Source organism: Sorex fumeus, unplaced genomic scaffold (genome assembly GCF_029834395.1).
Source record: "Sorex fumeus unplaced genomic scaffold, SorFum_2.1 ptg000058l, whole genome shotgun sequence".
Classification (NCBI taxonomy): Eukaryota; Metazoa; Chordata; class Mammalia; order Eulipotyphla; family Soricidae; genus Sorex; species Sorex fumeus.
Genome location: NW_026606115.1, coordinates 28833145 through 28977323, shown reverse-complemented (window position 1 = coordinate 28977323; position 144179 = coordinate 28833145). Strand labels below are relative to the sequence as shown.

At 38.7% G+C, this 144179-nt stretch overlaps 2 protein-coding genes and 1 pseudogene across 2 annotated transcripts; 1 reads left to right on the top strand and 2 right to left on the bottom strand.

Moving 5' to 3' along the window:
- Nucleotides 1-1644: 1644 nt before the first annotated feature.
- Nucleotides 1645-2187, bottom strand: LOC130034163 (ferritin light chain-like). Its single transcript, XM_056125708.1, has one exon. The coding sequence runs from the start codon at nucleotides 2185-2187 to the stop codon at nucleotides 1645-1647; it is 543 nt and encodes a 180-aa protein (XP_055981683.1).
- A 22535-nt stretch (nucleotides 2188-24722) lies between these two features.
- Nucleotides 24723-135223, top strand: LOC130034161 (cytochrome c1, heme protein, mitochondrial-like). Its single transcript, XM_056125707.1, is given in 3 exon segments — nucleotides 24723-24881; nucleotides 134410-134684; nucleotides 134686-135223. Coding segments are annotated over 3 exon segments (972 nt in total).
- A 2941-nt stretch (nucleotides 135224-138164) lies between these two features.
- Nucleotides 138165-141128, bottom strand: LOC130034160 (cytochrome c1, heme protein, mitochondrial-like; annotated as a pseudogene).
- Nucleotides 141129-144179: the final 3051 nt, after the last annotated feature.

Here is a 144179-nt window from a genome sequence, read left to right as displayed (position 1 = left end):
TCCAGGCTTTCTAGAGTCGGCTTTCCCTTCCTCCCTATACTTCCAGGAACCCTGACAGTCATATCTACACTGCAAAGCCACGGCCCAGTTAAACATTTAACTTCAACTGTGCCACCCAGTTAAAATTTCTATACTTCCTGGGCCCTCAAAGGCAACATATCCCAACTCTCCAACACTGATAATCCAGTAGTAGCACGTCAGATTGTATGGGATGAACATCAAGAACTTAAATTGTAGGTTTATTGTGAGGATCAGGCTGGAACGATAGCACAGCGGGTATGGTGTTTGCCTTGCATGCTACCAACCCAGGTTCGATTCCTCTGTCCCTCTCAGAGAGCCCGGCAAGCTACCGAGAGTATCCTGCCCTCATAGCAGAATCTGGCAAGCTCCATGTGGTGTATTCGACATGCCAAAAACAGTAACAACAAGTCTCACAAAGGAAAAATTACTGGTACCCACTTGAGCAGATTGACGAACAATGGAAGTACAGTGCTACAGTGCTATTGTGAGGATTAAGTGAGTAAATTCACACAGAGCTATAGAAGTGTATCTATCATAGTAAGCACTATGTAAATGATATATTTTACTTTTTCTAGAACATACAGACAAATATTTATTTTGATGAAGTGATATAAGACTTATCAAGCGATAATTAAACATTTGATTACACAGAAAATAACTTTCACTCATTTTGTGCTTGCTTTTGGTTCATTTATTATCACATAACCTACATTTTCTTTCTTCAAAGGTCATTTACTTGATATTTCAATTTCAGTTATGTATTCTTCCCCAGTATTCTTTCTCATACAATTCTATTTTTCAAAGGTATTAACGTAAATAATTGTGTTTTTATTTACATATTCAAACCTCTGGAAAAGTCTTCCACTATGAAAGTAATTCCTTGAGATGAGGAACCACAATATTTTATTTTATTTTATTTTTGGCCACACCCTGGCTCGGTGTTCAGGATCTATCTGGACAGGGATTGGGGGACCATATGGGGTGTGGGATTCAACCTGCATAGGCCTTGTGTGTGGTAAGCACCCTGCCCACTGTTTAAAACTAATTTTTTAAGTTAACATGAGTCTTAGTATTGGGTAATAAAGTTTGTTCATTTGGTTTAATTATTGAATTTAAGAGTAAAACTCTGATTTAAGATTGTGCTTAGGTTTATGTGTCAGAAGAGTCTGATCATGTTTTTATATTCTTGAAAATATTCTTTGAGAGGCAATATAGTGTAATGGTGAATGTTATTGACTTTAAAACCAGATACTTTGATTTCAAAGTTAAATAACCTTAAGCAAATCATTTCAATTCAGTTCCCTCATCTATAAAACACAGCTAATATTACAGGTTTGGGAAGAGACACAGAGGAAGAGATGGGAAAAAGTGAAAAAAATAAAACTGATGTCTCAACTCAGACAATATGTGGAATTATTTCCCTTTGAACAAAGTCCTGAAATTCTACTTGTGTTATTCTGTGTAACATTACATTGATAATTAAATGAAAAAAGGCATGGATGAATAAGTGGATTTTTTGCTTTGAAAGCATGTTTATTTGGCTTGAAAAGCTGCCCAGTTGCAGTGGGGAAGACTCTGTTCAAGTCCTTGTTACTACTTGGGCAATTCAAAGACAGATGAGCTTTAGGGCTTCCAGTCTTTATCTTGCTCCACGGTGAAATTGTTGAAGAGATGTTCGCCCACCCCAGCATGGGGGAACCCAGGTCTGCGGACGGTGGCCAGGTACAAACTCATCTTCTCCAGGAGTTTCATCTCCCCGTCTATGAAAGAGGTCTGCAAGAAGTCACAGAGCTGTTTGTCTGCCATGGCAGTACCCAGCTCATGCAAATCCAGAAGGGCTTGGTTGAGGCGTTTTTCTACAACCAACACCGCCTCCATGACCTTTGGGCTTCTCCCCAAGTCATCTTGGAAAGGTCGCTTCACATCCTGAAAGGAAGTGCGACCTTGGCGCACATTTTGCATCTTCAGGAGGCGCTCTACCCCTTCAAGCTTCTCCTCAGATAATTTGTGAAAGAATTGGCTCAGATCCTTGAGGCGTACATCATCTCGTTGGAAATAGAAGCCCAGATCGAGGTAAATGTATGAGGCCTGCAGATGTAAGTTCACTAGGTTACTGATGGAGGCTTCAATCCCGGTTGGAAGTCCCTGACGAATCCGAGCAATCATGGTTTGACCAACAGGGAGAATTTAATGTAGAAAATACGTGCTGGATGGTCCTAAGTAAAGATAGCTGCTGGGGAGATCTTTTTGCAGATGTCAACTGGAAAAAAGTTTAGAGGATGGTCAGATGCAGAAACATGGGGTATCTTTGGGTCTGTTCCAACCAAACACTTGGAGCAAGGGACCAATTGGTTTTATTGGTGACTCTGCTGGTATATTTTTGCATATATACAAAAATATATTTGCATATATACACATATATGCATATATGCATACTTAATATAGCCTTTGATTATTTAAAAATGTTTACTATATGCAAGGTTATGCCCCAAATTATATATTTTAATGAAGTATAATTACATAATTATGAATACAATACCCATATTATGTGCTTATAGATGATTGTTTAAATATACATGTACTTTATCATGTAAATATTATATCTGTTTATCTATAAACATATATCTTTATGCATATATATATAACTTCATTATTTGATGGTAGCAGAATGGCTGAGGTATTTGTTGGCAATGGCATTCATAGTTTTACAAGAAAAAAAAGCACTCAAACTGAGTCTAGTATGTTATGAAGATGGTGTGTAATGCGAATCTGCTATCAATCTGTTATTTTTAAAGCACTCACATGCTTTCAACCCCATGTAAATTTATCCTAAAATTCTGTGGTAGAAAGAGCAGATACTTGTAGAAGACATTTTTATAAAAATTTTCTGTGAGCATTCTGTCATGCTCTACATGATCCAGGGAAAACTCCATCCAATTAAGTAAGAGGTGGAGAAAGGGTAGGATCAGAGGAATGAGGAAGCTAAAACCATATAAAAATGAGATGGTGGTGCTCCACACTTGGATCCCTCATTTTCACTCCAGAGAGGGCCTGCTTCTTTCATTTTTTCATTTTAACTTCTTTAATAAATGTTTTAAATCCTTAAAATTAATTATTTTTATATCTAACAGAACACCTCATTTGTCTTCTTTTCTTGTGGGCCACATTCAATGGTGCTCAGAGATTACTCCTGGCTCTGTGTTCAAGGATCTCTTCTGGAAATACTCAGAAGACCATATGGGGTGATGGGATTGAACCCAGGTCAACCCAGTAAGGCAAGCACCTTACTGGTATACTAGCTCTCTAGTCCCTTGTTTCTCTTTTTTAAAAGATGGAGGAATATTTGTTTTTTGCATCCACTAATTATCATTACAAAATCTACAACAAAATTGGATGATTGCCAGAAAACATAAATGAACCACAGATGAATCAAGGAAAGTAGAGTTCCCAGATGTAGTAGCGATAGGAGTCTGTTCTCACCAAGTAATAAAGCCACTTTGGAGTAATAAACAGAAACTAGAAACAGATTTCTAAAGTATGAATCTTTTCCCTGGGGGATATGGGAGATAAACAAAACACTTAACACCTTAGTTCTGTGAAACTATACTTTGAACACTGAGATGAGAGATGAGTGTCTATGATATAAATAGAGACAGAATAACAGAAGACATCATATTGTGACCTTATAATAACCTGGCTGGTGGACACTGTACTCATCTCTCTTAAAAACAGATATTTAGGACAAATTCCTGAGGTTAATTACTTTAACCCAAGCCAATAGCTGATCAGACTCTGCCTCCCAGACCATACTTACCTCCAGCAAATCTCCAGCCCTCCTGCAACCAGAAAGTAACTTGCAGTCCTATCATATAGCCAGTTAGCCAGGAGTCCCATTATTATGCAATAATTCAGTCATAAAACACATGCTTGATGACAGAGGCCTGTGCCTCACTTAAGCTTTGCCTCCCTCACTCCAATTTCTTTAGCCACACCCATACCTTTGTGACCCTAGCAGGGCAGCCTAGCACTAGCTGGCAATTGAAACCCTGAGTCACTGATAGATGCTCAGCGTCCATTAATATTGTTTTACAGGTAATTCTGAGCATCCATAATCTTAAACCCCAAGTCTATTTTCATTTGGCACACAGCTATCACTGTCATTTGTGGCTAGTTGTCTGTCAGATCTACTCCAATATGGTGCACTATGTGCTTTGTAAAGAATGTTTTTGTATCCTGGTGTGTATATAACATGATGCAGAATTTACAGTTCTTATGGCAGCTTTATTCTTACTTTCCTGAAAAAAAAATCTGTACTGTTTTCTACATGACGAACATGAGTTCATCATATCAACCAAGACCGTTGATGGTAACTCACAGTAACAGAAGGCAGAATCTAAACGATGGACATGGGAGTCTCCCGGTGGACGATTCCACAACGAAATAGACAACATCATATTCAATTGACGGTTTTGCCTGACTGATGTCGCTGTTGTCCCAAAATTTCAAACGGGATCGGACCACCGTCTCCTTCGTGCAAAATTCTACTTCACAGAGCGGGGAGAAAGGGCTGCAAAGTTCAAAAAGAGAACTCCCAGAATGACCACCAACTGGGAACTCTTTGGTACTATTGCGGCAACATGGCAAGATGCCATTGTTGACAACATTGACGAGGAATACGATCGACTGGTTCAGCACCTCCATGAATGTGCGAGGAACGCCAAAAGAGAGATAGCCACAAAAAATCGCCTATCTTCAAAAACTCTTGAGCTGATTCGCCAGTGTGGTTTGGCGCATGCCTCAGGCAACCGCAAGCTAACGTCCGAGCTCGCAAAGCAGTGCAGAGATGTGATCAAGGAAGACCTCAAAGAGAGAAGAGCAGAAGTACTGGTAGATGCGGCAGAAGCCGGGAAAAGTATTCGTAACGCCCGCCTGTCCTTCGCCAACTATAAGACCAAGATGACTGCCCTCCGACGTCCTGATGGATCCATCACATCCTCCAGAACGGCAATGGAGAAGATTATCCATGACTTCTACTCAAATCTCCTCGATAGCCATGTCCACTTGCCGACATACCAAATTCCACAGGATGGATATGTCGTTCCCAACGTTCTCCCTTCCGAAATCCGACACGCCATTTCATCGGTAAAGAAAAAAACAGCACCCGGCCCAGACAAGGTCAGACATGAACACCTGAAGAACCTGCCATCAGTGCTCATCAATACACTGTCTCGGCTCTTCACTCGCTACCTGTCTGAATGCAAGGTTCCGTCCCAATGGAAAACCAGCAGGACCATACTACTGTTCAAGAAGGGAGACATCCATGACATTGGCAACTATCCCCCGATCTGCCTATTGTCTGTCATCTACAAGTTGTTCACTCGAGTCATCCTAAATAGGATTGGCAGAACACTAGATGAAGGACAACCATGCGAGCAAGCAGGGTTCCGCAAAGGATTCAGCACCATCGACCATATCCACACGATAACCAAGCTCATTGAGGTTTCTCTGGAGTTCAAGATGCCGCTCTGCTTAACGTTCATTGATTTAAAGAAGGCCTTTGATTCTGTTGAGACAGAAGCGGTCATTGAAGCCCTAGCCAATCAGGGCATTCAAGCCCAATACATCAGGATCCTCCGTGAGCTGTATTGCGGATTCACTACCAGGATCTCACCATTCTACAAAGAAGTGATCGTTGATGTCAAGAGAGGGGTGCGGCAGGGTGATACCATTTCACAGAAACTGTTCAGTGCCACCCTCGAGAACATCATGCGACGACTGGAATGGGAAGGAATGGGAGTGAAGATAGATGGTCGGCAACTACACCACCTCCGCTTTGCTGATGACATTGTTTTAATAACACCAAACATCAGCCATGCAGCACAAATGCTGGCCGACTTTGACCGTGAGTGTGGAAAGGTAGGACTACAGCTGAATCTTACGAAGACAATGTTTATGAGAAACAGCCTTGTTCCTGACGCCCCATTTGCTCTCAATGGAACGACCATCTCCGAATGCAACAGCTATGTGTACCTAGGTCGAGAGGTCAACATGACAAATGACCTGGCACCCGAGCTGCACAGGAGGAAGAGAGCGGCTTGGAACGCCTTCAAGAACGTTGAAGAAATAGCTAAGAGGATGAAGAACCTCCAGCTCCGGGCACATCTCTTTGATTCCACTGTTCTTCCTGCATTAACATATGCCTCAGAGACCTGGGCCCTAAGCAAACAAGATGAGAACGCTATTCAGGTCTCCCAAAGAAGAATAGAAAGAGCTATGCTTGGAATATCACGTTTCACTCAAATGAGAGAAAGAATCCAGAGTTCTGACATCCGTCGACGATCAAGAATCAGGGACGCTGTCTCATTTGCCAAGGTGTCGAAAATCAGATGGGCTGGTCACGTAATGAGATTTAAAGATGACCGCTGGACTAGAGCTATTACTGACTGGATTCCACGGGATGTCAAAAGACCGCGTGGCCGCCCACCTACCAGATGGTCAGATTTCTTCGTCAAGATTATGAACGATCAGTTTGAGGCCCTTCATGTTCCCGGAGCGAACAGATGCCATTGGGCTACACTAGCACACGACAGGGACAAATGGAGACGTTACTGGCGCCCGCTCGAGCAAATCTACGACTAACGGGAAGTTAAGTGATTAAGTGATTAAGTGACTGTTTTCTAAAGGGATTGAACGAGGCAATATTCACACCAAAAATGGGTGAGAGCTACTTTTTAAACAATCCCATCAACACTGGTTGCTTCCAGGTTTACATTTTTTTATGTGTGCCAACGTTAGTGTGAAATATCACACTGTCACCTTGATTTGGATTGACTTGATAAATGATTATGAGAATTTTCTCTATGTGCGTATTGAAAAGCCATTTGTCTTCTTTTAAAAATATGAATATTTTAAAATGTTAAAGAACTGTAAATTACAAGGCTATTGATAGTTGAGTTTTAGTCACACAATATTTCAACACCAATACCACCACCAGTGTCGAATCCCCTCCATAAGTGTTTCCAAACTCCATAACCTGCCCTGTCTGTCACCTTAATAGGCACATTACTAAATTCAGTGGTTGCAGCTGAGATCTCAAGTGTTCAGTGTGGGTGAATCTGTGCTTTGGATATATAGCTATATAATTCTCCCATATCACCAGTATTGGATACTACCGGCAGTTTCTATCTTTGTTGTCTATGCACCAACATCCAACTATGATGAAGGAGAAATTGAGAAGTTCTACATGGAGCTGGAGAAGTTCTATAAAGAAGACCACACCTTCTACAAAATCATTGTCGGTGATTTTAATGCCAAGATAGGACAGAGAAGATCAGCCGAAGAACTCCACATCTGGACCCATGGGCTAGAACAGAATGAACAGGGTGAGAGACTGTCCAAGTTCATTATGTCCACAAAGACCATCAATGGTAACTCACAATTCCAGAAGGCCGAATCTAAACGTTGGACATCGGAGTCTCCTGGTGGACAGTTCCACAACGAAGTTGACGACATCATATTCAATCGACGGTTTTGCCTGGTTGATGTCACTGTTGTCCCAAAATTCCAAATGGGATCGAACCACCGTCTCCTTCATGCAAAATTCTACTTCACAGAGCAGGGAGAAAGGGCTGTAAAGTTTAAGAAGAGAACTCCCAGAATGACCACCAACTGGGAGCTCTTTGGCACTATTGCAGAAACATAAGAAGACTCTGTCATTGACAACATTGATGAGGAATACTATCGACGGTTCAGTACTTCCATGATTGTGCGAGGAACACCGAGAGAGAGATAGTCACAAAAAGACGCCTGTCTTTGAAAACTCTCGAGCTCGTTTGCCAACGTGGATTGGTGCAAGCCTCTGGTAACCACAAGTGAAAGTCCAAGCTCGCAAAGCAGTGCAGAGAAGAGATAAAAGACAAACTAAAAGGGAGAGAAGAGGTGCTGGTAGACAGGGCAGAAGCCGTGAAATGCATTTGCAACGCCCGCCTGTCCTTCGCCAACTACAAGACCAAGATGACTGCCCTCCGACATCCTGATGGATCTATCACATCTTCCAGAAGGGCAATGGAGAAGATTATCCATGACTTCTACTCAGATCTCTTTGATAGCCACGTCCATCTGCCCACATACCAAATTCCGCAGGATGGATATGTCATTCCCAAACTTCTTCCTTCCAAAATCCGACACACCATTTTGTCGGTAAAGAATCGAACAGCACCTGGCCCAGACAAGGTCAGACCTGAACACCTGAAAAACCTGCGGTCAGTACTCATCAATACACTGGCTCGGTTCTTCACACGCTACCTGTCTGAATGCAAGGTTCTGTCCCAATGGAAAACTAGCAGGACTGTACTACTGTAAAAGAAGGGAGACATCCACAACATTCGCAACTATCACCCAATCTGCCTATTTTCTGTCGTCTACAAGCTGTTCACCTGAGTCATCCTGAATACGATTGACAGAACACCAGACGAAGGAAAACCATGCGAGCAAGCCGGTTTTCGAAAAGAATTTAGCACAATCCACCATATTCACAAGATAACCAAGCTCATTGAGATTTCTCGGTAGTTCAAGATGCTGCTCTGTCTAATGTTTATTGATTTAAAGAAGGCTGTTGATTCTGTTGAGACAGAAGCAATCATCGGGGCCCTAGCCAAAAAGGGCATTCAAAGTCAATACATCAGGATCCTCCATGAACTGTATTGCGGATTCACTACCAGGATCTCACCATTCTACAGTTAGATGATCATTGACGTCAAGAGAGGAGTTCAGCAGGGTGACACCATTTCACCGAAAGTCTTCAATGCCACCCTCGAGAACGTCATGCAATGACTGGAATGGGAAGGAATGTGAGTGAAGTTAGACGGTTGGCAACTACAGCACCTTCGCTTTGCTAATGACATCATTCTTATAACACCAAACAATAGCCAAGTGGCACACATGCTGGCCAACTTTGACCATGAGTGTGGAAAGGTCGGACTACAGCTGAATCTGAAGAAGACAATGTTTATGAGAAATGGCCTCATTCCTGATGTTCCATTGACTCTAAATGGGACGACCATTTCTGAATGCAACAGTTTTGTGTACCTAGGTCAAGAAGTCAACTTGACAAATGTCCTGGCACCTGAGTTGCGCAGGAGGAAGTGAGGGGCTTGGAACGCCTTCAAGAACGTTGAAGAAATAGCTAAAAGGACAAATGACCTCCGGCTCCAGGCACATCTCTTCAATTCCACTGTTCTTCCTGCATTAGCATATGCCTCAGAGACCTGGGCCCTATGAAAGCAGGATGAGAATGCTAATCGGGTCTCCCAAAGAGGAATTGAAAGCGCTATGCTTGGAGTATCATGCTTCACTCAAATGAGAGAAATAATCCGGAGTTCCAACCTTCGTCAACGGTCAAGAATCAGGGACGCTGTCTCATTTGCCAAGGCGTCAAATATAAGATGGGCTGGACACGTAATGAGATTTGGAGATGACCGCTGCACTAAAGCCATTACAGACTGGATTCCACAGGACATCAAAAGATCACGTGGCCGCCCACCTATGAGATGGTTAGACTTCTTCATCAAGACCCTGATCGGTTTGAGGCTCTTTGTGTTCCTAGAATGAGTAGGTGCCATTGGGCTACACTAGCACGTGACAGGTATGAATAGCGGCATTACTGGCGCCCGCTTGAGCAAGTCAATGAGTAACGGGATGTCAAGTGATCAAGTGATCACCAGTGTACCTGAAGTCCCAACCCCTATTCACTCATTACTTACCTCTCCCATTTTCCCTTTCCAACCTTGATTTATTTTCTTCTCTGTCATTCTCCTCCCTACACTTCAGAGTCAAGTGTGAATTAAGAATCTCCCTTTACCACACTTCACTTTCCCTTTCAGTTATTTTAAATCTGGTACATTTACACAATGGAGTACTATGTAGCTGTTAGAAAAGACGAAGTCATGAAATTTACATACAAGTGGTACTACATGGAAAGTATCATGTTAAGCGAAATGACTCAGAAAGAAAGGAATAGACATAGAAAGATTGCATTCATCTGGGGAACATAAAGTAACAAAATAGGAAACTAACACCCAAGAATGGCAGAGATTAGTACCAGGAATTTTACTCAGTGACCTGGAGGCAAACCACACATGTTAGGGAAAAAGGGAGCTCAGAAAGAGAAGGGAACACCAAACAAAGGGTGTTGGGAGGATCCTCCCAGGATGGGAGAAGCATGCTGAAAGTAGACTATCGACCAAACATGATTGCCACTCAATGCCTCTTTTGCAAACCACAGCACTCAAAAGGAGAGAGAGGGAAAATCCCTGCCACAGAGGCAGGGTGGGATGGGGGCTGGGGGGTGGGAGGGATACTGGGATCCATGGTGGTGGGAAATGCGTACTGGTGGAGGGATGGGTGTTTGATCATTGTATAATTGAAACCCAGGCACAAAAATGTGTAAGTCTGGAAAAAAATAAAATGTTTCTTAGTGGAAAAAAAACATGGATATTGAGATCCATGTTGGTGGAAAATGGGCACTGGTGGAGGGATGGGTACTTGATCATTGTATAATTGAAACCCAAGCACAAAAATTTGTATGTCTACAACTGTACCTCATGGTGTTTCACTAATAAAAATTAAAAAACAAAAAGAACTCCCCCCCCCCAAAAAATACCACAGATATGTGAGGTCACTTGGTGTTTGTCATTCTTCCGGATAACTTCACTCAACATATCTTCAAGTTCCAGCTAGTTTTCAGCAAATTGCATGATGACATCATTCCTTTCAGCTGCATACTATTTCATTATGTTTATATACCACTTCTTCACAATCGATTTATATTTTGTTGGACACCTTATTTTGATTCCATATCTTATATATTGTACTGAATACAGCAATGATAGTGGTGTACATATGTCCTTTTGAATGATTTCTTTTACAAGCTGAGTATAGATGCTGCAAAGTGTAATTGCTGGCTCAGATGGCAGTTGAATTCTGAGTTCATTGAGGACTTTCCATACTATTTCCACAGATTTTGAACCATACAATATTTCCACCAGCATTGACTGAAAATTCATTTCCACCACATCTCCACCAACACTGATTGTTCCTACATTTTTGATATGTGCTTTTCTCACTTGTGTAAAATGATTTCTAATTGTCATCTTAATTTCGATTTCCCTAATGTTATCCCAAGAATTTTGAAAGGTGTCTACTGGACACCTGTCTGTCTTCCTCTGAGAAGTGTCTGTTCATTTCCTCATCCCAGATTTTGATAAGGCTTTTGAAAATTTTTGTTTATCTTTGTGAGTACTTTATATACCAGTTATATCAAACCTTTACTGATGTGTTGAATGTGAATATTTTCTCCAATTAGCTGCATTTCCATTTGAGCCTGTTTTTCTTTTGCATGCAGAAGTTCTTTAACTTGATACAGTCACATTTGTTTATTCTTGATTGTCTTGCCTTTTCCAGTGATATGAAATCATTTGAAGATATTTTTGAGGTCCAGATCTGGGAACTTTCTGCCTACATTTTGCTCAATGTCCTTTATAATTTCTGTATAATCTCAAGGTCTTTGATATACTTTGAATTGACTTTTGTGTAAGCCATGAAATATGGATCCAGATTTAATTTCTTGTATTTGGTTTTTCAGTTTTCTCAGCATGATTTCTTGAAGAGACTATCTTTGTTCCACTGTTTTCTCAGCTCCTTTATTGAAAATTAAATATAGATATGGGGTTTTATCATTGTGCACTCAAATATGACCTATTGGTCATTATAGCTTTATAGTACAGTTCCAAGTTAGGTAATGCAGCATCTCTCAATTTCTTACTTTTCAGTATGTCTTTGGATACTTGTAGTCTTTTATGACATCATATAATCTTTACTGCTGACTTTTCTAGGTCCTTTGAAGAATGTTGACTGGGTATGGATGGAGATTCCATTATATATATGTATATATACATACATATATACATATATATACATATATATATATTAGTTTAGGTAGGTAGGTAGGATAGTCACTGTCACTGTCCTCCCATTGTTCATCGATTTGCTCGAGCGGGCCCAGTAACGGCTCCATTCTGAGACTTTGTTGTTACTGTGTTTGGCATATCAAATATGTCACGGGGAGCTTGCCAGGTTTTGCTGTGCTGGCGAGATACTCTTGGTAGCTTGCCGGGCTCTCCGAGAGGGGCAGAGGAGTCAAACTCGGGTCGGCCGTGTTGGCTGCGTTCCAGCCCAATATTGATTATATCAATCCATGAGCATGGAATATTTTTGATTTCCTAATGTCTTCTATCTCTTTCTTAAGCAATTTAAAGTTATCATGGTATGGATATTCCAGGTTTTTTGTAAGTTGATTCCTTCGTAGATACTTGACACTTCTGAAAACCATTTTAAATGGGATGACTCCTTGATTACTTTCTCTTCTGATTATTTTTGCATATATGAATGTGATAGATTTTTTTTTATTAACTTTGTAGCCAGTGTACATTACTGTATTGGTTTATTGTTGTTATTAGTAGCCTTTGTTGTGGACACTTTAGAATCTTCTAGGTACATTATCATGTCATACACAAATAGTAATAATTTGACTTTTTTTCCAATTTGGATCCCTTTGATTCATATTTCTCTACAATGATGTAACCAAGTCTTCTAATACTATATTGAATAAAAGTAGAGACATCCTTGATTTGACCTGGTGTCAGAAGGAATGATTTTAGTTTTTTTCACCATTAAGAAAGATACTGGCTGTGGGCTTGCATTAGATGACCAAGTTCTTTCTACCCTTATTTTGTGGAGGATTTTTTTTATCATTAATGAATGTTGGCTCTTTTGAAAAGCTTTCTCTGCTTGATTGATATGATTATATGATTTTATACATCCTTTTACTAATGTGATGTATCATGTTAGATGATTTGCATATGTTGAACAATCCTTGCATTCCTGGGATAAATTCCACTTGAATGATGATTTTCATATATTGAACAATCCTTGTATTCCTGGGATAAATTCCACTTGATTGGTGTATGTGATTTTTGTGGTATGTTGGATTTGTTTAATTAAAATTTTGTTAAGGATTTTTGCATGCATGTTCATTAGGGAGATTAGTCTGAAATTTTCTTCTCCATAAGTGTCTCTGTCTGCTTTGAGTATTAATTTGTGTAATGTTAGCCTGATAGAAGATGTTAGTAAGGGTTCCTATGTCTTTGATAGTTTGTAAATGCTTAAGGAGTAAAGGCAGTATGCCTTCTCTGAAGGTTTGATCGAACTCACCAGTGAACCCATATGAACTGGGGCTTTTGTTCTTAGGGAGATGCTTAGTTACTCTTTAATTTTCATTACTTGTGATTGGTCTGTTTGGGCTTTCCATTAGTCTTCTTCAGATAAGTGTTCATTTCTTCTACTCATTTTTATGGGGTTTATGGATTTTTTTTTGTTACTCTTTGTAAGCGCTTTATATGTCATGAAATTTACTCCTCTGTCTTATGTATTGAGTGTGAATACTTTTTTGGGGGGAATCACACCTCAAAGTGCTCAGGGCTTTCTTCTGGCTATGAGCTCAGGAATAAATCATGGCAAAGCTCAGAGATACTATATAGATGCTAGGATATATCCAGCATCAGCTGAATGCAAGATAAAAGCACTGCCAACTGTACTATATCTCTGGCCCCAAAGTTCAAATTCTTTCCCCATTATTTCAGTTTTTTTTCTTTTTTTGAGTTTTAGCTCATGTTTCTTTTTCTTTTTTTTCCTTAAATTTTTATTAGTCAAACACTATGAGGTACAGTTGTAGACTTACAAATTTTTGTGCTTGGGTTTCAGTTATACAATGATCGAATACCCATCCCTCCACCAGTGCCCATTCCCCACCACCACCAGTGTCAGTGTCCCTCCCAGCCCCCTTCCCCACATCCCACCCTACCATTGTGGCAGAGCATTCCCTTTTGTTATCTCTCTCCTTTTGAGTGCTGTGGTTTGCAAAAGAGACATTGAGTGGCAATCTTGTTCGGACTATAGTCTATTCTCATCACACATTTCCCATTCTGATTCCTTGAGGGGCAGAACCTTCTTAGTTTAAGATAGTCCCATTTGTCTATCTCTGTTTTCACTTTCTTAGACAGTGGTGTGACATTTTTGAAGACATCATTAGCTTCAATGTCATGGAGGGTTTTGCCGACTTTGTCTTCAGTGTAACTTATGGATTCCGATCTGATGTTGAGGTCTTTAATTCATTTTGATCTTACTTTTGTACATGGTGTTAGGCAGAAATCTGAGCCCATTTTTTTGCATGTAGCCATCCAGTTTGGTCAGCACCATTTGTTAAAAAGGCTTTCCTTACTCCACTTCACATTTCTTGCTCCTTTATCAAAGATTAGGTGATCATATGTTTGGGGGGAGATGTCAGTATATTCAACTCTGTTCCACTGGTCTGCTGTTCTGCTTTTGTTCCAGTACCATGCTGTTTTAATTATTACTGTTTTATAGTAGAGTTTGAAGTTATCCTTCCATTTTCTTTTTCCCAAGAATTGCTTTAGCTATACGTGGGGGCCTATTGTTCCATATGAATTTCAGCAGTGATTGCTCCATTCCTTTGAAGAATGTCATGGGTATCCTAATAGGGATCGCGTTGAATTTGCACAGTGCTTTGGAAAGTATTGCCATTTTGACAATGTTAATCCTCCCGATCCATGAACAGGGGATATTTTTCCATTTCCATGTGTCCTCTTTTATTTCCTGAAGCAGTGTTTTGTAGTTTTCTTTGTACAGGTCCTTTACTTCCTTAGTTAAGCTAATTCCTAGGTAGTTGAATTTCTGGGGCACCGTTGTGAACGGGATTGTTTTCTACATGTCGTTTTCTTCTCTCTCACTATTTGCATATAGGAAAGCCATGGACTTTTGGGTATTGATTTTATAGCCTGAAACTTTACTATACAGATCTATTGTTTCTAGTAGTTTCTTGGTAGAGGTTTTAGGGTTTTCTAAGTATAGTATCATATCATCTGCGAATAGTGAGAATTAGCTCATGTTTCTTAAACTGTGCAGAAACATTTATTTTGATGAGGTCCATTTGCTCATTTTTGTTTCTGTTGCCCTTGCCAATGGATGCTTATCATGAAAAATACGTTTGATATCCAAATCCTGGTGCATTCTGCCTATATTTTCTTCAATCTATTTTGTAGATTATAGACTTATAATTCTTTCAAAAGATGTACGTGCAGCATTATAATTCTTTCAAAAGATGTATGTGCAGCACTATTTATTGCAGTACTCAACACAGTAGCTAAGGTATGGATTCAACCTAGGTGTCCAACCAAATGTGATTATATAATGAATGTATAATATATATATATATATATATATATGATGGAATACTATTCAAGAAAGAGTAAAATAATGCAAATTGCTGCAACTTGAATGGAACTGGAGATTATCATATTGATTGAAGTAAGCAAGAAAAAGCACAAACACCTGATAACTTCACTTATCAGTGGTTTATAGATGAATGTCAATAAGCAGGAATTCATGGTTGCTCAGGGGTGGGGTAGAGCTAGATTACCCTTGATCCTTGCTGTGGATAAAATGACAGGGAAGGAAAAAGTACTGAGGGAGATAGTAAGAAGAGATAGATGGGAGGTGACAGGAGGAATGGTCAGGTGCCAGAGCACATCTGTGATGTAGAAGTGTAGTATATGCATACACAATGCACATATATGGTGTATATATATATATATATATGGATATATAAACCTCAGAGCGAACAAGACTACAATTATGAGATATAATTTTTATTTGAAATAGCCAAATAAAAACATACTCCTCCCAAGGAGGCAGACTGGTTATGGGAGGGAACCTGGGTACATTGGTGCATGGAAGTTGATACTGGTTGTGGTATGGTATTGGAACTTTGGACTCCTGAAGCTCAAATATGAATAACTATGCAAGTTACTGTCCATAATGCATAATAAAATAAATATAATGAAAACAACAAAAAAGTGGTGGATCACTAGCCCTGTATACCTCAAACTCTTGGTCTCCTTTGAATGCCTTTGAGAAGATAAAGTTAATAATAATGACTATTTTTTTGTAACAGACTCCATACTTTGACATTTTTGTGATTAAATTATTTAGTAAATTTTTATATATAATGCTATGTATTTTTTGTCTATCAGTTGTCTTTCCTTGTGTATTCATTCACAACCATTTATTTAAAATGTACTTGAGTCAGCTTTCAGGGCATGTCATGTCTCTCTGTGTTAGGGAAAAATGAGAATGAGAACCATGAAACTACACAGTATTGGAGTTATCAGGAGCTTATAAAATCAATTATCACTTGATCACTTGACATCCTGTTATGCATCGATTTGCTCGAGTGGGTGCCAGTAACATCTCCATTCGTCCTGTCGCGTGCTAGTGTAGCCCAATGGCATTTGCTTGTATTAGGAATACAAAGAGCCTCAAACCGATCGTTCAGGGTCTTGACGAAGAAGTCTGTCCATCTCGTGGGTGGGCGGCCACACGATCTTTTGATGTCCCATGGAATCCAGTCGGTAATGGCTCTAGTACAGTGGTCCTAGCATTCTCATCCTGTTTTCGTAAGGCCCAGGTCTCTGAGGCATATGTTAATGCAGGAAGAACAGTGGAACTGAGGTGTTGTGCCCGAAGCTGGAGGTTTTTCATCCTCTTAGCTATTTCTTCAATGCTCTTGAAGGCATTCCAAGCTGCTCTCTTCCTCCTGCAGCAACTCAGATGCCAGGTCATTCGTCATGTTAACTTCTCAACCTAGGTACACATAACTGTTGCATTTAGAGATGTTCATCCCATTGAGAGCTAATGGAACATCAGGAATGAAACCGTTTCTCATAAACATTGTCTTTGTGAGATTCAACTGTGGTCTGACCTTTCCACATTCACGGTCGAAGTCGGCCAGCATTTGCTGCTTGGCTGATGTTTGCTGTTATTAGAATGATGTCATCAGCTAAGCGGAGGTGGTGTAGTTGCCGACAGTCTCATTTTAACTCCCATTCCTTCCAATTCTAGTCATCACATGACTTTCTTGAGGGTAGCACTGAAGAGTTTTGGTGAAATGGTATCACCCTGCCAAATCTCTCTCTTGACATGGATGATCACTTTCTTAAAATCACTTCCTTAAAATCAATTATAAGATCGTTATTATATTCTTTAATCAATTATTTGAAGCAACTTAAGCAGCAACAAAGCTATGTACAGTTTGAATATGTGAAATTATATAAATTCACAGTGCTTTGTTGCTTAAAGTAAGTGCTTATAAGCTTTCTTTTTATTTACTTATTTATTTATTTTTACTTTTTTTTAATTAGTGAAACACCATGAGGTACAGTTACAGACTTACAAATTTTTGTGCTTGGGTTTCAGTTATACAATGATCCTATACCCATCCCTCCACCAGTGCCCATTTTCCACCACCAAGATTTAATTTTCTGCATTTCTCTAAAAATAAAGAAAAGGCCTCAAAATTTTAAGATCTCAAAACATTCTTGATGTGGTCATCTGTAGCATGACATTGCTTTGTCCTTTCTCCACAAGGAGCTTAGGTTTATCTGGTTACACCCATCACAGTGCTCCTGAGGCATTTCCATTCCATTGTGTTTATCTGTAAATTCTTCCCAATGCTCTCAGCCCCAACCAGTTAATAAGTTTTCACCCTAATCAGACTCTGTTAATTTGTAAGGTTAGACTCCTCAGAAATCTATGATTTTATATGTATGAGTGAAATATTGCCTTTCTCCTCTCCTTATGCCTTATGAACAGTTTACTTTAAAGCAATGTCCTTTTTGTATAGATACAGGAAGACTGTTGTCATTATGCTTTGTTTTTTTTTTTTTTCCCCTTTATTTTATTTTATTTTTTTTAAAGTTGTAGATTTACAATTTTTTGTGCTTTGGTTTCAATTATACAATGATCAGATACCCATCCCTCCACCAGTGCCCATTTTCCACCACCATGGATAATATCCCTCCCACCCCCATCCCCCCATCCCCCCGTCTCTGTGGCAGGGCAATCCCCTGTGTTCTCTCTCTCTTTTTGGGTGTTGTGGTCTGCAAAAGAGGCATTGAGTGGCAAACATGTTCAGTCCATAGTCTACTTTCGACATGCATCTCCCCTCCTGGGAGGATCCTCCAAACATCCTTTATTTGGTGCTCCCTTCTCTATCTGAATAGCCCTTTCCTCTAGGATACCCGGCTGGCCTCTAAGTTATGGAGTAATCCTCCTGGTGCTGATCTCAGCTATTCTTGGGTATTAATCTCATACTTTCTTACTTTATATCCCCCAGATGAATGCAATCTTTCTATGTCTATCCCTCTCTTTCTGACTCATTTCGCTTAGCATGATACTTTCCATATTGTACCACTTGTATGTAAATTTCATGACTTCATCTTTTCTAAGAGCTACATAGTACTCCATTGTGTAGATGTACCAAAGTTTCTTTAACCAGTCATCTGTTCTTGGGCATTCAGGTTTCTTCCAGTTTCTGGCTATTGTAAAGAGGGCTGCAATGAACAAACAAGTGCAGATGTCACTTCGACTATACATTTTTGCCTCTCTGGGATATATTCCCAGGAGTGGTATTGCTGGGTCAAATGGGAGCTCAATTTCTAATTTTTTGAGAATCGTCCATACTGTTTTGTAACTTAGGATTTGATTGACTTTGAATATTATTCACTCCCAGGCATCTGCTTTCTTGACTTATGCCTCAGTTGCCCTTAGTTCCTAACACCCCAAAAGCAGGGTCCCGACGAGGGACTGAATGAACCCAGGGCAAGCGATGAGCTACTCTGGCATCGAAATGGTCCAGGCCAAAGTTCCATGATACCTAACTATAAGTTAAGAGTTTGATCATAGACAAATGCTGTCATGATCCAAAAGTAACGACGAGACTAGGATCCTGCTAGGGGTAGGAAAGACTATCTGGCCTGAGCACTGTAGTCTGAGATCAAGATGGCCATAGGAGGGCAATTCTATAAGTTTAAGGTATTTCTTACTGTATCCATACAAAATGATTTATATTATATATGCTTATATGTTTGTCGGACAAGGAGAGGAGAAACACACCCATGGGATTCTGCTCTAGGGTGGGTCGTCCTGCTGAGAGGATCTGTCCTAGGAGCGGCTTTCCCTGAGGGAAAGAATTCTACCCCTATTGATTGTGACCACACCTATGTGTAATTATTACCCCAACCCCTCATGCTTTGGGATTTAACTAGACTGTAAGAGTGGGCTGGGGGATCAGAAGGAAGAGAAAGCGGGATCAGAATCCAGACTCCAGAGAAGGAGGATGAAGGGGGATGGAGAAGGAGAATGAAGTAGCATGGGGGAGGAAGAAGCAGCAGGAGAATCAGTGGAGAATGGATATGCGAATGGAATAAACAGCAACTAAAACCAACCAGCCTGGCTCTCCTTCCTTCCCTTGCCTTTCCAACACCATCAACCTCCCTAGGTGGGTGAAGCAGGGTGAGACTACCGAAAGCTAGCAGCAGGACAGATAGACTGCTGCTGTGCTGTGCCCCTTTTTTGATTTTACACAGTCATCTATTTTATTCATTCAACTTTGAAGTACTAGCTAGAAAGATAACTTTAAATATGACAGAAATTATATGTATTTGAGTGGAAAAATAAACTTAAGAGAATATAGTGTGAATATTATGCCATACACTCTGATTTGATAAATAGAAACCCTGAACACTTGACATTTATTATGTTTTTTCAAGAAAAAAGGACCAAATAACAGGACTTTGTGAGAAATAGTGGCAGAATAAAACATTATTTTTAAGCCTGATCTAGAAAGACTGTCATAGCAAATATTGAGTTCTTTAAGTCTCCCAAAGGTCAAGACTAAAAAGCATGTGAGAACTGGTTGCCATAATTTTGTTACTTATTGTCATGCTATAGAACCAAGAATTTATTTTGGATAGTCAAAAATTGTTTATGGTGCAGGAAAAGAGAGAATCAACGGATTTGATGAATTGTAATGTGCTTTCAAAGAATTTTCTCATATAACCCATATTTACACATTTACCTTATGAATCAAGTACTGTCATGACTGATTCTTTCGAATGGGAAAATTAGATCTCAAGAATGTCAAGTTACTAGCAAAAGGTGATACAATTAATAATTGGCAGACAAATCTTGAACTGAGGCTGTCTGACTCACTTAGTTCATCACATTAATCTCCATATTTCTTTTGCTGTGGACAGAGCTCAGGGGAATGTGAACGGCTAGATTTATATGAGATATTTTGTTTCCTAAATTTAGAAGTCCCATATTAATATGTGGATAATACTTATCTTCCTAATAGGCTGAATCTTCCCAGTAACTTTTCTTCTGTTTGGCAACTGTGACGCAGGCATAATAAAGGTAAATGAAATAGAACTAGAAGCTTTAAGAGAAGTTAGTTTGCAAAGGGCTGGAGCGACAGCACAATGGGTAGGGCGTTTGCCGTGCACACGGCCAATGTGGCCGACCTGAATTCCATTCCTCCGCCTTCCATTCCTCTGCTCCTCTCAGAGAGCCCCAAAAGCTACTGAGAGTATCTCGCCCGCTTGGCGAGATACCCGTGATATATTTGATATGCCAAACGCAGTAACAACAAGTCTCACAATATAACTGGGCCCGCTTGAGCAAATTGATGAACAACGGGAATGACAGTGAGAGTGACAGTTTGCAAAGAAGTTATTAGGAAGTTATCTGTCACTGTCACTGTCACTGTCGTCCCGTTGTTCATCGATTTTCTCGAGCGGGCCCAGTAATGTCTCTATTGGAGACTTTGTTGTTACTGTGTTTGGCATATCGAATACATCATGGGTAGTTTGCCAGGAAGTTATCAGGAGAGAAAAATTGTTTTACAAGAATATAAAAAGCCTGTACTGTGAATAGTACTTTAACCCTATGTTAACAGTTGAGAGAATTTACAAACCAAGGGTAGTGAATTCTATAATCTTTGCAGAATACATGCCAACTAGTTTTGCTAGTCAATTTAAAGCTGATTTATCAATATGAACAGAAAATGAAAAATATCTGGACATATGACAAAATCCACAGTTTGATATAAAGCAATAAAGCTGAATAACCAACACCATTCACTCCACTAAAGTAAATTCAGAAAAAAGGAAATAACTGAGAAAACGACTATCCAGTTTTTGGTAACATTTGAGTAGTTATTGCATCGATAAAACAAGAACAACTTGCTATAACAAAGATGAATTGGGGAATAAAAATTATTTTCTCTAGAGTTAGTTATAGAAAAGTTGGAAATGGACATTCATTGTATGTAACTAATTCAGGTTGAATCTTCAGTAATATATTAATATATATGGTCCTGGAGCCCAACCAGGAATGGTCCTTGAGCACAGAGTCATAACTGAACCCTAAACATGACTATGTCTGCCTCTAACTCCATGAATTACTTTCTCTGGACCTATATCTATTTTCTATATATGTACACTATCTCAGCACTTTAATTTATTCTTCTTAGTACTTAGGAAACTTTGAAACAATTTTATATTCTGTTTACTTTTTCATCTCCTATACCATAGTCTAATAAAATATAGGTTTATTAAAACAATGCAAATATCCATTTTATTCTGTTTTTAATCCCCAAAAGATATTTTTATTTGATTAGTGATTGAAATTAAAAGGTAAAGGTAAAGGTAAAGGCCCTCCTGTTGATCATCGATTTGTTCGAGTGGGCCCAGTAACGTCTCCATTGGAGACTTTGTTGTTACTGTGTCTGGCATATCGAATACTCTCGGTAGCTTGCCGGGCTCTCCGAGAGGGGTGGAGGAATCGAACTCGGGTCGGCCATGTTGGCTGCGTGCAAGGCAAACGCCCTACCCGCTGTGCTATTGCTCCAGCCCTCGATTGAAATGAAGTAATCAGTTAATATTTTGTGGGATTAGAATGTTTAAACTATTACTAATTATTGAATCAATAAAATTACTCAACACAAATAGAAAAAGAACAGAAAATAAACTGATAAAACCTAAGTACTAAATTATCGTACTCACACAATAACTTCCCTCCAAAATTTGGGTGGTGTTAAAACAACTAAAAAAAAATGTTTTGCAAACTGTGTCCTCCTGTTGTTCATCGATTTGCTTGAGCGGGTCCAGTAATTCCTCCATTGTGACAATTGTTACTGTGTTTGGTCATATTGAATAGCCAGGCTCTTCGGTGTGGGCGAGATACTCTCAGTAACTTGCCAGGCTCTCCGAGAGGGGTGGAGGAATCGAACTCCGGTCGGCCATGTTGGCCACTTGCAAGGCAAATGCCCTACCACTGTACTATCACTCCAGCCCTGGCTTATAAATAATCAGTTTTTGGGAAATAGTCTATAAAGTTTAACTTTTGCTATTGAAGAGATAGGTGCATGACTTGAAACAAGGAATTCTTAAACATAAAACAAAATGGGTCTGAGAAATAGTACAGGGGTAAGTCATTTGCCTTGCAGACAGCCGACTTCAATTTTATTGCTGGGATTACATGTGGTTCCCAGAGCACTGCCAGGAGTTATCCAGTTTCTAAGAAGGAGTCAGCCCTGAACACAGCTTGGTGTGGTCCAAAAACCAAACCAAGATAAACAATAGCAATAATAACAAATAAATAATTCTTAGAAACTGGATAACTACATGCAAAATAAAAAAGAAGAGTGAAAGAAAGAAATCAGAGCCCATCTGATGTCATATAAAGGTAGAGGTAAAGGTAAAGGCCCTCCCGTTGATCATCGATTTGCTCGAGCAGGCCCAGTAACGTCTCCATTGGAGACTTTGTTGTTACTGTGTTTGCCATATCGAATACTTCACGGGGAGCTTGCCAGGCTCTGCCGTGCGGGCGAGATACTCTCGGTAGCTTGCCGGGCTCTCCGAGAGGGACGGAGGAATCAAACTCGGGTTGGCCATGTTGGCTGCGTGCAAGGCAAACGCCCTACCGCTGTGATACAAATAATAATTAAGATGGATTAATAACTTTTAAGTAAAACTTTATAAAATACATGGAGAAAAATCTAAATAGAACTCTCTGTAATATTGCCCTCAGAGGGGTCTTTAGTAAAAAATATTAGAGTAAAAAATAAAAGCACTACACCAAACTAAAAAACTTCTGCACTAAAAAAAACTTCTGCACATGAGATCTAAATCTAAAAGCACCCTAATGATTGAAAGAAGTATTTTTACATCATATATCAGAAAATATACAAGACACTCTCAAAGCTAAATAATAACAGGGTCAAAACAAAGAACCACATCCAAAACATGCGGAAAGGAAATAAACAGACATTCTCTCAAAGAAGCTACAATTATGGCCAAAAGACATTTGAAGAAGTACTCATCATAATTACTGATTATAAGGGTTGTAACTCAGAGCAACACTGATATACCAGATCAGACTTGTAAGAATGGTCTGTATCAGAAAGTCTGTAAACAATAGTTTCTGGCAAGGATGTGGTGAAAACGGGAATGTTCATTATTTATTGTTGGGACAATTATCTGGTTCCGCTTTTTTGAAAAGCAGTATGGAGTCCTCAAAAAATTAAGACTTGAGTGTCCTTATGAATCTGTAATTCCATATTTCGACACCTACCTCAAGAACACAAAAGCATTAATGTTTAAGGACATATGCAAAGCTATGTTAATTACAATATTACTTATAAGAGACTATATCTGGAAACAATCCAAGTACTCAGAAACAGATGAGGGATAAAACCGTTCCAGTAGATATAGACAATGAATGTTATTAAGCTGTAAGAAAAGATGAAATCTTGCAGTTCACTACAACTTGAATGGATTTTGAAGGTACCATACTAACTGAAGTGAGTTAAAAAAAAGTATCAGATGATCTTTCTCATATACAGCATATAAATAAACAAAACAAGGGCTTAAGGAATCCACTGGGAAACAATCTTGAGGTTTGGTGGATAGAACTTTGAACTGCAGTTAGGGGGTAGGGTGAAGGAACTTTAGGATGATGGTGAAGGTATCTGCACACTCTGGTTGTTAACATGGTGTAGAAGTAATGCCAGAATAAAACAATAATATAAATGCTTTTGTAAACTATGATACCACAATAAGAATCAATTCAGAGTATAATTTTAAAATTAAGCAAATCTTGCTATTGATGAAAATATGTTGGTTAAAGTGAAGTTTTTGGAGCACAAGGGGAAATTTAGAGGCCATAAAAAAAGATTAGCCTTTTGACTATATAAGTTTTTGAAACTTTAATATAAATAGTGTCACACAATAAACAAAATCTTAAATAAGACAATTAAAAACTTTGAAAACAATTTCACTACATAAGACAAAGGACAAATTTCATTAATTTATAAACTGTCCTTACAAATCAGTGAGAAAATCATGATCAATCCAATTGAAAATTAGAAAATACAGATGTCAAAATGAGTTCTCTGCATCAATTTATATGATCATATGGTTTTTTAATATAGGAATATGTAAAATAAAATTTCATTAGAGATAGATCACAGTTCCAAATATAAAATCTAAAACAATGAGGCATTTAGAAGAAAACTTCTATAAGAGCAAGCTATGAACTATCAAGTATTTCTCAGGAAATACATTTTTTTTGTTATTTGATTTGATTCCCATTTTTTTTGTTAGTAAAAACACCATGAGGTATAGTTGTAGACTTACAAACTTTCATGCTTGGGTTTCGGTTATACAATGACGCACTCCATCAACCTTGAGATCAACCTGAGGCCACAGACGTCCCAAGTGCTGGCCAGAGACGCAGACAGGTGCATGTTTGTCAGCATGCAGATAATTACAACATGCAACATGCTAGTCGACAAAAAGCTTGCATTCAGTACATTTGAAATACATGTAAAAATAATTAGAGGCTGCTCCAAAAGCCAAAAACAGTAACCATAACGGGTCTCATTTTCCTGACCCTGAAAGATCCCCCAATATGCCATTGGGCTACACTATCATGCTACAGGGACAAATGGAGACATTACTGGTGCCCACTCGAGCAAATCGATGAACAACTGGACGACAAATGATCAAGTGATGGTTTTTATTTTTCTTTTATTGATATGGTGTATCATGTTGACTGACTTGCAAATGTTAATCTATCCTTGCATCACTGGGATAAATCCTACTTGGTCATTGTGTATGATCTTTTTTATTAGTCATTGGATTCTGTTTGCTAGTATTTTGTTGAGAAACTATGCATCTGTATTCATCAGAGATATTGGCTTGTATTTCTCTCTTTTTTGTGGTGTCTCTGATCACTTTGGATAAAAATTGAATGTTTAAATTAGGTAAAGGGATACATCTACCTTATATATCTATCTTATATATCTACTTATATCTACCTTATAAGCTTTCAGTATCTATAGTAGCACTGTAACACTGTTGTCCCATTGTTCAACAATTTGCTCAAGCAGGCACCAGTAACATCTCCATTTGTCCCTGTCGCATGCTAGTGTAGCCCAGTGGCATCTGCTCACCCCAGGAACACAAAGGGAGACCTGCTGTTACTGTTTTTGGCATATCGAATATGCCACAGAGAGATTGCCAGGCTTTGCCGTGTGGGTAGGATACTCTCTGTAACTTGCCTGGCTCTCCAAGAGGGACAAAGGAATTGAACCCAGGTCGGCTGAGTGCAAGGCAAATGCTCTACCCGTTATGCTATCGCTCCAGCCCAGTATCAATAATGCAAACCGTAATACCCCAATGGAAAGAGAGAAAGACAGAGAGACAAAGATAGAGAAGAAAAGTGCCTGCCTTTGGTGTGGGGGCAGGAGGGATGCTGGGGACTTTGGTGGTGGGAAATGTATAATGGAAAATGTGTAACTGGTGAAGGGATAGGTGTTAGAAAATTATGACTGAAATCCAATCATGAACAACTTTGTAATTTTATATCTCACTGTAATTCAAATAATACATGTTAAAAATTTAGAAAATATAGGTTCCTCTCTGGGCACGCGCAGCTAGAAACAGCCCCTAGACAGCCGGTTTTCAACCCCTGATCCGCGTGGGACGGGCACAGAGGCCCAGCTCTGGGCAACAAAGCTGAACGGCTTCAATTTCAACAGGTACAGCCCGCCCCCAAGGGCCTGGGTTCCTCTCTGGGCACGCGCAGCTAGAAACAGCCCCTAGACAGCCGGTTTTCAACCCCTGATCCGCGTGGGACGAGCACAGAGGCCCAGCTCTGGGCAACAAAGCTGAACGGCTCCAATTTCAACAGGAAAAGCCCGCCCCCAAGGGCCTGGGTTCCTCTCTGGGCACGCGCAGCTAGAAACAGCCCCTAGACAGCCGGTTTTCAACCCCTGATCCGCGTGGGACGGGCACAGAGGCCCAGCTCTGGGCAACAAAGCTGAACGGCTCCAATTCCAAACAGGAGACATTCCCAACTCCTCGCCCAGTGCCAGGGATTTTTTCCGGAGCCGCGGCCGCGTTAGCCGCGGCTCCGGAAAAAATATTTTCCCACTACATATGCCATAGGAACCATAAGCTAACTTCTTAGATGGAAACTTCTCTATTTTAGCTCAGCCACTAGAAACACAGTTGCCAATAACTCATAAGCCTATCTTAACTCACACTGCATATCAAGCAGAATAGTAACACTAAACGTGAAGGACTAAACCACACCTCTCACAATGGTAAAGCAACGCAAAAGCCCACCAAACTTTCATATTGAAGAGTCTAGCCCAGATGACACAAACAGTACTGTAGTGTTCGACAACCTCTCTGACAAGGAATTCAGAAGGGAGCTACTTAGGATGCTTAGGGAATTAAAAGAAACAATGGAAACCAATGCCAATAGAAGACAAGAGGATCTGAAGGCAGAAATGAGGAAAATGCAATCAGAAATGTCAGACCTGAAAAATCTCGTAGGCGAATTGAAAAACTCAGTGGAAGGACTCAGCAGCAGAGTAAGAGCGGCTGAGAACAGAATCAGTGAGCTCGAAGATGAAGTTCAGAGACTCTCCAGAAAAGAGCAGAAAATGGAAAAGAGACTCACAATTCGGGAACAGATGGCAAGAGAAGATCGGGATGAAGCCAAGAGGGGTAACATAAGAATTATTGGAGTCCCAGAGGGACAGGAAGAAAACCTCGATGAAGAAGAAACTGTCAAAGAAATCATTGCTACAACATTTCCAGAGCTGAAGAAAACTTGTGACCACATTCAGGAGGCCCGAAGGGTACCAGCTAGAAGAAATCCGAATAAAAATACCCCAAGACACATTCTGATCAAAATGACCAAAACCTTAGACAGAGACAAAATTCTGAAAGCAGCAAGATCGAAGAAAGAAATCTCTTACAAAGGAGCATCCTTAAAATTCACAGCTGATTTTTCTGATGAAACCCTCATGGCCCGAAAACAGTGGTGGGACATAGTAAAAAAACTCAATGAAATAAATGCCTCCCCCAAAATACTTTTCCCAGCAAGACTCTCATTCATAATAGAAGGAACAACACACAGTTTCACAGACAAACAACAGCTCAGGAACTTCATAGACTCAAAACCATGGTTACAAGAACAACTAAATGGGCTACTTTAAGGCAAGAAAGGCCCCTCAAATACACCCAATTTTAACATAACAATGGGACAAAATCCCATAACAATAATCTCTCTCAATGTCAATGGGCTAAACGCACCAATTAAAAGACATAGAGTGGCAGGATGGATTAGAAAATTGAACCCAACATTCTGCTGCCTGCAAGAAACGCATCTCAATAGTCAAAGCAAACACAGACTCAGAGTCAAAGGCTGGAAAACAATCCTACAGGCAAACAGCTCCCATAAAAAAGCTGGGGTAGCCATCCTTATATCAGACCACATCGATTTCAGAGTGAGGAAGGTCATAAGAGACAGTGAAGGCCATTTCTTATTGATCAGAGGATCTGATCAGAGGAACAATGGAAGAAAGGGACTTAGTAGATATATACAGGACACTTCATCCACAAAAAGCTGAATACACATTCTTCTCAAGCGTACATGGAACATTCTCCAAGATAGACCACATGCTGAGCCACAAAACATGCCTCCATAAAATTAAGAAGGTAGAGATTGTATCAACAATCTTCTCAGACCATAATGCGCTGAAATTAGAAGTAAATCACACACAAAAACAGAAAACTAAATCAAACACCTGGAAATTAAACAGTGCACTATTGAACAACGAGTGGATTAGACAGGAAATCAAAGAGGAAATCAAAAGATTCCTAGAAACGAATGAAAATGAGAACACGAGTTACCAAAACTTATGGGACACAGCAAAGGCTGTGTTAAGAGGAAAGTTTATAGCTCTACAAGCATTCCTCAGGAAGGAGGAGAGAGCACACATAAGTAACCTAACCTCACAGCTTAAGAACTTGGAGAAGGACCAAAAAAAGGAGCACAACCCGAACAGGAGAAAGGAAATAATAAAACTCAGAGCAGAGATTAACGAGATGGAAACCCAAAAAACAATCCGAAAGATCAATGAAACCAAGAGCTGGTTCTTCGAGAAAATTAACAAGATCGATAAGCCTCTAGCAAAACTCACAAAGAAAGGGAGAGAGAAAACCCTAATAAACCGAATCAGAAATGAAAAGGGGGTCATTACAACAGAAACCACAGAAATTCAGAGGATCCTCAGGGAGTACTTTGAGAAGCTTTATGCCACGGAACATCAAAACCTCGAGGAAATGGATAAATTCCTAGACTCCTACAGACTCCCAAGGCTGAACCAAGAAGACCTGGAATACCTGAACAGACCTATCACCATCAAGGAAATTGAAATGGTAATAAAAAGTCTCCCCAAGCACAAAAGTCCTGGCCCGGATGGATTCACTAGTGAATTCTTCCAAATCTTTAAAGAGGACTTACTCCCAATGCTCTTTAAGCTTTTCCACGAAATTGAAATATCAAAAACACTTCCAAACAGTTTCTACGAAGCAAATATCACACTGATACCAAAAGCAGACAGAGATACCACAAAGAAAGAGAATTACAGGCCGATATCCCTGATGAACACAGATGCAAAGATCCTCAACAAACTACTAGCAAATAGAATCCAACTACTCATTAAAAAGATCATACACCATGACCAAGTAGGATTCATCCCAGGGATGCAAGGATGGTTTAACATTCGGAAATCAATCAACATAATCCACCATATCAACAAAAGAAAAGATAAAAAGCATATGATCATATCAATAGATGCAGAGAAAGCATTTGATAAGATGCAGCACCCCTTTATGATGAAAACCCTAGCCAAAATGGGTATAGAGGGGACCTTCCTCAACATAATTAAAGCCATCTACCACAAGCCTACAGCAAGCATCATCCTCAACGGGGAAAAACTGAGAGCCTTCCCTCTAAGATCAGGGATGAGACAGGGATGCCCACTCTCTCCACTGCTGTTCAATATAGTACTGGAAGTACTAGCAATAGCGATGAGGCAAGAAAAAGCTATTAAGGGCATTCAGGTAGGAAAGGAAGAAATCAAGCTCTCACTATTCGCAGATGATATGATACTCTACTTAGAGAACCCAATAACTTCCACCAAAAAACTCCTAGAAACAATAGACTCGTATAGTAAAGTTGCAGGTTATAAAATCAATACCCAAAAGTCCATGGCTTTCCTATACGCAAACAGTGAGAGAGAAGAAAGCAACATGAAAAAAACAATCCCATTCACAATTGTGCCCCAGAAAATCAAGTACCTAGGAATCAGCTTAACTAAGGAAGTAAAGGACCTGTACAAAGAAAACTACAAAACGCTACTTCAGGAAATAAAAGAGGACATGAGGAAATGGAAAGATATCCCCTGCTCATGGGTCGGGAGACTTAACATTGTCAAAATGGCAATACTACCGAAAGCATTGTATAAATTCAATGCAATCCCTATAAGGATACCCATGACATTCTTCAAAGAAATGGAGCAAACACTCTTGAAATTTATATGGAACAATAAGCCCCCACGAATAGCTAAAGCAATTCTTGGGAAAAAGAAAATGGGAGGAATCAACCTCCCGAACTTCAAACTGTACTACAAAGCAGTAATAATTAAAACAGCATGGTACTGGAACAAAGGCAGAACTGCAGACCAATGGAACAGGGTTGAATACACTGACATCTCTCCTCAGTCATGTGCTCATCTAATCTTTGATAAAGGTGCAAGTAATGTGAAGTGGAGTAAGGAAAGCCTCTTTAATAATTTGTGTTGGCATCACTGGACGGCTACATGCAAAAAAATAGGCTCAGAACTCTGCCTAACACCATGTACAAAAGTAAGATCAAAATGGATTAAAGACCTCAACATCAGACCAGAAACCATAAGGTACATTGAAGATAAAGTTGGCAAAACCCTCCATGACATTGAAGCTAATGGTATCTTCAAAGATGCCACGCCACTGGCCGAGCAAGTGAAAACAGAGATAGATAAATGGGACTATCTCAAACTAAGAAGCTTCTGCACCTCCAAAGAAACAGTGACCAAAATACAAAGACAGTCAACAGAATGGGAAAAGATATTCACCGAATACACATCTGACAAGGGGTTGATATCCAGGATATACAAAATACTGGTTAAACTCCACAAGAAGAAAACATCCAACCCCATCCAAAAATGGGGCAATGGAATGAACAGAAACTTTCTCAAAGAAGAAATCCAAATGGCAAAAAAGCACATGAGAAAATGCTCTACATCATTAATCATCAGGGAGATGCAGATCAAAACCACAATGAGATACCATCTCACACCTCAGAGACTGGCCCACATTCAAAAGAACAAAAGCAACCGATGCTGGCGTGGATGTGGCGAGAAAGGGACACTCCTTCACTGTTGGTGGGAATGTCCACTGGTTCAGCCCTTCTGGAAAACAGTATGGACGATTCTCAAAAAATTAGAAATTGAGCTCCCATTTGACCCAGCAATACCACTCCTGGGAATATATCCCAGAGAGGCAAAAATGTATAGTCGAAGTGACATCTGCACTTGTTTGTTCATTGCAGCACTCTTTACAATAGCCAGAAACTGGAAGAAACCTGAATGCCCAAGAACAGATGACTGGTTAAAGAAACTTTGGTACATCTACACAATGGAGTACTATGTAGCTCTTAGAAAAGATGAAGTCATGAAATTTACATACAAATGGTACAATATGGAAAGTATCATGCTAAGCGAAATGAGTCAGAAAGAGAGGGATAGACATAGAAAGATTGCATTCATCTGGGGGATATAAAGTAACAAAGTATGAGATTAATACCCAAGAATAGCTGAGATCAGCACCAGGAGGATTTCTCCATAACTTAGAGGCCAGCCGGGTATCCTAGAGGAAAGGGCTGTTCAGATAGAGAAGGGAGCACCAAATAAAGGATGTTTGGAGGATCCTCCCAGGAGGGGAGATGCATGTCGAAAGTAGACTATGGACTGAACATGTTTGCCACTCAATGCCTCTTTTGCAGACCACAACACCCAAAAGGAGAGAGAGAACACAGGGGATTGCCCTGCCACAGAGACAGGGGGGATGGGGGGATGGGGGTGGGAGGGATATTATCCATGGTGGTAGAAAATGGGCACTGGTGGAGGGATGGGTATCTGATCATTGTATAATTGAAACCAAAGCACAAAAAATTGTAAATCTACAACTTTAAAAAAAATAAAATAAAATAAAGGGGAAAAAAAATCTTAAAAAAAAAAAGAAAAAAAAAAAGAAAAAAAAATTTAGAAAATATAAATAGGCAGTTTACAAAAGAGAGACATATGAATTAATAATTATAAAATTCATATGTAATAAAAAATAGAGAGACTTAAATAATTTATCGGATCAGAAAAATTTAAAATGGTGAACTAAAGCCTGTTTTGATGAAGATGTTGGAGAATGAATAATTTATTGTTCATTAGGGTAGATGTTTATGAAACATTTATGTCACTTCCTGTTTTTATTTTCAAATGTTATAGAATGAGAAGATGCTATGTTTTGTAATCTGAAAATAGTTAATAAATACTGTGATTATTTGTGGCATTTGGAAGCATATTGGTTCAGCTACAAGTTCATCAGTTCTTCAACTATTTCTGTCATTGGATTATTACATGATCTTGGATAAGTTATTCCTCTACCTTCAGCCTCAGTTTCTCTGTCAGGGGCTTGGCTTGGGCTAGACCAGTGGTCTGACACCAGTGTTTTGGAGTTCCTTATGGTTCTATGATGAAAGGTCAGGTCTGCTAACTGGGTGTAGGGGGTTAATGATTGGGTAGATCTAGGTCTTCCAGGTTAATCCAATTAGGTTTAATAAAACAGATAACTAGATGGTTGGATAGATCTAAATGGAGTTTTAGCTTTAGCAGTTTTTGTTATTTAGGCTTTTCACAAATTCATTGAAGTTGCTTGTGAGTTAGGCTAGGATTGTGAAGGTTTATATTGAATTTTAGATAATTTTTTTTATCCAAAACAGTCCTAGGGCTCAGGAGATAGCTCTAGTGGAAGAGCATTTACTTAGCATATACAATTACCTTAGTTAAACCCTTGGCACTGCAAATGTCTCCCTAGCATCCCCAGGTGTGACAGTGTTGGCCCCCACCCAAGCAAGCTGGGTGTTGCCGATATAAAAATAAGAGAAAAATTCCCTTCTCATATTTATTTTATAATTAAAATGTTATTTATTATTTTAATGTCTATTATTTTATCATAGTATAGGCAATATATTTACAATAACATTAACATTGATTTGAGGTATATTCACTGTACCTCACCACCATAAAACACACCACTGACCTTGTTAATTCTAGTCTACTTCTTAAGTTTTCTCTATCCCCTCTGTGCCTGACTAGTAATATCAGGGTTTTAAAGCAAAGCCAAGGGTTTGCCATCATTTTTTTTTGCTTTTTGGGTCACACCCAGCGATGCTCAGGGGTTATTCCTGGCTCTGCACTCAGGAATTATTCCTGGCGGTGCTTGGGGAACCATATGGGATGCCGAGGATTGAACCCAGGTCGGCCATGTGCAAGGCAAACGCCTTACCCGCTGTGCTATCACTCTAGCCCCGTGGGTTTGCCATCATTTTATGCTATTGTGCCTTGTTTGGATATTCTATCACAGATAATGAGATCACACATACGCCATGCTCCTTCTGACTTATTTCTCTTTAGATGGTACTCTCCAGTTGCATCCAAGCTACAGCAAACTTCAAGATTTAACATTTTCTTACAACTGAATAGTATTGCATTGTATATATATGTATGTATATATATATGTGTGTGTATATATATATATGCCACCGGTTGTTTGTTAATTCCTCTGTTATTGGACATTTGGGTTGAGCAACATCTCTTTCTTACTGTACCTGTCTACCAGTTTGCAAGAAGATTTTCAGGTATAAGACTGTGCAACCTTAGTTCTGTGTGGAAGCAGAAAACTAATCAGCAAGAGTAAATTCCCTGGTAGTTAATGGCTACTTTAAAGACCAGAGCAGAGGCCAGGGTATATGGCAGGTAGGGCATTTGCCTTGCATGTGGCCCACCTGGATTCAATCCTGACAACTCACATGGTCCCCTGAGCTTGCCAGGACTAATCCCTGAGCACAGACCCAGGAGTATACCCTGAGCACTGATGGTGTGGCTCAACCCTCCTGCCTCCAAACAAAAAAGAAAAAGACAAGAGCAGTTTTTTTTCTTTTCTTGTCGGAGGAGGGCGGCTTACAAATTGATACTCTGGGGTGCCGAGGGTCAATACTGTGCTTCTTTGCCTCTATATGATTTGCTGCTGTGGAGTGACCTGAGGTGTTTTGCAGCAGAAAAGTAACCAAGGTACCTAGTTAATAAATATATCTTTCCTAACATACTTCTTCATAGACAAGAGATCTTAAGAGTTGGGTGAGATTACTGAGTTCTAAAAGATAGGGCAACTACAGCATGCGTACTGATTAGACGGTTGACTGGGCCTCTCAAAGTATACAACCAGTTTTTACACTTGATCTAAGCATATTCTGGGATCTAGCCTATTCAAAATTAGGAAGATAGTAAAGTTGTCCTGAAGTATTTAACTTCTTATATATGTATTTTTTTCCTCCACCTCTGCACTCTGTTCCTCCTTCTCCTAAATCCTAGGTATCCGGTATCACCCCTCATTTGATTCCTTTAATTACAGAGTATAATTGCTGATAAGTTTTTTATTTTGGAATTATTTATGATGCAATTACTGCCCCCAATAATAAAATGATCACTCCTCTCTTAAGGCAGCAGCATTGAATGAAGGAAGTAAGTTTTTTTGTGAAAGGGACTCAGACTTAGTAGAGAATAAATCCCACTCCTTGGGGAGCCGGCTATTCGTTGGCCTGAGTCTTAATCACTGAGTCTGTTCTCTATTTCCTAAATATGTCTCTGGTATGACAATTAGAAACTGTGTGAAAGTGTTAAAAACGTACTCTTAACCTTAGTGATGTGTTAGCTTCCTGGGTGATGGGGGGCTGATTAAGGAAAAGCAGCTTCTTTCCTTAAGGGAATAGAATTAGAAGATAAAAAAAGCAAATCTGTGAAAGTCATACAAAGGACCATGAAGTTCTGCTTGGGAGTTAGAGAAAATTGCATGCAATCTATTGCCACTATTTTGAATAGTAGTCAAGATTTATCAGAGCTGTTTAATTTTAGAACAGTAGAGGGGAAAAAACACTTTAAAAATAAAGCTAGGATCTAGCAAAAGGCTGGTGAATTTCTTTTAATCTCAGGCATAAAGGCCCAGATTCCTCAAGTTGGGTAGAAGGAAATGGACTGTGATTACTGGGGAGAAGCTTGAGTTCAGAACATTTCTGAACTCTTATGTCTAACTACTTACCAATAGTATTTTCAATGACTTATTATTGATGCAGGTGAGGCAGAAGTGGCAGCGGCAGGTCTCCGTTCGTGATTCCCAGGTTTTTCAGTATTTTCAGGAATGAAACTATTGAATAATAAAGATTTTCAGACTCAGAATTGAAAAGTAGAAAAGCTTATTGGAAAGTAGAAGAGGAAAGAAAAGGAGATCCCCAAGTGGGGAGGAATTTAATATAGGACTAAGTTAACTATGCCTCTTTTGGTGGGATTTTTATAGGAAAACCTGGTGTTTGTGTTACAGGGAATGCAGGGAAGTGAAACACAAGGGTTTTCCTGTAGACACTTTTAAATGAAAATTGAGTCTTGGCAAGAGTTACAGAGGATGCAAGGATCTAACAGATCCTTGTCTGGCCATTTGCCTTAAGGATTTCCCATTATTTTAGGCTCCCTGTGAGCCTAAGCCCTCCAAAAGAATTTTATGTTCCTGGGTAATTCATGTAATATTAAGACTGGACCTTGGGGATGAAGCATGTGTTAGGTAGATGCAGGAGGGCTGAAGCATCTGGTAAGAGAAAAATGTGGCTTCCTCTTCCACTGGCAAGGGGAAACTAAAGTTCCCTCGTTCATTATTGGGCCAAATAGTGCATTATTGGGAGAGGTAGGTAGTTTATGCAATAGACATAGAAAACCTTTCCATATTCACTCTTGCAGTTTAATTTGGAAAATATCTTTCCTTCCTCCTTCCTACTCTTACAAATTCAGGCACCTCTAGAAAACTTTGACAAATGAATTGGAGCAGAGTAAGATGATTTCAGGAAGTATTTTTCCAGTGCAGAGATAGCCATTATGAGTGATGCCCACATATAGAATGGCAGTGATTTACAAAGGGTGATGCATGTCACAATCATCAGACTTAAAAAAAAATACATATTTCCCACTTTCTCGTCAGAGGCTATGAAGCTGTGATCTAGAGTGAGTCTAGGAATACAAAATTTTAACAAACTCCCCAAGTGATTTGGAAGCACATCCAAATTAATGGCTGACTTAAGAATGAGAGACACCTGTGTAATAAAGGGGATACATTTTCCAAGATAATAATAAAACTATGGACAAATAATCATAGAGCCAAGGACAATTCATTCATTCAGCAAACTTTTCCTAAATGTTTACTGAATAGAGAAATAATGAGATGGAGCTGACCCTCCCTTTAAAGGAGTTCCACATCTATATTAATAGACAGTTACCTTCAATGTGGGCAGATTCACCAGAGGGAACATTTTACATTTAAGATGTCAAGGTTTTCATCAATCATTTTAATTTCAATTTTAGAAAGTGATAAATGCTAGGTTTTCATATATCATTTTAATTTCAATTTTGGAGAGTGACTAAATGTAGATAATGACTAAAATATAACTAGAGTTGAAACAGATACTAAACATGCTATCATAATATAGAGAGGTAAATGCACTTTAAGTCTCTGAGAGTATAGAATTAAGCATTTTCCCATGTTCTGAAGCAACCAGCATTTGAAAATATTTGAAAGTGTCAAAGCAGGATTAATTTTAATTTAAATAATGAGCCTTTTGAACATATACAAAGAATACACTGTAATATAATTGTGCTATTTGTGAGATAATTACACTGCATTTATAATATTGTTTCATACATACTACAGACAGTATAGTCTAGAAATTTAAATAGAATTGAAAGAATTATTTGTTAATAATTCTGGTTTTGCAACACTGCAGAATGTCTCTGTGACCTGACCATTTGTTATCTCAATTGTGGCCTTTCCAAGTGCCTTGAGTACTGAAGAAAAATATTTAATCCAGTTTATAAGAGTCAAGAAAGGTTTCTTAGAATATTTATTTTCTTACTGCTATTCTTTTTCTCTGCCTATTTAGTTATTACATGGCTATGGAATTATTATACTATTAAATTGTAATGGGAAAAGTTTTTATTTGCACTGAATGCTGATGGTGACATGTGGGTGACACTTAAGGATGTCAGGAGGACTTGATCCATTTGGGTTTTTAAGCAGTTCTATTAGCTTGGAATAATCTCATTGTCCTTGGACTGGGCAAAAAGAGGGTTGCATGTGTCTAAGGCATGTTGAACAAGACTTGGCTATGAAAGGGAATGAAAGGGTAAATAACTGAGGGAGGAATAAAAACTCAGTAAAAGTAGTTTAGGGTCTACATGACAAATTATAATTATTTTCCCTTAGAGATTTATTTCCTTTGTGCAGTAAAGTTTTACTTGTTTGTAGGTAAAAATCATTAAAGAATGCAAAGGAACTCCCTTCTCTATCTGAGCTGCCTTTTCCCCTAGCATGTGCGACTGGCCTCCAAGCCATGGAGTGAACCTCCTGGTACTTATCTCGGCTGTTCTTGGGTGTTAGTCTCCTATTTTGTTACTTTATATTCACCAGATGAATGCAATATTTCTATGTCTGTCCCTCTATTTCTGACTCATTTCACTTAGCATAATACTTTCTATGTAATACCACGTGTATGTAACTTTCATGACTCCATCTTTTCTAACAGCTGCATAGTACTCCATTGTGTAGATGTACCAAAGTTCCTTTAACCAGTCATCTGTTCTAGGGCACTCGTTTTTTTTTTCAAGATTTTGGCTATTGTGAATAGTGCAGCAATGAACATAAAAGTGCAAATGTCATTTCTACTGTACTTCTTTGCCTTTCCGGGATATATTCCCAGGAGTGGTATTGCTGGGTCAAATGGGAGCTCAATTTTTAATTTTTTGAGAATCATCAATACTGTTTTCCAAAAGGGCTGAACCAGTCGGCATTCCCACCAACAGTGAAAGGGAGTCCCTTTCTCGCCACATCCACACCAACACAGGTTGCTTTTGTTCTGTAATAAGAAAAAAGAAAGATCAACTCAGCAGTCTCAGCTAAGTGCAGCACTTAGTTAGCTGGTTTAGTCAGTCAAAAGCTATTACGTTTGGGGTATGTCAGATACAATAGGGTTTCCCCAAGGACAAATTGGAATCTCAAAGTGGGGTGTTATCAATTCATCTTTACATATAAGATGCAATCCTGATACTGGATGGTTGAAAGAGCTGGAAGCATAGTGAGACTGTGGGTGCAAGCCAGAGAAACAATGAGTAAATTGCCACTGAAGGACAAACATATTTTATACTATTGAAAACATCCTCAAGACATTTGGCAATGTACCATGAGACTGGAAAAGAACAACAAAAACTAAACAGAAAAAAAACCACCTGGGCAACCTGTAGAAGAACAAGAATTCATGAGCATCACATAGAAAATGAGTTTGATGTTCAAGCTGCTTCCTGAAATGGCAATAAATATATTACTATAGGATTGGAATGTCTTTCTGATGGAATCTCCCAGTAAATATGTTTACAGGCTCAACAGACGTGGAAAACATTCACCTAATAGGCTCACATCTAGCATTTGTCTCCAAGAGCCTAGAGAAGAAAACCTTTATCTCAACAACCATTCCATTTCTATCATGGGACAGATTGCTCCAGCACTGAATATCTTTTCTTACTTGATAAAAAATTTGCCATTCTTTATGTACTCAGATAATAATTCATCTCTTTTCCCTCTTGGAGAACCTAATCATAGGACCTTGTGTCCTTGAGGAATGAAATATACAAATCATAATGTTTATTTTAGTGAGTTCTGATATACATGTGACAGCTACTCTCAAACTGTGGGACACTGTCATCTTCCTAGATAAGGGGAAAAGATTTCCTTAAAGCTTTTCCTGATCAATCCAGCCATACACACCTCTAAAATAATGCACCTTTGATTTTTCGCATTAAATAGTTTTGTTTGTGTAAAAAAATGAATGCAAAGTAATTGTTTCATCTTGAGTAGATTCTCTTTGAAGAAGCATGCTAAACATGAGATTGAAGAAGGTTAAGGCAGATAATTGCCTTTATGTCAACTAACAATGTTGCAATATTATGTAATAACAAAAAGGAACATCTGCATGTTAGCAGGTAGATAACTATAATATAACCCTTGTCAACAGCCACTATGATCTTTTAACCCCTCTATCAACCCAGTATAAACCCACTATCAGTCCACAGTAAATTCATCTTTGAACCCACTATGATCTTTCAGCCAATAGACAGACAAAGTCTAGAAGACATCTATTGTTCAAAGTAGCTAGAACTACCATACTTGGCATAGATATTGGACACACAGTATTTTACAGTGAATTGCAGTCCTTCCCTTCCTCATTCTTAATCCTCCATCGAATTTCCCTCTCAGTTTTCTGTTTAGTGTTATAGTTGACTGCTGGGACAGAGGCTTTGCTACTTTTCCAGGCCCATAGCTATGTCTATTGCCAGAGCTTCCCTTTAAACTCAGCTTTCTCATTTTATTTACTTAATTTTATTTTTAGTTTGGAGCCACACTGAGCAGTAGTCAAGGATACTTCTGATTCTGTGTTCAGGGATGGCACTTAGGGAACCTTATCTGATATTGAAAATCAAACCATGGTCGGGTATCTGCAAGCCTTACATGTTGTACTATCTCTCTAGTCCCGGTTTCCTCTTATTTATAAAGAGGTTATTTAGAATAGATGAAAATGCAACATTTTATGTAGGATACTTACAGTGATTAAAATTAACAGTAAGTACAGACATAGAGCAAATCATGAACAATTTTCAGGTGCTTTTATGGATGTTATAATTATTTATACTATAGAAAAATTTTACTTTTAGTTCTGTTATTTAACGATCTTAATTCATAAGAGAATGATCATCTAGTCATTTTCTTTGCTATCTACTATCAGTCCCTACTCATGGACCTCTGGGAGATAGATAATGAACCACAACAAACCAAAACAAACTAATATAACGTGTTAATATTTTTGTGTTAGTTTTCGATTCCTGCTATACTAAATACCACCACCAATAAAGATTTATCATCTTACAATTCTGAGGGTTAGAAGCTTAAAATGTGCCTCTCTGAGCTAAAATTGAGAAGTCAGCAAGGCAATAATAATAATAATAATAATAATAATAAACAGCAGGTGTTAGAGTATGGAGTCAACCACCTCTCAAGGACAGAGAACAGAGCGAGTAGAGCAAATCACATAGCGAGGTTTATTGTTCCAGCTAGCTGGGGTCCAAGTATCCACTCGACACAGTGGGTTTCAATAAGGACCCTGAGCACTAGGTTCAGCAAGTTCTTATACTTTCAATTTGGCAAGTAAGCATTACTCTGCAAATTTCTATTACCTACAGAGTACACACCTATTTTTGTTGTTGTTTTGGCCCGCAACATCCAGCCCACTCCTTGACAATTACATTCCAGAGACCTAATCTCATTCCGGGGATTGAATCTTTGACAAAAGCATCTGTTTTTTTCTGCTTTTTTTTTGATCCTGGAAGAGGCCTAAATCACTCAGAGCCTGTTATGGCATTTCTCTGGCTAAGCGGGTCCTAACACAGGGATATGTTATGTTTTAAGGTTCTAAGGGAAAGAGCATTTCTTCGTCTTTTAAAGTTTTTAATCTACATTTCTCAGCTGATGGTAACATTCTGTCTTCAATTACAGCAGTCTCATTACTGAGAAATCTCTTATTTAGATCACCAGAACCAGATTTTCTTTTTTTTTAAATTCTAATCCAGCTCTCTTTTTTCACTTGTTACTTTCTTTTTTATTTCATTTGGACAATTAAGATAATTCCTGATAATCTCCTCGTCTCTTCCCATTTATTTATTTATTTTGGTTATTGGGCCACATCCAACAATGAATGCTCAGGGTTTACTCCTGGCTCTGCACTCGGAGGTACTCCTGACTGTGCTTGGGGGAATCACATGGGATTTCAGGGTTTCAGCCCAGATCAGCCACATGAAAGGCAAATGCCCAATCTGCTATAATATCACTCTGCCTTCTGATGTGCTTAGTAGCATATTCACTGAATATGAATATTAGGACTTGAAAACCATTGTGGGAACATCATTCTGCTTCATGTTATTCTGCTTGAGGTCATTCTGCTTGATGTCATTCTGCTTGAGGTCAAGATACACCTGCTGGTGTTTGAATCAAGTAGCAATAGAAAAGCAGATGTACCTGTAAAAGTGCTTTGGAATCATTGTGTTTTCATGGGTAATATTTTTTTACCAACTTGCAGCTTGAAGCTGTAGGGATCATTTAGTTCAACAGGCTTGTTCTGCATTAATTTACATGATATTCATCCTAGGTCTTTGCGAATACCTTGAACACACTGTTTTTTTCCTTGCCAATTCAGATTCAGCCCATCCTTTAAGTTTATGCCCAGGCCCAACTTATATGTTAATTCTTCCTTAATTATTCTGTATTTAGAGTAACCATTAATTCTGTGTACATATTCTTACTTGACATTTTACTTCAGTCTCTCCGATACTTTTAGTGAAGGCTTTCGAAAGACAGACTGGAATTCCCCAGAAAGTTGGCATGTCAGTGGTCATTCGAAATAAGGAAGAGAAGAGTAGGCAACTAATTTGCCTCTGAGTCCTTAAGCAACTTGGGAGGCAGAGAAGCTGCCAAATCTACTTCATTGCTTTAGATCTGATAATCTTCTGAGGCTGAACATTTGCACTTGGTTACTATAACTACAGGTTTGTAGGCGAACATTAGAACATAAAAAGATTTGAATCTTTCAGTTAGTTTAATGCAATATGAAGATAAAATATCTGTGAAAGTCAGACCTTAAGACTAATTATGTCAGTTGCTTGTAATAATTGTGATAGCGTGTGCCCAGGTCATTTTTCTAGATGGGCTTCAAAACAACCAGGGAATTTGTTAGAAAGCCTATAACAAATCAGTTTCTTGAATAAAATTGCATGTTCAGAATTCTGCAAAAGTATTCTAGAAGTCTAAATTAACATCTGATATAAACCATCAAGGTATATAATATTATATTTTTAAAAATATGACATTTATTGTTGCATTATCTCCCAGAAATGTCTATATATGTGTCGAGTAGCTGTGGGTATCAACAAATGAAAGGGTGTGGAGGAAATCTCAAACATCTGGGTTATCATGTAAACCAGCTGATGAAGCATCCAGATATTGGAGGCACGATTACATTCAAGTATCTAAATTATTGGTTGACTATTCTATTTAACTTCTGGTCTTGAGTCTTAAAATAGCAAGTTGAGTTCTGGTTATTTGGATTATTTCTAAATGTTCAGCTTCTAACATATATTTTTTGGCCAATTCTCATTTGAATAACACTGCATGCATCACAGGTAGTATTTCTTTCTTTGCTCATCTTCTCTCTTAGATTGAATTATAACTAAAATTGGTGCTCCTTTCTCGATCACTTGGGATTCATAATACTTAGGCTACATCCACATATCATTAAAAAGTATTTTAAGTTGGTGGCTGGGGAGAGCACAGCGGGTAGGGAGTTTGCCTTGCACGCAGCCAACCCAGGTTCTATTCCCAGCAACCCATATGGTCCCCTGAGCCCCATCAGGAATAACTCCTGAGTGCAGAGCCAGGAGTAACCCCTGTGCATCACCAGGTGTGACCCAAAAATAAAAAAATGTATTTTAAGTGAAAAATATGATGTGGTATCTAAATAAGTATTTATTTTGATTGGTGTGTGAAATAAATATACCAGTTTGACAAAAATAAGTGGGCAAATCAGACAGAACAATTAAACATTCACTGTGAACATAAATCCCCATGGAAAGATATGCTAGTTTTACTACCCTCAAAATACAGCTCAAATATACTCACATCTATCTTAGTACACCACTACTAACCTATTTTAAAACTTCACTTAGACTATTGTAGTATTCTCCTGATCTTTTTCTCCCAGTTTTCTCTCATTGTAAGGCAAAAAATGGTTAGCATTTGATCCAGTAAAACTGGGAATAAGTACAAAATATAAGAAGCATAAATTTTAAATCCAAGTGACTGATAGTCTAGGAATCCATGAGATAGTATAGGGACCAAATTCAAAGGATTTCTGTAGTGGTTCTCCTGGAACCTATCTGAGTATTAGGCCAGTAGTAATAAAAGACTGTAGTTTTGATAAGGATCCGAAGATTTCTATAATCTTATATGCCAGAGTAGCTAATTTTCATCATCCCAAATCTACCGCTCCTGGCAAACTCCACTGGGTTTAACAAATTCTTCCTATTTTCTGATGAGGTTTCTTTTTAATGAGATTTCTACATAAAACTATGGTTCGTGGACACTTAGCACAGGTTCTGGAATATAGTTAGTGCTCAATAAACATTATCTATGGCCTGCTCGAGCAAATCGATGAACAACGGGAGGACAGGACAGGACTATAAGGTGAATTACATATCATATAAATGCAATATACCATATAAACACATGGCATTATGTAAACGTATTTTCTTTCTATATTATCTTATGAATTCTTTTCTCAGTTTATGTAAAGTAGTTCCCAGTGGCATGGGATGACCTTGGGGCTCATTGTCACTGTTGTCAGCCTCTGAGAAATTTCTTATATATATAAGATTGTCAGTAACAGAGATCCTATCATTAACTTGATGTAAGCCAGGGAATATAAATTTTTGTAAAACCGTAATGAGTTCTAATAATTAATTTCTCAATGTGTTTCATGTATATTAATGTTTTCTTTGAATTTATATGGGAGTTCCTTGAGAATAGAGTTCATCTTCAAATGCCTTTATATTTCCTTCTCCACTGCCAGTCTTTCCAAGAGTCTATAATTATTGTTGACTTGATTCCTTCGTCTCATATATTCTGTTATTTCTAGGTACTCATTTTTAATTTATTATCCTTTCCCATCTCTCCATGAATGAGTAGTGTGCCACAAATTTGACTACATATTTGTAATGAGGAAGAAAGTTACTGATTAGAATGGGATTACCAAAATTAAACCTCATATTTTTCCCTGGATTTTATTTCTATTTGCTTTTTTTTCAGTGATATTGCAATCATTATTATCCTCCCTGGGCTGGAGTGATAGCACAGCAGTAGGGCATTTGCCTTACAAGCGGCCAACATGGCCAACGCTAGTTCGATTCCTCTGCCCCTCTTGGAGAGCCCAGCAAGCTACCGAGAGTACCTCGCCTGCACGGCAGAGCCTGGCAAGCTACCCGTGGCAAGCTACCCATGACGTATTCGATATGCCAAACACAGTAACAATTCTCATGATGAGATGTTACTGGGCCCGCTCGAGCAAATTGATGAACAACAGGAGGACCATGACCATTATCCTCCCATCCAAAGAACACAATGAAATGCCTTTTGTATTGGGAGGTGTTTGTGGTTTTATGCATAAAGTTTTTAGCAAAAATTAGTGTAACTTAAATGGAGTTATGCCATTATAACCCAGGGCAGTTTTCTCAGTGTGAGTTCTTGCAAGTTAAGGATTTTCAGAATTGAAAAATGAAATCAGCTGCTCTGTTGCTGAAGATAATCAGGTGTGTGTAATATCAAATACATCTATCTGGATATTTCTGGAATGTCAAAATAAGATTTTTGAATATACATGGGCTGGAGCAATAGCACAGCAGTAGGGCGTTTGCCTTGCATGCAGCCAATATGGCCGACCCGAGTTAGATTCCTCCGCCCCTCTTGGAGAGCCCAGCAAGTTACCAAGAATATCTCCCCCGCACTGCAGAGCCTGGCAAGCTACGCATGATGTATTCGATATGCCAAACACAGTAACAACAAAGTCTCCAATGGAGACTCCAAAGACTCCTGGGCCCGCTCGAGCAAATCAATGAACAACGGGAGGACCATGACCGTGAATATACATACTTTGGTGAAAATTTATTTTTCTTTTTTGGACAGCAAGCTCAACCTGCAGTGTTCAGGACCTACTTCTGGTTCTGCATGTAGGAATCACTCTTGGTGGAGCAGGGGGCAATATGGGATGCCTGGGATTGAACTCCCATCAGACATGTGTAAGGCAAACACCCTAGCATCTGTACTATCACTAAAGTTCCAATATGAGAAATTTTAATTTATAAAATTGTTCTTTAGACTTCATAATTTATAAATTCTCAAAGATAAAAGATTTCTACACCTTTGTCCTTGATTAAGTTTAAATATTCAGTAGCATGGGGATAGGGATGAAAAGCTCTTTGTATTTTAGTTATAGTCACTGTAAACAATTCTCAAAGAATTAAGTGTGCTTTCCAGTTAGTTTCTGATATCATATGACCTTTATGAGATTTAACTTTTTGAGCAAGATCACAAGAAAATAAGAATGCCTTTTTCTCTTCAGGTTCTTTACCTGGTTCCAGGGTTGTCTTATTTATATTAACATTTTAAAGTTATTTTTATTGAATCACAATTATAAAAACTTTAAAAAGGTGTTCATGATTGGATTTCAGTCATATAATGTTCCCTTTACCAATTTCCCTTCCCCGATTTACTTTTCTCACCAACAGGGGTCCGAGTTTCCCTCCTGCCCTCTGAACCCCCCCACCTGACACTATAGCAGGCACTTTTTCTTCTCTCTCTCTCTCTCTCTCTCTCTCTCTCTCTCTCTCTCTCTCTTTCTTTTAGGGCCTTATGGTTTGAAATACATATAATTAAAAGTTATCAAGTATATCCCTTTACCTACTTTCAACACTCTGTTCTGTCCAAATTGATCATTTCCAACTATTATTGTAATGCTGATCCCTTCGGTACCTAGGGTTATCTTTTGACAGAGTGGTTGGTCGTCATCACAACTTCAGATGTATTATATATTTTATCACTCTTAAAACGAATGCTCATGCAGAATTTTTTGCTTTAAGAGTGGTTGAGTAATGTATGTATTGTTTTCAAAAAACTAGAAATTAAGTTCCATTTGACCCAGCAATACCACTTCTGGGAATATAACCTAGGAGCCCCAAAACACACAGCAAAAATGCCATCTGCACTCCTATGTTCATTACAGCACTATTCACAATAGCCAGAATCTGGAAACAACCTGAGTGTCTGAGAACAGATGAATGGATAAAGAAACTATGGCACATCTAGACAAGAGAACACCATGCATCTGTTAGGAAAAATGAAGTCATGAAATTCACCTATAAATGGATGGACATGGAGAGTGGTTTTTTTTTTTTTTCCCTCCCGTTGATCGTCGATTTGCTCGAGCGGGCCCAGTAACGTCTCCATTGGAGACTTTGTTGTTACTGTGTCTGGCATATCGAATACTCTCAGTAGCTTGCCGGGCTCTCCGAGAGGGGCGGAGGAATCGAACTCGGGTCGGCCATGTTGGCCGCTTGTAAGGCGAACGCCCTACCCTCTGTGCTATCGCTCCAGCCTGAGTCAGAAGGAGAGGGACAGATATAAAATGATTGCATTCATTTGTGGTATATAAAAACATATAGCAGAAGACTATATCCATGGCCATGGGAAACACTACCTGTCTGAATGCAAGGTTCCATCCCAATGGAAAACCAGCAGGACTATACTACTGTACAAGAAGGGAGACATCCATGACATTGGCAACTATCACCCGATCTGCCTATTCTGTCATCTACAAGTTGTTCACTTGAGTCATGCTGAATAGGATTGGCAGAACACTAGATCAAAGACAACCATGCGAGCAAGCTGGGTTCTGCAAAGGATTCAGCACCATCGACCATATCCACATGTTAAACAAGCTCATTGAGATTTCTCGGGAGTTCAAGATGCCACTCTGTCTAACGTTCATTGATTTAAAGAAGGCCTTTGATTCTGTTGAGACAGAAGCGGTCATTGAAGCCCTAGCCAATCAGGGCATTCAAACTCAATACATCAGGATCCTCCATGAGCTCTATCACGGAGTCACTACCGGGATCTCACCAATCTACAAAGAAGCAATCATTGATGTCAAGAGAGGGGTTCGGTGGGGTGATACCATTTCACCGAAACTCTTCAGTCCCACCCTCGAGAACATCATGCGATGACTGGAATGGGAAGGAATGGGAGTGAAAATAGATGGTCGGCAAATACACCACCTCCACTTTGCTGCTGACATTATTCTAATAACACCAAACATTAGCCAAAAGGCACAAATGCTGGCCGACTTCGACTGTGAGTGTGGAAAGGTCAGACTTCAGCTGAATCTTACGAAGACAGTGCTTATGAGAAACAGTCTCGTTCCTGACGCTGCATTCGCTCTCAACAGAACGACCATCTCCGAATGCAACAGCTATGTGTACCTAGGTCGAGAAGTCAACATGATGAATGACATGGCACCTGAGTTGTGCAGGAGGAAGAGAACGGCTTGGAACGCCTTCAAGAGCGTTGAAGAAATAGCTAAGAGGACAAAGAATCTCCGGTTCCAGGCACATCACTTCAGTTCCACTGTTCTTCATGCATTAACGTATGCCTCAGAGACCTGGGCCCTACGCAAACAGGATGAGAACGCTACTCGGGTCTCCCAAAGAGGAATTGAAAGAGCTATGCTTGGAGTATCACATTTCACTCAAATGAGAGAAAGAATCCGGAGTTCCAACCTCTGTTGATGATCAAGAATCAGGGACGCTGTCTCTTTTTCCAAGTCGTCAAAAATCATATGGGCTGGTCACGTAATGAGATTTAGAGATGACTGATGGACTAGAGCCGTTACCAACTGTAATCCACGGAATGTCAAAAGACTGTGTGGCCACCCACCTACCAGATGGTCAGACGTCTTCATCAAGATCATGAACGATCGGTTTGAGGCTCTTCGTGTTCCTAGAACGAACAGACGCCATTGGGCTACACTAGCACGCGACAGGGACAAATGGAGATGTTACTGGCGCCTGCTCAAGCAAATCGATGATTAACGGGAAGTCAAGTGATCAAGTGATGGGAAACAGATCCTAGGAGGACTGGTCAACTGTTGGAAACAACCATAAGTGTCTGTGGGATGGAGGGTGGGTAAGATAGAGAAGAGAACAATATGACAATAATAGCTGGGAATGATCACGCTGGACAAGAACTGAGTGCAAAAAGTAGGTAAAGGGGTTTGATTTTTGATAACCTTTCAGTATCAATGTTGCAAACCACAATGACCAAAAGGAGAGAGAGAGAGAGAGAGAGAGAGAGAGAGAGAGAGAGAGAGAGAGAAGAAAATAGCCTTTCATAGAGGCAGGCTGGGGGTGGGAATTTGGGAATGGTGCAAGGGAACTTGGGGACAACTTGTGTTGGGAAATATACACTGGTGGAGGAATGGGCTTTGGAAAACTGTATGACTGAAACTTAATCCTGAACAGCCTTATAAAGGTCTATCTCACAGTGATTCAATTAAAAAGTAAGAGATAAATAAAAATTTAAAAAGAATAGTTGAAAGCTAAAATTACTCAAGAACTCTTCTCCAAAAATCAATGCAATGTGATAAAAATGAATCTCCTTAATTTTATTTGTGAGTTTTAATTCAATTAATCATAAAATTCATTTTACTTGCAAGAGCTGTTTTGCCTAAGTTGTTTCTAAGTAGTCAGTGGTTAAAAATGGTTGTGTCACCACGACCTGTCTGGAAATGAAAATAATTTAAAATGCCAATTGAGTCATGGAAAAGAGCTGTGTGTCTGCCAAATCATCAACTATAACTCTAAAATTGGGGTGTGGATTAGGTGCTCAGAAAAAAAATGAAAAGGATGAAATTAATGAAAGTAATGATTTGTGTTTAATGAATCAGAAAGTTTACAGATAGAGGACTAATAAAATTGCTTGCATCTGATTAAATTTTCTTTTTTGAAAATGTCAGTTATCTATTTTTCTCCTGTTTTATTTATGGCTTATTCCTAAGAGGACACACTGTTGGAAAAGTATAAGTTATCAGTCATTCACAGGAAAGTCCAGGTAAGAGATTTGGGATCTTTATTGCAAATCTATGCCCTCCTATAAACATGATACATTCCACCATTTTTCTGCAAATCTTTACTATTTCAGGACAATTACTATTTTTGGACAGTTTGAAGTATGAAATGAATATTAATTAGGTTGCAATTCCAAGGACAGATTGAGCATACGTGTGTATGTGCATGTATATGGCTAAACTCAGAAGTGTGCTTGATTGTACATGTTTATGTGATACATAAGCATAGTATTAGCATATTCTGTAATCTATGTAATTTACAAACAAAGCCTACATGATGAATATATGTGGTGATATTTAAATGTCAAGATTGAATGGTATGTCATGAGTAGAAAATAGAGGCAAATGGAGGGGTAAACAGGTATGGAGGCTAAGAAGTCTGAAAGTGGCTGGTGTGTTTGAGGGGTGGAAGATACTGTTAGCAGTGATCTGTTCTCAGGGAGGGTTGGTGGACGGCAGCAAATGGGATATAAAAGTATCACTGTATCGCTGTATCACGGTTTTCCCGTTGTTCATAGATTTGCTTGAGCGGGCGCAAGTAAAATCTCCATTCATCCCTGTCACATGCTAGTGTAGCCCGATGCCATATTGGGGGCTCTTTTAGTGTCAGGGGTATGAGATCCACCATTGTTACTGTTTTCAGCATATTGAGTATGCCACGGGTAGCTTGCCAGGCTCTGCCATGGGGGCAGGATATTCTCAGTAGCTTGCCGGGCTCTCCAAGAGGGATGGAGGCTTTTGGGGCAGCCTCTATGTTGTTTAGGTTCTAGATAACCAATCTTAAATGAGTTCAATATCTACCAGCCAGAAAATCACCTTTACAGGTGTTCCCAGTGAGGCATATATTTGGGAAGGATACTTTCGGTAGCCTGTCGGGTTCTCTGAGAGTGAAAACTAGACAATAAAAGGTCTAGTTTTATAAATAAATAAAATAAATAAAAGGTCTTCCGGGAGCTTGATTTTATAGTCTCTGGATCTTGGCCATTGGTGGGATTACATGGCAGTTGATGGACACAACTGTCTAGCCACTGAAAGATGGGGCATCTGGGTGGAGGAGGTCCAGTCCTGATCTAAACAGGCTTGGAGATCTCAGCCCCGAGTCCTGCACACCTGGGTTCCTCTGCCCGTTCCTTCATGTATGAGGCTCGTTTGAGCGTGTGGAGAGTTGTCTCAGCATGGCTATGGTTGGGTTCTAGACGTCTTCAGCTGCCGGGGATCTCTCCGGCATTTAAAGGTAGAAGAAAAAATATAGAAAAAGACCTTATTTGTTGTTTAAAGGAATACATCTTAGGTGTGTTGGGAACCACTGAATTTTTCATTTCATTTCATCATCCTGTTAATCGTCGATTGCCTCGAGCAGGCCCCAGTAACGTCTCTTTCATCCTAGCCCTGAGATTATATTCAGGGCTCTTTAGGAGAATGAGACCCATCATTGTTACTGGTATTTGGCATATTTGGTAGGCCACGGGGAGTTTGCCAGACTCTGCCCTGTGGGCAGGCTACATTCGACAGCCTGCAAGTTTGTCCAAAGTAGGAATGAGATAATAAGATGTCGCGCGGCCGCAAATGCGGCCGCGCGGTTCCGGGATCTGGATTTTATAGTCTCTGAGTCTTGGCCGCTGATGGGATTACACGGCGCCAGGGGGCCAGGTGGTGGGTGTGACCCCCGCCTACTGGAATTTGGAGGATCTGGGTGGAAGATGCTCGACTCCAATTCGAGTAGGCTTGGAGGTCTCGGCCCCGGAACCCGCGTGGCTTTGTCCCTCTGCCAGTACCTTCAGGTGTGCGGAGAGTGGTCTCAGCATGGTGGTGGCTGGTCCTGGAGGTCTCCGGCTGCCGTAGCCCTGGCCGGGGCGGGGAGGAAAGCTCAACCTGCTCCCCTCCAAGGGACTCCGGGAAGGAACACCGAGGCGCGGGGGCAGAGACTGCACTGCTCTCGTCCGGGATCTGGATTTTATAGTCTCTGAGTCTTGGCCGCTGATGGGATTACACGGCGCCAGGGGGCCAGGTGGTGGGTGTGACCCCCGCCTACTGGAATTTGGAGGATCTGGGTGGAAGATGCTCGACTCCAATTCGAGTAGGCTTGGAGGTCTCGGCCCCGGAACCCGCGTGGCTTTGTCCCTCTGCCAGTACCTTCAGGTGTGCGGAGAGTGGTCTCAGCATGGTGGTGGCTGGTCCTGGAGGTCTCCGGCTGCCGTAGCCCTGGCCGGGGCGGGGAGGAAAGCTCAACCTGCTCCCCTCCAAGGGACTCCGGGAAGGAACACCGAGGCGCGGGGGCAGAGACTGCACTGCTCTCGTCCGGGATCTGGATTTTATAGTCTCTGAGTCTTGGCCGCTGATGGGATTACACGGCGCCAGGGGGCCAGGTGGTGGGTGTGACCCCCGCCTACTGGAATTTGGAGGATCTGGGTGGAAGATGCTCGACTCCAATTCGAGTAGGCTTGGAGGTCTCCTTGGAGGGCTGGAGCGATAGCACAGCGGGTAGGGCATTCGCCTTACACGCGGCCAACATGGCCGACCCGAGTTCGATTCCTCCGCCCCTCTCGGAGAGCCCGGCAAGCTACCGAGAGTATTCGATATGCCAGACACAGTAACAACAAAGTCTCCAATGGAGACGTTACTGGGCCCGCTCGAGCAAATCAACAATCAACGGGAGGGAACCACTGAATATTTTTGTAATAAAGGGAAGTTAAGATACATCAGAACTGACATTTCCTGATATAGCAGTAATGTTCATTTTAAGACAAAGATTTGGTTTCAGTCAATATATGATTAGCAATACCCAAAATTTTCTTCAATCTATTGTTTTTTACTATTGATTTTTAAACAGAAGCATCTGTTTTATCACATATAGATGCGTCCTCTAAACTGGTTAGAATTTCCAATCACTTGGGCTTCACTGCTCCTATCACAACAATAGAAAAAGGCTTCTGATAAAGGTTTTCACAAAGCTCTGACTTTTAAAGTCCTAAACTTTCTCAAAGAGGTTGCTTTGAATCCTCTCTTCTTGGTGGTGATGATAATAAAAATGATAATATAATAAGACATATTCCAATGTTCTTTCTATCTTTGCACCTCTTCTCTTTTGTTTTCTGTAATTTTGACAAGAGAATGTTTTGGTTATGATAAAATGGCTTGATTGAAACTTCTTTCAAACCCCTGTAACTATGCTGCTAAGATTTTGTTGTTTCTCTGATGAAAGTTGCTGAAGTAGAAATGATTGTCTTCACATATTGGCTGAAATAATTGTCAATAGATTTTTGAATACATTTATGTTCCTTGCACTGTATAGCTTGTGCTATGTTTTTTCCATGAAACTATGTTGTTTAGGTTCTGGATAACCAATCTTAAATAAGTGCAATATCTACCAGCCAGAAAATGTGAGAATATATAATATTACATGATGCAGTAGTTTTAGATATTAGAGCTAAATATATTAGCATATTTGGAAATCTTTTGTGAGGTAATCTCAAGTTTAATTGAAATATGTTACAATTAAGCTAATATCACACTGAATTATGATAGTCACCGGAACTTTTATTTTAGAAGGGGTGTGTTCCAAGCCATTTACCTGTTATCTCACTAGTAGTTATCATGTAAAATTTCCCAGGGATTATAACACTTAGAAATTTTACCTCACCACTACTTAAATCATAGCAATGAAGATTATTTAAAAACCATATAGCAGTATCAGTTTAATGATACATTAGTAAGAGTTGATGGTGAAGGAATGCAAGTGAAAAGCTTTGTGAGTCTGTGCGAGTGTTCAAAAACTTGGACGTGTCTTAACAGCTGATTCAAGATTAGCTCAGGTGGGTGTGGAGCTACAGATGCTCAGAGCTCTGAGAGCCAAGATTTTCCTGAATCAAAACTGGAAATCTCACAATGTCTCCCCACTCTTTACATGTTCTGCAAAGAGAAGAAATGTGCAGATCTATTCTGGTCACTCAGTCTCATTGAATATTTATGGAAGTTCTGAAGCGAGTGAAATATTCCCAGATATATCTTGAAACTGAAACAAGCAACTTGGATATAGATATTTGGCAGTAATGTGTTTGTTAGGGCAGTATATATATATATATATATATATATATATATATATATATTATACACATATATGCATATATACACAGGAATTGTCAAATGTGTGATATCTTGTGAAGGGAGAGAAACAAAGCAAAATTCACAAGGGATAAAAGGAAAATATATCTTTAAATGCTGTTCATTGGTGCCTAATGACACAAGTACTTGACTTAGTTCACAAGATAGAGGTTTCAGTTTTAGTTCAACTCCTTAACTATTTGAACCACTCCATTTATTTGGTTGTTCCTTAATGAAGGACTCTTAAAATATACATTTATTTCAAAGTAAAGAAATTCACTGATGAAAAATTCTAGTAAGGAGGATTTGATACAAAACCAACCAACCAATTTGTAATCTGTCTCAGACCCACAAACCTTAAGCAATGTTACAGACATAGGAAACAGGGAACAATCAAAGCTATTAGAAGTTGAAAGTTGTCAAGCCAAAGCAGTTTCCTTTCTCAGGATGTGAAAGACTAATTGCATTATGGTTCTGTGTAATGGTCTTTCAATTTTCTCATTCTTTGTTTTGCAACTTTGAATAAATGTAAAGTAACATCATTTAGGTTCTAACTTGATCTTGTAGGAGATATATAAGTTTTGGAACTCAACTTTTGGTAAAATTAAACAGTTGGGGCTTGGATAAATAGTATAGGGATAAAGCAATTTGCCTTGCACATGACTGACACCAGTTTGTTCCTTGATGCTTCATATGGTTCCCCAAACACTTCTAGGAGTGGCTCCAGGGCACAGAGCCAGGAGTACATTCCAAGAACTGCTGAATGTAGCCCCCAAATCTTTAAAAGACAAACAACTGGTATTTTCCTGAATGATTTAGGAAGAAGATACTGGATATCTTAAAGACATCTGACTGAGCTATGCCAGAATACCTACCACCATTATGTTCAGATGTTTCCAGCAGTCATTAACCATATCGAGGCAAATCCTAGGAATCCATTAATGGTTAGTACTTTTGAAATGACTTATGGATAACCATTCTTTGCAATAATGAAATAGCTCCAAGACATCTCAAACCAGGGAAATACCAACAAAATCCTTAGCAATTATTCACACTAACACTGAGCTTTTTTTTTTGTTTAGATTTTTATTAGTTAAACACTATGAGGTACAATTGTAGATTTACAAATTTTTGTGCTTGTGTTTCAGTTATACAATGATCGAATACACATTCCTCCACCAGTGCCCATTCTCCACCACCACTGATACCACTATCCCTCCCACCTCTCGTCCCCCTCATCCCACCCTACCTCTGTGGCAGGGCATTCCTCCTTGTTCTCTCTCTCCTTTTGGGTGCTATAACACTGAACTTTAAACCACACCATTCAAGTTCTGGGATCACATTTTTACTGAAAAAAAATCTTGAAATGAAAATGGGATTGGGAAATATGTGGAGAAATGTTCTAGTCTCCATTTGTCTACCCTGACGAGAGACAATGCCACCAGAGTCCAAAACCTTTCTACTAGATTCAGAATTAGTGGTTTGATTTAAGCCCTTTGATTCCCTAGATCTGTTGGTAGATGATTCATTCTATGCTGGTGAACTGGTAGAGGTTCCCAAATTCTGTCTCAAGACAGAGCTACCTCAGTTCTCTGACGACTCAGATAAGTAGCCTTAAGGCCCTTGAAAAGTTTCTCAGAGGACTATATGGGTACCAGAATTCAACCCATTGACACTGCAGCTGCATACAAGCAGCTTCCCTCTGCTAAGTCTTCCATCAATTCTGGCTGACACAGAAGTGGTCATATATAATGAATATAAAAAAATTGTATTCACTACCTCATTCATAGTCATTTGTTTCCAAATCTTGCCTTTATAAAAGAATCACTTTCTAGCAATGTTTTTGCATTTTTGTGTATGGGTAGGAAGGATTTAACTAGGTTAAGCGTTATATGCATCATTTTAAGGATTTATGATACATTTACCAAGTATCTGTAAAAGTTGCTGCAGTGTTTTTTTATATAGAATGTTCCATAGTTAATGATCAAAGTGATCCCTTTATTAACAGAAGGTTGTCTTCAGTTCATCATCTCCCTGGGCTACAATTTTCCCACGAAATATTATAATGAGTATAATAAAGAAATATTACTAATCAGCACACATAGCAGTATTGTGTAATTTAATGAAAAATGATTTATGTGGTTGTGCACCTCTGTTGCCTCTTTTGATCATAAATTGTAGGCCACAGATTTAATAAAATCCCATATATATTCTTATCAAATGCTAAGGTCATTAATTAGTTTGTATGTGCAAAGGTCTGCAAAGATTTTCAATGTGGGTAATAGATATTTAAATTAACTTAGCAAGAGCCAATAAAAATACTCCATTCATATCCATTATTTATTAATTTTGCCTACGCCTACTCTTTGACAGATTTTTCTAGTCTAGATTAAGATTTTTAGGTTAATTTATATAAAAACTTTTAAAACTAATTAAAATTTAATTTTAAATTTATTACTGTATTATTATTATTGTTGTTGTTGTTGTTAGGTTTATGGACACAGCTGGTGGTACTCAGGGTTTACTCCTGGCTCTACAATCAAGTATCACTCCTGGTTGCAGGCTTAGGGGACCATATCAGGTGGTATGAATAGAGCACCCTGCACCCCGTATTGCTGGGTGTGAAATGTAAGGCAAATGTTCTCCCCTCTGTTCTATCCCGATGGCCCATTAATTGTAACATTAAAGGGCATTTATTCTTGTATATAAAAGAGATATTACAATATATCCATATCTATTGTAAACACAGAAACCCAGTGAAGGGAATACACATGAAGTTATTAAGTATAGTTATCTGGCAGAGGAATGAGTATAGAGGTTTATTAGTAGATGATAGATGAAGTGGGGGAAATTGTGAGCTATTCAATGTCTTAGTCTAAAAACAAAGTTTAAAATTCAAGATGTTGTTTTATAACAAAAATAAGGAAGGAATTTAAAATAATTCACAATGCATTATTATTGCCCAGGAACATAAAAAATGGGAAAGCATAAATATTATTAAATGGACAAGTGTATAATATATTTAATGCAGAAACATAACTGAAAGAGCCTGGTAATTGTACTCGAATGAAAGATCTGACTACCAGATTTCTAGGCTAGATTGCTACTGATAACATTATCTGAGAAAGGAAGTAGAGGAGGTGTGATTGTGGGTAGGCCAATTATAAGTTCAGTTTTGGACATGTGTAGGAGGTGTTTGTGGAACACTGAGGTAGTTATGTCTAGTAGGCAATTGAATATTAGAGTCTGAGACTAAAAAAGAATTTAAGACTGGATTTATTTATGTATGAGCTATCAGTATTAAAGTAGCAGCTAACATTTTATACATATATTATGTTCAAAGAAAGATGAGTGGTTGAAGACATTTTTTATTGCTGACAACATCACTATATTGAGGGAAATAAAATGAGCACTATTTTGTAAAATCATATAATTTATAAGTTCCCTAGCATTCTTAATGTTTTACTTTTTAAAATTTTATTTTCTGAGTGTTTTGTGCATTTTCATTTTCTTGGTAGTAAAAACATCAGTGATTTGTGACTAGTTGTTTCCCTATGACAATTATATTTTCTTGACTTCAGGGTTCAGGACTCTGGAATACTGGACACTAAGAAATTATACAGCCATAGTATTTATGAGTGTTTGAGCTATTTACTCTGTAGGCAAGCTTCTGAGAAAGGTAAAGAGATGGGTCGGGCGGAAAGGTTACAGGACATTTTTCTTCTTTTTTTTTTTTGCCATACCCAGATGTACTCAGGACTTATTCCAGGCACTTTGATCAGGGAATACTCTTATTAGTGCTTGGGGTACCATATGTGATGCTGAGGTTTGAACATGGTCAGCTGCAGTCAGGGAAGCACCTTACTACTCTACTAAGGTAAAGGTAAAGGCCCTCCCATTGTTCATCGATTTGCTCGAGCGAGCCCAGTAACGTCTCCATTGGAGACTTTGTTGTTACTGTGTCTGGCATATCAAATACGTCATGGGAGCTTGCTAGGCTCTGCCGTGCGGGTAAGATACTCTCGGTAGCTTGCCGGGTTCTCCAAGAGGGGCGGAAGAATCGAACTCGGGTCGGCCATGTTGGCTGTGTGCAAGGCAAACGCCCTACCGCTGTGCTATCTAATCCCAGTAACAGATTTGGAAAAATAGGGGCTATTCCTGGCTGTGTTGGAAGTCTGGTGCCACTTTGAGTAGGGGTTACCAGGGCCACAACCTGTGGTTTTCTGTGGGTGCTAAGGAGACCTCACACATGCTAAGCACATAAAGCTCTCTCCACACACCCAGGATAGACATTTTAATGAGCACTATTCACTTATCATAAACTACATATATTACCCTATTTGATTGTTATGATAAATCTTTTTTTTTCTGCTTTTACTTTTTGGGTCATACCCGGCATTGCACAGAAATATTCCTGGCTTATGCACTCAGGAATTACTCCTGGCGGTGTTCAGGGGACCATATACTGGGATGCTGGAAATTGAAACCAGCTCAACCGCCTGCAAGGCAAAAGCCTTACCCGCTGTGCTATTGCTCCAGCTCCAGTTATGATAAATATGTAATAGCATTTTACAGACAGACTAAAGATAATAAAACAGTATCAAAGAGGTTAACTGATCTAAAGTTACTTTTGAGGAAATGTATAGAGAAAATAAGTGTAAAGTGAGGATTATAATAGATCTATCTTCTGGTGTACTCAAACACAAGTACCTGAATATTCTCCCATTCACTCTCTAAATCACAGATCTCTCTTGTTCTCTATCTTGAGAGGTTGATTACAGTTCCTCTATCAAGGGGCTTCTTTGTCTTTCAGCTTGTATGTTGTGCTCAACCTGTAGAAGGTTAGAGGTCAAATACCCTCCCCAACACCAATATCCCCGGTATAGCCCCCTTTTCCCACCCTCCCCCTGCCTTCATGGCAGACAATATTCCCCATACTCTCTCTCTACTTTTGGGCATCATTGTGTGATTGCAACCCAAAAATGAAAGGATGTAACTATCTCACGGTGATTCAATAAAATGAAAAAAATTAAAAAGGTTAGAAGTCCAAAGAAGAGCTTATTTATTTCTCCCTCCCCTTTTCTCTCTGATGGTTTGTTATTGTTGCCTGTGGCTATGTTGCCTACAGCCATGGCTGCTATCAGATGGTCTCTCCAAGAGCTACAATTTTAGCTATAATATTTTATGGATACCAATAAGTGCCTTATCCTTGTCCCTTCAGCAGAGGTGATAAAGGGCTTCTGGCTATTGCTAGCCCACTACTGTATCATCCTTTATCACTGCTCTCTTTTTTGTGTGTGAAAAGTCTTCATTAAACCCCTAATTATCCATTTTGATGGTGCCATCTGTTTCCTACCTAGACTCTGAAAGATACTACCTAAGGAGTTCTTAGCACAGCTTCTGGCACACAGTACAATCTAAATAAATGATTGTCATTAGGGATAAAGTGCTGTGTAATATATTCTTCAATTATATGTAAAATCATCATTTACATTATTGTGAGCCACAGAACCTCAATTTTAAAACGTTAAAAAAGAACCTATTAATTGGGAAAATGTACTCTCAATTTTATTTCCTTTTCTCCTTTGAATATTTAACATTTTTTAAATTGAGACACATGATTTACAGAGATGTTTATAATACTTTCAGGCATACCAGTCCTAATACCAATCACACCACCAGAATGATCTTTTCTCCACCAATGTTCTCAGATTCCCTCCAATCAGCTTCCTTGAAAGGCAATTTTCAAGTTTAGTTATTCTAGTTTGGGTCTCTTGCTTGTAGTGTTGTTGGCTCTGTGTTTTAGACATATACATCTACATTATTGGTGTGCTAGTGGCTCCTAGTCCCTGTCCTTGTTACCTCTTTTCTTATTATTTTTATATTTTATTTCTTTACTCCTAAGTCCTACTTATATCTATGTATAACATCCAGGGTAATATACAGACACTCTCTTTTATACTTTTCATTTCAGTCCATCTATATTCAACAGATAAACGATTCCCTCTGATATTGTCCTGTTTTTGCTTTTTGAGTCTCACCTGGCATTGTACAGGGGTTACTCCTGGCTCATGCACTCAGGAATCACTCCCAGCAGTGCTCAGGGGACCGTATGGGATGCTGGGAATCAAACCCGGGTAGGCCGTGAGTAAGGCAAATGCCCTACCCTCTATGATATCGCTCCAGCCCCCCTATTGTCCTTCTTTTGACTTGCTTTACTTAGCATGGTATCTCCCTTCTATCTAAATTGCAGGGAATTGCAGGATTTCATCTTTCCTTGTAGTTTTACAGTATTCTATTGTGTATATATATAAAATACCTTCATAATCCATTCATGTATCATTGAACACCTAGGCCAATTCCACATCTTAGCTATTGTACTAGGTGCTTCAATGAATAATGGGTTTTGCATGTGTTTTGTATAAGTAATTTTGTGTCTTGGAATAATTACGCCAATAAATGGAATTTTCTGATTGTATATTTACTCTATATTATTACTTTTCTGATAAATATCACTACTGTTTCCCAAAGGTGTTGAGTCAGAATAAATTGTCACCAGCAATAAATTAGAGTTTCTGTTTTACCACATACTTTTTCCATTTGTTTGATATGTGTCATTCTCACTGGTGTGAGATGATTACTTATTGTCTTGAGTTAGGTCTCCCGGCTAGTAAGCAATGATGAACACGCTTTTCTCGTGTTTATCATCATTCATCAGTTTTCTTCAAACAAGTTTCTGATCATTTATTTCCCCTCCTCAGTTTTTATAACGTTTTGTATTTTTTGTTGTTGTTGATGTCCAGGCGCCTAATATATCCTGGATATTAACCCCTAGCCTGATGTGTTGAGTATAAATATTGTCTCCAATTCATCTGGGTATATTTTAGTTTTACCTTGTGTTTCTTTTGCTCTTTAATTTGATGTAATCCCATTTTTTGTGTGTCACCATTGCCAGTGGAATCATATTTTTAAGGTTGATTAACCAAGACAACAAAGTAGTCAGTTAATGATCAATATGAAAAAAATCAGTTACAATACTATATGTAAATAATAAACTAGAATAAAAAGCTACCAAAATTCAAAATACTGTCCAAAAACATCAAACACCTAAGAATTAACTTAACACAAGAAGTAAAAGGCCTATACCATGAAAACTATAAGTCACTTTTAGAAGAGATAGAAGACAACCCCAGGAAATGAAAAATTCATATTTTGGAATTAGAAGAATCAATATTGTGAAAATGACTCTCCTAGCGTGGTTATTATATAGATTGAATGAAATCCCTATCCAAATTGCAAGGACATTCTTCAAAGACTAATAACTGCCCATAATAAATTTTGTACAGAATCAAAAAGCATTCTGAATAACCAAAGCCATACTGAGAAATAAGAAATTGAATGACACCTCATTACCTAATTTGAAACTATACTATAAAAGTACAGAAATCATGGTACTGGAATAAGGATAGGCTGACCAATGTGTCGCTGTTCCTTGGTGGTAGGTGGGTCACTGGCTTGTCTGCAGTGACCCGAGTCTCCTAGGTGCATTTGGGGCAGATTACTGTCTCCCATATCACTGCTGTTCATCCAGTTGACAATGATGGATGAACGAAGGAGGAAACAGGGGCCACCAGGTTGGTTGATTATCAGTGGCCATGTACTCAAGTCTCACAGCATTAGTTATAGAGAAATTAAGAAGAGTTGGGGTAGCAATTACACATAGATATGTGGTTGAACATTATCAAAAACAATAAACAGATGTAAAACCCTTCCTTCAGGGGAAGTTCTAGGGGATTAACTCAAAAACAAAAGTCTCTTCTAGATTCTAGCACTCTAGATTCCTGCTAGGAGGTTTTCCCAGGGATAAAATACCATCTAAGAGCATACTGCTTTTCTGTGCCCTTAGCCAGTATCCATTTAAACTATCAGTTTAAATCTAGTCTTAATAATATTTCTAGTTATTTTGTATGGACACAGTAAGAGATATATTAAGCTTAAAGGGTGGCCATTCCTGAAGACATTTCACTATATATCCGAGACTACAGTCCTCAGGCCATGTTAGTCTTTTCTGATGTCAGCAGGGTCCTTATTCAGTCATGTCTTTTTGGGTCATGGCAGAGTTTGCTCCAAAACCGTGCTCTTAAATTGTTGTACATTTTATGGCAGATAGCCTGTCCTTTTACAATACCAGGGTAGCTTACAACATGCCCTAGGTTTATCCTTGTCCCTCACAGAGACCCCCATTTTGGGATGTTAGGAACTAAGGACTATTGTGGCTTATCAAGTAAATATGACGAATATTTACTTGATAATATCATTTGGAGTCAATTAACTCCAAATAAATCCCAAAATTAACTCCCAAAGCATAGCATTAACTGCCTTTCTGTGTCTATACAAAAAGAAAACTGCTCTAGAGGGTACAGTGTTGCCAGCAGTTCAACCTGTACACAGGGCGAATGCATCAGCAGCTTGTTGGTGCCTTTAGGTTTTCTGATACCCCCAAATAGCTGTCGTGCCTCTGGTCAGACCTCAACCACTTGGGACCAAGTTTCCCAATAAATTAAAATGGCCAAAAGTTAGGTATGGGGGAGCCATGCCTATAAACCAACATGGCTAAGCTATACAAGCTCATTTATTGGCCTTGCTTCAGAGACCCACAATTAAATCTTGAAAGCGATCATAAGCTGCAGTTAGTCTAGGACCCATGCAAGGTTGAACAAACAGGTAAATCAGAGTGGGGCAGGTCAACCTGGTGCCCGTCTCAGCAGAGCCCTTGGCAGCCACTTGCTTTCACAAGTGGCTATCATGACTAGAATACACTATCTGAGGATAGACATCACAGAGATCCAATCTGCTGAAAATTTGGGCATGTGAGTTTTGTGAATAATATTTCCAGCCTTTATTGGGGTTGGGATAGGCAACCTCCCCCCACTTCCCTATACTCCTGGAAGCACTGGCAGTCATCTTCCATGAACCAATTCCAGTGCAACCATGTAAGCTCTTCTATAGGCCTTGCTTCAGGACCCATAAATAAATCTTGAAAGAGACCAAAAGTTTAGTTAATTTTGGACCTGTGAAAGGGTGAATAGACCAGGGTAATCAAAGGTATGCAGGTTAGTCTGGTGCTTACCAAAGTAGAGCCCCTTTAGCCACTTGCTTCCACAATCTAAAAGCACAACTATGTCCCTGGCTGAACCCAGAGTCTCAGGACAGACTTCAGCTATCACTGTATCACTGTATCACTGTCATCCCATTGTTCATCCATTTGCTTGAGCAGGCACTAGTGACGTTTCCATTTGCCCTAGCCCTGAGATTTTTAGCAGCCTCTCCTTACTCGTCCTTCCCAACTCTACCATATTGGAAGCTCTTTTAGTGTCAGGGGAATGAGACCCATTATTGTTACTGCTTTTGGCATATTGACTATGCCACATACCACAGGAAGCTTTCCAGGCTCTGCACTGTGGGTGGGATACTCTCAGTAGCTTGCTGGGATCTCCAAGAGGGATGGAGAATCTATATAAGAGAATACAAGCAAGTATGTTAGAACCAAACACGTGTGCTGCTTTAGGTATATCAGTGGGCTAGACTATAAGAGATCTTCCAGGAGCTTTGTTTTATAGACCCTGGATCTTGGCCATTGATGGGATTACATGGCCGGGGGCAGTTTGTGGGTGTGACCACCAAGCTACTGGAAAATGGGGGATCTGGGTGTAGCAGGCTTGGAGATCTTAGCCCCAGGTCCCCCATACCTGGGTTCCTCTGCCAGTTCCTTCATGTGTGAGGTTCATCCGAGCATGTGGAGAGTGGCCTTGAGAATGGATGTGGCTGGGTTCTGGAGGTTTTCAGATGCCGGGTTTCTGCTTGGGGCAGGGAGGGAAACTCAAAAAGCCCACTTTGAGGGGCCTCGATGAATGCAGCCTGGCACCGGGGCAGGAGGTTCTATGTTGCTCTCTTCTGGGAGCTCTGTTTTATAGTCTCTGGATCTTGGCTGTTGATGGGATTACATGGCACCAGGGGCAGGTTGTGGGTGTGACTGCCAAGCTACTGGAAAATGGGGGATCTGGGTGGAGGAGACCCAGTCCCTAACTGAACAGGCTTGGAGATCTCAGCTCCGGGTCCCAACATCAAGATATAGTCTGGTGAAAATTTGGGTATGCAAATTTTGTGACTGAAATCTCCAGGCTTTCTGGCAGTCAGGATGGGCTACCTCCTCCCATCTCCCTGTACTTCTGGAAGCCCCAGCAGTCATCTCCACATAACAAAGCTGCCACCCAGTTGAAAAGCTACTCCAGCCTTACTGTCCTGATAAAAATACTGAAAATTCTCAACAAATATTATAACCTCTTAGTACCTGCACTGCAAACCATAATGCACAAAAAGAAAAAAAGAGAGAAAGAAGAAAATTTCCTGCATAGAGGCAGATTGGGGATCACTGGGGAGCAAGGTGTCAGGGGAAGGTGGGAGGGAAACAGGGGAACAGTAGTGGTGGTAAATGTACACTGGTGGAGGGATGGGTCTTGGATCATTGAATCACTGAAATCCAATCATGAACAGCTTTGTAATGGTCTATCTCACGAATATTCAATTTAAAAAAATGTAACATGAAATTCATGCCCACTTAAGTCAGTTTAATGAGTGGCTGAATAAATAACAGTACTCCTGCATTTAAAAAATAGGACTCTACTGTCAAGTAAACTATGCAAATGACATAAAGGAAAGGGAAAAGCAATATTTTAACAGGGTCTTATTTGGGGAGTTCAGATAGGGGGAAAAAGAGAACAAAGGAAAGTTTAATGATAAACACAGGGGACTGAGAGTGCCTGATGGAATTGGGTGTGCCTTGGGAGCATGGTGATGGGTATAACTCAATAAACTTAAGCTCTGCCTGTTGGGGGGAGGGGCACGGAGAAAGGACAAACCGATGTTAAACCTAAAATGCTTAGAACTGTAATCCAAGGGATGGGTTAGAATTAAGTACTTAAATACAAATCCCCATATATAAGGTCAACTTTTTTTAACAAAGTATCTCAGTACATGAAGTGGAGGAAAGACACCTCTTCATCAAATGGTACTAAAAAAACTTCACAGCCACATGTAAAAAATGAAGCCGAATACAAATCTCACAACTTACACAAAAATCAATTTGAAATCAATTAAATATTTTGAGATTAGAATAGAAACCATAAAATACACTGAATATGGGCAGAACACTCAACCATATTTCCTTTTGCTTTCTTTGCATTCCCCCTTACTTATATTTTTATATAGAAAGATGGCTATGGGGCTAAAAAGATAGTACCACAGGTAGGGTGCTTGCCTTGCTTGCAGACAACTTGGGTTCAATCCCTGGCACCTTATATAGGACCCCCAGCTCTGCCAGTAGTGATTCTTGAGCAGAGAGCTAGGAGTAATCCCTGAGCACTTCTGGGTGTGTCTCTAAAACAAAAAAAAAACAAAGAAAGATGATTGGAAGGTAACTTGTATCACAAATTTTATAAAAAGAGAAGCAGCTTATTTGAGACCATTCTAGACAGGTTTTTCAAAGTGGGTGAAATCACCTCCTGCAGGAGAGGAGGGTTGCTGGAATAGTCCAGGAAGACAATAGTAGCTTCCAGTGCAATTGAATGGCACTTTTCTTTTTTTTTCACTTAAATAAGGAACTTTCCAAAAAGTAATTGAGTGATTTTTTTTTTCTGAAGAGAGGGCATTATGTCAAATACATTTGGGAACTGCTGTTGTAGATTGAGTATAATTCACACAGATTTAGAATTTTATCCTAATTCATAAATTTATTTTGAAGATAAAATAAAACAAAGTGCCTACTATTAACAAAATATGATACAAGTAATTCATTGATTATTCCTTATTTTGGGGCCAGACCCAGATATGCTCAGGGTTAACTCCTGACTCTGCATTCAATGATTACTCATGACAAGGTTTAGGTGTCCTTATGTTTTGTTGGTATTGAACCCACGTTGGGTGCATGAAAGTAAACACTGTACCTACTGTATTATCTCTCAGGCAAATACTGACTCTGTCTTCATGCCAGGATTTGGCCCTGAGTCCCATCACTCGATAGCCATAAAATGCATTTGGAAAGATATTGGAAAGATAGGGACTAAAATGAATTTTTATTATTATTGAATGATTTTAAGTGGATTATTTTTCTAACTTACAAATAGCAATCCTTAATTATCTATCTATGTATCACCTTAAATATAAATTTAGAGGGGCAACGATTTGTCAAATAGAAAAGTACTGTGGACAGTGTGGACAGAGTAACCAGTCCACAGGTTTCAGGTGATTTATAGACTGGAATTTTCAGGTAGGAAAGTATGAAGTTTGTTTTAGAAAGTTCAACAAGGATGCACAATCCAAACTTTTGTTTATACTTTAAAAATGCCCCAGCATGAAGAGTCTATGCTTTTTCAGTTCTGTTTAAAAAGTCTTCTCATGTGTTCCCATGAGCACTGCCAGGAGTAATTCCTGAGTGCAAAGACAGGAGTAACCCCTGAGCATTGCTTGGTATGAAGCCCCCCCCCCCCCAAAAGGCAAGAAACAAAGACTTCTCTTTGTTATCACTGCTAACAATAATTATTCAGCTCAAAGTTCATGTTTTATTTCTTCTGGTTTTAATAGCTAAATATCAGATATGATTGTTTTGCATTCTCTATTGTAGCAAAGTCTTTCATTAAATAACAGAGCTGTAAGGTTGCATAGATATGATCAATTAAATATAGGGATAGAAAAAGAAAGAGCAGCATAATACATTTTGAACTTTTCACTCTATACCACCAAACAATTATAGGGTATTCGTTAAAAGGCGGAGGGCATTTTTACTTTTTAAATATTTAAATTCTGTAGTTTTTATGCTATACCTTGGGTTGCTAATACCTTACTGCTGGCTCTGCACTCAGGGATCACTCTTAGTAAAGCCCAGGGGACCATATAGGATGCCAGGGATCAAACCCATTCTCCATGTGCAAGACAATTTGCCAGAAACTCTGTGCTATTTCTCCAGTACAGTAACCATTTTAAAGAAAAAGTACTTTTTCTCTCATTAAGGAGTATATGTTAAGATGTGGAATCTCTATATCACACTTTTATGAAGAAATAGAAAATGTTGCCTTAAATTGATATATGATTTACTCTTCAAACAGGATTCTTTTTTCTTACTATATAAATGAAGCTCAGGGGGTGGAAAGATTGTATAGAGGGTAAGAACTTGAATTATATGCAGCCAACCTGATTTCGAACCGTGGCCCTCTACTTGAGCTCCTAGGTGATCCCTGAGCTCAGCCAGAAGTAAGTTCTGAGCACCACTGTGTATGTTTCCCAAACCCAAAATAAGGTAAAATATTATGAAAATCAACTAATTTGGATGTCATGTTAGTGACTTAAATTATTTTTATTATAACAACCTCATTACACTATATGACTAAAGACGACTAATCTTCCATGTTACTTCAGTCTAAAGAACAGCTCTAGAATGTATAAATGAGTTGCCTTGTTAGTGATGGGCTGTGTGTTTTCCTTTCTATTATTTAGTACCAGACAAATTGGTACTCCTTAATTTTTGTAGACAGAGGTGCAATGTCTGGGATGTAACTCAGGTCTTATACATGAGGGCATATGTTTTAAGACTGAGCCACATCCCTGGCCTGGTCCTGGATATTTTTATTTAAGGTTTTATATATACATACACACACACACACACATATATATATATGACATGAGAATTAGGAGTTATTTTCATTAAAAATTAATGATTATTCATATTAAGAATTGACTCAGCAACAAAAATTTCTAAAGCCCCTGGCTTTACAAATGCATTTAGATATTTGTATAGTGATTCATTGCTGAAAGTTACGCTAAATTCCATGTTGTTGAACATCACTGCTCTGAAAGTTCTTCTGAATAGAAAAAATAACTCTAAGTGGGCAGATTGTATAGGAAGTGACATTGACTTTATTTTTAAAAGACCAGTTATTTATTTATCTATGGTAGCATGGTGCCATTCTGTACATAGTCCTCTAGCACCTCTCTTGAACATAGGATTAGAAATTTAGTCTCTCTATTATTCTTTTCTGTGGTAATTCTGAAGGACAAAAACTTTCATGACATACTCCTATTTATCTGCAGTTCTATTTAGACAATTCATATTACATATAACCATATTATAGATTTTTCTGTTTTTCAGAAAAGAAATCACTTTAATTTGATTAAAACTAATCAAATCAGTTTTAATAAAATTAAATAAACTATTTTGATGAAAATATATCTGTTAAACTATTTTGATGAAATTATATCTTTTCTTTCTCTTTTTTTATACTTTAGTGCCCAAAACTACATAAAAATTTTCGAAACGCCTAAAAAGTTCCTCCTGGTAAAAACTCCCCCCTATTGACACTATAGTCTGTAAAGGAGACCTTCAGTAAGTTTATGTTCAAAAGCCTCTGAGGAGTTATAGACTTAAACTAGGCTTTCAGAACTCCATATGCTTGCAATAGCACCCTTTAAGAAATGCTCCAATTTCCATGCGTTGTAAGAAAACTCCCTCCTTCCATGATAACAAGATTTCCCACTGCGAGATTAAGGGTGATATAAATTGTTTTTTTGCTTTAATATAACATTTTCTCTTAATACTGTCAGCCTCACCACTACAATTGTCTAAGAGATCATTCCCTATGAACTGTAAAGCTATGCTTATATCTAATTATCCATATTCTCTTACGAGAAATGAATATGTGTGCCTCCAGCTTTCAAATTCTTAGATTGAAATTTTACTCCCTGTGTGATTATATTTGTAGGTAGGTGTTTGAATGATGATGAGAAAACGATGATGGGACTCTCATGGAAAAGTTCCCAGAGAGTTCTCTTTTCTATTTATCTGTGTGAGATCACAGCAAGAAGAGTAAGCCTGCTCTCACCATGTCCTAATTATGCTAGTATCTTGATCTTGGATTTCACAAGAGTACAGAAGTGTTTAGTAATACATGTTGGTTAAAGCATTCAGACTACAACATTCTGCTATGGTTACCCTAACAAACTAAGATAAGACCCAGTACTGGTACCAGTCCATTTATACCTTTCCATGCATGGTCCTATTTATCTCAGTTACTCCCAGGTATCTAATTCCCCAGGTAATCCCTCATTATATCCCATATTTTTCAGATTTCTCCTCCCTCCTCAAAAAAACCTAATTTCTAATGAAATACTAGCCATCAGACTAACCATTCATATTCTTTAGTGTCATCTGCTGGATTGTAATTACCTGGAAATTTTAGCTTTTGACTCCCTGATTTCTCTCAAACTTTTTTCCTTTTATTATACCTGACAACATTTTGAGTGCTTTTGTAGGCATTTGTGCACACCCCTGTCTTCTCTATTCTTTCAGATATTCTCTTGAATTATCCTGACTTTTAGCTCACCTCGTTGAAAGCTTTCCATACCTATAATCTATTTAGACGTTGCCATAAATAATACACTGTTTGTCCTCCAAAAACTTGATTTAAGGCATCTTTGTCTTTTAACACAACCTGCTATCATTCTATCTTACTTAATCTGGTTCTTACATTCAATGATTCCACAAAAAGTTCATTGATTCCTCAACTTGTTTAACTGTTGATTAATCACTCTACATCCTAATTTCTTTCTTATCAAGCATAGATTTTATGGTCGGGCACTATAAACTCAGCCCTGTAAAATACTGAATTACTTCGTGTTAATTTTCAACATACCTGAAAAATCTTATTTCTGGTTCAGCCTAACACTGCAACAATTCAGAATCTGTACTTATGCAGTCATGCCTAACTCGAAAAAAGTCATAATTCTCTTGATTGGAATAAATTTAAATTTAAATCAATAAATCTCACTTTCCTGGGAAATTTCTTAATTTGCTCTCCTATTTTCTCACAACTTATTTTTACTTTATCTCCTTAGAAAAATTCCTCAGATTCTTTGCTCTTAAACCTAATTTGATAATCACATTTCACTGAGAAACAACCAGAATTAATTTCTTTTTATATTTCCATACATATCTATACTTAGTAAATTATCTCTGATACCACTTTAAAATGGGCAATACTCAGGGGTTACTCCTGACTTTACACTAAAAAAATTACTCCTAGCCATGCTCTGGGGGGTTAGTTGCTACCTGCTGTACTAACCCTCTGGTTACCTCCAGTTTTCTTTTAAACAAACTCTAATCATACTCTGATTCCCATGTTTATATAAAGCTGTTTCTGTTAACCTCATGAATAACTACTATTTTGTTCAAAAGTCAAATCGTTTTCTTCATTTCAAATTTTTTTCAATGCCGTTCATACAATTAATCCTTCTGTGTTAATTTGTGTCTTTGTAGGAGTAGAAGCAAAGATGAAAATGGCTATAAATAACAACAGAGAGGAAGGTGGAGAAAGTGAGGAAAGCCTCACTGTGTGTGAAGTAGGACATAAACCCTTGAAAGGAAAGAAAGTAAAGGATAATAAACAAATAAAGTCAGTGTTCATTGAATTACAGTTTCTCATTTGAAGAGCTTCACATTCTTCAATAGAATCATCATCTACTACCATATTTAGTCTGACAAGACCCCAAGACAGGCAGAGATGTTGTATAAATGACATGGTAGATATAGACAATAAGATAGATTCTGAAGTTGCTGATCAATTATATTCCCTCAAATGCTATCCGAGTGGAACATTAAACATGGCTATATCCACTCTTTTCTCTTTGAAACACTTTCTGGGATGACACTTATTTTTTCATCTCAGGATTTTTTGTTGAAATTTTCTAAGCTGTAATTATGGAAGCATTTCTACTGCTGAACTCTCGACCCCATTTAACTATGCACACTACTATGGTTAACTAATATAATCTGGCATATTATAGTGTAATTTACAACTATCTTTGAATTACTTTCAAAAACTTAACATATCCAAATAAGAATTATTCATATTATACTCTTCCACATCCTTAAAAATTTCTTCCTCAATATGAGCTAGCTCTGCAAAAGATAAAACAACCATTTAAGTTGTTTAAGTAAAAGACCTGGAACATTTTTGTTGGTTTTTTGTTTTTGTTTTTGGGTACATCTAGTGGTGCTCAGGGCTTACTCCTGGCTCTGTGTTCAAGGCTCACTTTCAGGCTCAGGGGACCATATGTGGTGCCAGAAACTCAACTCAGATCTTAAGCGTGAAAAGGAAGCATCACATCTGCTGTACTATCACTAAGGCTCCTGGAGTCCTTTTTCTAAAGAGAAAATATTAATTTTTTTATTGAATCACTGTGAGATAAACAGTTACAAAGTTGTTCATGATTAAGTTTCAGTCATACAATATTCCAACACCCGTGTTTTCACCAGTGTACATGTCCCACCACCAATGTCTCCAGTTATTTTTAAGTCTTCTGTCAGAAACATCAATATTTAATTAATCCAAAATTATGACAAATTTATTTCAAAATGCCTGACTATAAGTACTAACCATTTTCACTTTTAACAGCTTAGTTCCAATATATTATTACAGTCTCTGCCTTGTAACTTCGTAATATAATTCTACTGTTTTGTCCTGGTGTTTTTGTTCTTCTGTTCCTTTTCATTACTCTTTATAGAACCCTTAGACCGATGATTCAGTTTGTATCTATTTGGTTATGAAAGCAGAAGAAGCAAAGCATCTAGTGAAAGGAGGAATGTTAGTAATAAAAGCAGATTGTTGGATAATATTGGGTTGTCCTTCCTGCTCCCGCAGGGAACTTAAGGTTTATTGAGACACTCCCACAACAGTGCAACTGAGGCACACTAAATTCTACCAGGCACTAATAATCCTATATTGCTTTTCTCTTTCCTTTATATCATTTGCATGGTTTATTCAGCAGTGTCTTTTTGTATAAACACAGGAAGACAGTTCATGCTATGCTTTGTAACATGGGAGTTAATTGAATCCAAAATAATATTTACTTCTGAGCATCCATATTTATTTGACTTAAGCTTCAGTTGCCCTCAATTCCTAGAACTCTAAGAGCAGGGTCCCGACAAGGGGCTGGATGGACACAGGGTAAGCTGTGTACTACCCTGTCATCGTAGTGGGTCAGACCAAACACCATAATACTTAACTATGTTAAGAACATGGTCATGGACAAACTCTGTTATGACCCAAAAAGAAGTAACTAAATAAAGACCCTGCTGGGGTTAGAAAATACTAACTTGGCCTGAGGACTGTGGCTGGAATATATAGCGAGATGTCCCCAGGAAGAGCAAATATTTTTTTTAAATTTTTATTAGTGAAACACCATGAGGTACAGTTGTAGATTTACAATACTTTGTGCTTGGGTTTCGAATATACAATGATCAAATACCCATCCCTCCACCAGTGCCCATTTTCCACCACCATGGATAATATCCCTCCCACTCACATCCCCCCCATCCCACCCTGCTTCTGTTGGCAGGGCATTTCCTTTTGTTCTCTCTGTCCTTTTGGGTGTTGTGGTCTGCAAAAGAGGCATTGAGTGGCAAACATGTTCAGTCCATAGTCTACTTTCAACATGCATCTTCCCTCCTGGGAGGGTCCTCCAAACACCCTTTATTTGGTGCTCCCTTCTCTATCTGAGCTGCCCTTTCCCCTAGAATGCCCGGCTGGCCTCTAAGCTATGGAGTAATCTTCCTGGTGCTGATTTCAGCTATTCTTGGGTATTAATCTCATATTTTGTTACTTTATATGCCCAGAGGAATGCAATCTTTCTATGTCTATCCCTCTCTTTCTGACTCATTTCGCTTAGCATGATACTTTCCATGTTGTACCACTTGTAAATTTCATGACTTCATCTTTTCTAAGAGCTACATAGTACTCCATTGTGTAGATGTACCAAAGTTTCTTTAACCAGTCATCTGTTCTTGGGCACTCAGGTTTCTTCAAGTTTCTGAAGAGCCAATATTTAAACTTAATATATCTCTTACTGTGTTCATACAAAATTACATTGATAGAAATTTTTTTTTGCGCTTGAATGCTTTATTTTTTTTAAATTTTTACTAGTGAGATACCATGAGGTACAGTTTTAGACTTACAAATTTTGTGCTTGGATTTCAATTATACAATGATCAAATACCCATCCCTCTACCAGTGCCCATTTCCCACCACCATGGATCCCAGTATCCCTCCCACCCCCCCGTCCCCCCCCACCCACCCTGCCTCTGTGAAAGGGCATTCCCCTTTATTCTCTTTCTCCTTTTGGGTGTTGTGGTTTTCAAAAGAGGCATTGAGTGGCAATCATGCTTGGTATATAGTCTACTTTCAGCATGCTTCTCCCATGGGAGCACCAAATAAAGGGTGATAGAAATATTTTAAGTAAATTTACTATGACTGTTTAAATGGATTACTAGCTGTGGAAAGGAGACATTCCTGGATGGAATCCCACCTGTAAGTGGAATCTTCCAGTAATCTGGAGTGCTGAATCCTCAGATGAGATGTTGTCCTTGAGTTAATCTCCTGACGGAGAGGCTTTACATTTCTTGTTGTTCAACCCCACCTTTGTATCCCCACCTTTTATGATTTCTATATTACTATGCGGTACAGGGTAAGAAAAGGAGAGTTGTAGAAGATGATGGGAACGAGTCTCTGGAATGAGACTCTGGGAAGAAGATGCTGAAGAACTTGAAGAGTAGACTCTTGGAAGGAGATGAAAACTAGACTCTGGAACCAGATATTGGGGGCTAAATACTGAAGACTATGCTGAATACTAGACGCTGAAGACTAGACATTGTAGATGAGAAGGTTGATGACAAGACGTTGAAGATGAGGAGAACTGAGACTTTTGATACTTTGGAACTAGAAGGAGAACCAGATGATGATGATAACGGAAGAAAATAACTTTGAGGTCTATGAGGAGATAGGATGATTGAACTCTGATGACTGGGACTACGGCCAAAACAATGACTATGACTGCACTGTAAAGGAAGAGATAGAACTATGCTGGAGGAGAGAGAAATAAATTGACTGCCAACCAGCCTGGAGCCCAGCTCCTGTTTTGCCATTTCCCCCCGGTCCTTGACTCGTCCATTGTCCACTGCCAGTTGCCTGTCCGTTTTACCTCTTTTTTGAAACTTATAGTAGATGAAGGATTAGATCATGTACCTCAATCTTTTTTTAAAAGAATCACCTAAGTTAGTAAGCAGAAAAAAACTTTTATGAGATGATTCCAATGACACAAGTGAGATGAAAGAAACAGACTTGAATGGTAGTATTGGAGGTTTAATATTTTGAGAAATTTTTGGACAAAATAGAGGAGTAAAGTATAAATTCAAGTTTTTAAAGCAATCAATTATCAAAATAAAATAAGTATAAATAAAAATTAGAAATGCTGTGGAAGAAGCAGGATTTTGAGAAAAAAATAAATATTTTGGGTTTTGGATACAGCAGTCTACTAGACAGTGTCAAGAAGGAGGTTGGATTTATTAGTCTATTGTTGAGAGTAAATTTCTGCATATATATATATATGTATGAGTAATTTCTATCAGCAGCATAAAGATAATACTTATTACCAGGGACCATGTTTCTGGTTGGGATCACCTCCAGAGAAATTGTAGAAAATAGCAAAGAACTTAGACCAGAGCTCTCTGTCACTTCATTTGGAAGTAAAGAAAAGGAAGAGTGACAAGTAAAAAAGAGAGGGAACAGTAGTCAATGAGATATGAGATCATCTAGTAGGAATTCCATTGTTCTTGAAATACTGCTTGTGACTTCAAGTTTAGGCATATCTTGAAGAAATAACAATACATGTGAGGATCAGAGAGATAGCCCAGTGCATATTTTACATGTGTGAGACTAGGTCTCACTCTGAAGTACCATATCAGTCCCCAGCACCACCAAGAGCTGTCCTGGGAACAGAGAAAAGAGTATCCCCTGACTATTACAAGGTGAGGATTAGAAAAGTGACAATCAAAGGACCATAAAAAGTTAGACAAAGCAAAATAGACAACTAAAAGGATAGCACACTTAAGATGGGTTTTTTTTCAGTAGATTGAAAACTGAATAACTTTTATAGTCCCAATATGAAAAAGGAAAAAGAGAGGGATTGGTAAAATGGGAGAGGCAGAGACATAAAGTGTGTGTATATAAATGTACACAAATACATAGATTCTGAATTTGAATATGCTCTAAAATTCAGTAGAAATTCCATTAATCTTTTAAATTACAGCATTCTTAATACAATTAACAGTGTCCCTTATCATTATCTTGTTGACATTTGAATTTGAGAGATATATAGTTTGAGATTAATGAGATTTCACAGTTCTAGTTTTATGCCTTTCAGTTTGATTCAATAGAAACACAAGCATACATGTTCTATATTAGTCAAAATAACCAATTTGGTTTCCTAATATTGATGCAACAGTTTTTTCTAGAAACACAAGTATAGTAACAAATAAATGATATTTTTGCAGCATGTTGCTGACATCACTTGATTACTTGATACCCCGTTACTCATCAATTTACTCGAGCGGGTGCCAGTAATGTCTCCATTCATCCCTGTTGCGTGTTAGCATAGCCCAATGGCATCTTCTCGTTCTAGCAATATGCAGAGCCTCAAACCAATCATTCAGGGTCTTGACGAAGAAGTCTGACCATCTTGTAGGTGGGAATCCACGTGATCTTTTGACATCCCGTGGAATCCAGTCAGTAATGGCTCTAGTCCAGCGGTTGTCTGTAAACCTCTTTACGTGTCCACCCCATCTGATTTTTGATGCCTTGGCAAATGAGACAGCATTCCTGATTCTTCAGCATTGACAGAGATCGGAAGAAAGGATTCTATCTCTCATTTGAGTGAAGCGTGATACTCCAAGCATAGCTCTTTCGATTCCTCTTTGGGAAACACAAATAGCGTTTTCATCCTGTTTTCGTAGGGCCCAGGTCTCTGAGGCATATGTTAATGCAGGAAGAACAGTGGAATCGAAGAGATGTGCTCAGAGCTGAAGGTTCTTTGTCCTCTTAGTTATTTCTTCAGTTCTCTTGAAGGTATTCCAAGCCGCTCTCTTCCTCCTGCGTAACTCAGGTGCCAGGTCATTCATCATGTTGATTTCTCGACCTAGGTATATATAACTGTTGCATTCGGAGATGGTGGTTCCGTCGAGAGTGAATGGAACATCAGGAACAAGATTGTTTATCATGAACATTGTCTTTGTGAGATTCAGTTGTAATCCGAACTTTCCACACTCACGGTCGAAGTTGGTTAGCATTTGTGCTGCTTGGCTGATGTTTGGTGTTATTAGAACGATGTCATCAGCAAAGCCGAGGTGGTGTAGTTGTCGACCATCTATCTTTACTCCCATTCCTTCCCATTCCAGTTGTCACATGATGTTCTCAAGGGTGGCACTGAAGAGTTTTGGTGATATGGTATCACCCTGCTGAACCCCTCTCTTGACATGGATGATTACTTCTTTGTAGAATGGTGAGATCGTGGTAGTGAATCCGTAATAGAGCCCATGGAGGATCCTGATGTATTGAGTTTGTACGCCCTCATTGGCTAGGGCTTCTATGACCACTTCCGTCTGAACAGAATCAAAGGCCTTCTTTAAATCAATGAACGTTAGACAGAACGGCACCTTGAACTCCTGAGAAACCTCAATGAGCTTAGTTATCATGTGGATGTGGTCGGTGGTGCTGAATCCTTTTCAGAACCCAGCTTGTTCACATGCTTGTCCTTCATCTAGTGTTCTGCCAATCCTATTTAGGATGACTCGAGTGAACAGTTTGTAGATGACAGACAATAATCAGATTGGGCGATAGTTGCCAGTGTTGTGGATGTCTCCCTTCTTGTATAGTAATACAGTCTTGCTGTTTTTTATTGGGATGGAATATTGCATTCAGACAGGTAGCATGTGAAGAGCCGAGCCAGTGTATTGATGAGCACTGACAGTAAGTTCTTCAGGTGTTCAGGTCTGACCTTGTCTGGGCCAGGTGCTCTTTGTTTCTTTACCGACTAGATGGCATGTTGAATTTCGGAAGGGACAATATTGGGAACGACATATCCATCCTGCGGAATTTGGTATGTGGGCAAGTGGACGTGGCTATTAAAGAGATCTGAGTAGAAGTCATGAATAATCTTCTCCATTGCCCTTCTGGAAGATGTGATACATCGATCAGGATGTCAGAGTGCAGTCATCTTGGTCTTGTAGTTGGTGAAGGACAGGCAGGCATTGCGAATGCTTTTCCCGGCATCTGCCGCACCTACCAGCACCGCTGCTCTCCTGTCTTTGAGGTCATCCTTGATCGCTTCTCTGCACTTTTTGCCAGCTCGGATGTTCTCTTGCAGTTGCCTGAGGCATGTGCCAAGCCATGTTGGCGAATAAGTTCAAGAGTGTTCGAAGAAAGGCAGGTTCTTGTGGTTATCTCTCTCGGCATTCCTCGCACAATCATGGTGGTGCTGAATCATTCGATCATATTCCTCATCAATGTTGTCAATGATGGCTTCTTCCCATGTTGCCACAACAGAGCCAAAGAGCTCCCATTTGGTGGTCGTTCTGGGAGTTCTCTCTTAAACTTTGCATTCTTTTCTCCCCGTTCTGTTAGGTAGAATTTTGCATGAAGGAGACGGTGGTCCAATCCCTTTTGGAATTTTGGGACAACAGCAACATCAGTTAGGCAAAACCGCCGATTGAATATGATGTGGTCTATTTCATTGTGTAACCGTCCACACAGTCTCCAATGGAGATGTTATTGGGCCCGCTCGAGCAAATCGATGAACAACGGGAGGACAGGACAACCGTCCACCAGGAGACTCCCATGTCCAACGTTTAGATTCATCCTTTTGGAACTGTGAGTTACCATGTATGGTCTTGGTTGACATGATGAACTCAGACAGTCTGTCACCCTGTTCGTTCCATTCTAGGCCATGGGTCCCGAAGTGGAGTTCATTGACTGATCTTCTTGGTCCTATCTTGGCATCAAAATCACCGACAATGATCTTGTAGAAGGTGTGGTCTTCTTTATAGAACTTCTCTAGCTCCATGTAGAACTTCTCAATTTCTCTTTCACCATAATTGGATGTTGGTGCATAGACAACAAAGATAGAAACTGCTGGCAGTCAGCCACATCTATTCAAGTGTAATTGTCCTATTCAGGTTGTTTCGCATTCGAATGAATCAATGCTCATGGCTAAGTTCGTGCTGACAAGGATGCTGACACCACCAACCCCTCTTTTGTCACATGTTCCAAGGAACAGCTCTTCTCCAGTGTCGAAAATGGTGTGTTGTGATTGATGTCTTCTTGTTTTGGTCAGACCAATGATGTCGTACTTGATCTTTCACGCTTGTACCATCAGGTCTTCAGCTGTCGGGCCCTGGTGAGGACAGTCAGGCACGGGGTAGGAGACTCTGCCTTGTTCTCTCCCAGGAGCATGGTGTGATAATCTCTGGATCCTGGCCGTTGTTGGGGTTACACGGCAGTTGGTGGGTGTAACTATCGAGCTACTGGAAGGTCCAGTCCCACACCGTGCAGGCTTGGCAATCTCAGCCCTGGGTCCCGCACACCTGGGTTCCTCTGCCAGTTCTTTTATGCGTGAGGCTCATCCAAGCGTGTGGAGAGTGGTCTCAGCATGATTTGGGCTGAGTCCCGGAAGTCTTCAGCTGTCGAACCTGGTGAGGACAGTCAGGCACAGGGTAGGAGACTCTGCCTTGTTCTCTCCTGGAAGCTTGGTGTGATAATCTCTGGATCCTGGCCATTGTTGGAGTTACAGCAATATGTTGCTGACATATTCTCAGTTAAATCCAAATTTGTTCTTCATACCTAAAGCATTAAATAGATTTAATTAAACACTCATTAAATTATAATTATGTTTTCCAACGACTTTGAAAAAACTACTAAAATTTGTGAGAAACCGTAAGACTCCCTAAATTGTCAAAGTGATTCTGGAAATGAGAGAAATTTCATGTTCCAATTTTAAATTATACTACAAAGTTATAGTAATCAAAATGGTACTGAAATAATGATACAACCACCGATAAATAGAACAGAGTTAAGAGTTCTCAACTAAACCCCTAGATTTATAGGAAGTTAATCCATGCCAAAAGAGCTAAGTACAATGGAGCAAAGAAAGTCACTTCAACAAATGGTTGTTGGGTAAACTGGTTAGCCACATTTCAAAGAATGAGACTGAACTACTGCTTACACCATTGGCAAAAATAAATTCCAAATGGGCACAGCAAAACCTGGCAAGCTACCCGTGACGTATTCGATATGCCAAACACAGTAACAAGCAGTCTCAAAATGGAGATGTTACTGGGCCTACTCGAGCAAATAACCTTGAGTTTAAACCAAAATCCATGAAATGCAATCATAGATTGAAATTTCCAGGAGAAAGACTTCAGAGGTGTGTTCAGTGAGTTGACCACAGAGACAAAGACAACATAAGCAAGAACAAACAAATGAGATTACTTCAAATTAGAAAAATTCTGTACAGTAAAAGCAACCCAAGTTAAGTGATAAAGAACGGGCCGAACAGGAGAAAATATTTGCTCATACTACATCATACAAATCGCTCGTATCCAGATCTAGAAAGTGCACACAAAGCTCAAAAATAAAAATTTCCAGCAATCTCATCCATAAATGAGGAGAGGAAATGAATAGACATTTTTTTAAAGAAAACATGTAAATGGTTAATAGGCATATGAAAAAGTGCTCATTGTCCTTTATTATTAGGACAATGGAAATAAGAAAACAATGAGAGATCACCTCAGAGCAGTAGGGATGACATATATCAAAATGTCTGGAAATTGTCATTGTTGGTGTGGGTGTGGTGAGAAAAAAAATCATACACTGTTTCTTGGAATGTCTTCTGGTTTAGCCTCTACAGAACACAATATAGAAATTTATTTTTAAACTGTAAAAATAGTACTCCAAAATGGGCTAAGAATACTACTTCTTGGTTTCTACTCCAAAAACACAAAATATTAATTTGAAAGAATATATGCACACCTATGTTATAGCAGTTAGTACAATAGTCAAGAAGTGAAAACAATCCAAATGTCCAACTACTGATGAATGGATCAATAACTCATGGTCAGGTATATATATAATTTATATAAACATATGTATATATTTAATGGAATTTTATATTATGCAGCTGTTAGAATGAACAAAATCATGCAAATTGCTACTATATCAATAGATGTAGAGGGTATTACACTGAGTGAAGTGATTCAGAAAGATACATACAGATACAGAATGATCGCTCTTATATACAGAATTTAAATATACACAACAAGGAACCAATAAATATCCAAAAGCAACAGAACTGATCCACAGAACTGAACTTACACGTGTGGTTGGAAGGAAGGGCTGTGCTGAATAGTGAGGGCCTTTGGGAACTTATTGGATATAAAGAGCTGCTCTAGTGGCAGATTTAGTGTTGGGGTTACTATGTTTTAAACAATCTTTAAAACATAAATATTTTAAATGTTTAAACATTTTAAACATTTAAGCTTTAAAATATTATTTCAATAAATATTTAAAGGAGACAAAATAAATCATATTTTAACCTTGTGAGATTTTTTTTCTTTTTGGGTCACACCCGGTGATGCACAGGGGTTACTCCTGGCTCTGCACTGAAGAGTTACTTCTGGCAGTGCTCAGGGGACCAGATGGGATGCTGGGAATCGAACCCAGGTTGGCCGTGTGCAAGGCAAACGCCCTACCCGCTGTGCTATCTCTCCAGTCCCTTATGAGGTATTTTATTGTTGTTATTATTAGTATATACTCATTTTCTAGATGATGCAAATAAGTTTAGAGAGTTTAAGCAATTTTGTTTGTATTGTTCAGTATTATAGAGGCAGAGCTAGACCTCAAATCCAGTAATCGGTTTTCATTCTAGGTACAATTAGTTGTGATGCTTAGAAGTAGATTCATCGGGGCTGGAGAGATAGCACAGAGGATAGGGCATTTGCCTTGCATGCGGCCGACTTGGATTCGATTTCCAACATCCCATATAGTTCCCTGAGCATCGCCAGGAGTAATTCCTGAGTGCAGAGCCAGGAGTAATCCCTGTGCATCGCCAGGTGTGACTCAAAAAGAAAAAAAAAGTAGATTCATCATTCTCAGCAGAAAGTTTTAAAACAAAAACTGAGAAGGGTCTTGTGAAATTGCAAGCAAATCAACCAGTATTTGGGCAACATGCATATGAACAACTAATTCTGAATGTCAGGTTAAAGGTTTACCTCAACTAGACTGAAAGATAAAACTGGAACTAGATTAAAATCAAATAAAGCACTTACTATTAGAAGATGTACTGCTTTTTGCAGCTTGATGAATGATTTTCTAATGTTCTGCTGGTTTCTCCTGGAGAAGGAGATATTGCTAACACCTGAAGCAAAAATATGCATGAGTATTATGTGATGTAACGATTTCCCTACATTGTTATATCAATTTTAGACATTCAGGTTAAACACCCACTTGAATATTCACAGGGAGACATTATTTATAAAGTGTCAGACCAAATTAGTTCAGACTCACATAGCTAACTGTTAGATGTATTTTCTTCCCGGAAGCCATATTTTATTCTCCTTAAAATCCCTTTATTATGAAAGTGATTAGGAAGTCTTAGATAATCCATTGGCATCCATGTCACCATATTCATTTTCCTTAGATTTAAGGAGAAATTATATGCTTGTTTAAGGGTATTTAAATTATAGTGTGATTTAAATTTACACCAACTGCCGTGTAACTCCAACAACGGCCAGGATCCAGAGATTATCACACTCAGCTCCCGGGAGAGAACAAGGCAGAGTCTCCTACCCTGTGCCTGACTGTCTCCACCATGGCCCAACAGCTGAAGACCACCGGGGCCCAGCCAAGGCCATGCTGGGACCACTCTCCACACACTTGGATGAGCCTCACGCATAAAAGAACTGGCAGAGGAACCCAGGTGTGTGGGACCCGGGGCTGAGATCTCCAAGCCTGCACGGTTTGGGGATGTACCTGCCAGTAACTAGACAGTTACACCCACCAACTGCCGTGTAACTCCAACAACGGCCAGGATCCAGAGATTATCACACTCACCTCCCGGAAGCGTGCGGCCACATTCGCGGCTGTGCAACATCTTATCATCTCATTCCTACTTTGGACAAACTGGCAGGCTACCAAATGTAACCTGCCCACACGGCAGAGTCTGGCAAACTCCCCGTGGTATACCCAATATGCCAAATACCAGTAACAATGATGGGTCTCATTCTCCTAACCCTGAAAAAGCCTTGAATATGGCACTTTTTAAAAAAAAAATCTCAGGGCTAGGACGAAGAAGACGTTACTGGCACCTGCTCGAGGCAATCGACGAACAACAGGGTGGTTGTGATCGTGATCGTGATAAAGACATTATTGCTACCTACTCACAGCTTCTTTCTGTAATATTTTAAATTTTAGTGCTTCAACTAGATACAGAACTGAGCATTTAATATAATTGTTATGTTGATATTTCTTTCAGCAGACACTTTGCCTAATAATATATGGTTTATTATAAATCTCAGGGAATATTTCCATGTGTGTTTGAAATGAAGCAAAATTCAGCAGTGTTTAATGTTGGTAGCATGGAAGTCGAATCTATCCTCTGTTTTGGGCTTATGTCTTTACAGAGCAATTTGTGACTTGTTGCATGCCAATACTAGAATTGTGGCTTTATTGTGTCAGAAACAAGGTATAGTTACTATTTCTATGCAAATGAAAATTTATGGTAGATCTACAGACTTCATATTTAGCAGATTATTTACAAAAATGACATGTGAAACTCAATTTAAAATAGAAAAATGGACCCTTTCTGGTTAAAAGTTTCATTGATGAGGGTCGTTGAGTCATGTGGTCTGGCTCAAGGAAGTCTCTGTATCTCCATTTGTACTTACTGGCCTTGGAGTAATTTCAAAAGAATTCATAGATTTATAGTTTGAAAAAATCTCAAATTCAGGATTAGCTTAAGGGCACAAAACACTCAAAGTAGGGTTCAGAATCCTAGAGTGAGGGATGGAACTAAAGGAAGGAATAATGGGAAAATTCTAGAATAAAAACCGATTTAAATGTTAGGAGAAGTCTGGACATAGATAGGAGTAACATGAAAGTAATTAAATCACAGCTTCTCAACACAAGGGATGTTAAGTGTTACCCTCAGAACTAGACAGCAAAGAGAATGACGCACATGCTGTAAAGAAGAGAAAAGCAGGTCATTAGGTTATAAAACAGATTGGTTCCTAAGAACTAATAAATAAATTGGAACTATAAAATGATAAATAAGAAGGAAATATAAAAACAAGTAGGAAGGAGTAGGGAAACTGATTACCTTCATGAGAGCAGGTAGAGATGTGTGTGTGTTGTGTGTGTGAATGCATGTGTGTGTGAGAGAGAGACAGAGAGACAGACAAAGATATTGGAAGGAGGCAATAACTTCAATATGAAAACTGCATAAATAAGTTCTCTTACTGGAAAATCAACTAAATGAGGGTGCAAAAGCTTACCTATTAGTTATGAAATTAGAATACATATAGTGTTTATTAACATGACAAATTCCCCAAGGAACTGAGGAAAAATTGCCTTTGGATGAAAATTGCCATTTTTTGTGAGGGAGCAGACAAGATAGGGTTAAGTAAATAAAATATGCTGAGGAGAGTCTTATGTGGAGAGGAACCATCTGGTAAAATCTCCGCTATGCCCATGCTGCCTCCTTCTCAATGCCCTTCCCTAGGGGCTTTGGAACAGCTGTGTTGAGATACTAGACCTAGAGTTTTCACATTCATATCAAAAGTGAAACCCAAAATGTCTGCTCTGTTGCTGATTAGAGATAGCATTTGAGTGGTTCAATATTGAAAGGATTTGTGGCACATTGAACTCCTTTGCTTTGAAACACCCACTTGTTATGCTTTTTTTCCCCCAATGCTACTTGGCTCAGCTTTTGTTTCCAAAGATTCTTGCTTTGCTGCTGTATTGTCTGTACTGGTGATAAATACAGAATTTCAAGGAAATGCTTTTCAGACATTCCATTGAGCCAGTATTTCGATGCTACATTTTTTTTGGGGGGGGAGGGAACACACCCAGCAATGCTCAGAGCTTACTCCTGTCTCTGTGCTCAGAGATCATTCTTTGTGTTTTTTGGGACCATATTATCTGCTGATGCAATGCAAGCACCTTAGCTTTGTACCTTCTCTCTGGCCTTCTATTTTCAGCTACAACATATATTTTAAAAAGAAAAAAGGTCTTAGGGTCCATGACACTTGAGTGAAAATGTGCCATTTATTTGAGTAAACTGGTTAAATTCTCTATACTCAAATTCATCATCTATAAAATGGAAGCAGTCTATAGTTGTCTCACATGGTAGCTGTGAGCAATAAATGATGCACAGATCGTAAAAAATAAATATGGTGTCTAACATACATCTCTCACCTATAAATTATATTTTTATTATTGTATCCAAGTACTAACCAGGCCCGACCCTGCTTAGCTTCCGAGATCAGACGACATCAGGTGCGTTCAGGGTGGTATGGCCGGGCTGGAGCGATAGCACAGCGGTAGGGTGTTCGCCTTACAAGCAGCCAACATGTCCGACCCGAGTTCGATTCCTCCGCCCCTCTCGGAGAGCCCGGCAAGCTACCGAGAATATTCGATATGCCAAACACAGTAACAACAAAGTCTCCAATGGAGACGTTACTGGGCCCGCTCGAGCAAATCGACGATCAACGGGAGGGCCTTTACCTTACCTTTTATTATTGTATGCTTCTGAAGGAAACATACACTTCATAATTTGCCACACAGTTTTGCGTGTTATGGGTTTATCACTATAAGTTACATCTAAATCTTAGTGTGAGATATCTGATTATATTAACAATTTAATTTAATTATGAGTTACATAAAAGGCAAACATTATTTATATTTGTCACTGTCCTCCCGTTGTTCATCGATTTGCTCGAGCAGGCCCAGTAATGTCTCCATCATGAGACTTGTTGTTACTGTGTTTGGCATATCGAGTATGTCACGGGTAGCTTGCCAGGCTCTGCCGTGCGGGCGAGATACTCTCGGTAGCTTGCCGGGCTCTCCGAGAGGGGCGGAGGAATCGAACTCGGGTCGGCCATGTTGGCTGCGTGCAAGGCAAACGCCCTACCGCTGTGCTATCGCTCCAGCCCATTATTTATATCTCAGCCAGAATTGTTCTCAGAACACATTTTCTTACAGTCTATACTTTTTATATCTTGAGGGATTACATTGAGTTACTAGAGACCATTATTTTAAGGAAATACAAGTGATAGACTCAAGGGGGTATGGTTTGAGAAGTTTTGCTCCTATCTACTTTAATAAGGATAGCTTAACTGTTTTCAAACCAGAAATCCATGGGATTTTTATGTTAGAAGTCAAAGGAAGGAAGTTTTTCAAGGAGAAAGGAATGATGAAGCATTTGAATACCCTCAAAGGAAAACACAGAACTTGCATTCAATTTCTAGGCACTTACCCAGGATATGAAAATAATTCACTCTTAGATTTACAAAAACATTATTCATGATAGCCAAAACATGGAAGCAAATTAAAGACTCATTGATAGATGACTTAATACAGTTACATATGCAGTTGCACATCAAAGGCATACAATTTTGCCACTACTAGAATTAACTGTACACATATTGACATAATGTTTGCTTAATAGCCAGTGAAACTGATCTAATACCTTAACTCTTTACTATTTCAATAACAAAATTATTAGCATAAGGAGTAGGTAAGTAATCTTAGAATACTCCTAACTAAAATATGTTTGCTCCTACAAACATAAGGGTGATCTACAGACTTTGTGCTCCTTTGAAGACTTATTTAATTAGCTGATTCCGAATATTTGAGAGTAACATCCGGTAATACTTTAACATACTGACAAGGTGATATTCATTCACATGTTTGAGAATTATTCATGTGTGAAGTCATCTGCTAAGCTAGTCTTGAGATGTGATAAAATGGCTATCTGAAAGAGAAAGGATAGAGGTTCCTTTCCTGGAATGAATACACTGCATGTGTGATATCCTAAATATGTTTTTCCCTTAATCCACAGTGAGTGTAGATTGACTGATATTTGATGAAACCCTTAGTTTAGGGAGTTTTCAAACAATTTTCTCATACCTATGAATCCCAATTTTTAATGTTCGCTGAAATATATTATGAATGCAAAGAACAAAAATATTTTAAGAATATGTTTTATCAAGTCTAAGATTCATTTACCACAGAGATTGTGAACGTAAGTATGATACTCATTATATCTTAGTGTCATATACAATTCGGAGTGATAGTACAGCAGGTAGGGCATTAGCCTTGTTTGTGGTGACCTGGGTTCAATCCCTGGCATCCCATATGGTCACCCAAGCACCGCCAGGAGTAACTCCTGAGTGTAGAGCCAGGAGTAACTCCTGAGCAACGCTGGATGTGACACAAAAAAGCAAAAAGAAAAAAAATAACAATTCAATAAAGTAAAAGTTTAGAAAAATGCATTCTAGATCCCCCCCAATAATGTCTTTTGAAGTTTGATTATACAACAGGAAGAAAGCACTAGATAAAAAGTGAAAATGGATCTCAAACCAGGAACTAAATAATGAAAATATTGACCTCCTGATGTCCAGGACTGTTTTTCTATAGTGGGAAATAACAAAATTTAGACATTTTCATAAAGGTAATTGGTGGGGGTGGCGGGAGGGATACTGGGAACATTGGTAGTGGAGAATGGGCACTGGTGGAGAGATGGGTACTCAAACATTGTATGACTGAAACATAATCTCAAAAGTTTGTAAGTCTGTAACTGTATCTCATGGTGATTCATTAAAATAATAATAATAATAATAAATAGTATACTGCCAAAAATAAAAGTAATTTAGGAATAAAAATCTGACTTTTCTTCATTCTGAAATAGTTATGTAATTAAAGAAACAATAAATTATGGCATTTCTAGAATAATATATTGTTCTATGTTCTCTTATTTTTCTTACTTTCTAGAGAAAAATATTCACCTCTTTTATTTTCTCCTTCACGAAGTCTTAAAAGCTAATAGAAAAGTTCTGACATTACAAAATATTAAGTGGCAGAACCCAGGCAGAGATAACAACATGTTTCTGGAAACACAAGCCAAAAACTCAAACTGTCATTTTACTTTCTCTATCCTAGGAATTTCTCCATGCCAAGGGACCCAGCCCCAGCCACCGACCCCCACTACCCAAGCATCCCCATGCTCTAGGCCACTTTCCGGACACTCAGGCCGAGCCTCACGCATTAATGAAGTCCCAGGGAGCCTAGATAATGTGGAACTTCGTGACCTTGGACTCTGGACTTAACGGGACCCCAGAACAGAGATCCTCTGCCTGCTTCCCCCAGTCTTTGGTGATTCAGGGATCACACCCAAAGCCACACCCTGCTGGCACCAGATAATCTCCTCATCGTCCACCTTCCAGAACTCAGGATGCTCCTCCCAGATGAGAGTATAAAGTGAGGCTACCAGAACCATGCCACCAGACTCTGAGCCAGGCTGTGGTTGGGTGAGAGCCCTCCCCACCCCAAGGGATCCATCCCCAGCAGCTGACCTCCACTACCCAACCACTGCCACACTCCAGGCTTTCCGGATCTTATGACACATTATAAGACACTTCCAACCCATTTTTCACAATTACTACACCATATCTGATAGGGTTCAGACAGTAGGCAACAAACATAGGAAAAAATATATAAAGATATGCCTCTCGGAGATCCCTGCAGGCTACCGAGAGTATCCCACTCTCACAGGCAGATACTGGCAAGCTCCCTGTGGCATACTCGATATGCCAAATATAGTAATGACAACAGATCTCAGTACCCTTACCCTGAAAGAACCTCCAATCATTGGGAAAAGACGAGTAAGAAGAGGCTGCTAAAATCTCAGTGCTGAGAGGAATAGAGACCTTACTTGCTCCCGCTCAAATAATTCGATGATCAACAGGATGACAGTGATACAGTGATCCTAGGAATATGACTAAGACTCTGCCTGTCCACCCCATAATTCTGGGCTGGAGGGGTAGAGGGATTGTGAGAATTATGTTATTCTGTTTTTTGTCTGTTTGTTTTTAGACCATACACTGTGGTGGTCAGGCCTTTTTTCTGGCTCTGCACACAGGAATCACTCCTGGCTGGTTTGCGGGATCATATGCAGTGCCCAGGATAGAACCTAGATTATCCACATGCAAGGCAAGCACCCTATCCACTGTACAATTGCTCAACCCCTAGGTTATTGTTTTAAAAAATATTTTGGTAGACGAACCTATTGACAACTATTTAGTGACTGTCTCTAATAATTCTAAAGTTGTTTGTAGACACTATGTCACAACTGCCCCAATTAATTTCTTTACATTTTTCCCTGAAGCAAAGAAGTAATATATGTGTTAGCCTTGCATATAAGACAACTGAACTAAATCTTCTGTAGGTTCAACAATTCGGTCAAATTAGATATTTAGTAATTTGCTAAAATTTTCTGTCTCCTTTCAAATTACTCTCTTCATTTAATTGATTGAATTATCAAATATTATAAATTTTGTCACCATTACATGAGTATGCAGGTGGTGTCTTTGGTGGCATAAACTTTGACATTATTGTAACTACCTAATTATAATTAATAAAAAAATTCTGCATAACAAAAACTTTTTCAGTCACTTTGTTTATTAACATTTAGAATTTTAATCTAGTTACCATGATTTACAATACTGTCAATGATAGGGTTTCAAATGTACAACATACCAATATCAACACCACAAACCCAACAATAATGTCCTTGACTGCCATTTTCTTCTACCATTTTCTCAGGGTTCCCCCGCCCATCTTTTCTTTTAAATATTTGTCTCTGGGGCTGGAGCGATAGTACAGCGGGTAGAGCATTTGCCTTGCACGTGGCCGACCTGGGTTCAATTCCCAGCATCCCATATAGTCCCCCTAGAACAGCCAGGAGTAATCCCTGAGTGTAAAGCCAGGAGTAACCCCTGGTCATTGCTGGGTAAGACCCCAAAAGCAAAAGTAAATAAACAAATAAATAATAAATAAAATATTTGTCTCCTACCATCACCACCATCTAAACAGCACATGACTTTGCCACCATTTTAAGATCAGTTTCTGTTGCTTTTGGCCAATTTGCATAATAAAATGTCGTTCACTACTCTACTCTGATTAAATTATTTTGTCAGTTTCAACAGGCAGAACTGGAGATAGAAAAAACCTTTCCTTGATTCACTCAAGTCAAGGATTGAATTCTCAGCTAATATTAGCCTGATAAAGTATGAGTTTATATAAAATACAGTTCAAGAGGTTCATTTTGAGGACTGATCAAATGTGAGAAGGCACTCTTTAGTGTTGTTGAGATTTCAAGTCAGTACAGAAGCTAATAGTCTTTTGGGTAGTTACCTTGGTAACATTGTGACTTCAGGGTCATATATACATGAAAATGATTTTCACCTGTATACTCAGACACGATATAGTCACTCAACTCTGCAAATTCACCATGTGCCTATCCAACACGATTTTATTACAGGTCAGTAAATAAGAGGGCAGGAGAGTGAATGTAGCTAATACTCTGAGGCATAAGGTAAGAAACATTTGCATTTTATTGTGTCATGACTGTTGCATTTAGCTTCAGGTATGCATTCAGTTAATCATAATTTATTTCCCAAGCAAATTTTTGGTCTGCCTTCATAACTGACTCTTCAATCTACCTCTTTAAATGGCTTTTTAGTGCTTAATGAGCTTAGTACAGTAGTCTCCCGTGAGGTAATAGCAATAAAGTTAAAAGGAGGGAATCATGAATCACATGCTTTGTTCACAGGCCATGGTTTTCCCCCAGGTGTTAGACTTAAGATGCTAATTAATGGGCCCCTCACAAATCACCTAGGTAGACAGACACTTTCCTGCTTGCTCAGCCCAGAGGAGGACCTGGCCTAGTGCCTCTGCAGCCTCATGCCACTTTGGGTTAATATTTGTCTAACTACCATGCATACCTACTTGTTTGTTTATTCAGATAAAGAGGTACATGACAAAATATTAATATTAATATAGGATGAGAGAATAAAGGCATAAGTTGAATAACAGGTTGTCCACTGTCAGGATGGAGGTTTTGATTTGTAGGCAAAAGAGGGAGAGCTTATAAAACTGTGTGAACACCCCAATGAATCTGTGAAAGTACACATATGGACCATTATCTTGGAATCCTGGGTCCTTTTGAATATAACCCTTTTTGTTTCTATACTCAGCTTCTACTCAGCGCTTACTTCTGACTCTATGCTCAGGGAATCACTGCTGAGAGTGTTCAGGGGACCATATGCGGTGTCAGGGATTGAACACAAGTCGGTTTTATGCAAGTCAAGCACCCTGCCCACTGTATTCTCTCCAGTCCCTAAAATAAAATCTTAAAAGAAAAAAATAGGAACAAGTATGGTTGGTTATATTTTCAACTCTTATCTTGCCTACAGCTGCTGGAAATCCCAGAGGATAATGGCCCGATTAGCATCAGTTCTCTTCTAGTGGAAATATTAAACTGAAGAAATAATTATTGTGTAAGCCCAGAACTGTATTATACACTTTGTTTCAGGGGAATGAAAAAAAATAACAGAGAAAGTAAAAAATCTCCTTCATAGTTTTCACTGTAATTGATAAGGGAAAATAGTCTTAAATAGTTATAGTAGAGAGAGCAACACAAAAATCATTGATTCTTAGACTTAATGGATCATTAACTGTATCTTATCCAGATTACATCCTGATGTTCAAATATTACTGTAAATTGTCCCGCAAACTATCCTTGTCAATATATCTAGTATCTGTTCAAATTTGTACTTGATATTCATGCGGTCCACTTTGCTAGACTGGCAAAAAGTTTTTATCCTTAAAAATACTTATCAAAAATGCCTTTCTATCTTTTACATTATATGAAAAATAACAGCTACCTACTACATAAATTTCTTATTTTTCAAAACACAGACTATTAGGTCAGTTAACCCTCCAGTATTTGAACTGAGGACTTGACTTTCTCTGCGCAAGAACCCCAGGCCTCTTCTAGGACCCTGGAATGTCCGGCATCCCTGAGCCTCTTCCTGTTCGTCCTCAATGCTGTGCCGGTCTTCTTCCCTTCCCAGGTCAGTTAACCCACCAGTATTTGAACTCAGGACTTCGCTTTCTCCGCACACACGGCCTAGGCGTCCTCTAGGACCCTGGGACGCCTGGCATCCCTGAGCCTTTTCCTGTTCGTCCCCAACGCTGTGCCAGTCTTCTCCTCCACCCCCAGCTGGTACCCGGACACACACTAGATACCCGTGGGGATGTGGCCTCATCAGAAGTGGATGTGGCGTCTATAGAAGTGGGTGTGGCCTAATTTCGGGCCAGCAGAGTACTTTAGTCATACAGAGAAATCTAGTGTAACATCTCAGTCCCCATACCTCCACACCAACATGAAGAAACAATACAAATCCCCACACTTGGGGAGGACGATGAAAAGAGTCCAGAAGCTTCAGTAGGTGCTACTCACCTAAAGGACCTCTCTGAGAAAGAATTCAGATATGAAGTAATGAAGATGTTCAATGAGCTCAATGAAACTGTCAGACAGGTATCCAGTAGCATAAGAGAAACAATTGAGAAATTACGGGAAGATATGAGATAAGAAATTGGAAAGCTACACACAGAAATGTCAGGAATCAAAGATTCCGTAGATGAAATAAAAAACTCGGTCTGTCTACTCAATGGTAGAATGACCACAGCTGAAGACAGAATCAGTGAGATGGAAGATCAGATGCACGAAGTCAATAGGCAACAACAAACAATCACAAGAGACCTCAAAATAGCTCTAGAGCGAATCAGAGTCCTAGGAGATGATTCCAAGAGGAAAAACATTAAAATCATTGGAGTACCAGGAGGTCAGGGAAACAGTACCAATGAAAAAGCTATGGTCAAACAAATCATTGCTAAAATATTCTCAGAGCTGGACTATGCAACCATTCAGATTCGAGAAGCTTGAAGGGTGCCAGCTAAAAGATACCCTAATAGAAATACTCTAAGACATATCATAGTTAGAATGATGGATGCCGCTGATAGAAACACAATACTGTAAGCAGCAAGGTCAAAGAAGGAAATAACATACATAGGAGCACCCCTTAGATTCACAGCTGACCTATCAGAAGAAGCCCTCCAAGCATGAAGGCAATGGTGAGATATAGTGAAAAACTCACTGAAATGAACGCTTCACAAAGAATACTCTATCTGGCTAAACTCTCATTCAAACTCAAAGGAAGGGTAGACTATTTTCTAGATAAAAGGTAGCTCAGGAACTTCATAGACTCAAAACCAAACCTAAAACACGGGCTAATGGGGCTACTATAAGACAAGACAAACCCTACAAGCACAACAGATCCTTACAGAAAGATGACAGAAAACCCCATAACAATAATCTCTCTCAACATCAAAGGTCTAAATTCACCAATTAAGAGACACAGAGTGGCAAAATGGATTCAGAGACAGAATCAAACATTCTGCTGCCTACAAGAAACTCATCTCAACAGTCAGAGCAAACACAGACTCAGAGTTAAAAGATAGAAAACAATACTGCAAGCAAACAGATCCCTCAAAAAAGCTTGGGTGGCCATACTAGTATTTGACAACATCAATTTCAGGTTGAAAAATATTAGAAGGAACAGCAAAGGCCATTTTGTATTCATGAAAGGATACGTACAACTGGAGGAAATGACACTCTTAAATGTAGATGCACCTAATGAGGGAATAGCTAAATATTTAAAACAACTGCTAACAGATTTTAAGGAGGACATTGCTAGCAACACAATAGTAGCCGGAGATTTAAACATCGCCTTATCACCTCTATATAGATCAACAAGAACAAAACTAAACAAAGAAGCATTGGATTTGAAGGAAGAAATAGAAGAGAGAGGTCTTACAGACCTATACAGGGCTTTACATCCCCCCCAAAAGAATACACATTCTTCTCCAGTGCACACGGAACATTTTCCAAAATAGATCATGTGCTAGGACACAAAATATACCTCAATAGAATCACAAAGATAGAAATAGTATCAACAATCTTTTCAGACCACAATGCACTAAGAATAGAAGTGAATCATACATAGACACGGAGAACCAAACCAAACACCTGGAAATTAAACAACTCAATGTTGAACAACGAGTGGGTAAGGAAGGAAATCAAGGACGAAATCAAAAGATACCAGGAAACAAATGGGAATGAAGACAGGAGCTACCAGAACTTATGGGATGCAGCTAAAGCCATGTTAAGGGGAAAATTTATAGCTCTACAAGCATTTCTCAGGATTGAAGAAAGGGCCCACATAAACAACTTGAATCTACAGCTCAAGATCTTAGAAAAGGGTCAACAAAACGAGCCCCAATCAAGAAGAAGGAAAAAGATCATAAAACTTAGAGCAGAAATGACATGGAAACAAAAAAAAAACAATCTGAAAGATCAATGAAACCAAGAGCTGCACTCGGCTGACCTGGCTGACCTGGGTTCAATTCCTCTACCCCTCTTGGAGAACCCTGCAAGCTACTGAGAGTATCTCGCACAAGCAGCAAAGCCTGGCAAGCTTCCCGTGGCGTCGTCGCTATGCCACATAGTAAAAGCAAGTCTCACAATGGAGATGTTACTGGGCCCACCTGAGCAAATCAATGAACAATGGGAGGACAGTGCTACAGTGCTTCTTTTTTTTAAATTTAAAATCATTTTTATTTAGTCACTGTAAGATAAAGTTACAAGTTGTTCATGGTTGTATTTCAGTCATTGAATGTTCCAATACCCATTCCTTCACCAGCATATATATCCTACCATCAGTGTTCCCAGTTTCCCTCCTATCACTACCCCATCCCCAACCCCCACTCTCTGGCCTGATTCTACGGAAGTTGCTTTCTCTCTCTCTCTCTCTCTCTCTCTCTCGATGTTTCTGTCTCTCTTTCTCTCTCTCTTTATCTTTTTTTGTCTCTGTCTCTCTCTCTCCTGACATTATGATTTGCAATACAGATACTGACAGGTTATCATGTATATCCTTTTTCCTAATTTCAGCACTCAGTTCTTGTCCAGACTGATCATTTTCTCTCTCTTCCACTAGAATATAAGCTCCATGAAGACAAAATCTGTCTTATTTTTCATCGTGTTTCCAGAACCTAACATATTGACTAGTAAATCATAGAAACTAAATATAAATAGAATGAGTTTGAGAAAACAATCTGAGGAAAATCCCTTTGGCCTACTTTACCAGGAAATAAATCACATATTTAATACCACTGTCTGAAAAATATACTTACATTGATAAACTCATATCATATAGTAAAAAGCATGGTAGCTGAACAAAATCAAATTCTCCTGGGAAGTATTGTATAAGTAGTGATTTCTGAAGTCTGTAAACTAATGGCAATAAAAATCACCAAAATATTGATTAATTGACAATCAGTTGAGGATTTTCAAGGGAAATTAATCAAAGCGTTAATGATAGATTTGGGTTTAATTTCACTTTCATGTAGATTATGATTTGAAAATTATGAAGGGAATAGAGCAAAATAAAGGTCAGAAGTAGTTGTTTTAAACTGTCCTACCAAATGTTGCCACTCAAAGATTCCCATTTTTTCCCTAAAGGTAGTGCACATTGTTTAGTCAAAGGAACATAGTTGTAACTAAACAAGCAGATTTGTTTTAATATTGACTGCAATAAAGAAAGACATAAATCACAAAGAAACTTACTTAGTGAGAAAAAATATTGAATTCTGAAAAATATTGAATAGTTAAAAACATTACATTATATGAGTTTTGTTGATCATTTGAGGCCAAGACCATGAAAGCATTTTCCCCCTGGATTATTTTCTGTGAGCAAGTTAGGAGAACCCTGTTATATGGGTTCTCAACAAATCTTATCTCAGAGAGAATATAGTGTGGTTAAATTTGTGATTCACAAGGAATTTGGGTCACTCATATTAGCCTAGAGAGATATATTTGCTATTTTGTAATTTGGTAAATATTTATATTCTTGTTTTAGTCTAAAATTATCAATTAACCATTTTTATCATTTTATTATGGCTGTAGTGATCTTGTATGACCCTGACATTCTATAAGTTTATTTCTACCCAATAGGAAAACAAGATGGTCTAGCTGTTGACTATAGGCAAGTTTCTAATAACACCAAAGCCAAGTATCAGACTTGTTTCTGAATATCAGAACTGTTTTATTCTTTCTTAGCAAAGCATTGTAGATACAAGAGATGGATTCTATATGGAGATGTGTTTTCTCCAAATTTTTCATTTAGCACTAACCCTATGCTTAACTAAGGGAGAGTGTTGCTGAAAGGATTTTTCCAAGGAATGATCATAATCTAGTTGAGTAATTTTATTTTTCAAAGGGTCGATAGACACCCACGTTGCTACTACAACATTTTGTTACAATGTATCTGTGCTCTCCAAAAATGGTTTGAAATGCATTCACAGAATGGCTCAATGTGGTAACTATTACTTTTGACTATCTTAATTTTTACCTTTCCATATCAATAATTTTGAATGAAAAAATATAAAACTATTTTCCGCTCTGCACACTGGGCTCCTTCTCACAGAGCACAAAATAATTGTATTTACATACACAGCTTCTGCTGTTGCATTTATAAAAACCACAAGTGTTCCTGAGAATTAATTTTGTGTCATGTATTGGGGCACATTTTACCTTTCAATTCATTTATGGGTGTCCTCCCCTTAGTTGTAGATGATTAATATCATTTGACAACATGCAAAATATTTTATCCAATCAGTAAAGACACAGAAGGAGCAGTTAATTTTTACTCATGGAAGGTCTTCTTGGTAAAACTTACTGGTCTTGTATAACGCTGGTGCTCGGAAAATGATTAATTAAAGAGTAGAAAACATGTCTTGTCTCCTGTTTTGTTAATATTCCATGGTTTTAAGAGAAACATGGAATTGTTCCATGTTTCTCTTCCCATCATGAATGAGTTTTTCAAAACCAGAACTTTGTTAGCCACAGGGAATCTTATTATTATGCATAAATCCTTAGATGTTTATATACATAGTTAGTTACATAAACTTTAAAAACTTTAGATGTTTGCATAAAAATGTAACTGAACCATTTTGACGGCTTGCAGCAATAGAGAAGATGGATGTGGTGAGAGTTGATGGCAGTTGCAGATGAGTAAAGAGGGATGAATTGCTGGGACAGACAAGATTGATTCTCACAGCTCCCAAATAGCAAATTGACACTTGCCAGCATTTATCTTTGATTAGGTCATATAACTGAGCCACAGAAAATATTATTAATTGAAATACATGTTCTTTTTTTGTTTGGGTGGCCATGTATGGTTGTGTGCAGGTGTTACTTCAAGCTTAGTGCTTCAAGTGACACTCAGGTAATGAGGCAGTGTGAGGATAGAACCCAGGGTTCCTGTGTGTAGGTCTTACAGTCCTCTAAGCTCTCTTTGATCTCTCATGGTACTTTAAAAATATACCTAGTCATATAAACAAAACTAATATAAAACAATAAAGTAATACATGACCTGATTCTTTCCACTTTGTCTTTTGGGTGGCTTTTCCGTGTGTATCTTTACTCTGTATTGAGTGTCCTTAGTTTCTCATAAATTACAACCATCTTTACACACATACACTCAGTGTATTTGTATTTATATCTTAGACACTTTTGTCTCTATTTTTTCTTACAAACTTCCAAAATGCAAAGGAAATTCTTTAAATAACCTTGAACTTATAAAAGTAATTTATGCTAATGCTTTTAAGGAGTTACTGTGTTTGCTTTCCATGTACATTTGATCTAATAACTCCAATTGTGAAAGTAAAGGAATCCCTATAATTTAGAAATCAGTAATATCTTTACTCGGAGACAGAATACCCTGCTACTTCATGTGTAAGAGCATTTAGGGTGTCACAGATCCTAGGCATAAATGAAGCAAGCTCATATCATGGAACTAAAACCTTTAGGGAAGCATAGTATAAAACTCTGTTAAAAAGTCAGCTAGAAGATAAACAATCAGCAAATACCTTCTATGTCAAATTGTCTGGAACACAAAGTGTCTGGACATGTGGCCAAACATTAATCTGGATATGTATGTGAGGATGTTTCTGGATGAGATTAACATTTGAAAGTTTAGCATGAGTGAAATACACTGCCCTCTCCAGTATGGGTGTACTCATTTGATCATTTGAAGACCTATAGATAACAAAAAAACTTAGTGGATGAGAACTCTCCAGACTGGTTTCTTGAACAGGGATATTACACTTTTTCACCCTCAGGATTCAGAATTGAATTACTGACCCTTCTGTCTCCAACGACCCTGGAGCTTCTATCTCTGGACTGAAACTTAACACTAACTCTACAATTTATCCTGTTTCTCCAGCTTTTGGACTATTTGAAATATATTATGTTTCTCTTAAGAAGAACTCTAATAATGAAGACTTATTATTTGTCGAAATGGCAAAAAAATGAACTGAATTCTTTAAAGAATTCAATAAAAAATTATACCTGCTATACTATTCCTGCTACAATTATTTCAACTTTAGATACAATTGACTGATCAGTTTAGAAAAAACTGATTGGTTCAGTCAAATAATTGCCTGTTTATAGTGCAACCACCAGAATTTCAAGTAAGCTAGTCATTTTAATTGGCCTACTGTTTTTCTTGCTCCTTATGAAATATCTCTGACCTTTATCAACTGGTCATGGAAATAGATACCAGGCAAGAAGTAGTTTGACTGAATGTGCTTTAGCTAGAAACTCTGTGGCATAAGAGAAAAAGGAAGGCCATCTTGGGGAGCACAGGACAAACTTTGGTGAATATAAGTAACTGAATCAAGCAGAGCAGTGAGTATTGTTTGTTTATCTATGTCTAAGTGCCAATTAATCCTGAATAATTTTAGTTCATCTCCCCAATTTTTAACTATTCGACTGATAATTTTATTCAATTAATTAACCAATCTCATAAATTCATAAAGACATACACATTTGAACAGGCTGCTTCATTTTTATCTCTACCTAACAAAGAACCGTAGACATGTGAAAATTTCTTAAAGTTCATATGTATAACAAATGTAACCTGGTTCCTTCAGCTGACCATACGGCAAAAGATCCTGCTATTTAGATTCTACTCACAATCTATAGCAAAAAAAAAAATGTCATTATTCAGTCATGATGGTTTGTTGGTCATACTTCACTGCCAGTATAAGACCATATATTCAGAGTTACATATCAGAAAAAGTAATAAAAGAGAAGAGTGGTTACAACTTCTTACCCAATCTCAAAAGATTTTGTTCATAAGAAGAGAATCCCATATCCAGAAAAACATTAATTTGGTTCATGTTCTACTCCTTTGAGTATTACAGTATAAATTCACTCACAATTCTTGGACTCTAGCCCTAAATAAACTTCAAAGATTTTTTTTACCTTGAAGAAAAGCAAATTAGAGTGCTGAAAGGAGATAAAGTGTTATGTATGATGTCCTTTCCATAACAGTATTGCCTACCACAATGACTAAAAGGGGAAAAAAAGAAAAAAAAAGAAAATCTGCTATAGTAGAAAGCTAGGGGCAGTAGGGAAAGTGGGGGCATTAGTGCAGGGAAGTGGACATTGATGAAGGAAAGGGTTTATTGAACATTTCTTGTCTGAAATTCAGTTATAAACAACTTTGTAATTTTGTATCTCACAGTTATTCAATAATATTTTAAAAACAAAACTCAAACTGAACTGTTTAATTCTTCACATTCTGACCAAGTCATTGTAGTCCAGAATTGTGCTAAGATTAATAGGATGAATACTAATTGTAGGCTGTACATTTTTTTAAATTATGGATAAATAGAAAATTGACCCACTAAATTTACCCCAAAGAGTTTAAGTTTATTGAGAAAGAACTCTTTAAAGCATATTATAACTCTTATCCTCCAATCATTCAGAAGTAATATAAACCATGCTTTCCCGCATTTTTCTATTTTTATAATTTCTATGTCTAAAGTTTAAGCCCAGGCTGATATTTCACTGCCATCCTTTATTCTTTCCACCTGTAACTAGAAGAAAGAATGGTAGAATGGTATATAACACTATTTTAACAGGGTATGGTATAGTTCATTAGTGAGTTGTTAAATTTGGGGTGGGGGAAGTCACAACCAAGTGTACTCAGGGCTTATACCTGACTTTGAGTTAATGGATAACTTCTAGTGGTGATCAAGTTGTGGTGCCAGAGATGGAAGCCGAGTCAGCCTCATGCAAAGCAAGCACTCTAGACACTGTACTCTTTGGCCCCTGAAATAAATATTTTAAGAAATTTCTTTCCTCTTTTTCTATCTTTAGTGTAACAGAATATAATAAAATTGTGAGTGCATTTCCCACAGTAATGGTAATAGTATTTTTGAAATGTCCATTCTAGTTTTATAATGTATGTGCATATTTTAATTTACACATAAAAATACATATGTACACATATGTATAAATTTTATTTTATGTGTCTACATATAGATACTTCTAAGTATCTTTTTGTGTGCTTCTACTAGGTCATAATGTAAAATAAATTTATTTCTGAGGCCTATGGAAAATATGTTTGAAAGAAATTGTTCTGATTGGGGCTGGAGAGTTGGTACAGTGGAAAGGGTGCTTATCTTGCATGCAGTAGATCTGGGTTCCCACATGGTATCTCTGGGTCTAGTATGGTCCCCCATTCACTACCAGGAGTGATTCCTAAACACAGATCTAGAGGAAAACCTTGAGCATAGGTAAGTGTTGTCCAAAAAATAAAACCAAGCAAAAAGAAAGAAAAAATATTCAGATTAAAAAATAATTTGAAGTTTACAGAAGTCTGGATTTAGAACTATATGCAGTATTTAACTAAATGCAGTTCCATTTGCTCTCAATGGAACAAACATCTCCGAATGCAGCAGTTATATGTACCTAGGTCGAGAACTCAACATGACAAACGACCTGGCACCTGAGCTGTGCAGGAGAAAGAGTGGCGTGGAACGCCTTCAAGAGCGACGAAGAAGTTGTTAAGAGGATGAAGAACCTCCTGATCCGGGCACATATTTTCGACTCCACCATTCTTTCTGCATTAACATACACCTCAGAGACCTGGGCCATACAAAAAAAGAATGAGAATGCTCTTTGGATCTTCCAAAGATGAATCGAAAGAGCCATGCTTGCAGTATCACGCTTCACTCACGTGAGAGAAGGAATTCAGAGTTCTGACCTCTGCCTATGATCAATAATCAGGGACGCTGTCTAGTTTGCCAAGGTATCAAAAATCAGATGGGCCAGACACATAATGTGATATGGAGTCAACCACTGGATTCTACGGGACGTCAAAAGGACATCTGGTCTCCCACATATCGAGATGGTCGAACTTCTTCATTAAGACCCTGAATGAATGGTTTGATGCTCTTTATGTTCCTGGAGCGAGCAGATGCTACTGGGTTACACTAGCATGCCACAGGGACAAATGGAGACTTCACTGGCACCTGCTCGAGCAAATTGATGAACGCGATGATAAGCGATTACAACTGATGCTGTGTTGGTAGTAGGAAGAACACTGGTAAGAGTGATCTTTCCCAGGAAGAAGAGAATTTTTTCTCTGACATGCTTGGAATTGCCAGTTTACACTACTAATAAAACTGCACTGCTAAATTCAACATTATCATTGCTTTAAAACTCTTTTTTAAATATTGTTTTAAGTTTTAAGATCTTTACTGAGAAGACACTTCCTTATTGCCTGTACTCAGGATCTAGTGCCTTATAAATGGTAGACATAGCAGTATTCTCATGTAAGCAAACCAAGGTTTCTTTGGGTCTTTTATCAATAATGTTTAAATTTTGGCTTTTATTGACGTTGTTATTAGTAGAAACATCTAGTCTTTCTTTTAAATCATGTAAATCTCTGCAAAGTATATTTTCCATTTGATTTTCCTCACTTGAAATTTGAATATAGATTAGTATCTCCTTTAATTTTTTTTGTATTGGCCTATTTGTACTCTATTGAATAGCTTGAATTTAAATTCTATCTTACCTTTGTAGTTTCATTAAATCATAGGCAGAAAAAAATACAATTATGATAGCATAGAATCTGACAAATAGTGATCTTTAACAAAAATAAAGGATGTCTTACAACAATCATATGAAGTTTAACCTGAGTATTCAAACATTTTGCATTTAGTATTGATAATTGTGTTGCTTACCTCTAAGGTAGATTATCAAGGAGTCATCAAAGACATTTTGTTTCATCTGTTTGTTCCTCAAATATGTTGTTCCTCAGTTAAAAAAGGGCATATCTGACTCTGTGTAGTTATCTTTGTTACTAATTAATCAATCTAAGCACTATTGATGGGCATTAAAATGGCAAAAATGTACTCTTTACATCACATAATGAATTAGGAGATTGCTGCCTTAGGGAGGAATTGCTGAGACTATTTTCAGAAGTTTAAGAGAAAACAGATTTTTAAATACTCAGTTGATGAAGCCATATAATTTAGAATTCAATTAGCATTATAGATAATTTTATTCTCTCAGCTTGCTAATTTTTGTTCAGACTTTCAGTTCAAAAAATCTTCAGAGAGTACTTAGTAGTCCCAGGCCTTTCAGAATTGCCCTTCTCTCTTTCCCAATTTGAGGCTTCTGCTGCAATCATGCTCTGCCAGATTTTTAGCCATCCAGGTTAAGAAGCATCTCATGGTGATTCATTAAAATATAAATAAATAAATAAATAAATAAATAAATAAGCACCTGATCTTGATTCTACACTTCGTCTTTTGGGACTGAAGGTACCAGCACAGCATCGTATGATATCTACCTGGCCTTGTTCAATCTGGATGTGAGTTGGGACAAGAAGAATAACCCAGAGCCCTGGACCAAATTGGATTCAAAGGATCAATACGAGTTTTTTGTTTGTTTATTGCAGTTAACATAGATTCGAGCAAACTGAAGAAAGAAGACGCAGATTTCTAAACAAAAATGTTTCACTGGTAGAGCTGCTTAAAATGAAGTTCTTCCAGAAGCCTTTGCACAATTTTCCATTTACCTTGGAAATATTTCCCCTCTAAATGCATGGAAACATGTTGGGGTTAAAAATGATGACCATTTGAAAAATAATTTTTAGAGCCATTGTTCCTTATCTTGTTCATCCCCTCATGTCTCTTTCTCCAGAGCTTCCCTTTAAGTAGGTTCAATTTTTGCCTCTGCTTCTTTCTAGATCATTTTTTTCCTTAATAGCAAACTATCATGTAGTTAACACTAAAATGTCTTCTATTCTCTTTCATTTGTCTCACTTAATCTTTGAAATTTATTTTCTCTCTTCCAGTTTCTATTGATACCATTCATCACCTTGTATTAATATTTTTTGGGGGGCAATGGCACACCAGTCAATGCCCCGGGTTTACTCCTGGCTCTGCACTCAGAATTACTCCTGGCAATGCTTAAGGTGCTTCCATATGCTTACATATGATATGGAAGGGATCAAACCTTGCTCAACAGCATGCACAGCAAACACCCTATTCACTGTACTGTTATTCTGGTCCCTACATTCAAAATTTTGTAATAGTTTTTTGAAATTTTAACCATTTTGCTGCCTTGACAAAATGGGGATATGCTTCTTCACTCTATAGCTGAAGTAATTATCTACTGCAGAATACATGTTGTGTATGTGATTTATAAAACTCTAGAGACAAACTACTTAAAAACAAACAAAAGAAGGAAGGAATGAAAAAAATCCGGTATCTTATGATTCTGATTCATTTCTAAAGGCAGCAGCCTATATGTTACACTGAGTTCACCTTAAACTTTCAAAACTACAAGGTCTTTATGATTTTGTTCTGCATAGATTTAACAATAACTAATAATAACTGTTACTAGTACAGAAATTTATAACGTTAAAAATCTCTATATATCTGTCCCTCTCTTTCTAACTCATTTCACTCAGCATGATACTCTCCATGTCTATCCATTTATAAGTGAATTTCATGACTTCCTCTCTCCTAACAGCTGCATAGTATTCCATTGTGAGGACTGTATTCATTTGTGAAGTATAAAACACTATAACATGAAACTGACAGCTAAGGATAGTAGATACACACGATGGGAAGAATGCTCCATAGCTGGAAGCCTGCCTCATGAGAGGAGGGGAGAAGGCAGCTGGAATAGAGTAGGGTTCACTAAGAAAATGATGGCTTGAGGAATGGGTAGGGATGGGATATGTGGGCTGAAAGTAGATAAAGGACAAAACATGATGGCCTCTCAGTATCTGTATTGCAAACCATAATGCCCAAAAGTAGAGAGAAAGTATGGGGAATAATGTCTGCCGTGGAGTCAGGGGGATATTCGGAAAAGGGGGGTATACCGAGGACATTGGTGGTGGGGAATGTGCACTGGTGGAGGGATGGGTGTTTGACAATTGCGTGATTGTAACCAAAACATGAAAACTTGTAACTATCTCATGGTGATTCAATGAAATTTGAGCCTAAAACTCAACTGTGAATAGCTTTGTAAATCATGGTGTCTTATAAAAAATTTAAAAATAGATGGACTTAGTAAATTAAATAAAACAGAAATAAATATTTTTAAATCAATTCACTAAATCTTTATTGCTTTATTTTAGTCTACTGTTAGCTTATTTGACATTTTTAGCCTTTGCTATATACCTATATTTGTCATGATAATTCAATTGTGTCTCTTGGGAGGGGCCGAAGCTTAGATTTTATTTCTTGATACATCCAGGTAGTTTATACCTTTATAAAGAAAAATTTCATACATTAAAATTTAGAGAAATAATTTATATTTAGACATTTTGCCAGTTTTTGATGAAGACTTTGGTCTTTTATTCAACTAAAATTTTTAAAATTATTTTTTATCAAGGCACCGTGAGTTATAAAGTTGTTTCTTTCCAACACTAATCCCACCATCACCATCAACTTCTCTCCACTAGTGTCCACAGGTTCCCTCTCCACCACAGCCTGCATCCTTCACAGGCATTTTTTAAGTTTTTTTTTTTGTAGTTTTGATTTCATGTTTTCAGTGTTGTTGTACTTTGGATTTCATGTTCAGTGTTGCAAGGCAAATACCCTTCTCACTGTACTGTCTCTTGACCCATGAGCCAGAAATTACTAGTTGGAGGGTTCTGATGTGAGGTGCAACCAAACAATACAAAAGATAGCACTTTCATCCCTGAAGCCTTTAAGCCCCGAATAAAAGTCAGTTAAATGACTGTGGTCTCTTGAAGGCCCAAACCCAATGTCTGAAACAAACAGGCCAGGGTGAGGCACTAGAAATTTCAAAACCAGAACCTCATCAATAGTCCTCCGAGGACAACAGAAATAATGAGAAGGTATAGACCCAGAAAGCTTGGTTAGTGATTATAGTACTCTGGAAGATTTTCTCACCATCAACCTCTATAAACCTCTATGACTTTAAACACACCATGATGAGGATGTTTCATGAGCAGATAGAAGCAATGATACAGGCACTCAATAAAGCACAAAAATTATAGAAGGGGAAATGAGAAAACTGCAATAATAAATGATAGAATTGAATTCATACTATGTAAATACAAACCTCAATGAAATTACTCAAGAAGTATGTCAGTAAGGAAGGAATGAATCTGTGATCTTGAAGATAAGATACAGCAAATCCTCACAGAAAGACAGAAAATGAAAATAATTGGAAAGAAATAAAAAACATACCAGATAATTATGGGATGAGTTAAAGAGCAAACAATTACTAGCAGGGAAACTTAAATGAAAATAAAATTCTCCCCCAAAACAAAAGTCTGGGCCCTGACAGGTTTACTGGGAAGTTTGTCAAAACTTTCAAGAAAATCTATTTTCACTCCTGCTCAAGATTTTAAATAAAGTCCTTCAAAGCAGTTTCTATCAAACAATTATTCTGATACCCAAAGTGGAGACATCACCTAAAAATTATAAATCAATATCCCTGGAGCATAGATTCAGAGATCCTCAGCATAACCTTAGCAAACTAAATCCAACAATGAACCAAAAACAATTATCCTCCATTATCAATTAGATTTATCCCAGGGATGCAAATATTGTTTAATTTATATAAGTTAGTCAATTTAATACACCGTATTAATACCAGGAAAGAAATAATATGATGATTTTATGAACAGATGCCAATAAAGAACTTGACAAGTTTGAATACTCATTTCTGATATAAATTCTAAATAAAGTGAGGGTATAAGGAACTTTACTTAAGATAGTTAAAGCAACATACCATAAACCCACAGCTAGCAATATACTTAATGGTGACATACTTAGAAAACCTTAAATAGTCTAGAGAAACTTCTAGAAACAATAAATGTACACAGAATTAGCACACAGAAATCCATGACATTTCTGTATGCAAACACTGAACACAAAGAGAGAGAAATAAAAGAAGTAGAGAAAGGAAAGAGTATGGGGAAATTGTCTACCACAGAGCCAGGGGGAGATTAGGAAGGGGGTATCTTGGGTATATTGGTGGTGGAGAATGGGTATTGGTGGAGGGATGAGTGTTCCATCATTGTATGACAAAAACTCAAACATGTAAGTTTTGTAACTGTATCTCATGGTTATTCAATACAAAAATAATTACCTGGAAATAAGATTAACAAAAATGATGAACAATATATACAAATAAAACTATAATTTGCTATTAAAACAAATAAAAGTACACACAAGGAAATGGGGATAAAGTCCCTAATTTATTGATGAGAACAATTAATATTGTACAAATAACAATTCAACCCGAAGAGATTAAATCCAGTTCCTATAAAAAAATCCTTATTATATAATTTTATACCTAGAATAAATTCCGTTGAAATTTATTTGTAGTAATACCCCTCACCCCCCAATAGCCAAAGCAGTCCTAGGAAAGAAAGAATATAAGAAAATTCTCTTTCTCCAACTTTAAATTATACTATATAGCTTTCATAATCAAGACCATATGGCGGTGGAATTAAGACAGACTTTTGGGTCAGTGGAATACTATCGAGAGTTCACAGATATTCTGTCAGATGTATGGAAGCTAACTTTCAACAAAGGATCCAGGAGTATAAGGTGGAGCATCGAAAGCCTCTTAAACAAATGATGTTTGGAAAAATTGAAGAGTCACACGGGAAAAAAATGAACTCATATCTCTCTATCACATCTTACACAAAAGTCAATTCAAAGTGGATTTAAGACCTTTAATCCACCTTAATATTAGAATGAAATGCATAAATTATATTGCAGGAAACAAAATTTTCAGCACATAGAATTTAGAATCATCTCAAAGACTCAATGCCATTGCCAAGAAAATCAGAAGCAAAAACGAACAAATAAACTACATCAAATTAAGAAGCTTCTGTACCACAAAATGAAAAAATATCTGGTACCTGAGAAATAGTTTTAGTGAGTACGGTGCTTGCCTTGCACTTGGCTGACCCTGGTTGCATCCCACACATCCCATGTTGTCTCCTGAGCTTGCCAGTATTTGAGCACAGAGCCAGAAGTAACCCCTGGCAGGATCGCTGGGTGTGGCTACAAAACAGGACAAAGCCAAAAAAAGAAACAAAGACCTAAATAAAAATAAATATCTCTAACTGGGAGACCCATTGTAATTACTGGTTTTGGCATATCAAATACACAATGGATAGCTTGTGAGACTCTGCCGTGCAGGCAGAATACTCTCGGTAGTTTGCTAGGCTCTCCGAGAGGGACAGAGGCCTTTGGGGCGGCCTCTAATCGCCCTTGTAGCTGTTAACATGGTTCAAACCATATTAGAACCCTTTCAAATATGGTACGGCAATTCTGGAAGATGGGTATTTAGTGTCTTATAATGTGTTACTGAATGTTACCTGCCCACACGGCAGAGTCTGGCAAACTCCCCGTGGCGTACCCAATATGCCAAATACCAGTAACAATGATGGGTCTCATTCCCCTAACCCTGAAAGAGCCTTGAAGATGGTACTTTTTAAAAAATCTTAGGGCTAGTGTTGGGATCGGGAGTTCCCTAGCCCTGGGAGGCGCAGAGAGACCAGATAGACACAATTCCTGCAGGAGTAAAAACGGGGTTTATTTAGACCAGCATGCTTGAGCTCCGCAGCATACCCCAAAATTGGGCAGTGGCTGAGAGCCCCGAACTTCTTCAAAGGGGATCTTATATAGGCCTTCACTGGCCGTTACAGCAAAGCCCGCGCATTTCATAGCCAATAGATTTGTAACAACATATACTTTCTTAACCAATCCATTTAAAAGTACCTCACTCCTTAGCCTATAGATTCAAAGATCAGCATTTACGTACATGATTGTCAGCACAAGCAAGGTTATAGCCGGAATCATTGAGCCTTAGGTAATCTCCCTTGACCATCCTCATTTTGAGTTACCCAAGTCTGCAGGGTGCTTTAGTGAGACAATACATTCCAGGAAAGGGCAATTTCCCCCAACCACCCGCAGCCTGAGTTATCCTTTACCCAAATCTGCAGGGTGCTTTACTGAGACAATACATTTCAGGGACAGTAAATACACCTGAATCCTGTCACACTTGGTTTAGAAAAGAAGTTATGCCCTGTTCACTTTCCAAGTCCCCTCTCCCCCAGGTGCAAAGCAGCCAAGCAGTTTTACAGAAAGCAATGTTGCAAGTTAGCTAAAGTACACAAAAATTTGATGCCCCAATATGGATTCTTTCACTAGGAGGAAGGAGATGTTACTGGGGCCGGCTCGAGGCAATCAATAAACAACAGGATGGTCGTGATTGTGATTGTGAATGTGTCACGCAGCAGCTTTGTGGCCACACTGTCCGGAAAGCATCCTGGAGCATGGCGGCAGCTGGGTAGTGGAGGTAGTGAAGGTAGTGGAGGTCTGCCAGTGAGGTATTTATCTGGTACCGGTAGGGGTAGGGTGGGTCTTCTGTGCGCAATCCAATCCCTGGGTCTCTGGTGCTTGGTGGAAGCAGACAGGGCAGGGTAGGGTGGGGCTCCTAATTCCTTCAAGAGCATTGAAAAAATAGCTAAGAGGACAAAGAACCTCTGGCTCCGGGCACATCTCTTCGATTCCACTGTTCTTCGTGCATTAACATACTGCTTCAGAGACCTGGGCCCTATGCAAACAGGATGAGAACGCTCTTCAGCTCTCCCAAAGAGGAATTGAAAGAGTTATGCTTGGAGTATCACGTTTCACTCAAATGAGAGAAAGAATATGGAGTTTCGACCTCCATTGACAATCAAGAATCAGGGACACTGTCTCATTTGCCAAGGCATCAAAAATCAGATGGGCTGGTCACATAATGAGATTTAGAGATGACCACTGGACTAGAGCTGTTACCGACTGGATTCCATGGGATGTCAAAAGACCGCGTGGCCACCCACCTATCAGATGGTCAGACTTCTTCCTCAAGATCCTGAACAATCGGTTTGAGGATCTTCGTGTTCCTAGAACGAACAGACGCCATTGAGCTACACTAGCATGCCACAGGGACAAATGGAGATGTTACTGGCGCCCGCTCGAGCAAATCAACGATTAACAGGAAGTCAAGTGATCAAGTGATCTCTAACTGGGAGAAAATATTTTCTCACCACTGGCACAGGGTTAATATCCAAGATAAAAAAAAAAAACACTTTTAAAACATAGCCCCTTAATAAATGGGTGGAACAGATTAAGAGTCACTTTTGACTGACTCAGCAGAGTCTGGCAAGCTCTCCCAGTGGTGTATTCAATATGCCAAACACAGTAACAACAAATCTCGCAATGGAGACGTTACTGGTGTCCGTGCAAGCAAATCAATGAACAACGGGAGGACAGTGCTACAGTACTTAAAGAAGAATTACAAATGTCCAGTAGGTATGCGAAAAATTGCTCTTCTCCACTTGTCATCAGGAGCATGTAAATAAAAATAACAAGATATCACCTCACACCAATGGTATCGGTGCAAATAAAAAAGAACAAATCAACCAATTATGGCACAGATATGAGAACAAATGAACTTTCATCCATTATTGGTGGAAGTATTGACTGGTTTATTCAATATGCCAAACACAGTAACAAGAAATCTCACAGTGGAGACGTTACTGGGCCCGCTCGAGTAAATTGATGAACAACGGGAGGACAGTGACAGTGTTATCCTTGGAAAACAATATGAATGCTTCTCAAAAGAAAAATAACCTCAAGATTGAGCTTCCTTACAGTCCAGAAATTCCACTATTTGTATTTCCCCCAAAGGTCATAGAACACTTTATTGAAAAGAAATTTGTGTGTTCCTATGCTCCTGATCTGGAAATAACCCAATTATTGAAAAACAGGTGAGTGTATAAAGAAATTGTAAATATATGCAATGGGATACTTATTGGTTTAGTAGAATAAAGCAGTAGTATATGACTTAGTGAACAACTAGAGTTGGAAGACAGAGGCATAACCTTTTTTTTAATTCTTCAATTTTTTCCATAAATTTTTATTAGTGCAACACCATGAGGTACAGTTGTAGACTTAGAAATTTTTGTGCTTGGGTTTCAGTTATACAATGATCGACTACCCATGCCTCCACCAGTGCCCATTCTCCACCTGATCCCAGTAACCTTCCCCCCACCCCCTCCCATCCCACCCTACCTCTGTGGCAGGGCATTCATTCCCTTTTGTTATCTCTCTCCGTTTGAGTGCTGTGGTTTGCAAAAGAGACATTGAGTAGCAATCATGTTTGGTCTATAGTTTACTCTCATCACACATGTCCCATCCTGAGATGAACCTCCCAACATAATTTAAGGCAGATCTCCAGGCTGTAGCTGAAGTCCAGAGAAAAATTTCAGTCCCCAGAAAAAGAAAATTAATTTGGAAATCATTGAACAGAGAACCAGGATCTTACTCAAATGTTTTACTTGGTACTTCAGTGTATTATTCAGAATTCATTTTATTTAATATATTTTCTCTCATGCCCACATGCAGTCTTGTCTGAATTTCATTTACCAGTTTTAAAATAGTCTTTTGCAAAGCCTGTTCTAACTCATTGTTGAAGTGCTAATTCTCTCTCTCTCAAAAAGTGACCACAGCAGTTTATCCATATGTCAATTCCCTTGCTGATTATATTTTATCTTGGGTTGTTCACTTTGTGTTGTACCATTATTCAGTGGTCATCATCTGACATTTCTTCTTGGAATGTGGTAATAATATCCCAGTGAACAAGCTGACCAATATTACTGGCCTTATGGGGCTCAGTGTAGTTAGTGAAGAAAAGTAAGTTAAAAGTCACAGAGAATCTCTATGGTTTTCACCAGAGTACAGATGAAAATCAGACGCTCCTTTATCTAAGAAATGGGTGAGTTTCCTTGAATTTGAATGGTAAGGAAAACAAGAAAAGAGATTGTTAGGGACATTACACTGTAACTTCTTTAAGTCAGAGGTTTTACCTAATCAATGTCCTTATAGATCCCTCCAGCCCTATGTTATGTACCAAGAAAATACTCTATGGCATTGATGTATTTCATTTTAAGGACTACTCCCTTTTTTAAATGTAGTTAGTCACACTTCACTGTTTCCTGATTTTGGGAATATAGTTATCATTAGCATTGACAAAGTGGATATCTTGTTATAAATTGAAGAGCTGAGCTAGAATTCTTTCTAAACATCTTTTCACTTTATTCTTGGAACCTAGTCTCAAATAGTAATGTAAATAATCACATTTATTGACCTCCAATATATTTAATAGATAAGCACTGTAGATAAGTTTATTTTGTTTTCAAATAACTTTATGGTTTTAAAGTTCATATAACTATCTTATAGATACCTGTCTAGATATCTGTCTTCCACATAATATTAAAAACTCCATGAGAGAAGGAACTACTTATATTTTTCTTGGTCTTGTATTCCCATGGTCTAGTGCACACATGACACTTAATAAACATTCAATAGTTGTTGAATAAAGGAATTGCTCCAAAAATCCAAAATAGAATATGATTTACTACCACTTGTTGGAAAGATTATTTTATTAGTCCATTAGAAAAAATATGGAATGGAAATAATGTAAAGTCTTTATATTATATTTTTTGGAAAAGGAGAAACTGTATTTTTAATAAAACAAGAGACATATTTATAGTCTCCTAACACATCTCCACTTCTTCTGCTTCTCTACAGTTTATTCTCAGCACAGCAGCTAGAATTACCTTTTCAAAATGTAAATGAAGTCAGGTCACTTCATAAAATTCTTGAAACATTTACGGTGAAATCAAATTTCTTACCATACCTACAGGGCCCTTCAAGAGCCTTCCTCTGCCTTTTTTTGTATTGTTCATTTGACTCCAGTCACATTGGATTTATTTCTGCTTCTTGAACTTACCATTTTTTTATCCCTTTGAAAAATTTGATATCGCTCTTTCCTTTGCCTGAATATTCTTCCTTTGTGTACTTTGCAATATTTATTCTGTTCTCAAAAGGTCTATTATCTGGTGAAATACCTAATATATATCTCATCACCCTTGCCACCATATTCTACTAACTAGCTCCATTTTTATGTAAATTATTATCTTAAATAATTACATATTTATTCATTATGAGTTTGTTTACTTTTGAAGCAGCAACTTCTTCTAATGTAGTATGTACCTCCTGTGGGTAGGTGGCCTTTTGTCACTTTTAAAATTTGTATCTTCAGTACTTAAATATGGAATAGCAGTGTTTATGACCACTGATCAGGTCCTGATGATTTTCAAAAAGTTATTTCTGTTTAACAGATGGTATACCTAGATCATGTAACAGCCACAATAAAATTTTCTGAGAGGAACACTGGGTTTCGGGCCGCACACAGGCATGATCAGGTTTTGCTTCTGCCTCTGTATTTAGGATAAATACTGGCGGACCTTGGGGGAAAACATGCAGTGTCAGAAACTGAACCAGTGTTGGCTACATGCAAGCAAGTCCCTTAAATCATGCACTATCCCTCTGGCCACAACAAAAACTTTTTTCAGGTATTGGTGGGGAATTTCTTTGGAATGGCTTTGTTTAACCAACCAGAACTTGAAAGACACTGGAATAAACTCCCCAGTTATTAAACATATGTTGAATTAATAAGTATTTCATTATTATCAACTTCACAGACTATATTAAGTATACACAATACGATTATTTACCTTCAAAATTTTATCCCCAATGACTTTAAGGGTTCTTAGGACAGTATAGATTTTTGTATAAGTATGTGTTGAATTGAACATAGTTATACCCACAGAAAAGTGTTAAATAGATTTTAAATTTGTTTTTAACAATGGTGAGTCATTTATGAGATGGTAAACTCTCTAGGGAACCCTCAAAAATATTAAAATTTTGTCTATAAATCTTTAATCTCGAACTAATGTGAAAACTATGATTAACTCTTCCTTCCGGCTAATACATAGAAACTCCCAAAAGATCCAGTAAAAACTATTAGAAATCATAAATGAATAAAGTAGCAGGTCAAAAATCAGCTGCATAACTATGGTAAATATCATCAGAAAGATAAATCAGGAAAACAATCTTGTTAGTTTGCAAAATTTCCAACTGGTAGACGCTTTCACATAGACAAGAAAAATTAATGCAATGGGTCTGGGACACAGGAGAATGCATATATTTCTCTAAGCCAAGAGGGGACTTTTGGATGGAAAGTTCAAATCTGTCATTGATACCTTAAAGTACCAGTCCAACTCAGATCTTCATAATCTCCTGATTTCAAGTCTTAGTTGGAGACGTCACATACTGTATTTTTCTTGACATTTTCCTTCAAAAGTTAGGATTTGAGTCAGAACCTGAAGAGTATCACTGTCACTGTAATTGTCATCCTGTTGTTCTTTGATTGCCTCGAGCAGGCCCCAGTAATGTCTCCTTCGTCCTAGCCCTGAGATTTTAAAAAGTGCCACATTCGAGGCTCTATCAGGGTCAGGAGAATGAGACCCATCATTGTTACTGGTTTTTAGTATCTTGAATATGCCACAGGGAGTTTGCCAGACTCTTCCGCTTGGGCAGGATGCTTTTGGTAGCCTGCCAGGTTATCCAGAGTAAGAACTAGATAATAAGATGTATCTTCTGGGAGCTGGGTTTTATAGTCTCTGGGTCTTGGTCGTTGATGGGATTACACGGCTTCAGGGGCAGTAGGTGAGTGTAATGCCTACATACTAGAAGATGGGGGATCTGGGTGGAGGAGGCCTCAGTCCCAATCTGAGCAGGCTTGGAGATCCATGCCCCGGGTCCCACACACCTGGGTTCCTCTGCCAGTTCCTTCATGCGTGAGGCTCATCCAAACATGTGAAGAGTGGTCTTAAGTATGGCTGTGGCTGGAACCGGAAGTCTTCAGCTGCCAGAGCTTTTCTCGGGGTGGGAAAGGAAATTCAACCGACCCTCCTCCAAGGGGCCCTGGTGAAGACAGCCAGGCATGGAGGCAGGAGACTCTGCACTGTTCTTTTCTGGGAGCAGAGTTTTATAGTCTCTGGATCTTGGCCGTTGATGGGATTACATGGCGCTGGAGGTAGTTGGTGGTTGTAAGGCCTACATACTGGAAGATGGGGCATCTGGGTGGAAGAGGCCCCAGTCCCAATCTGAGCAGGCTTGGAGATCTATGCCCCGGGTCCCGCACAGCTAGAGAACCTGAAGAGTAATACAGGAAAATGAAAGAAGGAGATAATGTCTGAAAAGTGTTCATTAGGCTCTTGCTCAGTTATCTGTATCTGGAAATTGAAGTTGTGATAAAACACTACCACTCCATCTGGAAAGGGACATTTTACACACAATGAAGTTCAGAAACAGAACAAACTTGCAGCACAGCCCTGAGAAAAAGCAGAAGGTACAAATACACTGTCTTTTGTTTAAAAATTAGCAAAAACAAATCTGGCTATGTTTCTGTTCTCATTCTGTGGCTATCTTTCCAGGTGGTAGACTTAGAATTGGTCTTGGCTTTCAGCCCAGAAGGCTGGAGGTTTAAGAGAGAGATTAGTGGCCTATACTTGTTTCCTTAAATATTCCCATTTGGCCTCTGGGGGTTCATTAATTCTCAATAAAGTATAATGGGGTTTGTAAAGTATAAGGTACTGGTTCTTTGTCTGGGACTTTCCCTGTATTTAACACTAACAATTTCATTTACAAATTGCATCAAAAGGGATAAAATATCTAGAAATAACTTTAACCAGGGAGGTGAAAGATTGAAAACTGTAAGATATGGAAAAGAAACAAAAACATAATTAAATGAAATTGTATTCAATACTTATGAATTGGAAGATTTAACATTATTAAAACAATCCTATTATTTAAAGAAATGTACAGATTCAATGCAATTGGTCAAAATGCAAATGGCATTCTTTAATGAAATGAAACAAAAATAATAAAATTCATTTAGAACTACAAAAATCTCCTTTTAACCAAAACAATAATTGCTTTTTTAGTTTTCTTTTGTGGCCACATACACGTCTGTTTGCTCAGAGCTTACTCCTATCTCTCTGCTCAGGAGACTATATACAGTAACAGGGATGGAACTGGGGTAAACTGGCTACATTCAAGACTTGTACAAGTCCCAGAGAAGACAATCTTGAGAGGAAAAATTACAACAAAATTGAGGCAGCATGTTTTCTGATTTCAAGCTTTGCTACAAAGTGATGGTAGTGGGATAAAAGAAGACACATAGATAAATGGAATCAAATATAAAGCACATAAATAAACCCATTTATATGTGGACAATTAACTTATGACAAAAAGGCTAAGAAGAATTTCAATAAATTATGCTGGAAAACTTGTACAGTCACTTTCAAAATAAATGGTAACTGCCCTTTTCCTAATACCATGCACAAAAAAAGGAATTGAAATGGATGAAATCTTTGAGTGTGAGTTCTGAAATTAAAAAATATGTAGGATTATATGTTTCTGTTGTTGACTTTAGAGATTCCTTGGGGAACCAACTTTAATGTCAAGGGAAACAAAAATAAAAATAAATAAATGGTTCCATACTAAACAAAAAAAACTTCTGTGACCCCAAAACCAAAAAATAAAATTAAACATGATATTTATTGCCATGGGCTGGAGCTATAGCACAGCGGTAGGGCATTTGCCTTGCACTCAGCCAGCCTGGCTGAGCCGGATTCAATTTGTATGCCCCTCTCGAAGAGCCTGGCAAGCTACCGAGATTAACTCACCCACACGGCAAAACCTGGCAAGTTACCCGTGACAGACGTATTCAATATGACAAACACAGTAACAACAAGTCTCAAAATGGAGACATTACTGGGCCTGCTCGAGCAAATTGATGAACAACGGGAGGACAGTGACAGTGACAGTGATTTATTCCCATAAAAATTACAATTTAAAAGTTACTGTGTTTTATTTTTATTTTGGGGGTCACATCTGTCTGTGCTCAGAGCTTACTTCTGGCACTGGGCTAAGAGATCAATCCTAGAACTTCTCAGTAACTATGTGACTGTAAAAGTCACAGGTGGGGAAGGAGAACATATATGAGAAGAGTACTTAATACCTCTTTTGCAAACCACAACACCCAAAAGGAGAGAGAGAACAAAAGGAAATGCCCTGCCACAGAGGCAGGGTGGAATGGGGGGATGGGGGGTGGGAGGGATATTGTGACCCGTGGTGGTGGAAAATGGGCACTGGTGGAGGGATGGGTATTTGATCATTGTATAATTGAAATCCAAGCACAAAAATTTGTAAGTCTACAACTGTACCTCACGGTGTTTCACTAATAAAAATTTTTTTAAAAAAGAATGTTTTGTGGGGAGATGGCATAAAAACATTTTGTGAAAGATGTGGTGAGTTCTATATACAATATAGAGATGTAAAGTTGAATCCTTGAAATTCTATAGTGCTGTAAACTAATGATAAACCAGCGAAAAATAAAGGTAAAGAGATAAAATTCTATTGGGCATCTATCTTCAATGACAACAACAGCAACACTATCACCTCAGAGCTATTAAAATGGCTATTACTAAAGCCAGAAATGTGTTCACTTAAGTAACATTTATATAAGTTACCATGATACAGAGAGGTTAATATAGGGCCTGTACAGGGGTCATGCAAAAAATCAGTGAACTTAATATTTAAAAATGAGAATCAGGCTTTTTTGAGATTACAAAAAAGAGAGAAACCTTGTACATTTTTGATGGGAATGAAAATTGATGTAGCCATTTTGGAAAATTAAATTAAAAATTAAAAGGCCCTCCCGTTGATCATCGATTTGCTGGAGCAGGCCCAGTAAAGTCTCCATTGGAGACTTTGTTGTTACTGTGTTTGGCATATCGAATACGTCACGGGGAGCTTGCCAGGCTCTGCCGTGCAGGCGAGATACTCTCGGTAGCTTGCCGGGCTCTCCGAGAGGGGCGGAGGAATCGAACTCGGGTCGGCCATGTTGGCTGCGTGCAAGGCAAACGCCCTATCACTACATGTAGCTTTTCTTATAGCCCAGCGATAGGGCGTTTGCCTTTACTTTACTTTACTAGTGAGACTGGAGCAGGCGCATGGGGACAATGGCATAGATGGCAACTGATCACCAAGCAGTCTGGCGGCCCTGTTGTCTCCTTCACGCATCTGTTGGTGGTGGCTGGAGGCCAGGGTGAGCGAAGCAACTCAAGGCCAAAGGATGCAAGTGGCAGGAGAGAGAGAGAGAGAGAGAGAGAGAGAGAGAGAGAGAGAGAGAGAGAGAGAGAGAGAGAAAGAAAGAGAGAGACTGCCACCGCTGTTGTACTCACTTAAATATTTTGTGATTACACACAGCTTTTTTTCTGTTTTTAGGTCTAATCACTTTTTATGGTAATGGGCTCCAATTGTTTACTAGCTGCTGAATTAAATTGTAGTTCCACTTTGCTGTTCTGATGTTACTTGCTCTAGCTCCACATAATAATACTTTTCTATGACAAGTTCTCAGTACCTTCATATATCCTTAAATCACCCAATAACAAGTGACTATGTTAGTTTATCTGAGTTTTGGTAATACTACTTCAATGTGATTATCAAAGGCCTCAAAGATAGATAGTACTTTAAAGTGCCCTGATTTACTCTAACCCAACTCAATACATAAAATCTTTGTGAATAGGGTTTTCTATTGGATAAACTCTTTACTTATGGAAAGTCACTAAAAAACAGAAACAACCACTTAATTAACTGGCTGCTTACATTTTCACCCTCGCTGAATTCTGAGGACCCAGGTCTATTGTAGTTTGGATTTGGAAAGACAATAGGGTATCTTCTGCCTAATGTGGGATATCAGAAAAAAATAGGCACACATACAAAGAAAAAGAACAAGAGACAATGTGAAAAAGTAGAGCAAATACCAATGTCAACAAATTTTTTTGTTTGAACTTCTTCTCCACAATGGCACTTTTTATTTGTTTCAATGTTTCACAATGACTGTTCCAAGACACCAGATCCAGAAACTACAACTTGAAACTATTTAATTCCTTTACAAACAACTAATGGAAATGATTTACTGGTGATAAAGAGTAAAAAGATAATGTCTCATTTGACTGATCATCTTCCTGAGAACTTTATTAGGCCTTAGACCAGTTCCTGTAAATTTCTTTTAAATTGAGGTTTGAATTGGCACTGTGAGGACTTCAATTTGACCTCTTTGTCTCTATTTATCTCTCATGAATTTGCAAGTAATATAGCAAATAAATCATTTGTTCCCCCATTCCTACATTTTGTAGGTAGTGGCCCAGTTGAAACTGAGTTCAAAGACAATCAGTATTCAAGAGTGTTTTAACACTATTTTCCATTAAATTTAATAACTATTTTAGCATCTTCTATGCAGGATTATAAGGGAAATTAACATAATTTTAAAATAGATCCTGTCTTCAATAAACATATATTTAATGTGATCGTCCCCTTTCTTAGGCCACTTAGTATTTATCACATTATTATTTAGTACTACTTGCAGAAACTACATGAGGAAATGAGAAAATGATGGAACAAAAATGCAGTTACAGCCCCTGCATTCAGAATGCTTCGCATTCCACAACATTTGAAATGTATTTTGAGGTAAGCTGAGCGCATATAAATTTTCCTATCATAAAAGTCATTTAACTCGTTATTCACCTTATGTACCTCTTAGAAAAAATATAAAAGAAAGGTATTAAAATTTAACATAAGATTGGAAGGATTTCAGCCAACAAGTATGAACAAGAGGGCATTTGAATTACTGAAAACAGTATCACTCAAGTCATGGATATTTCCAAGATATTCAAATTGTCAAGTTTGGAAGGATGATAGAAGAAATGATATCAAGAACTAAAAGTAAAGTGAGATATGGGAAATAGGGTGGAGGTGGTGAAACAGGGCAGAAAAGGGGAGAGTGGCTCTCAGAGATAATGGTGAACAAAAACTGGCATTATGCTGGCGGATCTGGATTTGGAATGCTATATGCATAAAACCCTACCATCGGCAGAATTGTAATTTTTTCCTTTGCTATTTAGGTCATACCCAGCGATGCACAGGGGTTACTCCTGGTTCATGCACTCAGGAATTAATCCTGGCGGTGCTCAGGGGACCATATGGGATGCTGGGAATTGAACCTCGGTCAGGCTGCATGCAAGGCAAATGCCCTACCCACTATGCTATCACTCCAGTCCCCCAGAATTGTAAACTTTTAAAGTCCTGTAGCTAAAACAAATTTTTATAAAAGAATCTAATTCTAAGAAACAAGTTTGAAATAATATCAACAAAAATTTAAAGTTTGGGTAGAAATATTATACTAAATCAACAGACAAGGTTTAATTATACAGAAAAACACATACCTTGTATGTCTAGAGTATTTTTGAAGTAGAAAATCATCAGATATGAGTTTTCAAAAGATTAATTTTATATCCTGTAAGTTGTAAAGCCAGGGTTGAAGAAAACATGATGCAGGGAATAATATTAAAAGGTTTCTGTAAACCTCAAAACAATAGGTAATTAGGGCCTTTATTACAAAAGTGTTGGTAGACAGTGTCAGTCAACATGGAAAGAGGAAGGGGGAACACAAAATACAATTTGCTCCTGACTTGTAAAATGACTATTGGCTTATAAAATGATGCCAAAGTTTAGTGCAAGAAATATTTTTGTTTTATTTTTCATGAAATTGTAATTGATGAAACCTTGGTTTAAACATTTTCTATGTTTCAAATATACCACAATATATATCAACATCTTTATACACTACATTTTGTTTACCTTCAAAAGTTGAGTTTCTCTCATTCATCATACTATTGAAAACTTTTGCCCAATTTATTCACCCCATCTCTCTTCCATTCTGGTAACCAGTATTTTGTTCTTAATACAGTGGAAGTTGGAAGAATAGCTTTCCAGGAGAACTAATTAATTTAATGTCACTTTAAATATATATAATGTGATTGCTAGGGGTGGGAATTAGCATCAGATAAAAGAAAGTAGCCAGCTAAGCAATCTACACTTGATCTCTCTCTCTCTTTCTCTCTGTCTCTCTCTTTCTCTCTCTCTCTCTCATCCCCCTCATCTATGTCCAGACAGATGGCAGGACAGCAGGGACTTCACCCACACGTAGTCATGCTCAGAGACTACAGACAACAGAGATGACAGGGAGTCACTGTGATACACAGTCCTAAAGCAGTTTAGCAACAGAGTACAGAGCAGCAACCCCAGCAAGAGGACACAAGTGACAGAATTCCGGCTGCTGATCCCAGATCAGGAAATTGTAAACTGGAGAGAGAATTGTGCAGAAACAAGACCTCATGGCCTGGGGGAATGGTGCTGCCCACCTGTTAACCTGTACCTATGGGGCCAGTGCATCAGCAGCCTGGTGGTGGCTTAAGCCTTCCTGGTACCCCAAATTTGTCACATTGCCTCTGGCCAGACCCCAAAACCTTGGTACCAAGTTTCCCGAGAAATTAAACCGTCAAAATTTAAGTATGAGGGAGTCATGCCCACAAATCACCTCGGCTCAGCTATACAAGCTCATTTATCAGCTTCAGAGACCCACAAATCTCAAAAGAGATCAAAATTAGTCCATTTAAGTGCATTGATGACCATGGTTCAGGGACTCACAAATGAATCTCGGAAGAGAGCTGCATGCTGCAGAAATGTCTCCCCACCTCGAATCATGCTGATTTCACCTGGACACATCAGAGGGGGCAGGTGTGTCCCTCCACCTACCCCAAATGAACTACGGCAGCTGCCACGCTCACAGTCAACCTTTCAGGCTCTTCCTAGCCTCTCACACATGAGAATGAATCTGCTAAAAAAAAAAACAGGTATGCAGGACTAGTGACTGAAACTCTAGGCTACAGGGAGTCAGGGATGGGCAACCCCCCACATTTCCCTGCCCTTCGGTTTCCTTGGCAGTCACGCCCAAGACTTGCCATTGGGGGCCATTTAAGCACACTAACAGCCACAATTAGAGACTTAGAGACTCGCAACCGAATCTCAGAAGAGAGGGCATGCTAAAGAGATGCCTCCAGATCCTAAATATTAAAAATAAAATAGAATTCCAGGAGCACTAGGCCACTTTCCCAGCTGCATGACATCTCATACTATTCATAACAAGCAATACAAAATGAATTACTTAGCACGTGCCTATGGGGCAGGCTGGGGTGGTGGTGGTAAAATTCAAAATAATGGTGGTGGGAAGGTATAATGGTGGTGGGACTGGTGTTGAAATGTTGAATGTAAACAATTATTTTGAACAACTTTAAGAAAATAAAATATAAAAATTTAAAAATAACCTCATGACTATTGCTCATTGGAGACAAGGAAATAGTGAATGACAGGAAATAAAATATTGCACACTGACTGGGCATTGAGGGAGAGGAGTGACATCATATAAAAGTAAAATGAGAGGCATAGGCTTTGGGACTTGACCCAGACCCCATTTGTTGAACTGTACAATAAACTTTAACATACAAAGTTCCTGAGTTTTGTATGTAAGTCTTTCCCAGGACTCTTAACCTACAAACTCAGGGGTAAATATACTTTAACTCTAGTAGTCTAAGAGTTAGCTCTTATACTGCTAAGTTGCTCATGAGTTTGGCTTTTTTATCTGTCAAACATGAGTTGAATAGTGTTATTTTTCACTCCAACTAATTTATTTCACTTATCAGAGCACCTTCAGGTTCGTTCATGTTGTCACTACAGGGCAGTGTTTCATCGTTGAGTAGTGTTACATTTTTCTTTCAGCTACTGTGAATAATCACGGTATCACTGTCATCCCATTGTTCGTTGATTTACTCAAGCAGGCGTCAGTAACATCTCTACTCCTCCCAGCCCTGAGATTTTAGCAACCTCTCCTTACTCATCTTTCCCAATGCTTAGCAGCTCTTTCGGGGTCAGGGGAATGAGACCTGTTATCATTACTGTTCGGGGCATGTTGAATACACCACGGGGAGCTTGCTAGGCTCTGCCCGTGTGGGGGGGATACTCTCAGTAGCTTGTCGGGCTTTTTCCATCAAATATGGTGTGGTAATCATGAAAAATGGGTAAGAAGTGTTTTATGATGTGTCGCTCAGACGCAAAGCGGCCACAAGGTCCAGAAAGTGGCCTGGAGCACAGCAGCAGTTCGGTAGTGGAGGTCAGCTGCCGGGGCTGGGTCCCTTGGGGCAGGGAGGGCTCTCACCCACTTTGGGGCACCCCGAGTAAGAACAGTCTGGTACGGAGTCTGGTGGCATGGTTATGGGAGCCTCATTTTATGCTCCCTTCTGGGAGAAGCAGCCAATGAGTTCTGGAGAGTGACCTATGAGGAGTGGATAATACTGTGAGTAAAACTGTGATGAACATTAGGACATAATTTGCCCCTTCAAAATAGGTTAGGGCTTTTTTTTTTGAAAATACCCTAAAGTTCTGTGTCCTTTTCAAAATTTTCAACAGCACAGCGGGTAGGGTGTTTCCCTTGCACGCAGCCAACATGGCCGACCCGAGTTCGATACCTCCGCCCCTCTCGGAGAGCCCAGCAAGCTACTGAGAGTATCTCGCCAGTCTCACTAAGTGCTCCATTCCAGTTTCACACTGCCTCTCATTCCTGTCTTTTGTCCCCCCTACTAGTCTCTCCATGCTCTGTCTCCCAGCCTTTGTCTCATGCCCAATCTCCCAGCTTCGGAGGTAACAACTATGTAGGTAAAATAGAACAATCAACATACCAAAACCCTTTCTTCTAAGGGAAGACAAAGATCTCCAGCAGCCAAGAGATCTGCTCAAGGGGGAAATATCACAAAAGGGTGTGTTTCTCCTTTCCTTTGTCCAACAACCATCTTATTTTTTTTACTCACCTCTAAATAATCTTTTGGTTTTTTTTTTTACTTACCTCTAAATAATCTTTCTAGTCATTTTGTATGGACACAGTAAGAGATAAATTAAGCTTGTAAGGTGGCTCTTCTGGGGACATCTCCCTATAGATTCCAGACTCTAGTGCTTAGGCCAGATTAGTCTTTCCTAACCCTAGCATGGTCCTAATCCAGTTGTTACTCTTTGGATCATAATATAATTTGTTCATGACCATGCTCTTAACTTAGAGTTAAGTATTATAGTCCTTGGCCTAGTCCACTTCGATGCCAGAGTAGCTCACAGCTTGCCCTGAGTCCACCCGGTCCCTCATGGGGACCCTGCTTTTGGGGTGCCAGGAATTAAGAGCAATTGAGGCTTAAGTAAAGAAAACAGATGCCCAGGAGTGAATATTATTCAGAATCCATTAAATCCCAAGTTACAGAAGCATAACATTAACTGTCTTCCTGTGTCTATACAAAAAAGACAGTGCTCTGAAGTAAACTATGCAAAAGGACGTAAGGGAAGGAGAAAAGCAATATTTCACTTACAAACACAAAATCAGAGATTTCTGAGTAATTTGACTTAACAGGTCACAGGTACTGCTTAGGGGGAAAGTGATTAAGTGATTGAGGAAGAGAGCACAGAGAAGAGGTTAAAGATAAACACAAAGCAATGGGAGTACCTTGGGAGCACTCTGGTGGGTGTAACCCAATTAACCTAAGCTCCCTGTGGCCAGGGAGAAAGGACATATCAATGTTATCCTACAAAGGTGAAGAAATATTGAAAGGAAATCTTGTACTATAGATCAAAATAAGAGGTACATATTTGGTGAGCTCCGTGTTTCAATTAAAGGGAAGGCCTTAGGTAACAATTACTTATATGGTTCCTATTTGGTTAGATGGGCTGGAGCGATAGCTCAGTGGGTAGGGTGTTTGCCTTGCATGCAGCCAACATTGCCGACCGGAGTTCGATTCCTCCACTCCTCACGGAGAGCCCAGCAAGCTATCGAGTGTATCTCGCCCACACGACAAAGCCTGGCAAGCTCCCTGTGATATGGCATATGATATGGCAAGCTCTCCTCCAATATGCCAAAAGCAGTAACAACAAGTCTCACAGTTTGTTGTGAGACATTACTGGTGCCCGTTCGAGCAAATCAATGAACAATGGGAGGACAGTGCAGTGCAGTGCATTTGGCTAGATGATAGAACGAAAAATAGCATTTGATTTAGTTTCATCTTAATTCATTTGAAAACAACATTCCTTCTCTTTGTCTATTTTATACAGTCTAGCCTCTATTGTGATTGTTATTCCTTTCCAAATTCAGACATTTCAAATATTTTCAATCCCCACCAATTCCATAATTATAAGCACTTGAAGCTTTGCTGTTCAATACGTATTTATACAAGACTACTTTAATTTATTGAAATTAAGTGAAATCAATATTTAAGTTTCTCAATTGTGCTAGCAACATTTTAAGTGCTTAATATACTTATTTGGCTATTGACTAAAGATACAGGATAATGTAATATAAAGCATATTTCAGTTATTATAGAAACCTATTTTGGATATCAATGAACTGCATTTATACTCCTTTTCCTAAAATGTATAAGTATTATCATATTTTAAAACAAAATAATTAATAAAGCACACTATAACTAATGCATTATACTTAACTTTTTAAATATTGAAACTAATTTAATTCACTCAATATTCTGATGAGCTATATACAGATTACTGTATTTATTTTTTTGGATAATGACAATGAATGTCAGAGAGATTGGGTATCTGATCTGAGCCATACAGCTTAAGACTAGTGGAAAATGGTCTGGAACCTAGGCTTCGGCATCAGATCTTTTGCTTTAAATCACTCAACTAGATTATATTTCATCAATTTTTTATTCATCATCTCAACTTCATTTTATTATTCTTCTGATCATCCACAAGGAAGGTATGACGTCCTTGTGTATATAATTTGACATCCACCATGTTGTGAGCTCGTAAGTTCAATTTGAATACCCTTACTTCTCTCTCTTTTTTGTGGTGATGAGGGTTGAATCTATGTCCTCACACATGCTCTGCTGCTGAACCAAATCCCTGACCCCCATCTCCTAATGTCTCTTTCAATCAATTTCTTCTTTCCATTTTCTAAAAGATGTATGTTGGGATAATTAATAGTTCATTTCTTAGTCACTTATTAAAGTTATCAACCTGAATATAGTTTTATGCTCAACTGTTTTTCTTCTTAACCATCTATGAGCAACGATTTGAGAGAGGACAGGTCACTCAGGAAGTTCTCATAAGAATCAGTGTCATTGAGAAGAAAAAAATGAGGTTCACTGAAAAACACATGAATTTATGGCCCAAACCCCAACACATTGAAACTTTCTGATCTACTTAGTACTCTGTGCAAAACTAGAACAAAATGATGTTTTTTGTTTACATCATCTATCTGCATACATTAATATGCATACATATATTTTCAGTGATTCTTCAAATGTTCCATAATAAATAAAATTTTTCAGTCATAGATTTAGCACTGTATCACTGTCTGCCTGTTATTCATCGATTTGCTCAAGCGGGCACCAGTAACATCTCTATTGTGAGACTTATTACTGTTTTTGGCATATCGAATATGCCAAAGGGAGTTTTCCAGGCTCTGTCGTGTGGGCGGGATACTCTCAGTAGCTTTTCCAGCTCTCTGAGAGGGATGGAGGAATCAAACCTGGATCACCTGCATGCAAGGCAAATACCCTACCTGCTATGCTATTTATTTCAAGTATCAATTTCTCAATTGATGTGCTATGGGATGCTATTATGAAAGAGGCTAAAATGTGTTTTATAGGGAATAAAAGTAATAATAAAATGTTCTTGAGAACTCTTGGGTTACAAGTGTTAATCATGTTTTTTGAAGGTGGAACTTCTAGATGCCATAATGCCACAATGCCACTATTCTATTCAAAACTCCTTAATAACCTTAATAACCATAGCTTACATATCCTTATAAGAGATGGCGATGGGGGTATGGTATCGCCAACCTGTACCTGCGGGATGCAAGCATAGGCCAACTTAGGGTGCCTGTAGGGCATTTACCTTGCACGCAGCCAACATGGCTGACTCAAGTTCGATTCCTCCGCCTCTCTCGGAGAGCCCGGCAAGCTACTGAGAGTATCTCCCCCGCACGGCATAGCCTGGCAAGCTCCCCGTGACGTATTCGATATGCCAGACAAAGTAATAACAAAGTCTCCAATGGAGACATTACTGGGCCGGCTCGAGCAAATCGATGAACAACGGGAGGAGAGTGACAGTGACAGGCTTTCTAACACCCCAAAATTTCCCCTGTGCCTTTGGCTGAACCCCAACAACCTGAGACCAAGTTTACCAAGAAATCAAATGGCCAAAAGTTAGGTATGTGGGAGCCATGCCCACAAACCACATCTAGCTCAGCTATACAAGTGCATTTATTGGCCTTATTTATGAGACCCATAGATAAATCTTGAAAGAGATCAAAAGCCACAGTTAATCTCGGACCTGCTTATGGCTGAAGATATTCTCTGTTTAAATGTGTATTTAAAATTTCAACGAATTTTAATAATTTTCATTACTTGAAATTTTGAATACACATTTAAACAGAGAATATGATGTAAAACTTTCCGAGACTTGTTTGCACATACACACTCCTCCCCCAACCAGACACTTAAAATTAGACATTTATGCACACATGTTCATTGTACCACTATTCACAGTAGCTAAAATCTGGATACAACACATGTGTTTAAGAACAGATATCTGGATAAAGAAACTCTTGCTTGTATAAATAATGGAATACTACTCAGTTATAAGGAAAGAAAAAATCATGTAATTTGCTGTTGTGTGGGTTGACATGGAAAGTATCATACTGAGTGAAGTTAATCGGAAGGAAAGAGACAAATACAGAATTATCTTTGTCATATTTGGGATATGAAAAAAAACACGTAAGAGTATAAAATGGCCAAAGGCAAATGTACCTGAAATGTACAGTGTAAAGAACTGTACTTTCCATGGTGTCATAACAAGGGGTTAGACCGAGGTGGGGGAGACAGTCTGGTGGAAGGGTAGTGTTAGAATATTGCATGTATTGATAATACCCTATCATTAAATTTATTATAAGTGATGGAGCAATAGCACAGCAGTAGGGCGTTTGCCTTGCACGCAGCCAACATGGCCAACCCGAGTTCGATTCCTCCGCCCCTCTCGGAGAGTCCGGCAAGCTACCGAGAGTATCTCACCCACACAGCAGAGCCTGGCAAGCTCCCTGGGACGTATTCGATATGCCAAACACAGTAACAACAAAGTCTCCAGTGGAGACGTTACTGGGCCCGCTCGAGCAAATCGATGATCAACGGGAGGGCCTTTACTTTACTTACTTTACTTATAAGTGATGGTGCTTAAAACAAAATTAACAACCCAAATAGTTACAGCTATAAAACATCCTGACTCCACAACCACCATCAATGTCAGCATCCCTACCACATTGTCAGCATCATGGTACTCTCCTGTTCCTTTGGCAAACTCATATCTTTTACATCTGATTAAATAATTTTTGCCATGCAATAGCACTAACATGGTTTGAAGTACACAGTATCTTTACTTATCCACCACCAAAGTGTCCAATATAGTTGGACAATGCCCCTTTGAAAAATAATTTTTATGATTTATTTATATTTTTCATGAATGGGCATCTTTTACATAGAAATCAAATATTGTAAAATTAACCTAGAAAGTGCAAGTCAGTGTAACTCAGAAGCAAGTGTCATGTATAAAGACTTTCTTATTCTTCATGTGCTTAAGTCAATTTTAGACTTTAAGTCAATTTTAGAAAGTCTTCAGAAATTATGTAGCATTCTACACAGTAAGTGAAAGGATTTTTCTTAAATGTTCAATGTTTCTTAAAAAAATTACTCAAATAATTTGTCAAAACTTTCAAAAGTGTTGATGTTAGTCCACTAAAGATTTTGCTAATTTTTCAAGTTATTATAATAAGACTTTTGAAAATAAAATTATTTTTATGGGAGATATAGCAGAAAAAAAGTACTACAATATAATCAAGAAGCACTTGAGATCTGATATCAACTCTATTTGTAAACTTGGGTGAGTATATTAAACTACATCACAGCCACTTACATTAAAATAGATTGCCGTGAGAAGTAGATGGCATAATTTGAATATAAAAGTTGCATAAATACATCACATTATTAAAAAAACAATTGTGGGTTTCAGAGTAAAGTAGATGGTAGATTTGATAAGCAGTGAGTAGAAAAAGGCAAGATGGGTTCTGTACAGATGAAAAGGAAAATGATTTACATATTGATTGTTCCTACATAAATAATTTTTTGTAATATTGTTTTACAAGATACTTAACATTAGAAGAAACTGGGTAAAGGGAACACTGATTTTAGGGTTTGATTTTTTTCTATTGTTGGTATTAATCATTACCCCCAAATTTGTAGGACCTGTAATAATTTTGACCCAAAAGCTGCCACACTACTTTTCCAAGAATAAAACCTAGCAATTTATTTATTTTTTCCAGTTTAGTACCCCATATCCAATTGAATGATCACATGAGTTTTATCCTTGAAAAGTTAGCAGAAAGATTAACAACAACAACAGAAAATAAAAGAATATAGCAATAAATAGCCTTTTCTTGGGGTTATCTGGTAACAGACCTATCTGAGGTAAGGTAATAAAAACAGAAGGGTCACTCTATTTTCTAAATATGCCAGCGAATTGAAAAAGAAATGCAGAACATCACTACCTGCAGGCAATATGAGACTGTATAATAAGAATAGCAAAACAGCACACCGACAGTTTTAATTTCATCTTGTGAACAGAAGGTGACTAGACAGATGCATGGTCCAATGTGATAATTACCAGTGTATGCTTGGAATATAAACTTTCTTGTCTTCTGATTCATTTTCTTTCCCAATGAATGGGTTTATGCAGTCATTTTTGAGAGTTTATTTGGGTTTCCTGCCTTTCTGCCAAAGACAATCATTTATCGAAATTCTTAAAATTTCATTTTGTTTTATGTTGGGGGATGTAACTGGTGGTGATTAGAAACTACTCCTCTTCTATTCTTTCTGTCATTCCTTTCAGTGCTCGGGAAATTCTGCTGTGTTAAACCCTGGCATCTTGCGTGCAAACAATGTGGTCCAGTATACTGAGCTATCACTCTGGACATAGAGGTTGACTTTAGTTGATATATGCAAATATAATGCTTAGCATAGATTAAAAATTACCATCTTACGCTAATGATAAGGATTTAGTAACACAATTACAAAAGTAATGTTAATAATTTTTCAAAATGGAGGAGGGGTCAGTATTGTTGACTATATTTAGTGGAAATTTCTTTTTTTCTTTTTCGCTTTTTTGGGTCATATCCAGCGATCCTTAATTACTCTTGGCAGTGTGTCGGGGACCATATGGGATGCTGGGGATTGAACCCTGGTTGGCTGCGTGCAAAGCAAATTCCTTACCCACTGTACTATATGGCCCCTTTACTGGAAATTTCTAACAGGGAAATTGTTGGTGCGTACATTGCAAAAGGCAGTAGTGATCACCAGAGTCCAGTATTGCTTCACTAAGGGTTATTTAATGATAAACTTAATTTATAGAATTTGTTCAATATAAGAAAAGGAAGATCATAGTGATTTCATGTGAGTCCCATGTTTAAAAAGCTTAGTAAAATTCTAGATCCACCACTTATTAACTGTGAGATCTCAGATAATTGATTTTATATCTTGTACCATTGTATTCTAATTGCCTCATCTATAAAACAAAAATAAAATAGTTTTGAGGGTATGATGTGTTTACATGTAAAATGTTTAGAACAGTTTCTAATGACCTTGGGAAATACTGAATCTAGTAACTTCCCCAAAACAACATCTATATTTATTTTGCTGCATAGAATGTGATCACGATCACGATCACGACCACCCTGTTGTTCGTCGATTGCCTCGAGCAGGTGCCAGTAACGTCTTCTTCGTCCTAGCCCTGAGATTCTTTTTTTTAAAGTGCCATATTCAAGGCTTTTTCAGGGTTAGGAGAATGAGACCCATCATTGTTACTGGTATTTGGCATATTGGGTATACCACGGGGAGTTTGCCAGACTCTGCCGTGTGGGCATGTTACATTTGGTAGCCTGCCAGTTTGACCAAATTAGGAATGAGATGATAAGATGTCGCGCGGCCGCTGGTGGTCTTCAGCTGTTGGGCCCTGGTGGAGACAGTCAGGCATAGGGTAGGAGACTCTGTCTTGTTCTCTCCCAGGAGCTGAGTGTGATGATCTCTGGATCCTGGCCATTGTTGGAGTTACACGGTAGTTGGTGGGTGTAACTGTCTAGTTACTGGCAGGTCCAGTCCCAAACTGTGCAGGCTTGGAGATCTCAGCCCCGGGTCCCACACACCTGGGTTCCTCTGTCAGTTCTTTTATGCGTGAGGCTCATCCAAGTGTGTGGAGAGTGTTCCCAGCATGGCCTTGGCTGGGCCTCGGTGGTCTTCAGCTGTTGGGCCCTGGTGGAGACAGTCAGGCATAGGGTAGGAGACTCTGTCTTGTTCTCTCCCAGGAGCTGAGTGTGATATATAGAATGTGATATATCTGAAAATTATTAGCTGGGTCCATGACTACCTTCTGTTGCCTAACTCAAATTAAATATGGTAAATAGTCAATTTATATAAATCACAAACGAAAATTTTAATGATGTTATGTTTCTAACTTTTATCAGTGGATAAAAGATCTGCGATCTCACAGTTAATAAGTGGTAGATCTAGAATTTTACTAAGCTTTTTAAATATGGGACTCACATGAAATCACTTATTGAGTATGTAGGTGTTATGCCTATCAACTGCATATATTGAAAGAGTACACAGTCTAAAAAGATGAGGTATAAATGAAAATATGTGTAAATTTCTATTTCTAACTATTAGGTTTTAAAGTACAAATACAGAATATAGAAGATATGGAGTAATGTGAGCTTTCTGTCAAGTTTACATGATCATTTGACTGTATGTTCAATATGAATTAGTACCGATTAGCATGCCAATGATTCTTTAAGCTACATTGACATTGACCCAGCCAGTTTTTGGAAATATTTGGTTCTGAGCCTTTACTTTGATAATTTTTTCTAATCTTTGAGAAATAAATTCTAAGGATAAGAAATACGTTTTTATCTTCATTAAATCTATAATACATCCACAGTGCTAGAGTGTAGTAGATGTTTATGAAATTTTAATGAGTTAAAAACTAGGTAACTAAATACAATATAAAAATAAAGTATGCCTTGATGATGAGGAGATGATAAGTTATGTTATAGAAGAAGTTATTGGAAACATTAGGACTGTTCAATCTGTCAGCACACAATAAATTGTGTTTAGGTATATTTATATGGAAATTTATATGGAATTATTTAATTGTCCAATGTGAGGTTAGTTTTAGAACTAACAGATATATCTGAACTTGGTAACCTTTTTTTTTCTTTTTGGATCACACCCCGTGATGCACAGGGGTTACTCCTGGCTTTGCACTCAGGAATTACACCTGGCGGTGCTTGGGGGACTGTATGGGATGCTGGGAGTCGACCCGGGTCGGCCGCTAGCAAGGCAAATGCCCTACCCGCTGTACTGCCACGCCAGCCCTAAAGCAGGTACCTTTCATGTAAAACGTTTTTTGGTTTTGGACCACAGCTGCTGATGCTGAGGAGTTACTACTGGCATGATTCCGGGGATCAAATGGGATGTCGGAGAATCAAAATGGTATGTGACACTTTATAGTTGATTGAACACTTACAACATACCATTTCATGAGGCAGATTTTTTAGAGAATAGTGAAATTTCCTTCTGTAATATTCAACAAGAAATCTTTCATTTTATAGTCCCAATGTATTCTCAAGCTCCTAGGCATGGTTTTATCTGAAGACATTACGGAGAGAGCAGGGGGGATGATTTGGAATATCTAAACAGATGCATTTAAACCAGTATATCACTGAAGAAAAGAGAAATCTCTCTACTGGCTTTTTTAACAAACATTTCTAATCTTCTCACTGTGGAAAAAGAAAAAAACTAATAGTTGTGTTACAAGAATTATTCAGTCAAGGGATTTGAAATCCTTGTCACCAAATTCAACCACTTGAATAAATCACACTATAGACCCATGTCAACCATATCTTTGTGATATTACAGAAAATGTTCTTTACTCTTGCTATTTGATTGAAATTGATCACTCTTTACCAGAAAAAAAAACATTCCGTCCCCTCCTGTTTATTTTGTGAACTTTGCTGTAAATAGATTGAAGCTGCATCCTAGTTGAACTCTAATACACAAGGTTTATTCTGTTTCTTGATATAAGTCTCCTCTCACTCTTCTCTCTATCTCTCTATCTATCTATAATTCATGGAGGTTTCTGGGTGACCATATGGTGCTGGGGTTCAAGTTTCTTGCATATAAAGTATACACTCATCCTGTTGAAATATCACTATAGCCCTCACATTTTCTTACTTCAAAGAGTAATCTTCGGTACAAGCCTAAGAATCATTACGGACTAATCATACTGTCATTTCTTCCTGCTACACATTCTTATCTTTGGCAAGCATTCATTCTGAGGGGCATCCTGTAATGCTCATGATGCCATCTTTGTTGAACTCATAATTATAAAAAATAAGAGGCTATAGAAAACTTATTTTTAAATTGAATTTAAGCAGTTTTGCCACATTTTAAATGTCAGACAGAACTGTTCCACAGTACAAATCTGCCAAGTCTATGCAGGCGGTTGTTTTCAATAGGTCTGTTCATGCCCTATTGTACTAAGCTTTTTTTAAATGCACACCTTGCTGGAAAAGGCCAAGAACACCCACACAGGCAGTGGGCACTGTTACTTTATTCTTGCTCCAAGTTGATGAATAGACTCTATTCCATTTGGTGTGTTGCATTGTTAAGCATTTACTAGTTTTTTTTTAAATGGACACTGAGCCTTCCTGGGACACAGCAGGCAGCAGTCCTTGTACCCTCCCACATGGCCATTCACTCCTCCAGCCATCTGCCCATCTATCTGCCTCCTCTTGATCATCCTTTTTCCTCCAGTTCAGCGGATCTGTAATTGAATAATGAACATAATGACATGCAATGGATGAATTTGAGGAAGATCTGGTGAACAAACATTCCATATCTTTTTCAACCACAAAAGCTAAAAAATTATTTCTCATAAAGACATTTTAAGCTATGTAAAGGTACAATTTGGAAACTAATAGTGAAAACATTCTGAAAAATTGGCAAATGACTTAGGACAGAATCTATTCTTTAGTAAGATAAGATTCCTGCTGATGAACTTTCCACAATAGTGAAGCTATACACATCTTTAAGGATGAAGCAGCACTGACCATGCAAGTGGAAGCAAATATAAACAAATGGGACTATATCAAACTAAGAAGCTTCTGCACTTCAAAAGAAACAGTGACCAAAATACAGAAAGAGCCCACAGAATGGGAAAGAATATTTACTCAATACCCATCTGATAAGGGATTAATATCCAGAATATACAAGAAACGAATAGAATTGTACAAGAAAAAACCCTCCAACCCCATCAAAAAATGGGGAGAAGAAATGAACAGAAGTTTCCTCAAAATACAAATACATCATTGGAAAGCCAGATATGAGCCAGTGGTGACAGGGGTGCGGTCTGATGGGAAGGGGGGGGTTACTGGCTCGTCCTTCACACCCTACCGAAGTCACAAGTTGCCCCCCATGAGTGGCTCTCCAACATGGCCATGGCTCCAGAGGCAAAAGGAAAATCCAGAGCCCTGCAGCTTGTGGCAGAAAAGTGAACGGACCATGCATTAAACTAAGGCACCTTGCCTTTCTGGGAGGGAAAGGGTGTTGCTCCCTTCTGCTTTCCCCCACCCCCCAGCAGCAAGGTAGCCACCGCCTCAGAGCTTATTGGAAAGCCAGGTATGAGCCGGCGGTGACCAGGCAACTGCAGTCTCATGGGAAGGGGGGCGGTACTGACTCGTTCTTCACACCCTACTGAGGTCAGCAGTTGCTCCCCACGAGCGGATCTCCGGTAAAGCCATAACAAAAAACAATTTCATAATTATCTGGCTCTTTGCAGAAATCCAAAATTGCATGGCTGCAATATCATATGGTTCTCATAACCAGCTATAGAAAACAAATTATTTCACAATGCCTTTTCAGCAATTCTGATTGTTGGGGGGAAATTCTAAACAATAATGGTGCATCTTTTGTTGAAATTATGAATGTAATCAAAGTAGAGAGAGAGTTAAGTAGAAACTATCTGCCTCACAGGCATTGGGAGGGGTGGGAGGGGGTATATTGGGGTTCTTGGTGGTGAAAAATGAGTACTGGTGAAGAGAAAGGTGTTTGATCATTGTATGACCGAGACTTAAACCTGAAAGCTTTGTAACTTTTCCCACAGTGATTCAATAAATAAATATAAGAAAAGAAATTAAAAAAAGAAATACAAATGGCCAAAAGGCACATGAAAAAATGCTTCATATCGCTAGCTATCAGGGAATTGCAAATCAAAACAACAATGAGATATCATCTCATACTACAGAGACTGGCACACATTCAAAAGAACAAAAGCAACCAGTGCTGGCATGGATGTGGGGGAAAAGGGACACTTTCACTGTTGGTGGGAATGCCCACTAGTCCAGTCTTTCTGTAAAAAAACATGGACAGTTTTTCAAAAACTAGACACTGAGCATCTATATGACCCCGCAATACCACTTCTGGGAATATATCCTGAGGATGCAAAAAGGCACAGTAAAAAACGACATCTGTACCTATATGTTCATTGCAGCACTGTTCACAATAGCCAAAATCTGAAAACAACTCAAGTGCCCCACAACAGATGACTGGTTATCTTTGGTACATCTACACAATGCAATACTATGCAGCTGTCAGGAGAGATGAAGTCATTAACTTTGCTTATAAATGGATAGGCATGGAAAGTATCATGCTAAGTGAAATGAGTCAGAAAGAGAGGGACAGACATAGAAGGACTGCACTAATTTGTGGAGTATAAAACAACATAACATGAGACTGACACCTAAGGACAGTAGATACACGGGGCAGATAGATTGCTCCATAGCTGGAAGCCTGCCTCATGAGCAAAGGGGAAAAGGCAGCTGGAATAGAGAAGCGATGGCTAAGAAAAAGATGGCTGGAAGACTCGGCCGGGATGGGAGATGTGTGCAGATAGTCGATAAAGGATCAAACATGGTAACCTCTCAGGGTCAGAATTGCAAACTATAATGCCCCAAAATAGAGAGAGATTATGGGGAATCGAGTCTGTCATGGAGACAGGGGGAGGGTGGGAAAGGGGGGATATACCGGGGATATTGGTAGTGGGGAATGTTCACTGGTGGAGGGATGGGTGTTTGATCACTGTGTGATTGTAACCCAAAAATGAAAGCTTGTAACTATCTCATGGTGATTCAATAAAATTTAAAAAAAGGATTTCTGTTGATTTAGAACACAGAATATGAAATTAAACAATTTAGCTTCTGGCTATTCCAGGTCTCTAAGTATAAGATATTAACAGACAGAATTATAAAGAATATTAAAATAGTCTCAAAATGAATCTAAAATAAATCTTCACTATGTTAAGAAAAAGAAAATAATTTCGAATAAATAAATATTAAAGTACCAAATATAATATTTATGAAATAATATATTATAATTCAGAAAAATTGGGCATCAATGTGAACTGTTCTGTATATAAAACTATGAACTATGACTTTTAACTATAAAAATATAATAATTATGATAATAATGATTCCATTATTTGGAAGCCTAATGTAAGCTAGATGCTGTATATGCATTATCTCAATTGACCAACATATTCCCACAAGGTAGGAAGCATTATCATCCTAATTTTTCAGATGAAGGAAATAAAGTTTATACAAAATTTAGAAATTTTGCTTAAGACATTTAGCAATTTATATGGAAGAGTTAGCGGATGAGCTAAGGACTTTTCTCACTCTAGAACACATTCTCCGTTTAATCAGAAAAATCACAAATCATCCTGTTATTCGTCGATTGCCTCAAGCAGGCCCCAGTAACGTCTCTTTCATCATAGCCCTGAGATTATATTGAAAGCTCTTTAGGACAATGAGACCCATCATTGTTACTGGTATTTGGCATATTGGGTACGCCACGGGGAGTTTGCCAGACTCTGCCGTGTGGGCAGGCTACATTCAGTAGCCTGCCAGGTTGTCCAAAGTAGGAACGAGATAATAAGATGTCATAATAAGAATAAAATACAATCTACAACAATCAAATTTTAAATTTGTGCCTGTCAAGAAGGCAGTCTGGGAGGTGAGAGCCAACCTGAGGACTTTGGTAGAGAGAAGTAAAAACTGGTTGTGGGGTTGGAAAGAAGGCAGATTTGGGCATCAGAGGGAACCTGGGGACTTTGGTGAAGAGAAGTAGACACTGGTTGTGGGTTTGAAGCTAAAACAGTGTATACCTCAAAGTCAACGAAGAATAACCATGGTTTGTCCTCGTTGGACCACTCCAGCATCCGCCGTGGCTTCCAGGTGTACAAGCAGGTGTGCTTGTTGTGCCACAGCATGGACTACGTGGGCTATTGCCACCTCGTTGGCGTGTGCTACACCAAGGAGGAGGCCAAGGCGATGGCCCAGAAGGTGGAGGTCCAGGATGGCCCCGATGATGATGGGGAGATGTTCATATGGCCAGGAAAGCTGTCTGACTACTTCCCCAAGTCCTACCCCTACCCCGAGGCCGAGCGCTGCCAACAACGGGGTGCTGCCCCCTGACCTCAGCTACATTGTAAGAGCCAGGCACGGCTGCGAGGACTACGTCTTCTCCCTGCTCACTGGCTCCTGTGACCCACCCCCTGGCGTGTCTCTGGGTGAGGGGCTGCATTTCAACCCCTACTTTCCCGGTCAGGCCATTGGCATGGCTCCTCCCATATACAATAAGGTCTTGGAGTTCAATGATGGCACCCCAGCCACCATGTCCCAGGTGGCCAAGGATGTTTGCACCTTCCTGCGCTGGGCATCTGAGCCCGAGCATGACCATCGCAAGCGGATGGGGCTTAAGAATGTTGATGATTATGGGCTTGCTGTTGTCCCTGGTCTACCTTACGAAGGGGCACAAGTGGTCAGTCCTGAGGAGCCGGAAGCTGGCTTATTGGCCACCCGAGTGATCCTGCTAAAAGCCTGCTTGCCATCCCGCCTGAACAGGAGCAATCCTGGGCCTGGTTGGACCTCAGCTGGCCACCTTGGCCAAGACCCTCTTTTTGGGGGTCTTGGCCACAATATATAATAAATTATCTTAAAATACAGTAAATAATAAAGAAACCAAGTGTTCTGACCCCAGACAATAAGTGATAAAGTTAGCATACTTAGGTTTAATCCCTGATATGTACTTTGAACCCTTGATGTCAGTATTCTGAATCTTAATTTCTTCCTCTTAAAAGTGGAAATAATTGCTATTGATTGTTTTATGATTCCACAGATAATATGTATGCCTCAAACTCGATCATTGCAATCTATTGAATGTGATTGTGTTTCAGTTAAAAATGGGGAAAAGATAATATGAGGGGAAATGCCGGAGGTGTATGGGCCTATGAAGTGTTACTAAATACAGTCAAGTATAGAACACTTCTCCCTAACTGTTGATACCTCAAGTTGATGTGAGCACTTTAAAGATATTCTTGGGAGCTTTGACTGGGGTCCAAATAGAAAGAAACTTCTCATGCTAAAACAAAATCATGCCTAGAATTATACAATTTCTATTCAAAAGTTGTATCCAATAATGGCATTGTTTTTCTTTTTTTGGGTCAACCCAGTGATGCACAGGGGTTACTCCTGGCTCTGCACTCAGGAATTGGCCCTTGTGGTGCTCAGGGGATCATATGGGATGCTGGGAATCAAACCCAGGTCAGCAGCGTGTAAGGCAAACAAGACTACCTGCTGTGCTATTGCTCCAGCCCCAATAATGACAATTTATAGCCAAGTATTCCCAATATTTTGATCACAAATAAACCCATCGTAGAGTCAGATAATATATGAATGGAATATTCTGGCCATTATTCCAGGACTTTTAATATGAGATTACTCTATCATTATTTAATAAACTAATTTTCTGGGTTCCTAGGATTAATTTGTCTTATCCTTGGTATTTGGATTATAGGGGAAAATCTTATTCTCAATCAGCATCTAGCCTAATGAGTTTTAGGTATTGTAGAAAGAGAAAACCAGATAGACAATAATATTTTAGCTAATTCTTAGTGGTACTTATTGCGTATCTGGTACTTTTTAACCAGGTGTTGAAAGTCTGGTATCAAGTCAATGTAAAGTTAATATTACTACTATCATACTGCACAGATGAGAAAATTAAGACACAGAGACAGAATAATTTTTTCATAGCAAATACTGCGAATAAAGGGAAGATCCAGGATTTGAACAAATCCACAATATTATTATGCTTTTAAAAGACTTTCCTGTCACCAATATAATGATAAGAGGATCTCCTGGGGATAGATTGAAGAAACCTCAAAATAATTCAGAATCTCCAGAGGATTGATGCATGTAGCTATCATCTAAAAAGCAAATTCCTTGATCAGAAAACAAAATAACCAGAACATCAAAATAATTAATTTGATTAATTAATTTCCCAGAGAATAGACAAAATATGGCAATTCATTTCTGTATAGTTATTTTGCTACAATAAAATTATTCTAAAATTTAATAGATTAAAGTAACAAATAATAATTATATGACAATTTCTATTAGTCAGAGATGTGTGTATAAATTAGCTAGACAGTCACAAACTGTCAACCAGAACTGCAATCATCAAAAGCCTCAACTGATGGAGAATCTGCTTCTGAGCTTACTCAGTGGTTGTTGGCATGATTAAGTTTCTTGCAACATATTGGTCACAGGGCTCAAATCTTCAATACATGTCCACTCCAGTTCCTTATTGAATCTCTCCTATATAGCATATCACAACCTGGCAACTAATTTCTCTTATAGTGGGACAAAGAGAACAGATTCCTAAGGCAGGTCATCATTTTATAATCCAATCTAGGAAGTAACTACTTATTGCTGTCATGTATATAGAATAAGGGAATGAACTAAATTCATTTTACATTGACAGGGAGAGGATTACACAGGATGTGAATGCCAGGAGTCGATCTCGAGAGACCTATTTTAGAAGTCACTTAATGTAGCCGCATATCATCGAAAGCTCTGTATTGGCTTTCCCAGAAGATCATTAGTCTGGCTTGTTGCCTTCAGATAGCAGAGCAGCGTGCATCACTGAACTTAGAAGAAACCCCTGCATTGAGTATCAGACAGTGCAAGCTTGTCAAATAATACAAACTAATTAGTAAGTAAAGTTAAGATTTTATTTGCACTTCCATGATTTTCATTAGTTTCATCTGTACCCACATTTCCAGTTTTCACCACACAGACTTCAGAAAGGTGTTGTAAAACTAGCATTTCTTTCTCCTGATCCTATCTGTTCTGTCCTTCAAAAGATTATTAACTTAGCTCTGGAATATATCACTATCTAATATTTCCTGGCAGACAGAGATTTTCATACTGAGATCCAAGTCAGTTTGTAAAAGTCACACATATAGGCATGTAATAGCAGGTTATGGGTGAATTTAGAAAGACTTAGTTGATGACATTTTTCCCTGATTCTAGTAGAAACAGATGTACTCAGAGGAGCTTAAGCAGTTATTATGTATAATTAACACTTGCAAAAACTGGATTGCATTCACTAACAAAAAGAATAAAGTCAGTGAGTTTTCCTCTAAAACAAGTGTTTAATATCTCTTGCTCGTTGTTGTCAATATTTCCAATTTTCTGCTCAGGGATCTACATGGATCGCCTCAACTTTCTATTTTAACTGGCCTAAGAAAGATTGATTTCTGCTCTGCTTAGCTGTATGACACATATGTCTTTAACTAAGGTTACCTACCAACAAAATCAACTTCATATATATTAGTTTGCTTTTCGAAACAATAATTTTTGCTAATTCTATTTTATTTTACCAAACTACAAATTTTGATCTTTTTGCTATCATCTGCCTGCTACCATTTACAGTACATTGTAAAAATTATTCTCTTTCATCTTGATAAAATTTTCTGCCTCTTAGAAATTGATTCCTTTGGGTACAGGCTCCTTATTACAGGCTGCCCGACCTCTGAATCAAACTTGGAAATACTATTTCCAAGTTCCTATATCTACCATCAAGTTTACTTATTCCATGTCAAGAGCCCCCCCCCAAAAAGAGGGTCTTGGCCAAGGTGGCCAGCTGAGGTCCAACCAGGCCCAGGATTGCTCCTGTTCAGGCGGGATGGCAAGCAGGCTTTTAGCAGGATCACTCGGGTGGCCAATAAGCCAGCTTCCGGCTCCTCAGGACTGACCACTTGTGCCTCTTCGTAAGGTAGACCAGGGACAACAGCAAGCCCATAATCATCAACATTCTTAAGCCCCATCCGCTTGCGATGGTCATGCTCGGGCTCAGATGCCCAGCGCAGGAAGGTGCAAACATCCTTGGCCACCTGGGACATGGTGGCTGGGGTGCCATCATTGAACTCCAAGACCTTATTGTATATGGGAGGAGCCATGCCAATGGCCTGACCGGGAAAGTAGGGGTTGAAATGCAGCCCCTCACCCAGAGACACGCCAGGGGGTGGGTCACAGGAGCCAGTGAGCAGGGAGAAGACGTAGTCCTCGCAGCCGTGCCTGGCTCTTACAATGTAGCTGAGGTCAGGGGGCAGCACCCCGTTGTTGGCAGCGCTCGGCCTCGGGGTAGGGGTAGGACTTGGGGAAGTAGTCAGACAGCTTTCCTGGCCATATGAACATCTCCCCATCATCATCGGGGCCATCCTGGACCTCCACCTTCTGGGCCATCGCCTTGGCCTCCTCCTTGGTGTAGCACACGCCAACGAGGTGGCAATAGCCCACGTAGTCCATGCTGTGGCACAACAAGCACACCTGCTTGTACACCTGGAAGCCACGGCGGATGCTGGAGTGGTCCAACGAGGACAAACCATGGTTATTCTTCGTTGACTTTGAGGTATACACTGTTTTAGCTTCAAACCCACATCCAGTGTCTACTTCTCTTCACCAAAGTCCCCAGGTTCCCTCTGACGCCCCAATCTGCCTTCTTTCCAACCCCACAACCAGTTTCTACTCTCTACCAAAGTCCTCAGGTTGGCTCTCACCTACCAGACTGCCTTCTTGACAGGCACATTTTAAAATTTGATTGTTGTAGATTGTATTTTATTCTTAAAGTATTGTTGATTCTGTAGATTACATACATATCTATCTATCATCTGTCTTTCTTTCTTTCTTTCTTTCTTTCTTTCTTTCTTTCTTTCTTTCTTTCTTTCTTTCTTTCTTTCTACCTCACCTCTATACTATCACGGTTGTCTAGGCCCCTGAAATTCTGTCTTCTTGTACCCTTCTTAGTCTATTTCCTTCCCCATCCTTCTCATTTTTATGCTCAAGGGTTAAGGATAGTCTCGGCACCCCACCTTTTAGACCAAATATTCCCCTTTCTTGTTATTCTTCTATATACTGCAGATAAATCAGGTTATACAATATTCTTGTTTCTTCACTTAACATGATATCCTTCACTAAAAACCTTTCTATGAGAATCATGTTCCTCACTAAACATGCCTACCTAAGTCAGAACTTAGTAATGATAGTACCTAAGACTAGATATGACAGATCCAGAACTTCTTGGGTTAGAGAAATTTAATTGATTTGCAAAATGTGTCAGGAATCAATGGGTCCAAAGAAGCAGAGAAATGATTCTGTAGACCAAATAATTAACTGAATCAATAGATCAAAAACAGAATTTTATGTTTAAGGTTGGATAGATACTGGGTTTGACCCAAAATGATGCAGGGCAATTGAGGGTGAGCAAGTATAGCTCTGACTTTTTTTTACCTGTGTGATTTTAGGTAAGTTAATTAACAACTTTGATGATTGCAATCAGCATATATAAAATGATATATTGACCACTTTATATCTCTGTTGTAATGATTGTGTAAGATAAATAATACCCACAAAATGCTCAACACAAGGACTGGCATGCAGAAATGATTTAATAAATCATAACTATAATTATCACAAATAATATCAGTGTAAAATTGTATTTAACTAGAAACTAGTGCTGTTATTACACAGACAATTGAAATAGTCCTTAGAAATTCATAATGCTCTTATCAGAGATTTACATTTTAAATTCTTTTTATAAACATCTTCCCAGTGTACCACAGTGATGCTTGAATGGGTATTGAAGACATAACAGTTTAGTGCTTGAACCCAGTGAAGTAGCACTGCTTCTGGCTTCTAGTGCTCTAGAGCCACTGAACCACACAGTTCCAGGCACAAGGGACCAGGTGGTGCCAGAGATTAAGCTTAATTATTTATGCATGCAGTTATGTGTTCTACTTCTTTAGCTGTCTCCCCATCCCAGGAAAGGATAGTGTATTCAACTGTCTTCAAGGAAACACAGTCAACACAGCCAGTTTACTCTGGGTTCAATTATTAAATTATTATCTCTCACATTAAGTTACTGCTATGATCTTCAGACATTTGATTAACTTTTTTGAATCTTTTGTTAATCCATCAAAGTTGTGTATCAGTTTTTTTAGAGAAACGTAACTAGTAGGATATATATATATGTACATATATATGTATATATATACATATATATATATATACATCTGTGGGTGTCCTTGATTATGTGATTGTGGGGACTGGAGCATCTGAAATCTGTAAAACAAGCTGGCAGTCTAGAAATTCAAGGAAAAGTTAATATTGCATTCTTGAGGCAGATCTTCCTTGGGAAAACTCAGTTTTGCTTTTAAAGCTTTCCAAATGATTGAATGAGATTCATTCATATTATAGAAAATAATCACCTTTACTTAATTATTTTGTGGAGAAGCAGTGCCTTTATTTACAATGTTCTGCTGTGAGAATCAGAAGCAGTAGGCAGTGAATGCTTACATGTGATCAGAGGCTTCAGGATGGGAAGGGTCCTGGTGTTTGGGGACACAGCCCTGATTTCCTGCAGGGTTTCCTGCTGGTGAGTTTCAGAGAAAGAGAAAACTCACCCAAGGGCCACCTGCTTGTACTCTAAAGTCAGCTGCATATCCAGGCTCCCCAGTCACCCCCAGGTAATGGATCCCGGGAGGTATCATCCACCATTTCATGGATGAGCACAAAAAGCTATGCAGTGTAAAGTATTTGAGCCCAGAACCATGGACTCCAAGCACCCATCCTCTGAATTACCTTTATCTAAAATCACAAGATTATATATGTTACCGCACCTACAAAATAATATCAGAAATGAGTAGCAATATACTTTTGATTATGTGTTTGTTAAAAGGTTTAAATAAATAAGCCACATGGAGAATTCTGGGCAATGCAACAAATTACTCAAAACATACAAAGCAATATTGCATCTTACAATTATCTACTTAGGTTTCTAAAATGGGAATCAAAGACAGTATTGTCTTCTTTCCTCAGCAGGTCTCTGTCTCAAGCTGCAAGAAAACACCATGGTATTCATATATCATTTGTAAGGAAATTAATAATCTGGTTTGTTTTCCAGAAATGCTGGACTAGTGGGCATTCCCACCAACAGTGAAAGAGTGTCCCTTTTCCCCACATCCACGCCAGCACTGGTTGCTTTTGTTCTTTTGAATGTGTGCCAGTCTCTGTGGTGTGAGATGATATCCCATTATTGTTTTCATTTGCATCTCCCTGATGGCTAGCGATGTGAAGCATTTTTTCATGTGCCTTTTGGCCATTTGTATTTCTTTTTTGAGGAAACTTCTGTTCATTTCTTCTCCCCATTTTTGATGGGGTTGGAGGTTTTTTCTTGTACAATTCTACTAGTGTCTTGTATATCCTGGATATTAATCCCTTATCAGATGGGTATTGAGTAAATATTCTTTCCCATTCTGTGGGCTCTTTCTGTATTTTGGTCACTGTTTCTTTTGAAGTGCCGAAGCTTCTTAGTTTGATGTAATCCCATATGTTTATATTTGCTTCCATTTACATGGTCAGTGCTGCTTCATCCTTAAAGATCTTTTTAGCTTCAATGTCGTGGAGAGTTCTGCCTACGTTTTCCTCTATGTATATTATGGATTCATGTCTGATATTGTGGTCTATAATCCACTTTGATCTGACTTTTGTGTCTGGCATTAGACAGAGGTCAGAGTTCATTTTTTTTCAGGCAGCTATCCAGGTATTTTTTAATATTTGTTAGTGAAACACCATGAGGTACAGTTGTAGACTTGCAAATTTTTGTGCTTGGGTTTCAGTTATACAATGATATAGTACCCATCCCTCCACCAGTGCCCATTCTCCATCATTTACATTTTTTAAAAATTTTTGTTAGTAAAACACCATGAGGTACAGTTGTAGACTTGCAAATTTTTGTGCTTGGGTTTCAGTTATACAATGATCCAGTACCCATCCCTCCACCAGTACCCATTCTCCATCATTTACATTTTTTAAAAATTTTTGTTAGTGAAACACCATGAGGTATAGTTGTAGATTTACAATTTTTTGTGCTTGGGTTTCAATTGTACAATGATCAAACACCCATCTCTCCATCAGTGCCCATTTTCCACCACCACGGGTCCCAGTATCCCTCCCACCCCCCATCCCCCCGTCCCACTCTGCCTCTGTGGCAGAATATTCCTTTTTGTTCTCTCTCTCCTTTTGGGTGTTCTGGTCTACAAAAGAGGCATTGAGTGGAAATCATATTTGATCTGTAGTGTACTTTCATCATGATTCTCTCATCCTGGGAGGATCCTCCCAATATGCTTTATTTGGTGCTCCTTTGTCTATCTGAGTTCCCTTTTCCCCTAGAGTGTGTGGCTGGCCTCCAAGCCATGGAGCAAAATTCTTGGTACTAATCTCCACCACTCTTGGGTGTTAGTATCCTATTTTGATACTTTTTGTTCCCCAGATGAATGCAATCTTTCTATGTCTATCCCTCTCTTTCTGACTCATTTCCTTTAGCATGAATACTTTCTATGTAGTACCACTTGTATGTAAATTTCATGACTTCATCTTTTCTAACAGCTACATAGTACTTCATTGTGCAGATGTACCAAAGTTTCTTCAACCAGTCATCTGTTCTCGGGCACTCAGGTTTTTTCCAGATTCTGGCTGGCTATTGTAAATAGTGCTGCAATGAACAAACAAGTGCAGATGTCAATTCGACTATACTTTTTTGCCTCTCTGGGACATATTCCCAGGAGTGGTATTGCTGGGTCAAATGGGAGCTTGATTTCTAATTTTTTGAGAGTCGTCCATACTGTTTTCCAGAAGGGCTGAACCAGTCGGCATTCCCAACAGCAGTGAAGAGGGTCCCTTTCTTGCCACATCTGCGCCACAGCTATCCAGTTTTCCAATGTCTGCCATGGAGTCAAGGAGAAAGGTGGGAAAGGTGGGGGTATAACGGGGAGATTGGTGGTGGGGAATATGCACTGGTTGAGGGATAGGTGTTTGATCATTGTGTGATTTTAACCCAAACATGAAAGCTTGTAACTATGTCACGGTGATTCAATAAAGTTAAGAAAGAAGGAAAGAAAGAAAGAAAGAAAGAAAGAAAGAAAGAAAGAAAGAAAGAAAGATAATTTAGTTTGCGATTGGTAATGGTGAGTAGAATTGCCTAGAGAGTCAGGGATATTCACAAATGGGATCCTAGTAACACTACACTAAGACTTAATAGATATTAAGAATTGGATCTAAGTAGTAATAAGGAGAGCTAAGTCCAAGAGTCCGGACAGACTTACTGGGAAGCAGAAAGTGGATCCTGGAGTTTCTTAGGAATAAACCAATAAATAAACAGATTGTAGTTGTAGGTAAGAGAATATTCCTGGGATTCTTGGTGCCACATACAAAAAAAAGATACTAAAAGGGATCAGTTATTGGAACAAGGAAATGAGTCATAATTTTGTCATAAGTAACATATGGGAAAAAAGTTTTATATCAGAGAAAGAACTGTAGCAATTGAGACTGATTATAGATTTGAGTGAGGCCACAGCCTACGATACTTAGGGATAACTCCTGACTCTGCACTCAAGAATTTCTCATGTTGGTGCTCAAGGAACCATATGGGACAATGGAGATTGAACCTGGCTTGGCCTTATGAAATGCAAGCACCCTACTGACTGTACTACTGTTACAACATCCCAGTTCTCCTTTCCTACAGTCTGGATCTCTGAGGTTGG

What these genes read in the sequence shown, in the direction of transcription:
- LOC130034163 (XM_056125708.1), bottom strand. Translation starts at nt 2,187, where the DNA reads ATGATTGCTCGGATTCGTCAGGGACTTCCAACCGGGATTGAAGCCTCC.